The sequence below is a fragment of the Hevea brasiliensis genome, chromosome 3, assembly GCF_030052815.1.
Source record: "Hevea brasiliensis isolate MT/VB/25A 57/8 chromosome 3, ASM3005281v1, whole genome shotgun sequence".
Lineage (NCBI taxonomy): Eukaryota > Viridiplantae > Streptophyta > Magnoliopsida > Malpighiales > Euphorbiaceae > Hevea > Hevea brasiliensis.
Genome location: NC_079495.1, coordinates 95,595,862 through 95,740,040, shown reverse-complemented (window position 1 = coordinate 95,740,040; position 144,179 = coordinate 95,595,862). Strand labels below are relative to the sequence as shown.

At 33.1% G+C, this 144,179-nt stretch overlaps 3 protein-coding genes across 5 annotated transcripts; 1 reads left to right on the top strand and 2 right to left on the bottom strand.

Moving 5' to 3' along the window:
- Positions 1–5,472: 5,472 nt before the first annotated feature.
- On the bottom strand, positions 5,473–8,873 carry LOC110652272 (RHOMBOID-like protein 1). The gene is made up of 6 exons (XM_021807835.2): positions 8,298–8,873; positions 8,059–8,222; positions 7,020–7,183; positions 6,653–6,912; positions 6,221–6,347; positions 5,473–5,795 (listed from the first exon to the last, which is right to left on the bottom strand). The coding sequence occupies exons 1-6, from the start codon at positions 8,633–8,635 to the stop codon at positions 5,673–5,675; spliced, it is 1,176 nt and encodes a 391-aa protein (XP_021663527.2). The 5' UTR covers positions 8,636–8,873; the 3' UTR covers positions 5,473–5,672.
- A 26,567-nt stretch (positions 8,874–35,440) lies between these two features.
- Positions 35,441–98,688, top strand: LOC110654925 (E3 ubiquitin-protein ligase PRT6). Of its 2 annotated transcripts, XM_021811064.2 has the most exons (18): positions 35,443–35,865; positions 36,206–37,312; positions 49,803–51,016; positions 51,180–51,320; positions 52,332–52,575; positions 52,662–53,384; positions 57,073–57,264; positions 57,393–58,078; positions 58,813–58,864; positions 58,965–59,604; positions 64,293–64,501; positions 64,585–65,111; positions 65,208–65,312; positions 72,243–72,309; positions 72,427–72,504; positions 97,280–97,348; positions 97,659–97,889; positions 98,164–98,688. In XM_021811064.2, the coding sequence occupies exons 1-17, from the start codon at positions 35,797–35,799 to the stop codon at positions 97,731–97,733; spliced, it is 6,198 nt and encodes a 2,065-aa protein (XP_021666756.2). In that variant the 5' UTR covers positions 35,443–35,796; the 3' UTR covers positions 97,734–97,889; positions 98,164–98,688. The 2 variants fall into 2 exon arrangements, with proteins under 2 accessions (XP_021666757.2, XP_021666756.2); XM_021811065.2 differs by lacking the exons at positions 97,280–97,348; positions 97,659–97,889; positions 98,164–98,688 and adding an exon at positions 65,918–66,040 and having other exon boundaries at positions 35,441–35,865; positions 72,427–72,473.
- A 2,927-nt stretch (positions 98,689–101,615) lies between these two features.
- On the bottom strand, positions 101,616–110,799 carry LOC110654924 (transcription factor MYB3R-5). Of its 2 annotated transcripts, XM_058144083.1 has the most exons (9): positions 110,544–110,799; positions 109,988–110,144; positions 109,734–109,785; positions 109,118–109,175; positions 108,411–108,505; positions 108,177–108,280; positions 107,697–107,825; positions 103,566–104,665; positions 101,616–102,700 (listed from the first exon to the last, which is right to left on the bottom strand). In XM_058144083.1, exons 2-8 carry the CDS (start codon positions 110,131–110,133, stop codon positions 103,576–103,578), a joined length of 1,674 nt encoding a protein of 557 aa, XP_058000066.1. In that variant the 5' UTR covers positions 110,134–110,144; positions 110,544–110,799; the 3' UTR covers positions 101,616–102,700; positions 103,566–103,575. The 2 variants fall into 2 exon arrangements, with proteins under 2 accessions (XP_058000066.1, XP_058000067.1); XM_058144084.1 differs by lacking the exons at positions 109,118–109,175; positions 109,734–109,785; positions 109,988–110,144; positions 110,544–110,799 and adding an exon at positions 108,687–108,818.
- Positions 110,800–144,179: the final 33,380 nt, after the last annotated feature.

The window sequence follows — 144,179 nt, the reverse complement described above, 5'->3', positions numbered from 1 at the left end:
ACATCATGTGATGTCATAAATTCCCATTTAATTCATTTTTTTTCTTTTCTTTTCTACTCATTTTTAATTCAATTTTTAGTAATATTTATTCACATTTTATGTCATAATAATTATTTACTTAACTGAACAAGTCAGCCAAAAATCATCTCTGAAGACAAAATGACCAAAATGCCCTCCGTTTGGCTTATTGAGCCAAAATTGTTTGTACCGATTGAAAAATTTTCCTAGGCATTTTCTTGGCATTATAATGCCATAGGAACCTCAATGACCCTTATCTGGAGTCCCAAAAATTATTTTATGAATTTTCCCTTGGGTCTAGGGCTCCTAGTTGCGAGAACCGCAACTTCCCACTGGGTTACCTATCGCTAAGGCACTGGCTCATTTAACTTAGTTGTATTTTATTTCTAAAATTTTTCCTAAATTTTTCTTGTTAATATTTGAGTTAATTATGGTTCCTTACTTCAGTTTAAATATTTTTCCGGATATTCTAGCTATCCGGACCGACACTGGTCACCGAAACAGTAGAATGTACGGAGTTGCTACAGGGAGGGTGTTACAATGAGATTTAATCCCTGGCAGGTGCTGGGGATAGATTGTTGGCATTGAATGGGGATAACTTAGTGGGTCAACATTTTGCCCAGATCTTTTGACCTATAGCGCTTGGGCTACTTCGCTAAAAAGGGTTAGAGTTGCACCTCTGCTAAAAGCTTAAACTTTTGGTACAGTGGTAAATACTCGATCCTATATATAATAAGTTATATAGTATTTCCATTCAAATTATAGAATAATAGCACATCAACAAAGATAATATAAGTTAGGATTAATGTAACCTAAGCCAAGAACACAAAGCTACGCAATTTTTGGCTTTAGAAAAGTTCTCTATTATATTTTCATTCAACTCCTTAAAGTTAAAATTTTGTTGGATGATGTATAACTTTTACTAATTCAAATTTTGATTCACAATACTAAGTATTAAAAATAAATTTAATTTTAATATAGTAAATGTTTATAAAATTTTTTAAATTATAATTAAAACTTTTTCAAATTAAAAATAAGATAGTTAATGTAATCTTAAACTTAGAAAATTTAATTATTAACACTGATTTTTAAATATTATTTTGGTCCATGCTCTCCACTATCATCATAAACCTCACAAAATTCGAATTGTACCACTAATATTTTGAGTGGATCATAATTCAATCTTATGAAACAACACATATATAAATTAAGTCACTCAAAACATATATCTTAATAAATATATTTTACTATCTTATACATATTTTTCAATCATATAATTTTCAACAAGAAAGTATGTTACATGATTAAAATGTGATTTAACAAGATAATTAATGACTATAAAGTGATTTAATGTATTTATAATTAAAAATAATTAAAGTTAATATTATGTTACATATATATACTTATATTTAATAACATATTATATTATATATATATACAACAATCTTAATTGCATATAATATATATAATTTTATTGAAACTATGTAATATATCTAACATGTATAAAAAAAATACATATGTATAAAATTGATTCTTTGGTTTGGTTTTGGTTTCGGTCTGATTCCTACAGTAACGCTTCTTTTTTTATGTCGGTTTGGTTCAGTTCGGTTCGGATCCTCAGGAACCATGCACAGTCTTAATTCCTACGAGTTTGGCTTAATGAAACATCCTTTTTGTAGTCCTTTACACTATGGTTAAGAGGAAATAAAAGAAGATAATGATTAGGAAGAAAAATAGTGTGTGCGTGTGTGTGTGTGTATATACATATTCTGTTTGTGTTAATGTAAAATATTGACTTTACATGTATAGTTGACAAATCCCATTAATTAGGTTACAAATTTCACTAATTTAGTCCTTAATTATTGCTTATATTGGGCTTTTAATTAGGCATTATTTTGATTTCTTTCTCTATATGCTTTCTTGCATTGGGTATAAATACCCTTGATTATACACAAGTCAATACAAAAAACTATGCAATATTCTTTTCTCCATTTTATTTTTGCTTATTTCGAGATGGTATCAGAGCCATCCCTTTACGGATTGTTCTTTTTTTAGATTTTCTATCAAAGCCTTATAAAGTTTATGGCTTTTCTAAATTCATTATTTTTTTTTCTCTTCTTTGTAATTTTTTTTCTTTTGTCAAAAGATAATGGATTTCATTAAAATAGAAAGCCAAAAATCCAATTACAATGCTTGAAATAAAGCATGGTCACAAGGATCTTGGTCCAATACTAAAAAGAGCCCCTAATACTACCTAAATCACCTAGCCCATAATAGACCAAATAGGTCTCAACCAAACACAGCCCTAGACTAAGAGATCAGTTTCCAACCCGAATGAAGTCACGGCATGGCAAACCCTTCTTCTTTGCAATTAGCCTCTATACCATGGTTACTTTTAATAATTCTCAATCTTCTCAAACTATCACACACTCTATTACTATTACTTTTTATGGTTCCAATTGTGATTTGTGGGCTCAAGAGATGTGTAATTTCTTGAAAGGCCGTCTTCTTTGGCATTTTGTAACTAGTGAAATCTCTAAATCACAAAAGAGACAAAAGAAACCAATGCTAAATTCATTGAAAGATTGGATCAACGGGATAGCAAAAATCATAAAATTTTAACTTGGTTTTGTAATACCTGTCTTTTAGGAATTAAATTAGAATTTCATTGATTTGAGACTACTAAGAAGGTTTGGGATTTTTTTTTTTACATAAATATTATGTTGTATCTAACGTTGTTCATCAATTTTAGCTTTATTGCCGTCTTCATTGAATGCATTAACAATCTGTTCATAATTATGTTTCTGAGTTGCAAGCTATTTGGAATCATTTATTTGGCCTACCTCTACTTATCTTTGCACTGATATTCGTGATCACTAGTGGGCTATTGAGGAATATTTCTCACTGTTTCTCCAAATTCCATTAGAATTTTGAGTTATAAATTTAGCATAAAACTTACTAGCATAATTACCTCATCAGCCACGTCAACATGAATGGTAAAGACCTTCAAGTGAGTAAGGTCTTGTCTATCGATCTAAATACAAAAACACCAAATAAGTAAGTAGTAACAAGAATCTCAAACAATTAGTAAAATTACTTGTATAAAATAAAATCATCACATTGTTTTCTTGAATTTAGTCCTTAAAAAAGCTAGCCTTCACAATAGAAAATGTGCTTTGTTTGGGTCCACCAACACTAACAGAAGATTTTCAACCACTGATATAATCTCATTTGAATGATTTGTGGCAATGCTTAACTTTAATAGATCAAGATTAACATGGAGGGGGAAATACCCAATATCTATGAGGAGGTTTACAATAGAGGATGATGTTTTTGCCATTCCCATTGCCTTGAGGATCTAATAAAAAGAAAAAAACATATCACATAGAGAATGGTAGGAAATCCAATTTGTAGGTGACATATCTAGAATAAATTGTTAGTGTATATGCACCGCAGTCGGTATGTTGGTTGCAAGAGTGATCTCTTAGTTACATGTAAATACATTTTGTTATTTATAAAGATTTTTTTTATCTTTATTATTGACGAACCTAGAGTAAAAAATAAAGTCTATGGGACTAATATACAATACAGAGAAAACTATAATGTGATTACAATATGAAATTCCTATTGCATCACAGCAAAATTCCAAAATATTCTTGGTCATTGTTTTTTGAGATTGGATATCGATTATAACTGTTGAAACTAATATACATTATATTCTTTCCTTTATGAAATGAAGCAGTTGTTCTCATTAAGCTGAAGTATAAGGGGCACTTGGAACTGACATATCAGTGCTTGTAGTGACAAGTTCATTGAACTAACCCACAAGAGGATTTCATATGAAAGTTTACTTGTATCTCCAGAAAGACTCGCATGACAGTTGTCTAAGTGATTCTTCCACTTGAGACACTAAGTTATCTTGTAAAGAAATTATTATATTTTGATACTACTCACATGCGATTTTGTATAAAGATAACTAATGTCAGAAGCTCAATTACTTAATTTTCTTTATTTTTGAGCTAAATTGATATTAAATTAAAACTTTTGGGCTAATTTAGACAAAAAGTTAAAAATGAGATAAATTGAACTTTTCTAATAAATACAAAGGTGAAATTGAGTTTTAAGCCGAACAAAAAAATGGGTTTAGTTGGGGGGAGGGGAGAGGGAGGAGGTGAGTTGCTAAGAATGAGAGACAAAAAGAGAAATGACCGCCTTTCAAAGGCCAAATAAAAATTAGGAAAATTTCTTTTTCATTAGACCCGTCTTTTGTTTATATTAACTAAAGATAAATGAAACTAATATAATTGGATGTTTTTTGTATAAAAACCACGTTCATCAATTGGTTGATTTTTTGAAATAAAGGGATTGACATTTTCATAATTAATTAATTAATTATTTTTTTATTTTTTTAAATTTTAATTGAATTTTAAAATTTTGTATTTAATAATAATAATAATAATCTTATAATTTTATTCAAATACAAATTTTCATTTAATACTATTGATTTTATTATGTCTAATTATCAATAATTCATAGATAGTATTAATACTAACATAACTAAATATGTCATTGACCATAATAATAACTTATCTAATTATAAAATAATTAATTATTTTTCTTTTAATTATGTAATTATATTATTTAATATTGGACATAATATTATAATATATTTATTTATAAATTATTCAAAATAAAAAAAAAATAAATAAAAATAACATGTAAGATGTGGCACTGACCAAATTTATGCCACATCTTACTATTAGAGTTTGTTTGGCATTAAAATTAAAGAGTCAAACTTAATTTTCAAGAAGAAAAAGTGTCATTTTTTATGTTATTAAAAATAAAAGTTTTGAAAAAAATTATTTTATTATTTTAGTATTATTATGACTAAAACTTATTAAATTTAATTTTAAATTATTCTATTTTAAAAGTTTTTTTTTCTCAACCTCAATTTTAAAAATAATACCAAAAAAATCTAACCGGTCCTAAGTCAAATGTTGCTAATTTTTACATTTTTAATAATATTGACTGAATGTAAATAAAAGAACATAATGATAACAAATAAATTAAATATCTAATATAAAATGAAACAATATAACATTATGATATTTTCATCACATTTTAACTTTAATGCTTTATATTATGTCACATTATTTTTCGAAATTTTAAATTTGAGTTCATAAATTTCTATTCTATGAAATATTTTAGCGTATCAAATTTTAATATTTTTAACTGATGATAAATAAGGATTAAAATAGCTCTTAAAAGCAATGCAAAGTATACCTTAAGACAAAACTAAAAGCTGGCGAGAAGGTATTGACTTTGAATCTTTACAGCATATTAAGAGGGATTGCGACTAGCCTAGTTGCTTTTGACATTTCAATCTTCTAAGATTTTTTTTTTTTTTTTTTTTTTAAATCCATCAAAAACCAACAGGTCATCTTAAAATTATAGTTTCAGCCAAACACCCTCTAAAGCCTTCCATTTACTGGTTCAAACCAATGCTTAGTCCTCAAAACTTATGATGCAGATTGCAATGCAATAATTACAAGAAATCAAGGGAATAACGATTAAAAAAAAAAGTTTATGAACCAAGAAGATTTGCACATATAATCCCTCCTGTGAACTTCCATAGACCCTATCATTTACAGAAATCATCGACAGAGCTGAGTACACAACCCCTGAATCTTAGAACTTGTTGCATCTGGCAGTGTGTATGTGGTGGATTTTCCATTGGTTGTGCACGTCAAATTTAGCTGGTTGCCGAATTGGTTAGACTGCAAGAACAATACATCCACAAAATATCAAACTTTCAGGCCATGAAATGCAAATTACTGCTGCTAGAAACTACTTTCAGTCAGTATCAACAAGTGAACATGAATCTTTTCACTCATTTGTTGATACTTGATACAATACAGGGAAGTTGCTTCTTCATATTTTGCCTCTTGTTGAAGTATCTACTACTATTGAACCAATAGAAGAACAAGAGCTAAGCTAAATATAAATGAGTGCAATCTACTATGATGAACCAATAGCATTTAGTAATAAAAACAGCTTTTCTAATAAATCCATGGTTGTTCCAGTTTTGAAAATGAAAATGATATGGCTTTGCTGCAGGGCTAAATTCACAGAAATGAATGGCAACGTGGGGTGGGTGGAAGGGAAAGGAGTATTAGCAGTTTAGCACTCTAATGGTACTTACCAAGCAGGAAGCAGGCTCGGTGTTACAGCTCCATTTTCCAGTAGGCACACAAGACAAATAATGGCACCACGAACAATGTTCATTTGCATCAACTCCCCGTAGAAGCAGAACCAGGCCAATAGTAAACCTGTTAAAGTAGGTTTAGTTTCTTGGAAATTAGATGTTATCATGTGCAATCCATCCCAAACATTTAAAGGTAGAATCAAGCAAATATAGGAATCCAGAAAAGATAGCAAGAGTCATCAAATAAAACATGGGATGTCAAGCTTTCTGTCAAACAGTTTACTCAAACTCATATGTAATGTTTGGGTCATAAAGATCAGAATGTCCTTGTCCTTTTCCAATTCTCAAAAGATCTTCTCTTAGTATTAACCTAAACAAGGAAACAGAACTTGCGGAAAAAAAAATGAACAACAAATCTAAGATTTTTACCCGACAATGACAATGATAAGAGAAATGATCCACAATATGCACTGATAGGCCTTGAATTTAGATTTAACTGAAACTGGAAAATATCCACGAGAAGCATATCTTTGGCTAACCCATCCAAACTGTGGGCGTATCAGAAATACAAACCCAAGAAAGAAACCAGAAAGAAATCCTCCAATATGGGCAAAGTTGTCAACATGTGGTAGAATTCCTACTGCTAAATTGATTACAATGATGACCAAAAGAGTGATGAAAGCTGCTACCTGAAATTTCACAGGGAATTTGTAAGGTGATTAGACCAACAATATAACCAGAAAGTCACTACTATTTTGGTAAAAAGTAGCTCATTTAGAAGTGATGTAGCATGTACCTTGTTGGTATATATTGACCAATTAGTGATGAGTTCAGAAAGCATTGCCCCAAGTAGACCAAAAAGTGCACCAGAAGCACCAACAGAGATATTTGATTGGATGAAAAGAGCTGACAACAAACTCCCACCAAATCCAGAGATGACATATAGCAATCCAATCTTAACTGTAAAGCACCAAAAGAAAATGCATCAAAAGAATTTAAAAAAGATTGTGTCAGAATTTATCGTGGACATTTTTCTACTCTGTTAAGGACTGAAATTAGCAGAAAACAAGGCGACACACTAGGAAAGTACATATGTACAATAGCATGAATGATATCTCAGGCTACATCAGACATACACCTTATAAGCCAACAGATTCGTCGTTTTTGTTATAAGCAATGACAATCAATGGAAGAAATACAAAAGAAAAACATTTGAAGCAACTAGCAAATGGCCTCGAATGGACCTAAAACCTGTTATTGTATTGAAAACAATAAAAGGGAGAAAGCCAGCTTCAGATGCAGACTTGTCCATGCAGGCAGTTAAACAAGAAAAATCAAAGAGGAAACACTTTGACAGCCTAAGGCCAAAATAATTGAAGAATAAGATTAGATGTACATGAAACACAAACTAACATTGCAGACATTAAATATTGTGGATTTGAACAGCAAAAAAACTTAAGAGATTCTGCAATTCTTAAACTAAATGCATTGACTAGGAGACCACAAATCAAAATTACAGGCAAAATCTGCTCAAAGCATTTGATTAATCATAATTTGATTTATGTCCTAGTGAAACTTAAATTTCACAATTAATTATAATTCCACAGATAATCCAACCTCAGGTCAGAAAACTTTAATTAGTTTCCATCGCTCTGATTATTCTCTTTGAAGTGTTTCCAACAATTTGTTGATTTCCTACAAATTCACTAAAAATGACTCAAACTAAAAAAGAAAAATGTCATAATTGGCAACTATCCATTAATTAACAAGAAAAAATCAACTCCTTTCCGCGACAGAATTTAGAAGGTGATGAACCTTAAGATAGAAACACATACCAAATCCAAATTCTTGTTCAAGCCGAATCCCAATAACTAAGAGACTAAGCATATTTGCCAACAAATGAAAAACTCCTCCATGTAACCAATTGCAGGTGAGGAGACGCCATCCCTGGTGCTCATCAACCACCTTAGTCACATCTAAAGCCCCCAACTTCTGCAGCCTAAAATAATTAACACTCATCACTAACAAATTAAACCATATAAATATATAAGAGGAAGAGATCAAACAAGCATACGTGGTCGAAGAAGGGCCGAGAAGTGGGTTCTCCTTAAAAGGCTGAAAGGAAAATCTACCCAGAAAACGAGCAATGCAAGAGACAGAATTCTTGGGACAGTTATTGACATACATGGTGATAATGAACATAACAATATTGGCAATGACAAAAGCAGGTATAATCCAAGGTACCCATTTCTTGAAATGCTTAACTTCTGTGTACAAAGCTGGACTCTGAGACAGCAATTGAGGAGTGCCTGTTTCTACTGGGTGTATAACGTTGTTTGCCCTCTTGGAATTGACCCTGATTTGGATCTCCGGCGATGGAGAAGGAGGAGCAGGATGATGCTCCCTCTCCATTGCGGGGTATACAGAAACAAAGTGAATAATCGTCAATCAGCAAGAAGAAGATGTGAAAGAGGAGGATTCTCAATGTGAAGAGAGATAGAGGCAGAGGGGAAAGAGTGCAGTGGAGTCTTGAAATGAGAGCGCGCGGTTTGTCAACCGTTCCACCTACCGAACCGATTCAACGACAGAGACACCGCAAGTTGTGACGGAAATTGCGTCACGAAACTATCTAATCTTTTCTTTTCCCTTGTTTATTTCAAGATGTTCAAATATTATACATTGTGAAAATTCGGTTGTCCACCAACTCCAACTTCTGATTTTCATTTTTTTTATGCAAAACATTTTCCTAAAATATGTTGTGAAAAAAATTCTCCTCTTTCCTTTTTTTATTCTTCTTTAGATCCCTTTTGGTGAATTCCTAACCAATGGTTAACCCTAAATTTAATTTTTTTAATATCATTATTTTTATTTTTTTAATAAATTTTCATTTTTGTATCATTGATGATTATTCTTAAATCAATTTTTGTTTTTTATTTTATTATTTTGTATTATTTTTAATAAATTTTGAGATATGTATTTATTTAGAATAAATTTAATTTTCTCCCTTCATATTTTTTTTTCCATTGGAAACAGATCTAAAGTTTTTTTTTCTCTAATATTATGCACAGGTCTTTTTATTATTAGAGTTTTTGCTGTCCTAACGGATTTTTTTTTATAATATTTAAATGTATTATTTAGCAGTTCTAAAGTGTGGATCGTTGTTTTGTTTTGATTAAAAACTTTGAATCTTCAGGCATGGAAAATAATTTTCTATTAATAAATTTTGGGTAGTGCAACAGAATTACAAAATGTCTATTTGTTTGTTTAAAATGAAAAAAATACCCATTATTAAAGGAAAATTATTCTATATATCTAGATAATTTCTAAATAAAAAAATATTAATTATCTATATTTATATTTTTTCTATATAAGAAAATTATACCTTATTCATCTTATTATTTTTATTAATAAATTACTAAATTTTATATTTAATTATTCTTTTTTGTAGTCAATTGGTATCAAACTAAAGAATAAAATAAATTAAACTATAAATTTCAATGATTTATATTTAAAAAATAAATAATGTTAATTGTGTTAAACCCAAAATCTCATATTTAAATTTGCAACTAAAATTCTATTGTTTTACGAAAAATATTTTTTTGAAAAATATTTTTTATATTTTTTTATATTTAAAGCACTTAGAAAAATTGATCAATAAAAAATATTTTCCAGATGAAAGGAAAAATTAAGTCATTTTTTTAAAAAATAATATATATTTTTTAAAAGAAAATGTCATTTTTCATTTTCTAAACTTTAATAATCTTATTCAAATGTGAACACACTTACGCATACATGAAATAAACATATATCATTAATTTAATATTACAATCAAATAACAAAAATTATTTTTATAAGATATTTTTTTACAAAAAAATATTTTTTATATACAAATTATTTTTCATAAAAAAACGGAATCTTATTTTGTTAATTTAATTCCATTCTCCACCTACTCCAACTTCTATTATTTATATTTTTTTTATATGAAACATTTGCCTAAATGATGTTGTGAATTTTTTTATTTGATTTTTTTGAAATTGTCCTAAATTTAATATTAATAATTATATATTATTATTTTATTTTATAGCTAATTGGTATCATATTAAAGAGTAAAATGTAATTAAACTATAAATTTCATGAATTTATCATTAAAAATAAACAATGTATTTGCTCTTCTTGTTATTAAATTTGAACTATGCCAATTAGTTCGAACCAATAAATTAATGAATCAAATTTTAAATCATTTTAAATTTATATTTTAATTAAATAAATAAGTAATTTGATGTGATCCAATTAACATAGCCAATCGAATTACGTGATCCAGTCATTTTGATCCGTTAATAAGAGCAAAATTATTTTCAAGTGTTGATTAAGGAAATTGAATTGAAAATTTTACAAAAAGTTATTAAAATTATAATTACTTGAGTTAATTTGGGAGTCATATAAATATTAAAAGTATATAATTATAATATCTAATATTAATATTTTTATATAGAATTTTAAATATTATTAAAATCTATGTAAATATTAATTAATAAATATTAAATTTTCATTTTAAATAATTAAATAAAACTTAATTAATTTCATTTGTTTATTTATATTAATATGTGTCATATTTAATTAATTTATGCAAATTTAATTAAATTTTAAAAATTCACTAATTAAATTATTAAGGGTGCATTACAATTTAATTATTAAGGTTTGGTTAAATCTACAATTTAGTTTTTATAGTTTTAAAATTAAACAATTTAGTAATTGACATTTGAATAAATCTATAAGTTAATCCTACCGCTATAAACCTATAATCACCATTAATTTCTATTAAATTTAGTAAAAATATTAAAATGTCCTTGACTCTATAGCTAAAAATAATTTAGTCCTTAAGATATTATTTTATTAATAATTTATTTCCTATATTTTTAAATATAGGTCTCAATAAATTAAAAAAAAAAACTCTGAATGTAGACTCCGTTTGTTTTGGAAAAATATTTTTTGCATTTTATAACATTTGGAGAACTCATGTAATGATCGAAAAAATTTTTTAATTAAAGAAAAATTAAGTCATTTAAAAAAAATAACTTTCTCTTTTCAAAAGTGAAAGTTATTTTTTGAACTTTAAAAATCTTATTAAAAAGTTAAAACATTTATACATGTATAATATGAATACATATCTTTAATCAAATAATGAAAAATATTTTCATAGAAAATATTTTTTATATATAAATTATTTTTCACGAAATAAATGAACCTAAAATTATAATTATTAAAATTATGAATTTGTTACTTTGAGGTTCTTAAAAATTTTGGTAATTATAAATTTATGCATATACTTTATAAATTGATGCTTAAATATTATAACTATTTACAAATAAACTTTTATAGTTTTATAAAATTCTATTTATTTTATCATTATTTTAATAAAATATAAATAACTATTTTTATAAATTTATCAATTTATAATATTTTCATATATTATATATATTGCTATATATATTTATCAATTTATAAATTATATTGTTATATATATAAAATATGAATCTTGTTTAGCTCTCTCCATGCCCCGTTCTTATTTTCCAGCCTACCCCCATTGACACCAGTGAGCCTTCTATCAAAACCGGCAATTCTCGATGACCTCTAGGCCTAAGAAATAATGGTGATAATAGATGGAATTGCTAAGAAAATAATAACTTACAATTAAAGAATACAAAATTTAATATAATTTGATTTAAACTTATTTCATAAATAAATTTTTTATTAAAAAAATAATTATAAGCATTAAATATTTTCTCTCTCATAAATCATTCAAACTCTTAAATTCATTTACACCCAAAGCCCCTCAAAAAGTTCAGAGAAAATTCACTCTAATTTTCTCTCTCTCTCAAAATGGGTTTTCTATCAAAATTTGACTTTCTATCGCAAAATAGAGAAATTGTTCCCTTTATATTGTCACTAGCAGAATACCCATATATATATTGTGAAAAAAAAGAGAAAATTCATATAAATTTAATTAGGTCATTAAATGATTATTAATTAAAAAATTTTTCTTTAATAAAAAAATTTTAAAGCTACTATTTAAAATATTAAAACTCTAAAAAGTTAGTAATAAACTTTCGCCAAATAAATTAATAGTTGCGATCCAATGAATGGCCTTAATGGCCATAAGTTATTCTTTATTTATAATAATAATAATAATATATTTATTATTATTAAATCATTTTAAAATAATAAAAATAAAATAATATTAAAATAAATTAAATTTATTAAATTTATAAAAGGGAGAGAGAAAATTTTTAAGTATTGACTTTCCATCAAAGTAAACATAAGTCGTAATTTTACTGCCATTGTATTTTTCAAATTAAAAATTAGTGAATATAATAATGTGTGATAATTATATTTAGTAATTATATACTATAACAGTTTGGTAAATATAGAAAAAAATTTAATATTGCCTTTTATTTAAAAAAAAATTAAAAATGAATGAATATGCATTATCTTTGATAATTAGACATGTTTGAAAGAAAATACAATTATTAATTTCTCATAAAATTTTAAATATCCGCTAGTACTTAGTTCTAATTTGGAGTAGATATTTTAAAGAAATTAAAATTTTAATTATGACACCCCTTACCCGTCTACAGTGTAGCTGAGCAAGATATGCCACACAGTGTGTCGGAGCACCAAATCATATTTCAATTCAATTTACCCTTTTTACTTATTTATTTACAATTTTTTATTAATCTAAATTTTTTCGCAAATTTTATAGAAAATCTGGCAGAGTGTCGGCTGTAAATTGGAAAAACAGTTCTTCTGAATCTGTTAAAAATACTTCCAATAAAATCATCACATCATTCTCAATCAACCACCAATATATTCTCAGCAATTTCTCAATTGACTTCAGTATCTCAAAATTTAATTCAATTCATATTACAGTCAACTCAATGAGAAATACTCATATTTATTACTGAACATAGTTCATAGATAATTACATCAAAAGCCAAATTACATGAATTTATAATATACATTACAGAAGTTTATAAAATATAAAATATCAAAAAATCAAAAGTGGCCTAATGTCCTACCAAATGCACTGCAATGTGAGGTGACTCTGGACTCCGGGCGCAGATCTGAAGCTCACCCTGTATGAGGCCTGCTTGTCTCTTCAGCTATGTCTCCAATACCTGCGCATGGCAAAAGCAACGCGCTAAGCAATTCTGCTTAGTGGTGACAATATAAAATAAAAAAACTAAAATAAAATAAATATGCAGAATGTATGTTTACATTTTTTATAGACTTAATTTCTGATATTTATTGCAGTATTATTCGATTAAATTTGGTAAGATTTATTATCATTGCCCGAGTAACCCATACTAATTGACTGGACTAGATAAATGGGTAAACTGGCACTGGGTACTAAGTACCTCAGACCATCACACCATCGGTCACATTGTGTCTCCTGGTGTGCAACAGAACAGCTAATAAGCTATAATAATCATCAAGGATATAATTCAAGTATAATAACTCAATTACCATAGCCAAAGGCTATTTTATCACAGAATGGCATGGGAGGCCATGAAACACAGAATGGCATGAAGCCATATGCGATCGCTAAGTAACCCTATTGGCATACTAACCTATCCAAACCAATCTTGCTAGGTGTACTAGGGCATGTTACACTTTTAAATTGTATAATTCTAGAAATTTAAGTTTAGGTGTTACTATTCATTTCCTTAGTCAACTAAAATATTGACTTTTGCATAAGCAATAGGTACATTGGTTCTAGTACTCTCAACATACCACATTTTGCATTCTAAAATTGTTAGTATTGGTTGCCAATACCATTTCTAAGCTTAATGTTAATTGTTTAAAATTTTCAGTTTTCAAGCTTTGTGTTTACTGTTCCATTAGTCATTTTTGCAGTAGGAATTTGGCAAAATGATCAATATGAAAGTTGTTCCTTATTTTGTCTAGTTATATTTTTTTTTTTTGAATCACTCCATTTGGAGTTTTGTAACTCAAGTTATGACCCAAAAACCACAACCGGCCGGATTACAAATTTTCCAGATTTTCTGGACTGACTAAATCTACAATATTTTGAGCAGTGACTGCAGGTCACTTTTTGAATATGTTATGGTCATAATTTGGGTTAAGTTTCTTCATAAAAGTTGTAGGTCTATATCTCAGCTTATTGCTGGTAAAATTTCAGGTTAATTGGACCTTTCTACACTGAGTTATGGCCAAATGACTAAACACTGTTCATTTGGTCATTTTGCCCAGGCAGAATGCAGGTCACCCGGATTAGGGCAATCTTTAGGTCAACTTGGTTTGGTTTTCTGGGCATGATTTCTTCACCAAAGTTGTGAAGGAACGGAAGCGTGAAAAACACAAGTTTATACCATTGAATTCAAAAATCTTCACCTAGGGTCACATGCACCATGCAAGATTTATTTTTATCTATTTGATTTCAATGATAAACAACATATTAAAACTCTTTTAATATATTTTTGGATCTGTATTTGTCATTTAAGATTTTAAAATTAATCAGATTAATTTTAGAACCCTAGATTAATTAAAAAACAAACACACTAACCTCTTGATGCACTACAGTGTATTTGCGCCTTTGAAATGTATTTTCAGGATACCAGATGTTGTCCCTCTAGCTTATCCACACCAAGAACACCTATGGCAGCCCTTGAACAGCTTCTAAAGCTTTTTCTATTATTTAGAAAATCAAGTTCTGCCTTTTAAGATATTAAAGATATAAACAGGACACTAGAAACAATTTCTAGTATTTTTAATTCAAGAGATTTTTTGCTAATCTCTTGGAATAGATGAGAGATGAAGAGAAAGAGAAGGGAGACTCTTGGGTGGCGGCACCAAGGATGAGGAGCTACTGGTTGTATTTTATCTCTTCATAACAACACTTATATAGCTAGGTTAACACATTAAACCCTTGCCACATGTCACCCTCTGATTGGTTCTAAGTTTAATTGACCCAATCACATTGTGCCAAGTGTCAAACCTATATTTAATCTTAATTTTAATCATCTTACATAATTAAAAGACATTTGGCAAGCTTATGTGTAATGCCATGTGTCACCATCTCATGGTGCCACATGTTACCCTGTGAAATGACCAAAATGCCCATGTGTCTTAATTTTGAGTTCTTAGCCTAAAATAATTATTTCTCTTCTTCTAATCAATTTATATCAAGTATAAATTAATTAATTAATCTTTATTAATTAATTTCTCATTAATTAAATTCATATTTAAACACTTTAAATATAAATTTAACTTATACTGTACATCCAATAACTTAGATTTGGTTTCAAGTCATGCTAGGGACTTTGCAATCTAATTGCAAATCAAACATATTTAATTAATCAATTAAACTCTTTAATTAATTAATTAAATCATAGTTAATTAGGTGATAACTTGTGTATGTGTGTGACTTACTAAGCTCATCACTAATTGGCAATGAGATATGATATCAACTCTTAATATCATCCGAACTCTTTCTCACTATAAATGATTTCTCTAAATCATTTTATGCACCTCATAGACCATGGTTAATACCTAGCATAGCATGTCATGGCCACCCAATTAGTAATAAGGTTTACCTTAAATGAACCTATAATCATATGTTACCATGCACTAGAATCTCTCTGTTACAAAATTTCAACTCAAGCTAGAGTCATGGTTTATGTCAAACTCCATTTGGTATGAATATTATGTTCTCTTTTAATTCCAGCTCTTGATTAAAAAGATTTTTCTCATCATAAACTCTTTTCTGATTAAATCTATCTGTCTTGGCCAGGAACTTGAAACATCAAGAACAATTAAATGAACATAGGATTTTATCTCTATTTACTTAGAGGAACAGATTCCATCTTGATCAACACCTACCTCCATATATAACTAGCAGGAGCCAACACATGCCCATATACCCATACACAGTACAAGTATGAAAGCAGTATCAAACTCAAACTACCTATATACAAGATAACTGTGCTATCTCAGGTCTAAAGATTATATGCACTGATATGATTTATGACAAAACATTGACAAGAGTAAACTCTATGTGCTTGTCATAAGTGTCACTGGTTCGGCCTACTTATCATGTATAAGTGCCTATCATGTTTGTCATATGGCATGAGACTCACCATTCTATTTTATTTATATTTCATATAAATAACTTGGGAACAAACATGAATACAATCTTTCTGGATAAGTCATGTCCTTATTATGAAGTATCCTCGATTGTGAACCTATTTATGATACTTTGTACTAGAAATACTGTCACTCATATTCTTAACAACTTAAGAATAGAATTTCTAACAAAATATCAATGGACATTTTCTATTACACATAAATATATTATGTAAACGGAAAAGTAAAAATGCCTTTTATTAATAAAAATATGTACAAGATACATACTAAATGATATGCTCTAGGGCATACTACTAATAAGTTGTGCCATTATGTGTCTAGTTTCATTTCCAATTGGCCTTGCACCAATTGAACCTCTATAACTCCAGTTATTGCTGCCCAAACCTGCTGGACTCATGCCCAGTCCTGCAGGTCACCAAGGGCAGCCACACCAAACTCAATTCCCACTACACAACCCACTTCATTTTTTATTCAAACAAAACCAAATGGTCACTAATTGACCATTAAAACCTACTTTCATCATCACATGATCAAAGTCTCATTTTCATCCCAAACCCTAACTCAACTATCTCAAACCATGCATTATAACTTGCATTTCATTACTCCACTTAAGAGACTAATACCAAGGGCAGCCATACTACCATTTTAATTCCATGAAAACCATCATAATCTTACCCCAACCAAGGCTGCCGAAAATATGGGATGAGCATACACATGGTATTTATTAAAATTCTTTGTAATTTTTGCACTCAATCATGCGCCTTTAACATGAATTTAAAGAGAAAATCATGTTTAGGTCACTAACCTCTAATGGAGTGAAATTCCAACTTATTAGGGTTCTTCTTTTTCTTTTCTTTTTTCTCCCAAAAGACTCACGAAGATGTAAAAACAAGTTTTTGTGTTGAGAACATAGGGTTTAGTTGGTTAAAAACCAAGCAAATCAAGCTTTGTAAAGCTTGAAAATGGTGGACAATGGGAGAGGAGGGAGACGGCAAGGAAGAAGGATAAGAAGCTTTTGATTTTTTTTTTCTTTTGTTTTCTACCCATTAAGTCTTTTTAAACATATTAGTGCCATGTGTCAACATGTGATTGGGTGGGAGAATAGTAATGACATCATAATGATGTCATAATCCTCTTTTTTTCTCATTTTCTATCCTTTTCTTATCTATTTAATTTCAATTAAATTTTTAACAATATTTATTCACATTTTATGTCATATAAATTATTTACATAAATGGACAAGTTGGTCAAAAATCATCTCTGAAGACGAAATGACCAAAATGCCCTCCGTTTGGCTTAACGAGCCAAAATTGTGTGTACCGATAGAAAATTTTTTTTAAGCATTTTCTTGGCATTCTAATGCCATAAGAACCTCAATGACCTTTCTTTGGAGTTTCAAAAATTATTTTATAATTTTTCCCCTGGGTCTAGGGTTGTTAACGGCCTTCACCGTCACTTCCCCTTCGGGTTACTCATCACTGGGGTTTCGGCTCGTTTAACCCTAGTGTATTTCGTTCCTATAAATTTTCCTTGATTGTTATGAGCATTATTTAATTTCTTTATAACTCCTCACTCTAGTCTATTTAAAATTTCAAACATTCTAGCTGCCCAGATCGACATTGGTCACCGGAACAGTAGACTGTACGGACTAGCTAAAGTGAGGATGTTACATTAATTGTGGCAATAATTAGAGAGTCGTGATAATATTCGTTGCATTTTTGAAATTAAACGTTTTGGATTGACAAATCATTAACAATTAAATATTATATTTAATTGTAGTAAATATGTTTAAAAATATTTCACTGAATGGTTTTGATTTTCCTTTAAAGTAAATATGAATCTTGATTTTACTTTTATTATTTACATTTTGAAATTAAAAATTATTTAGTAATTAATACTTTTCTATTATTTAAATCTAAAAGATTAAACTAATTAAAGATTATATTTAGAAAATTAAATTATATAATAATTGTATATTACGACTGTTTAGGAAATATAGAAAAAATTATCATTAATAAATTCAATTAAAATTACCACTTGACATAAATGTAGTAGATTTAAAATTCATCTACTCTTGAATTAATTTTACAAAAATCTGGACTACCTCTTTATTAGAAAGTAAAAATAAAATATACATATATAAAATTAGCATATGTATTTATTGAGTATAATTAATAAATTAGTCTAATTAACTTTTAATTTTTTCTATCCCTAATTAAATTGATATTGGAGTTTATAATAATTAAATAATAATAATAGTTACGTATTATAGTATTAAAGAATAATAATTAAATAATTTATAATTTATATATACATAATTAAAGAATTAATAAACTAATTATAATTAAAAAAATTATATAATTAATTAATAAAAAATAAAGAGAATTTAATAAAATTAATTGATATATATATATATATATATATATATATGTCAAGTTCTTTGTGCAAAAGTTGTCGCACCAACTTGCTCAAGTTTTCTTTCCTTTTTTCATTTTATTATTATTTTTGTTGTCTTCATTTTAAATCTTTGACCGAGGAAGAAACACCCTCGCTCCAACTTTTTGCGTCCTTCAATGTTAAGAAATAAAATTCTTAATAGTTAAGAATTCAAGGCGCCCATTTAACAAATCTTCACCTTAACTTGAATTCTATTCTACCAATTTCTTCAACCCTCTACATTTTCAAGTTATATACAATTAACGTTTACAATTTCTGTAAAAATCAATTTTCGTATGGGTAATTCTTTCCATTTCTTTTTTTCAATATTACCCCTTACCTCAACTTGCATTTTTCCAACAAGAGTGCTATCTTCCAATTAGTTGAGATTCTTCACGCTAAGTTTCTAGCCTTTCATAATCACAAAAGCATATTGGCTAACTCTTACAACTTTACCTTGAATGAAACACTTATACTCCAAAGAATCCAATTTTTCCAGAGAAATTAAGTTCCTTTTAGACTTAGGAATATACCTTACATCATAAACAATTTCACGTAATCACCATGCAACTTAATCTTTACTCTTCAAACACCTTTAACTTTCATCTTCTTTCCATTGGCTAGCTTCAGTTTTTCTTCTTTCTTTACTTTAATTTTATCAAACACTCTTTCTTTAAGCATATATGAAAATGACAAGTAGAATTCATTAACCACTCATCTTTATCATTTCCTTACCATCATCCACACTTAAAAATCATATTCAATTTCTTTATCAGTTGCAATTGCAGTAGTCCCTTTTTTTCTGCAACTTTTCTTAAATTCTTTGAACCCTGCAAGTTCTTCCTTCATCTTCTTACAATTGTATTGAATGTGGCCCTTCTTGTTATTTTTATGTGGCTTGAATTTTGGATATGTCTTCATGGAGCCGAATTGTGACTCAATCCAAAAGCTTTGCACTGTGACTCTATTGGGATAAAAAGTTAGGTATGTGGTATTAGCAGAGGGCATGGGATATAAATATTGTAATATTCTGCCCTTCGTGGTAGAGTTGTGAGATATTCGAAAAACACTGGGGTTAGGGTTTGAGAGTTTTGAGTGATTATTTCTTACTTTTTTCATCATAGTGAAACTTCTTCTCTTATCTTGCCTGTGGACGTAGATCTTATGGTCGAACCACATAAATCCTGTGTTATTTTTTTTCTCTTTTTCTTATATTGTATGATTGTATGATTGTGTGTGTGTTTTAGATTTGCATGCCTGCTATAACAAACTGTTATTAGAGCTTTGTGCATGCAATCTAGGATTTACAGATGGCATCGTCTTCAATGAAATATGAGGTGGAGAAGTTTGATGGTGGATTGAGTTTCAATCTGTGAAAGATTAAAATTAAATCATCCTTGATCCTATAAGGTTTATGGAAGGCAATCAAGAATAACTTTCCAAAAGGTATGAAAGAGGTGGAAAAGGCTGATCTGAAGGAGAGAGCCTTAAGTGCGATTTTCATGAGCATCACTGATAATGTCCTATGAGAGATTGCTGGTTAAAACTCTGCATCCATGGCATGGAAGAAATTAAAAGCATTGTACTTTGCCAAATCACTAACCAACCATCTGTATATGAAGAAAAGGCTTTTACAATTTGAGAATAAGAGAAAGTACACCCATTAAAAAATATCTACATGAATTTAATTCAATCATTATGGACTTGAAGAATATTAATATTGATGTTGATATTGATAGTGAGGATTAAGCCCTTATTGTGTTATGTTCTTTGCCACCCTTCTATGAGACTTTTGTTGATACTCTATTGTATGGGAAATATAGTATTTCATTAAATGATGTTAGTAATTCTCTAAAATCAAAGAAGTTGAACATTTTTTTTTCCAAATAATAGAGAAAAGGCTGAGGGGGAGGTTTGGCGAGTAGAAGAAGAACACAGTCAATGGAGAGTTCTTCCAATAGAAAGAAATTTAAGGCCAGATCTAAGTCAAGAATGAAAAAGGCTAACTGGTTTGAGTAGGGGTAGTAAGGCCACTATAGGAGAGACCATCTCAAGTTAAAAAATAAAAATGGAAAGCAACCAGAAAGTTCTATGAATGTCTTTGACATGTTTAGCAATTCTGATGGTGATGATAATGCTAGGGAAATTTTATACATAAGTTTAAATCATGGACAAAATTCTTGGATTCTTGATACTGGTGCTACTTATAACATGTGTCCATATAGAACCTGGTTTGTCACTTACAAACAGATGAATGGTAAGGTGATTCTGAGCAATGATCGTGCATTACCTATGGAAGGAATTGGTAACATCAGATTGAGGATGTTTGATGGCATTGTCAGAACTATGGAGTGTTGGCATGTTCTAGGATTTGAAGAGGAACTTGATTTCTCTTTGGACACTTAACTCTCATGGATTTAGATACCATGCAGAGAATGGTGTTCTTAAAGTGTGCAAGGGATCTATGGTACTCATAAGGAGCAGTTTGATTTCAAGATTATATATTCTTCACGATAGTACAGTTTCAGGGGAAGCTACGATAGCATCTAAAAGTAATAATCAAAATCAAAGTCAATTGTGGCATCTATGTATTGGTTATATGAGTGAAAGAGGGTTATTTGTGTTGAGCTAATAGGATTTGTTAGACAGGCAGAAAACAAAATTTGTGGACTTTTGTGAGCACTGTGTATTTGGCAAATAGACTAGACTGAAGCTCAACAAAAAGGCAGTGCACAAGACCAGAGGAATGGTAAATTATATCCACTCAGATCTATGGGGTCCTAACAGAATCCCTTCTAAGGGCCAAGTAGTTTATAACTTTGATTGATGATTACTTTCATATGGTTTAGGTGTATTTCTTGAAAATAAAAGATGAGACATTTTCAACCTTTATAAAGTGGAAGACGATGATTAAGAAATGGACAGGAAAAAAGATTAAGCATCTTAGAACTGATAACGGGTTAGAATTTTGCAATCATGAGTTCAATGCATTTTGTAACAATAAAGATATAATGAGATATTGCTCTTATACAAGAACACTATAACAAAATAGTATTGCAGAACGCATGAACATAAGGCTTTATGACAAAGCACAAAGCATGCTCTCACATTTAGGGTTAGAAAAGGATTTATGGGTTGAAACAATTAATACAGCCTATTTCTTGGTTAATAAATTTCCATCTACAGCTATTGAGTGCAAAACTCCTTTTGAGATCTGGTTTGGCTCACCTGCTAATTACTCTTAGCTGAGAGTGTTTGGTTTCCCTTGTAACGCCCTCACTTTAGGTAGTTCCGTACATTCTACTGTTTCGATGACTAATGTTTGTTCAGACAATCAGGATATCGGGAACCACACTTAAACTAGAGTGAGGAGTCATAAATTGATTGAACAAAGATTAAGTAAAGTTAGAGGAAAATGAAAGAAGCAAAGTGAAAATCGGTTAAATGAGTAGGAAATCACAATGATGGGTGACCTTACGAGAAAGTAACTAAAAGTTCAGTTGCTAACCTCACACTCATGAGGAACCCTATGGGACATTTATTTAGGACTTAATTAAGGGATTAATGGAAATAAAAATGTCAAGGAAATGAAAAGAAAACAATGTCAATCGATAAAGACAAACCATGACCCGATGAAGGGCATTTTAGTCATTTCACTTGAAGAGTTGATTTTTTACCAAATGTTACATAAGCTAATGAAATTTAAAGTATTGAAATGGACTTTAGTTAAGTGGAAAAGAGTATGTATAAGAATGAAAATAATAGATGGAAAAATTAAGAAAATTAATCACAAATTTTAAATGAAAATTAAATGGAAATTGCCTAATAAGACAAACTATTTATTTAACATTAAAATACACTTAAATATCTTAAAAAAATTAGAAAAACCATCAAATTTCTTTTCCTCTCCAAAGCTTGCCATCTTCCTCTTCCCTTTCTCTCTCAAAGTTTCTTTCAAAACCTCCATTAAAGCCCACTACCAAGCTTGAAACCTTGACTTTTCCCTATGATTTCTTTAGAAAACCCATAGAAAAGCCTAAATTGAAGTTGAATTGGAAGGAAGCACTTAAGAAAACACAAGAATTTGGCGGCTTAGAAGAGAGCAAAATTCTGCCAAGGTGGGTTCAACAAGGGGAAGTAGAGTTTAATAGAATTAAAGGGTGATTGAAGGTTGAGTGAAGCTAAGGAACAAGATTAGTGCTAACTCAACCCCTCTTTCCTTTTCTATTTTTGAAATTAAGGTTAATTATGAGTGATTTACTTGGGAAAGGTTGAAATTGATGCATGAAAGGAAGAACTTATATTTCGGCCAGCCTTAGGGGAGATAGAATTTTGGTGATTTATTTTGATTTAACTTGTTTACTAGTGTTGTTGGATGAGTATTTATGAATTATGAATTGAATTGCATGTGGTTGCATGGAATTGGGATTATGTAGTTAGGGTTTTGAAGGAAAATTTGAGGGTTTAATGATATGATGCTCAATAGATGTTGTTGAGGTCAAATATTGGCCATTTTATGTGAATTGGTTGAGTTTTGAAGTTGGTTGTTGGATTGAATTGAGCAATTAGAAACGCGATTTCTGTGCAGGAATTCTAGACCTCTGAGTCCAGTGTGTTTATGTGGCCATAAGTAGAGTTACATAGCTCCAATTGGTGTGAGGCTAATTGGAGATTAAACCTAAGACATAATGCTAAAAATGTCATGAAGACACCTTGCTCAGAAAATGACCATAAGTTGCCCTAAATTTGGCTTGAATCTGGATTGCAATTCCGAACCTGACAAAAAATGACTAAATGAACAATACTTAGTAAATTAGGCATAACTTACTCTAAAAAACTTCAAATTAGGTGAATCTTAAAGCAATGGAAACCTGAGACATAGGAGAACAACTCTTATGAAGAATATAGAGCCAAATTATGACACTAAATTAATCAAATTGCTAGACAAAGTTAGTCTAGCAAATCTGCCCTGATTCTGGACTAACCAGAAAATTTTGGACAATTGCCTATTCGACCAGTTTTGGCAAAATTACCATAACTTAGGCTACAAAAATACAAATTAGGTGATTCTAAAACCAAAATGTTCATAAGACATAGGACTACAAACTTTATGTTTTGACCAGAACCCAGTTTATTGGGTAAGATAGGGGAATTATTGGAATAACTCAGGAATCCTAAATATGAAATTCTTACTCCTTAGCTAATTGGCATTATAGCCTCTGAATGGTTATTAGGCCATAACTTTCTCTACATAACTCCAATTGAAGTGATTCAAAATTATTTGGAAACCTAAGACAAAGACCTAAAATATTGTTTCAGGGACTAGGGTCAAATTATGAGCTTAAGATGCCCTGATATAAATGCAAATTTAAGGTATAAATTGGAAACCTAGGATTCCAGGATATGGCACCTGGAATAGTGTTTAGTAATTTGGCCATAACTTGAGATCCAAAATTCTAAATTGAGTGATTCAAATTGGAAATTAAACCTAACACATAAAAGAATAATTTTCATGAAGATCACCTTAACATATAAGGACTGAAACTAAGTTAAAATGGGGTTGCAATGTCAGGGTCCAGAATTGCCCTGGACCCAGAATACATTGAAAATTTCAATATCTACTTAGGGATGCATTAGGCATTTAGTTGATTAGTTGTTGAAGATAATTGGAATGAGTATTGAAGCTTAGTAATTGTGTGATTTTAGAGGACAAAGAGACTTCCAAGGAAGTGAAGGCTTAAGACATAAAGAAAGAGATTCATTGAAGGTTTGTGCACAACTATTCCTTTTCTATGTTTTAAATTTTGAATTGATTTGAATGAATTTTATATGAATGAATTATGCTTTTTCTTTGTAATTGTGAACTTTAAATTGTTGAATTGACTTTGTATGATTTAAATATAATTACTTTTGAGCACTTAAGAATTTAATGTATTGTTTTGAAGATTGTGAATTATGAAATGTATTTACTTGATTTGCAATGCGATTCTTTGAATGCAAATTATTTGAAATTTTTTTAAACCACAGTTAGCATGGCAACATAATTTGTATTCCTCATTAGCTTGCCTAGTGGGATGATATTGATTGTGTTCTCCTCCACTTATGGGGTTGAGTTTTTCCTCTCTAGCTGAAGTGGTGTGGTGTGTTACCAGTTGAGGAAAATTGAATGAGTACTCATATTTGCTAGCTAGCTCTTGGGTTCCCCTTTAGCCTTTGGTTATTGGGAATAATGGCTTTATCGTGGTGTATAACCCGACATTGTTTTAATGTCAAGCTCTGAACTGTGTGAATGTTTTCAACACCCTTAAATTGTGCATATTTTGCAAAAAAGGTGATTGAAACAAATGCTTGCAAATGGTTAAATATATTATATTATTTTCTTGGATCAAGAAAAGAAAAATATAAATATTTCAATTGCTTTATTATGACTTGGATAAATTGTGATTAATTGATCAAATGTTATTCAAACAAATGATTTGTATAATTGAAAATATTGACTTTGATTTTATGAATTTTGAAGAATTTAAATATTTTAAGCCTTTTTGTTATGATTTGTCAAATTATATTTTGTATTGAATTTTAAGTTATTAGTTGTGCACCACTAAGTTCACCGCTCAACGATAGCTTTGTATGCTATCGCAAGTGAAAGAAAAGATAGAGCAGCAGAGTGAGATTACTTGAAGCTGTGATTTGAAGTCATGTTGAGACTGTGGCCTGATTAGCTGCAGGTATATTATAGGTATATTCTTGGTAATTTCTTTTTGATGTATTTTGTAGCTATATGTAAGTTTGTACAAATATTGAGCAGTTGTATAAAAAGCTCTGTAATAAAATTTTGAGATTGTAATATCATTTTGAGATTTTATTTACATGTATATTTTTGTAAAATTAATTTTGTTACCTCAATGAATGCAATATTTAAATTTCCTTCTGAGTCTTGTAAATAATGAATTATTTTCTTTATGATGAGTTTTGTTGAGAATGAAATGAGAAGATTTGATGTTGATTGAGTTCAATTTGAGTATGACATAATTTTTATAAATTGATTTTCACAGGTTTAGAAGAACTGTTTTATTGTATTTTTAGCTATAACCAAGCGGATTTTCAGTAAAATTTTAAAAATACCTAATTATTTTTGAATAAGTTTTATGACATATACTTGAATTAAAAACACTTCAATTAAATTTTTATCACCACGCCAAACTTTAAAAATGAATTTATTTTTCCAAAATCCCTTGTAGTTTATTTAATAGATTATCGGTAGGCGAAGTTCGGTAATTTATTAGGTGTACTATGGGATCATGCCACATCTTACGGAGGGGTAAGGCGTGACAGCCCTGCTTATGCTCATGTGAAGAATGGTGAACTTGAGCCGAGGGCAAGAAAATACATATTTCTAGGGTATGCATCTAGAGTGAAAGGCTATAGATTATGGTGCATTGATCCAAAGTCTCTAGGATTAAGTATTAGTACGGATGTGATATTTAATGAGTCTACTTCATTGGATAGTTAGAAGGAGAAGTCAATAGCAAAATCAGATCATGGTATCAGAGAATATGTGGAGCTTGAGATTGATACTTCAGTAGTTCAGTCCAGTGATTTAGAGGATGAGGTGCAAGATCTTAATCAACAAGAGGATGCACCTGAGCAACAGTAACAAGAACCATATAGCATTGCAACTGGTAGAGAGAGAAGACAGATTATACCCCCTCAAAGATATACATATGCAAATCTAGTTACATTTGCCTTGTTAGTTATTGAGACAGTTGATATGCATGAACCCAACAATTATAGATACAGATCAGTGGATCAGTGTTATGGGTGAAGAATTTGAATCTCTTCACAAGAATCAGACTTGGTAGCTTGTAACATTGCCTAAGGGACCAAAAGTGATAGGCTACAAATGGGTGTTCAAGAAAAAAGAAAGCACTCTAGGGGTTAAAGCACCTCGATATAAGGCATGGTTGGTAGTAAAAGGCTTTACTCAGAGGGAGGGGATTGATTTTAATAAAGTGTTTTCTCCAGTTGTGAAGCACAGTTCTATCAGGGTCTTACTTGCTATGGTTTCTCTTCATGATCTAAAGCTCAAGCAACTAGATGTGAAAACAGCATTTTTTCATAGTGAGCTAGATAAGCAAATTTATATGTGTCAACCTAAGGGATTTGTCATTCCAGGTATGGAAAACTATGTTTGCTTAATTAAGAAATCTTTATATAATCTACAATAGTCGCCTAGGCAGTGGTACAAAAGATTTAATATATTCATGATTTGTAATGACTTTATTCATAGTTCATATGACAGTTGTGTGTATCAAAGGAAGCTTTCAGATGATTCCTTTGTCTATTTGCTGTTATATATGAATGACATGCTTATTGCTACTAACAGCATGTCACATATTAACATTCTAAAAAAGCAGTTGAGTGATTAGTTCGAGATGAAGGATTTGGATGCTACAAAGAAGATATTAGGAATAGAAATTACTAGGGATAGAAGTGTTAAGAAGTTTTTCTTGTCTCAGTAGGCCTATGTTGAGAAAGTGCTTAAGCGTTTCAACATGAATAATGCTAAGCCTATGATTGTTTCATTTGTTGCCCAATTCAAGTTATATGCAAACATATCACCAAAAACAGATAAAGAGATGGAGCACATGTTCAGTGTTCCTTATTTGAGTGTTATTGGTAACATCATGTATGCTATAGTTTGCACCCGACCTAACATTTCACATGCAGTTAATGTTATGAGTAGATACATGGCGCGTCCTGAGAAAGAGCATTGACAAGCAATGAAATGGGTTCTGAGGTATTTAAAGGGTACTACAGATGCTGGTCTAACATTCAACAGGGCTAAGATGACTGATTCCGTTATTGGCTATGTGGATTCAGATTTTATAAGAGACTTAGACAAGAAGAGATCTCTGATAGATTGTTTATTTACTCTCTCTGCAAGTGCTATCAGTTGAAAGGTATTATTGCAAGCTACAGCTGTTTTGTCCACCATAGAGACTAAATATATGGCTTTTATTAGGCAATAAATGAAGCTTTATAGTTACAGGTTTTAATGGGTGATCTTGGGTTAATACAAAATAAGCCAATAGTGTTTTATAACAGCTAGAGTGCAATACATCTCATAAAGAATCAGATGTACCATGAGCGAACTAGACACATTGATGTCAAATATCACTTCATTCGAGATATTGTATCTCAAAGGATTATAGTTGTGTAGAAAGTCTTTACACATAATAATCCAACAGATATGATGATCAAGGGAGTACCTGTCAGTAAGTTTAGGCATTGCTTAGACTTGGATAGTATTTTCAGTACTTAATAATGCCCTTGCGGGGGCACATGGCAAGACAAAGTGTTGAAGTAATTTTATTAATAATGGAGGGAGTTCAAGCCAAGGGGAAGAATTATTATTTTTATGTGACTTGAATTTTAGATAGGTCTTTATGGACCCGAATTGTGATCCAACCTGAAAGCTTCACGTTGTGACTTGATTAGGATAAAAAAGTGAGGTTTATAATGGTAGTGGAGGGCATGGGTCAATAAGTCTGGGAGCGAAGCCCACCATTGATCTCTTTGAGGGTATGAGGGCAATGCCCCTGCGGTATGGGTCAGTATAAATATTATAATATTTTGCTCTTTGCCATAGAGTTGTGAGATATTCGAAAAATATACTAGGGTTAGGATTGAGAGTTTTGAGTGATTGTATCTTGCACTTTTCATCATAGTGAAACTTTTTCTCTTATCTTGCCCGTGAACGTAGACCTTACAGTTGAATCACATAAATCCTATATTATTTTTCTCTTTTTCCTATATTGTGTGATTGTGCGATTGTGTGTGTGTCTTAGATTTGCATACCTACATCAACACTTCTGATGACAGTAATAACACTCCTCATCTGTAATGTTTACTCGTGGTCTTGAGTTTGATCTACTATTTCTTCTTAAATTGATTTCACATGTATTACTTCTACCACGACTAGAACTTGCTATTAAAGCTCCACCATTATTGCTACTACTTATATTCTTGAACTTCTTATCATCTAAGATAACTGTAGTAACCTCCTCCACCTTTAATGTATCTTTCCCAACTATTAAGTTCAGCACCAAGCTTTTGTAAAATTGTGGGAGAGAGGTTAAAAGTAGTTGAGATGATTTTGAATATCAGTGTCTTCCTTCATTCTGAGTTTGTATAGTTCCTTCTTTAAATAAAGTGATTTGTGAGTGATTTGGACATGTACAAGCTCTCTATTTTCTTTCACAAAACAACTAGTGAAGTCTCCTTTAAGACATTATTCACATCAGTGGCTAATGTCAATCTAATCATACTCACCACTTTTTGTTGAAGTTCCTCTCGATCATTATCTTTGATAATAGCCGATTACTTCTCGTTTAACGTCTTAATTAATCCTTATTATACAAGGATATTCTTCTCAGTACTTTACCACAAACTGAAATTAATTTTCCCATCGAATAGCTCAACCTCAAATTTTGTACTAGCCATCTCTAGATCTCGAACCTTGGCTTTGATACTAATTCGTTAAGAAAATAATACTCATAATTAAAGAATACAAAATTTAAAGTGGTTCGATGTAAGCCTACTCTATAAATAAATATGTTATTATGAGAGAAATAATTACAAACACTAAATATTTTATCTCTTACAAATCACTCAAACTCTCAAACCCAATTAAACTTAAAACCTTACAAAAGGTTTAGAGAAAATTCACTCTAATTTTCTCTCTCTCACAAAATGGGTTTTCTATCAAAATTTGACTCTCTGCCATAAAATGGAGAAATTGTTCCCTTTATAGCCATTTAAAGTCGGTCACCTATTTCTTTGTGCAAAAATTACTGCACCAACTTGTTAAAGTTTTATTTCCTTTTTTTTACTTTATTATTATTATTATTAATATCTTCATTTGTTAATCTTTGACTAAGGAAGAAACAACTTTGCTTAAACTTTTCATGTCCTTCAAGGTTAAGAAATAGAATTCTGAATAGTTAAAAATTCAAGGCACTGATTCAACAGGAACAGCAAGAAGATCGAAGGAGAGAGAAAAGACTCAAAAACTGTCCAGTGTCTATTTGGCCAATCTCGATGTTCAATGAGCCAAGACTCCATTGTCAGACGAATGCCCACTTTTGGATGAACCCATAGATACCTGCAGATGGCTTATGGTCAATGGTAGGTGGAGAACTAGTCGACTCCTTTCAAAGGCCGATTTTGGACAATCCAACCATCGAATCGATGATCCTAAGCCATCAATGAACTCTGTATGTCGAAATCTTTGAGATGAGACCAATCCCACTTCGATCAGACAACTTTTAGAAAAAGCAATTACTAAAAGATCTAGATCACTTGGTCAGAATTTCAAGCCTTTTTTTATTCCCATAAATTAAATATAATTATGCGATAACTCACCTTGGTGCAATCAAATTGATGATAACTCACTAGCATTAGGGACTGAGCTTTCAGCCTGATTCGAATGCTCGATAGGTTATCTCAAAATGTGGTTATGTTTACAGTTGATTCTAGCGTTTTCAGATGCTTCGGATGCATTTCGGGTGATAGATTTGACAAAGGTAAACCCAAACTCAAATTGTATTGTTTTTTTTTTTTTTTACCTAAGTTATGGCTAGCTGATGAATATGTAAAATATTCATGGGTTAGTGAAATTGAGTAAAAATGAATTTAATTAGTAGAAGCATGATGTAAAGGATCTCCAGGAATATTTTCATAATTTTTTGGAGTACTACAAATAATTGTTTGGATTGTAGAAGAGTTAGGAACCTGAGCTGGAGTTAGAGACCTGGTCTTAGATTAGGTTCTTGTAGGCTCATATAGGCATTATAATTATTGTTGTGGACTTGAGGCCCTGTGTGTTACTGTTATTATGTTTTCTTATAAGGGGGTTATGTTTATTTACAAAGAAAACTCTGCCAAAATTTTGGCTATACCTTAAGATTAATTCTTGCTTCTGTAGTTTAAATTAATTAGTTATTTTTGTCGATTGATTGACAAAGTTCAGTGTGTCTATATTAGTGATCGAAACTAGTTTTCTTCTTCCTTTTAACCAGACCAGCTACGGTCAAATTAACTAATTTGTAAGTTAAATATTGGTTATTTTTGTAATTTTAATATTATTTACATATCTGGTATGATCATGCATTTTTATAAATATTTATTTATACATATAATTAGTTAAAAATATTAGGGACATTCATGTTGCTGATTGTTAATTATCTATATTTGCCACACTGAGGATAATTTAGAGTTTGATGTTTTATATATGTATATGGTAAATGATGGATATAGATTGGATGGGTCGTCGCGGCTTGAGGTGATCTTATTGGAACCCGGTCCTTATGGATATGGAAAGTCAAGAGAGGCACAACTTTGAGTTAATCTCATTAGCTCCTGCACTTAGATTTAAGTAGAAGTCCAACTTAAAAGGTATCTCGGTGGTAGAATTTAGATTGAGAGAGCTGTATATGGGATCATCTCCCATATTTATATATCGATGTGATATACTTGGTGCAGACATAGCTCCAAATTATCTTTCCCTACGAATTTGGATAAATTTCAACAATTGTCCCTAAACTTATATAGTTGTAACACTACAGTTCTTTAACTTTAAAATGTAATATAAAACCCTTAAACTTTCAAATTTTGCACAGTAAAATCCCTCTGACTTTTAATTATTAATTTTTCAGTTAGAAACTGATGTGAATAGTTCCCACATGACACTTAGTCAACATTTCTCTCTCCTCTCTTATGCAAAGTGTAAAATTATTCTTTTTACACATGAAAAATTATTCTATCTATAGAGAGAAAAATGACTCAATTTACATATGGCTTGAGAGAAAAAAGAGAAATACTGACTAAGCTCCATGCTGGAATTGTTCGGGTCAGCGTCTAACTGAAAAACTAGTAATTAGATGTTAGAGGAATTTTACTAAACAAAATTTGAAAGTTGATGAGGTTTTATGTTACATTTTTAAAATGAGGGACTGTAATATTACAACTAGATAAGTTCAGGGACAGTTGTCAAATTTATCCCTGCGAATTTTGGATGAATTGTTTATTATATGTGATAAGTGTGAATAATGATTGTAGAGATTGCATCTATAATTAATATCTAAACTCTTTGAGTTAAACACTTTTCTCCAGGTTGCAAGAGCAGCAGTTTTATTTCAGAGTCTGACCTGTATTTTTCTTCACAGGTTGTTGCATTGTTTTGTTTCTAATTTTATTTATTTATTTAATTATTCACTATATTCTTAGAATTCTGCTGTGATACTAGTGTGTGTGTGTGTGTGTATTATATTAATTAATGAAAATTAATGGAATTAAATGGTTTATGGATATTGGGTATCAGGATTGACCCAAGCTTCCGTGACTATGTATGTGTGATGGCTAATGGGTCGAGTTGGCCTAAATTAATTTATAACGTTTATTTATATGATGGGCCTTAAGTTTGGGTTTGGCTATGAGTTTGAGAACAATGAGGTTTACTACAGGCTTTAGAAGCTTTATGCTGGCCCAAGTCCTAATACCTTTCTGGCCTATAGAGATGGGTCATGACAACATGCTGACATGACTATTTTAGAACTCTCTTATCTATTATGTCTCATCCATGTCAAAAAAAAAAAATGCTTTCTCTCTGATATCTATCTCTCTTTTGTTTTCCCTGCATGACCCCTCCATTCCCTTTCTGGCCACTTCTCTCCCTCTCATTTCACTTTTCTCTTGTCTTTCTCTGCACGATCTAACTCCAAGAGCTCAAGATAATCCACAAAATCAATAATCAACAAACAAATTAAAAACTCAAATTTGACATTTCATTTGACTCTTATTAAGTAAAACATAAACACACAAGAACACATCTGTTCAAAGTTAATTTCTTTGATAAAACATATAGTCATTTGACTGAAGCCAATTAGACTAAAAATGACAAACGTTTACGTTAAATTACGATTATATTCAAAACTTCTAATTTTGTGTGAAATAGCCAAATCTTTAAGATTTCCCACAATTATATCCAAAAGAGTGAAATTGAATTTGGAAAGTTAAAGGTAAATTACAGTATAATACTTGTAGTTTTATTTAATTAACAAATAAAAGTTTTAGATATAATCATGATTTAACTTAAATGTTTAGCATTTTTAGTCAATTAATTAAACTTTATATTTAAAAAGAAAATATGTTTTCTATTTATTTTAATTGAAATTTTATACTAAAAAAATATTTTTATGAATTTGAATTTATATAATTATCTTTTGAATCAAACCAAACAAATCTATGTATCCAAATATAAAATGTAAAAATAAATTCATACCTTTTTACAACAATTTTAAAAAGAATATATAAATGAAAAGACTTTTTCCCCATCCCTGCGTCGCACAATATTGGGGTCAAGAAAAATATATCGGGTTCAAGAAGGGTTGAATGAAGTTCAAGAATAATTATCATCCCTAGAATCAAAGGGGGAGGGGTAGTGAGGCTTCACAATGCTAAGTAGTGAGGGAGAGGGGGTAGAATCGAGGTTTCTAGTGGAAAATAGGTGAGTTGAGGGGGGTAAATTCGAGGTCAATTTGGAGGATGGCATTGGGTTGGAGTTGCCAGTAAAGAGTCATTGCAATATGAGGGTGTTTATGGAGGAGAATGGCTACAAATAAGGGTGTCGATGGCAGAGATGGAGAAAAATCTATAGGTGGATGGAATATGAATGTTGTGATGGTGTATGGGGGATTAAAAATGGCTCTCGTGCCTGTTGACAGTGGTGTTTTAGGGACAAAAGAGGTATGTGGGTTAAAGGAGAGAAAAAAGGCAGGGCTGAGCATGGTTAAAGAGCATTGGTGGGGGATGAGGGCCACATGGGTCTATTAAGGGTAGACTCAAAATGAAGAAGGCGGAGAAATGATGTGTGGTGGAAGCTTGAAGGAGAATGAAGTAATGGCCGATGAGGCTTAGTAGAATGGCATTGTAAAGAGTCTGCGGTGGTGTGGCTATATGAGATGAGTATCGAGTTTGAAATAAAAGGTGTTGTGTAGTTTTTGTTGAGTTGAAGTTGTAATTATGGGACTTAAAATATTGAATAGAGGTGATGGGAGAAGGGAGGAAATGATCAGATAGGGAGATGGGTGATTGAAGAGGGAGATAGGAGTAAAATGAGGATAAATTTTGACAACTGTCCGTGAACTTATCTAGTTATAACATTACAGTCCTTCAACTTAAAAATGTAACATCAAACCCCATCAACTTTCAAATTTTGCACAGTAAAATCCTTCTAACATCAAATTACTAGTTTTTTAGTTAGACGCTGACCTGGACAGTTTCAGCATGGAGCTTAGTCAGTATTTCTCTTTTCTCTCTCAAGTCATGTGTAAATTGAATCATTTTTTCTCTATAGACAGAATAATTTTTCATGTGTAAAGAGAATAATTTTATACTTTGCATAAAAGAGGAGAGAGAAATATTGACTAAGTGTCATGTGGGATTCACATCAGTTTCTAACTGAAAAATCAGTAATTGAAAGTCAGAGATATTTTATTGTACAAAATTTGAAAGTTTAGGGAGTTTATGTTATATTTTAAAGTTAAAGGACTATAGTGTTACAACTATATAAGTTCAGGGACAGTTGTTAAAATTTATCCAATAAAATGATTAAAGAAGGAGAGGGTTGTGCAAAAACAAGAGAGAAAGAGAGAAATGTAGAGAGAAAACAAAGGGAGAGATAGTGTTTTTGCTAATGTGGACGAGAGAACAGATGATAGAGTCATAAAATAGCCACTTTGAATTCTTGTGTTAGGATGTCACTTGGAAACCAAATTTTAAAGGTAAGAGATAGTTTACTATGAAAAAAATTAAAGTTGAGGTACTGTGTTGTTGCATACTTTAAAGTTGAGATAGCACTTTATGTGAAAATAATCTTAATGATGGCGAGCCTCATAGTTAAACAAAAATGATAATATAAAATTTTGTAACTAAAATTTGATAAGATATACAATTTAGTCTCTCTATTTTTAAAATCAATTAAGTTAATCACTTACTTTTTAATCTGTTAACAAAATAATTTATTGTTAACTTAGGCTCCAATTGAAATAATTAAGTCTCTAATATTTACTTATATTACACAATATTAACCAAACACAATAAATTTCATAATATAAATAAAATATTATCATGTTATGAAAACTATTAATTTAGCTAATATAATATTCAGGTAAAATTTAACTATAAATTAGTATAAAATATGAAAAGTATTTTAAACATCCAAATTTTAAATGTGTTTAGCACAATTATTCATAATAATTTAGGACAAAATGAAAAAAATATTTTAATAAATTTAAATATAAAATGTATTAAATATTTAAATATAAATTTAAAAAGTCAAGAATAAATTTATTTAATTTTAAAATTATATAGAATAAATTATTAGTTTTATCAAAATTAATTAATTAAATATAGGTTAATAATAAATTAACAATAAGGATATTTAATGGTAAATTAAAGATTGAAACTATTTTATTAATAAATTATAAAGTAAAAATTAATTTATTTGATTTTGAAAATACATACTTCTACATTATAAATCACCTTTTTTTTTTAAACAAAAATATAAGAGGAATCAAATGGCACAGTAATGAAAGAGAGAGTGACAAAATCCAAAACAAGAATACAACCGATACTGAAAAAGGCGCTCATACACGCAATTACTTGCTTTATCCACGCTGATTCTTCCAGTTAATAGGCGAATCGTCTCGGACTGTGAAAACTCATACATATCAGAGATGGGGGGCGGTGGTGTTCATAATTTTGGTTTTAGTTGTGGCAGATAAAAATAAATTGAAAGAAAATTCAAAATCCCTTGCTACAACCGTTTAGGACTTGCAATCCTGGGGGGATTTCGGTGATTTTTGCGGTTCTGTTGTTCAGACTGGGTGTTGCGTATTTGACGTCTTGGCATGGATAATATGGATATCGATTCGCCTGCTGAACCTAAACCTCTCAAGCGCCGTGATCGAGTCCTTCGTGTACGACTTTGGCTTCTCTAATTACATTTTTTTTTGGTTGTGATTTGCAATTATTTTGTTTCTTATGTTTTTAGTTTTTCTGGTGTTGAATTACTTATTTCTTCAGTTATTTTACTTTCCAGTTTGCTATGTTCAATGTATTTTGATCCGTAAAGAAAATGACTTGTTCTATGATATTTTTGAAACTACATCGGCACAGTTAAGTTCAATTTTTTCCCCATTTTGTTATGATTCGTTTGTGCTTCTAAATGATAGTTGCAATGGACTGTTTAGTGGTTATGTAAGTGGTATCTTCACTTGCATTTATTTGTTAGTTATTTTACTTGTGATTTTGTAACAGAGGCTGGCTCAACTTGGTGTTCCTCGGGAGTATCTCGAAAGGCAATGTCCTGGTATAGTTGCTTTTGTCATGGATAATCCAACCTGGATACCTGATTTAGTGTCTGCTATTTTACCTTCTGATGAGGATGTAGCAGAGAATCTCCTGGAAACTAAGGCACGATCAAAAAAGGTTCTCAACCCAACAATGAAACAACATTTCAGGGAGTGCATGTTTTGGTTACAGTGGATGATGTTTCTGTGTGAACCAGCCATTGCTCTGAAAAACCTTTCCAAAATTAGTATTGGCCGTGGTGTTTGTGGCGCAGTTTGGGGAAAAAATGATATTGCATATCGGTGTCGAGCATGTGCCCAAGACCCAACATGTGCCATTTGTGTTCCTTGCTTTCAGAATGGAAACCACAAGGACCATGATTATTCTATTATTTACACAGGCCAAGGATGTTGTGATTGTGGGGATGTCACAGCATGGAAACAGGAGGGCTTCTGCTCAAAACACAAAGGTGCTGAAAAGATACAGCCCCTTCCAGAGGAGTTTGCAAACTCTGTAGGGCCTGTGCTTGATTCTTTGTTCATTTGTTGGAAAAATAAGCTTGTGTCTGCTGAAACCATCTGCAAGGAAAAACCTAGAACAAATGACAATATTTTTGTGCTCAAGAAGGTAGCAAATGAACTAACATATGTGGTGGTTGAGATGTTGCTTGAGTTCTGCAAGCAAAGTGAGAGTTTGCTTAGTTTTGTTTCTAGGAGGGTAATCTCATTGGTTGGTTTATTAGAGATTCTGGTAAGGTCAGAGAGGTTCTTGAGTGAAGGTGTTGCAAGGAAACTTAATGAGCTGCTTCTGAAGTTATTGGGAGAACCTATCTTCAAGTATGAGTTTGGGAAAGTATTTTTAAGTTATTACCCATTAGTTGTACACGAAGTCATAAAAGAAGGCACTAATGATACTCTCAAGAAATATCCGCTGCTACCTACATTCTCTGTGCAGATCTTTACAGTGCCCACTCTAACCCCACGACTGGTGAAGGAGATGAACCTACTGGCCATGCTTTTGAGATGCTTAGGAGATATATTCATCCACTGTGCAGGAGAAGATGGGCGTTTACAGGTAATTCCTGTGATACGTGTCTGCCTATGCTTTAGATCCTGCATATGCTTTTCTAATTATTATTAATTTATTATGATTAATTTAATTTTTATTAAACTTTAATTTAAATTTGAATTTTGTAAAATTTAGAAGTAAATTTAAAATTTGAATCAAAATGTTAATTTTCATTAGAAAATCAAATTTAAAATAGTATTTGATTTGAAAATTAAATAAATTAAATTTGTTATAAAATTAATTTTTTAATGAAAGTGAACATTTTGATTCAAAATATACATTCATTTTAAAGTTTTATAAAAACTGAAATATAAATTAATGTTTAATAAAAATTAAGGGAGTCGATTGAGATGGTTTGATCATGTCCAACGAAGAGAATCAAATTCTTTAGTACGGAACTGTGATAAGTTAGTAGGGAATGATGGAGAAAGGGGAGAGGGAGACCTAAGATGATGTGTAGAGAAGTAGTATCAAATGATTTGTAAGCTTTGGATATTGATGTGGACTTGGTTTCCAATAGAGCTGAATGGCTGGAAAAGGGTTATATAGTCGACCTTAAGTAATATGGGATTAAGGCTTACTTGTTTGTGTTGTTTAATAATAATAATAATAATAATACTAAGAAAATAGAAAAATTAAAAACTAATGAATAATTTTATCAATAAATTTAATAAAAATATTATTAAAAATGAAATAACTTTATTAATAAATAGGATAAATTTTGACAACTGTTCCTTTAACTTATCTAGTTGTAACATTACAGTCCCTCAACTTAAAAATGTAACATAAAACCCCATTAACTTTCAAATTTTGCACAGTAAAATCCCTTTAATCTCCAATTGTCATTTCAGTTGGACACTGACTTGGACAGTTCTAGTATAGAGCTTAGTCAGTATTTCTCTTTTCTCTCTCAAGTCATATGTAAATTGAATCATTTTTCTCTCTATAAACAGAATAATTTTTCATGCGTAAAGAAAATAATTTTACACTTTGCATAAGAGATGAGAGAGAAATGTTGACTAAGCGTCATGCGGGAGCTATTCACATCAGTTTCTAACTGAAAAATCAGTAATTGAAAGTCAGAGGGATTTTATTGTGCAAAATTTGAAAGTTTAGGGGGTCATTTTAAAATTAAAGGACTGTAGTGTTACAACTATATAAGTTCAGGGACAGTTGTTGAAATTTATCTTTAATAAATAATTACCAATTAAATACAAAAAACTATATTAATTGAAGAAAAATAAAAATAAAATTTGACATTATTTCCTATCATCCACTTGCATATATATTGACTTTTTTTAATTATTATTTTTAGGATCCTTTTACCACTTTATTTACTTCCATTGAAATGGGTGCAACCCTTTGTCTTTGTGCCCTACCAATATTTTCACCACACACCAATCATGTGCCTCCATAAATATCAAATGACCATAAGCATCATAATTATTGCAAAACAATACAAGAAACTATGACGAATAAAAACCCAATAAGTTATTATTATTTGATTTGAAAAGTAAATAAATAAAATTTGTCTTAAAACTAATTTGTTAAGGACAGTGTACATTCTTATCTAAAATTTAATTTTTTAAAAAGTTTATAAACATTAAAATTGAAATTAATGTTTAAATTAAATTAATAGTAATAATAAATTAATGGAAATAAAAAAAATAAATAATTTTGTTAATAAATTTAACAAATAAAATTTTATTAAAACTAAAATATTTTTTAATAAATAATTATCAATTAATTTGAAAATAAAAAATTAAGAATATGGGAGAGGGAGAAAGAAAAAGGAGGGGTAAAATGGTGATTTCCTTTTTGGAAGATGGGGTAAAATTGTAATTTTATCTTTTTTACTTAGAAACTTGTTATTGGAGGTCAAGGGGATTTTTTTTTTGGAAATAAAATTAAGGTTCAGAAATTCTTTTATAACAAAATGAAGTTGAGGGATAGAATAAAACAACCCCAAAATTGAGGGACGGTAGATAAAAATAACCTGTTCTATTTGATCAGGCAATTTGTGTTAGAAATTTGGCTAAAAGCTGTTAGAACAAAAATAAATACAGAAGAATAAAGAATATTTTTATTGAATATAAAGAAACTCTCTGTACAATTCATTGACGCAATATTATTTGATGTGCTATTTATATGGCATTAAGATCTAACAAAATAAAATAAAAATCTCACATAAATCTCAATCATTAGTTAAGATAGATCACTACTTAAAATTTGAAATGCAATAATCTTAAAAACTATTATTTCTAAGATATTAATGAAGACTAAATTAATTATGTTTGAATAGGTTCTAACATTCTCTCCCTTAATTCAAACATGGACTTAAAACAATTTATTTTTTTATTTTTTTGTGATTAGAGCACTTCTCTCCATTTAGTAATTTTGGTTGTTGGAGCACTTCTCTTCAACTGACAATTTTGTGTGTTGGAGCACTTCTCTTCAACTGACAATTTTGGTGCACTTTTCACCATTTGTTGATGCACTTCTCACCAACTTTTGCTTCTAATTTTCTTGGAGTACTTCTCTCCAAACTTCAAAAAAGAGATTCTTTTAGCAAATGACCAAATTTATTGTAATTAAAATATTGTGATTTGCCTTTATGCTAATAATTCTTTTCTTCATGGTTAAACCTTTTGCAAATATGACATTGTGAAAATTTTTTCTTTATGGATGGCTTTGCTGCTAGAAAGGCTATCTCAGTTGTTCTTTCTTGTCTAATTGCTCTTCTTTACTCCACAGCCTGCAAAGTATAGATTAATTCTGAAACAGTTATTTGTGAAAAATTTGCATGAACCTCAAGTGAGGAAATTTTTGGCTCAAACTTCTCAGGGAGGCTAACAAATATTTTTTTTATAATTTTTTTGTTAAGAAATTCTTCACTAAGCAGTTTAATTTTTTGGCAATGGACACGAGCTTAGTGTAATAGTATTTGACATTTTTAGATTTTCAATTTTTTAATCTCAAATTCTCTTTTGAGATTCAAAATTTGCATGAACCTTGTTTGATCATTGCCTTAATACTCCTCTTTGAGCAAATCCTAAGTTTCTTTTGCATTTTTACAAGTCATAATCTTTATGAAAAATGTTTTAGAAATTAAAGATTCTATACAAGTTTTTGCCTTGTATTTCTTAGCTCTCTCCTCATTGTGGATTTTTATTTGTGTAAGAGTTGGATTTTTTGGTAGTAGAGTAGGATCACTATTATTTTTGATTGAATCCCATAAATCAAAAGCTTGTAAATAGGACTTCATTTTGATAGTCCATATTTGATAATTTTCTCCCGAAAAGATAGAAGGTGAAGACAAGGAGAAATTGATTGAGGCTATTAGTGAATCAATGATTTAAAGGTTTTCCTCATATGCTTATAGGATAATTGAGGCTTTGATATCACTTAATAGAACAAAAATAAATGCAGAAGAATAAATAATATTTTATTGAATAGAAAGAAACTCTCTGTACAACTCATTGACACAATATTAATTGATGTGCAGTTTATATAGTGCGAAGATCTAACAAAATAAAAGAAGAATTTCACCTAAATCTCAACCATTAGTTAAGATTGGATCACTACTTAAAATTTGAAATGTAATAATCTTAAAAACTACAATTTTTAAGATATTAATGAAGACTAAATCAACTATGTTTGAATTAGGTTCTAACAAAAGCCCCCTGTATATATACATAATGTGCAATTGGGTCCTTAAATGTTTTATATTGTTCAATTGAACTTTTTTATTTTTGAACAAATTGAAACCCTCTAGAGAATAAAATTATGCATATTTTTTCTTTACAATATGAAAATAATATTTTTTTAATCTTTTGCTTTTTTTTTACTATTTTATTAATATTTTAATTAACATTAAAATTAAATATTGCCAAAGAAAGAAGAAAAAATAAAAAACAAAGAAGGTAGAGAGATATTGATTGGAAGGGCAAAGGGACGAGAGAGACTTGAAACTTTAGTTACTCCTTTGGCCTTTTTTTAGCATTGCGAGAACTTGAGAAGTCTTCCTTTGAGGTTGCTAGCCTACCTTAGACCTACCTTTGCTGTTGATTCTGTTGTTAGTGGCATGGAGAAAAAGATCGAAAAACAATAGCCATCAAATAGAAGCACCACCTTTCAATCAACAAGCCACCAATTTGACTCATTTTTTAGGTGCCATGTCCACCTGGTCGAAGAATTTGTCCACCTTTGCAATCCTATCCAAGAATTCTTCTATGTTGAGATCCTAATAGAATTAGGAATACCAATTTTCAATTGATTTTCCTTTCTTGATTCCCATACGCGCGTCTTCTCCTATCACCACCATACCATTGATGTCTATTAAACTAGATTGGCTTATAGTTATCTCCTTGCTCTGAATCTTCTTTGTAGACATATTGCCTATGTGTAGGAAAAGGTCTATTGATAGGATCACTAGGAGCTACATTTACCCTTGGCCTTTGATCATCATAAGCATTAAGACGATCCACAATTTCTTCGAAGCGTCTCTTGATACTGCTGTATCTGACATTCACCTGTTCCTCCAATTGTCACTCCAATTGTTGCAATGTGTTGTCCCTAAGGTTTAGGGCTCTAGCTCGTCAATCACCGTCACGAGAACCATTGTCATCACCACCTCTATCTAGGTTAGCCATCTTGATTGGGGTGATTTCCTTGCCCTAATATCACCTGATGTTGTGTGAAGCTCACAAAGAAACACAATTCATACGTAAAGAGTAAAAATAGAGAGAAAAACCTATGTTGGATATTTTTACTAATGAAAAGCTAAGTTGAAACATACAAATTTTAGGGTATTTATATACTTTTTAGGCACCTATACCTAATAGGAATGTGAAACTGCTAAGTAGGAAGTTTAGCTAAACCTAAATACAACAAGAAGATATGAATAAAACAAAAATTAACCTAATCCTAGATAGTATAGGAAAACGCAAATAAATCCTAAATAGGGTTGGAAACTTCCTAAATTAATTCTAAACTATTTTTGTTGCTGTTTCTTGCCAAAACAAGAAATCCAAGTTGAATTTGGATTGCTAGAAACATTTTTGAACCAAAAAAGGAACACTATTGTTGCTGGAGGACGGAAGAACACACACCTTGGGTGTGTTTTTGGGAGTTGGTACATGCCCAAGAATTAAAAGAACACTAAATTGCTGACCTTGCTGGAACATGCCAAAATGGCTCACATCATGACAAATTCTCTACTTGTCTCTTTGCCGTCAAATCGTTATACTTGCTTTTATTCTCATATTCATATCTATTCCAACTTTCTACAATTAGCCCTTACACGCATTAGATATAAAGAATGCTTTTCTACATGATAATCTTCAAGAAGAAGTCTATATGGAGCAATCACTGGATAAATTCCAACAATTGTCCCTAAACTTATATAGTTTTAACACTACAGTCCTTTAACTTTAAAATGTAACATAAAACCCCATAAACTTTCAAATTTTGCACAATAAAATTTCTTTGACTTTCTGATTTTTCAATTAAAAACTAATGTGAATAGCTCCTGCATGGCGCTTAGTCAACATTTCTCTCTCCTCTCTTATGCAAAGTGTAAAATTATTCTCTTTACGCATGAAAAATTATTCTATCTATAAAGAGAAGAAGGATTTAATTTACATATAGCTTGAGAGAGAAAAGAGAAATACTGACTAAGCTCTATACTGGAACTGTCCAAGTCAGTGTCTAACTGAAAAACTGGTAATTGGAGGTTACAGGGATTTTATTGTGCAAAATTTGAAAGTTGATGGGGTTTTATGTTACATTTTTAAGTTGTGGGACTGTAATGTTACAACTAGATAAGTTCATGGACTGTTGTTAAAATTTATCCGTAATCACTTGGATTTGTTGCTCTGGGGGAGTTTGGTAGTATCTATCGGTTTTGCAAATGTTTGTATGGTTTGAAACAAAGTCTTCATGTTTGGTTTGGAAGATTTAGTGAGGTAGTTCAAGAGTTTAGCATGAAGAAGAGTAAGTGTGATCACTCCATTTTTTATAAGCATGTTGATGTTGGTCTAATCTTACTAGTTGTGTATGTTAATGATATTGTCATTACTGGCAGTGACTCTACAAGCATTTCATCTCTCAAATCCTTTCTTCACACCCATTTTTAGACAAAAAGGCTAGGGATTATTAAAGTATTTCTTAGGTTTTAAGGTGACGAGGTGTAATAATAGTATCTTTCAGTCACAAAAAGAATATATTCTTGACTTGTTGACAGAAATAAGAAAATTAGGTGCTAAACCTTGAAGTACACCAATGACTCTCAATTTGTAACTTACAGAAGATGATGGTGAGTTATTTGCAAATGTTGAAATGCATAGGAGATTTGTCGCCAAATAGAATTATCTTACAATAACACTTTTGGACATTGCATACTTCATTAGTGTTATAAGTCAGTCAATGTCTTCTTCAACAATTACTCATTGTATTGTTTTAAAACAAATCTTGTGTTACTTGAAGGGAGTCTCAACTTGTGGTTTGTTGTATAGAAATTATGGAAGCTCCTGTAAACAGAGAAGAAAGAGAGGATTTTTGTGAAAAGAGGGCTTGATTAATTCCTTCAAGCTTGATCTATATATGTATAGCTATAACGAATACAAAAGCGAAGCTATCATAACTATAGGGATCTTGATTGCAAATTACATAATTCAGACTAATTAGAATGACTAATTAGGAACAAATCAGGGAAATTATCTCAACATATCTTAACACTCCTCCTTAAGCTGGAGTGTACATATCGTATGCTTCAAGCTTATTACAAATGTATTCGATCTGAGCACCTCGAAGAGACTTAGTGAGAATATCTGCTAATTGATCATTTGAGTTTACAAAATTAGTAGCAATTCACTTGATTCAATCTTTTGTCCAATAAAGTGATAATCGACCTTTATATCTTTTGTTATTTAATGGAAAACTGGATTTGAGGCGATATGAAGGAAACTTGATTGTCACAAGTTAACCTTATTTGCTTAACTTTTCCACATCTCAATTCTTGGAGAAGTTGTTTTAATTAGACAAGTTCACAAGTAGTTAGGACCATAGCTCGATATTCTGCTTGTACACTTGACCTAACAACTAAATCGACTAAATCTTGCTTCTTACTCTTCTAGCATATCAAATTACCTCTAATCATGACACAGTACCTTGAAGTAGATTGCTTATTTGCAAGAAATCTTGCCTAATCCGCATTAGAGTAGCCAACAACTTGTGGCCCTTGTCTTCATATAAGCGAACCCTGTCCTGGGGCTTCTTTGAATATTTGAGAATACAAGTTACTCATTCCAATGATTATTGCATGGAGCCTAGAGAAATTGACTAACAACACTCACAACAAAAGAAATGTTTGGTCGTGTTATTGTGAGATAATTTAGCTTTCTAATTAATTGTTGATATCTAACGGGATCTTCCAATAGCTCCCTTTGTCTAGAACAAGTTTGACATTTGGATCCATAGGGATATCTATAGGTTTGCAGTCCAACATACCCATCTCCTCTAGTGTATCAAAAGCACGTTTCCTTTGTGAGATAGATATTCCTGTTTTGGACAGTGCTACCTCAATCCCTAGAAAGTACTTCAATTTTCTCAGATACTTAGTTTGAAAATGATTAAACAAATATTTTTAGAGTTGAGAGATCCTATTGTGGTCACTACCTGTTATGAAAATGTCATCAACATAGACTACTAGAAAATACTTTTCATACTCATCATGATGGAAGCACACTGAATGATTAGCTTTACTTCAACACATTCCAAACCGTTAGACCACAGCATTGAACTGTCCAAACTATGCTCTTAGAGACTTCTTTAAACCATATGGTGACCATCGTAGATGGTATACCAAACCACTCCCCTTTAGCAACAAAACCTTGTGGTTGATCCATATATACCTCTTTGGCTAGCTCCTTATGTAGAAAGGCATTTTTAATGTAAAGTTGATGAAGTGTCCAATGATGCATTGTTGCGAGAGAGATTAGCAATTGGATAGATGCATCTTAGCCATTGGTGAAAAAGAGTCTCCATAATTAGGTTAAAAAATATGCATGTAACCATTGACTACAAGGCAAGCTTTTAGCTGATCTACTTTTCCATCAGGTCCAACTTTGACTGTATACCCAAATCTCATCCCCAGAAACTCAATAGTGATCTGTCTTGCATGGCTCTTTTTCTCGGATAAAATGATGCCATACTTTTGGACGAAGGCCTAAAATTGGAGCAACAAGGCATTGTGGGCATTTTTTTTTGTGGGAGAGAATGGAAGTATGTCATCAATATAAATGAGGCTGCTGTGCATAGTGGGCTCGAAGATTTTTTTCATAGTTGTCATCTCCTCAATTATAGCATTACACCACTCTGGATGAGATAATACTTCATTAACAGTCTCTAGTATAGGGACATTAGATAGATGGGAGATGAAAGCATAGTAGAAGGAGATAACTAGTGATAGCTCAAGAAGTTGTAAATGGGATGAGGGTTATGAGAAGAACAAATACCTTTTCGAAGAGAAATGGGTGGAGCTGCTACTTTTGCAGGAGCATGACCGGTGTAGGAGATGGTGGTGGTGCAAGAGGAGAGTCATCAGGCATAGTACTTGTATCACTATGAGTAACATTATTCGGGTTATTAGACGGATGAGGACGATGTGAGTAGACTCGAAGAGGAGGTGAAGTGACTTGTGGAGTAGGAAAAATGGGAATTGGAAGAGCCTTGAGGATAGGATTTTGATTGATTGTGTTTAGTGAGAAATATAGGGATGTTTCAAGAAAGTTTACATTTGCTGCTGAGATGTTATTTATTTGTGGTTTAATTACAACATTTGTAATCTTTTTGAAGACGGGAATATCCTTAAAAGACTTACTTAGCTAATTTGTCTTGAAGTTTGTCTTTTCAAAGAGAAAGGTCAAGGACGAAACAAGTACAACCAAATACATGAAGAGAAAGATGGTAGGGATCTTGCTATGGAAACAGAAGAGAATCAGATATTGCAAAGATATATAAAGGTATTATATTAATTAAATAACAAGTAGTAAGAACATAAATCATAATTCCTAAAACGAAGAGGAACATTATGCTGTATGAGTAAAATGCAGGTTGTTTCAATGAGATGCAGATTCTTTCGTTGGCAACTCCATTCTGTTAAGGAGTATGTGCACAAGAAGATTGATAGGTGATTCCCTAAGAAGACATGAATTAGTTGAAAGAATGAGAGAAAAATTCTCGTGCATTGTCACTATGCAACTCTTTAATTAGAACACCGAACTGATTGCGAATTTCAACACAAAATTTTTGAAAGATAAAGAATAATTCAAAATAATTTTTCATTAGAAAAAACTAAGTACACATAGAATAATCATCAACAAAAGGTAACAAAATAATAAAAGCCCAAAGTTGAACTAACACAATTTGGATGCCTTATATCTAAATGAACAATGTCAAATGTGGATGTAGCCCTATTATTGACTCATTGAGGGAAAGAGCCATGAGTTTGTTTCCCAAGTTTACACGACTCACATTCCAAAGAGGATAATTTTAGAGAGATTGGGAATCATTTGTTGAAGCTTAGAGATATTTGGATGACCTAAACGGCTGTGAAGAAGATTAGGAGAAGTAGCGGAAGCAAAAGCAATAGGAGATTCTTGAATTGAGAGGTGGTATAGACCTTGTGACTTTTGTCCCATGCCAATCACCTTCCCGTATCTTAGTCCTGCACAAGAACATAATCAGCGGTGAAGGTTATAGAACAAAATGATCAGAAGACTTCTATTACTAGAAATATGAAAAGAAGCTCCAGAATCAAGAATCCAAGAAGATTGAGATAGGTGAGGAAAGAAATGACTAGATAGGGTAGCAGAGACAATAGATAAAGGTGATTGTTGCTTTATGGCCTTATATTGTAAGCATTGATTATATTTGGCTCTAGTCAAGGTAATAGATGGATTTGGACTTGTTTTGTTGAGATCCTCTCTTATCCACTTAGTTTATTTGCTGTACTTAAGTAGTTTAATAAGATTACACTTCCTAAGTATAATAGTAGTCCACTTCCTATTTGTAACATATATATATATATTTGTATAGTTGTGAATGAAATAAATATACAAATAATTTTCTCCTAAATATCTCTCTTTCTATTATTTTCACATGTTCTATCACCTATCTTCTCTAATTATTTAGAAGCTGAAATTCACAATCCAGAATAAAATTTCCGGCAGTGTTACCGACGCTTGAAAACACTTCTTCAATCATTGAAATCAACCACCCGAAGATTGCAACTTAGCAATAGAATGTTATTGTTCTAGTAGACTAAATACAGAAGAGCAATCATGGGTTCTAGTGACTAAGAAATAGAAAAGGCTTGAGCAAATAAGGATTCTGGTGATTGCTTGGGAATCAGTTGAGGTTGCTTGAGTGTGGCAAGGTCATCGGCGGTGATAGGATCTAGAAGTTGTGGCTGAAAGTTGACTCACGGGTTGGTGTGTGGGAACTTGAAAAGGTGCGTGGAGTCTCATGCCGATGATTTTGTTGTCGGGTTTTCTCGACAATAGAACCTTCAAATCAAATGTCGTTAGCATCCTATGCTCTTGTTAAGAGGGGTGGTGAGTCTGAATATGCCTTTAACACTTACCCAAGACGGTGGTAGTAGGTTTTCTCGACAATAGAACCTTCAAATCAAAGATAAGGAAGGGGAAGAGCAGGGATTTAGAACCCTAGATACCAAGTAAACAGAGAAGAAAGAACAACTAATTAGGAACAAGTTAGGGAAATTATCTCAACATATCTCAATAACTCGATTATTGATTTTTTTTTTTTTGTTCAGATGCAGATTAGGTAGGATCCAAAATTTATAAAAGGTCTACTACTGGATATTGTATCATTGGTAGAGGAAATTTGGTGTCAGAGAAGTAAGAAGCAGATAATTGTCTCCCTATCTAGTGCGACATCAGAATACAGAGCTATGGCATAATTTTTGTGTGAGATAATGTGGATGTATCAATTGTTGAGTGAAGTGGGTCTTAAGTCTTCATTGCTAGCAAAGTTGTGGTGTGATAATCAAGCTGATATTCATATTGCCTGAAACCTTGTATTTCATGAATGAGCCAAACATATTGAAATCAATTGTCACATTGTTCGTGAAAAAATTCAATAAAAACCTATTTCTACAGGATATGTTAAAACTGGAGAACAGTTGGGAGATATCTTTACAAAAGCTCTGAATGGAGCTCAAGTGGACCATATTTGTAGCAAGTTGGCATGACTAGCATCTATGCTCTAGCTTGAGTGTTATAGAATAGAAAAAAGTCAACTATGTATATTCCTATATTAATTAGTATAGTATAATCTTAGGGACTAGCATAATCATAGGGATTTATATATCTTCCTACTTAGGATCATAATTATAGGAAGGGTCTGTTTGGTTTAACTGTTAAATACAGCTGATAACTGTTAGCTGATAGTTGATAGCTGATGAGAGTTTATTTATATTAAGTGTTTGGTAAAACTATATTTAGCTATTGCTATTGATATGTAAAATGACTAATAAGGGTATATATTATATAATTTATTTTATTATTTAAATAAATATAAAATTATAAATTTATTAATTTATATTATTTATTTTATTATTAAATTTAATATATAATGATTAAATTAATATATTATATTATTAAAATAAATATATAATTATTAATTTATTATATTATATCATTTATTTTATTATTGAAATAAGAAAAATAATAAATTAAAAAAAAATAATTAAATAACTTTTAAAATATATATAAAATAATAAAATAATTATTATTGTTAATAAAAAACTTATAATTAATTTTAAGTTTTTATATATAAATAAATATTTTATATTTTATGTTATTAATAAAAAATATTTTAACAAAGTTGAAATACGTTAATTAAAATGTTAAAATTATAAATAAAAAAGTAAAAGTATTAATAATATTAATTTTTAAGTTAAATAAAAAAAGGTAATATAGTCAAAATAAAAAATAAAACCAAATCAGCTATCAGCTGACGAGAAACAGCTTTAAAAATAGAGCTGATATAAACTGCAGCTGATGATATCAGTTGTCCATCAGCTATTGGCTTTATTTTTTTAAGCTTGCCAAACACTTTAGTTCACCTGTTTGGGTGTCTATCAGCTATCAGCTGTACTCAAACAGGTAAACCAAACACCCCCGAAGAATTGTATATAAATATGTAGTAAATTCATGAATGAAAATAAATAGAATTTTCCCTTGAGATTACAAAAAAGAAAGTGATAATGATAAAAGAAACTTGATTTTTATAAAATATAAAACCAAAATCTAAATACCAGTTTTTCGTTTTAATGAAACTAAAAACCATAAAACAACCTTACTGAGTGCACCCTTAAATTTTCATTTTTTTTTCCTGTCAATGTCTTTGTAGCTATAGTTTTAGTGTGCTCTATCCTATGGCAAAGTTTGTTGATTATTGTGTCTTGCAGGTTACCAAGTGGGGAGCTTTGCGTGAGACCACTAGTCGTGTGGTTAAAGATATTCAATTTGTTATGAGCTATGGCATTGTGCCCAAATTTGTGATTAATGACCAGCGAGATATCTTGAGAACTTGGGTGAGACTTCTGTCTTTTTTGCAAGGAATGAGTCCCCTAAAGAGAGAAAATGGCCAACCTCCCGAGGAGGAAAATGATAATATAAATTTGCCTTTTGTTTTAGACCACTCTATTGCCAACATTCGTTCTCTTTTGGTGGATGGAGCATTTTTTATTAATGAAGAGATGGATATTTTTTCTGACATGAGTAAACAAAATATGGATGAGGAAGATAGCACGAGACTTGCAAAAGTAGGACAGTTATCTAAGGAAAGTTCAGTATGTGGTGTTTCAGGGAGGAATAGTTCAGTTGTTTCTGCAATGCAGGTTGCTAAAGTTAAATCGGATTCCGTTGCTTGTTCTTCAATTCCTTCATCTGTAACATGGCTAATATATGATTGCTTGAGAGCCATTGACAATTGGTTAGGAGCTAATCATACATATGGGGCTGTATCATCTTCAAATACTGGCAGCAGTTCCAATAGCAACTTTTTAGCATTGAAGAAAACTTTGTCTAAGATTAGTAAGGGCAAATATGTTTTTGGGGGATTTACCTGTTCAAATGAAGATCATAGTAGGCAGGGTTTGCCACCAGGATATATTGGATTCTGCAAGAATATGGGCTCAGGAAATATTAAAAATACAGGATATGACTTTGAAACAGTTGATTCTGTCGACAATGATACTGCTACTTCTGATGAAAGTTTGATGGAAGCAGACACTTCCTTAGAAGAAGACGCCTTGCATATTTTGAGTTCGTCTGATTGGCCAAATATAATTTATGACATTAGTTCACAGGATGTATCTGTTCACATTCCCTTACATCGATTACTTTCCTTGCTTTTACAGAAGGCATTAAGATGGTGTTATGGTGAATCTGAGGTGCTTAGTACATCTAGTGCAAGCATTTTGACCTCATCATGTTCAATTTATGATGATGATTTCTTTGGACATGTCCTTAGTGGATGTCACCCTTATGGGTTTTCTGCATTTGTCATGGAGCATCCTTTGCACAATAGGGTGTTCTGTGCCCAGGTTCATGCTGGAATGTGGAGGAAGAATGGTGATGCTGCCATTTTATCTTCTGATTGGTATCGCTCAGTTCAGTGGTAGGTTTACACTTCACTTGATTCTTGTGTTTTAGTAAAAATTGTCTTTGATTAGCTTACCCAATTTTCTTTCTTAGTGTGCTCCTGTTTGTGTTAGAGGGGGAGGGGGGAGTTGTCCAAAACAGTAGTGCCTAATGTATTTCTGGTGGTTTTGTCTTTGCAGGTCTGAACAAGGCTTAGAACTTGATCTTTTTCTCATGCAGTGCTGTGCTGCTTTGGCGCCTGCTGACCTTTATGTCAATAGAATTATAGAATGCTTTGGGTTATCAGATTACCATTCTTTGACCCCTGAGAGATCCAGCGAGTATGTGAATTCCTCATAGCTTTTATCTGATATAATATGGTTTTTAGAGGTTTTGTGTTCTAGATAATGTTCCTGTGTGTGAACATGAAATGCATGTTTCATAAGTATTGTGTGTTTTTAAGTTTTCGACAGTCTAGCTTGAGGGGGAAAAGGTGTATATGATTGAATTCTTTAAATTTGAGATGTTTTAACGTTCAGACTTCCTGGGTCCTTTATATTTATTAAATAGTATTACTGGTCCATTTTTTACATTTTACAAATTTTTGTTGTTCTTGGTGTGATCTTCTAGAATTATTGGTTTTTTTATGTTACTGATAAAAAAAATCCAGACATTTGGTACGATATGCAATTATAGCTAATCCTTTCAGTTTTGCTGTTATATATACAATCTTTCACATTGGCGTTGCTTGTAGCCAAACTTGGAAGGGCAAATGTCAGACTTGTAAAAGATTATTAATTATTATAATTTAAAATTATATAATTTCACTATATCTTCTCTCTATCCTCCCCCCCTGCCAAAAAAAAAAAAAAAAAAAAAAAGAAAAGAAGAGAAGAAAATGAACAGCTTATATGACAGTTTTATAACTAAAACGTATGCCAGTTAGCAATTTTGGGAGTTTTGACACATGCTTTTCTGAATTTGGCAAAAATTGAAACTAGTGTGCATTTTGTTTATGTAATTGACAAAATTAAAAGGATTGGCTATAGTTGCAAATTGGATTGAAGATCGCATTATGTTTTGTTTGTTCATCACCCCCAAACTTGAGAATAGTGTTCTGCTTTCATTTTACACCAAGTTTTCATATGTGTGTGTGTGTTTGCATTGTGTGATAGCCTTGTGTATTTCTTCGCTTTTCCCAATTAAAAAGTTATTGCTTTCTTGCCTGTTTCAGTTTATTTAATGGACACCAGCTTTTATGTTACCATGTGTGATTGTCGGCATATTGAATTTGATTTGATCTCACTGATTGCATAATGTTGATGCTAACGCATGAAAAACTGTTTCTTCAGGTATGAACCAGTTTTGTTGCAGGAAATGTTCATGCTTATTATACAAATCGTCCAAGAAAGGCGATTTTCTGGGCTTACTCCTGCTGAAAATTTGAAAAGAGAGTTGGTTCATAAGTTAGCCATTGGAGATGCTACTCGTAGTGAATTGGTGAAGTTTTTGCCTTGTGATCTTTCAAAGTGTGAGCAACTTCAGGAAATTTTAGATTCAGTCGCTGTATATTCTAATCCATCTGGCTTCAATCAGGTTTATTTTGTGACCTAGAATATTTTTATCAGGGTTTGAATTGTTCTGTTTGAGTCAGTTTTTCTTGCATATCTCTGCACTCTCAGGGGTTGTATTCTTTGCGCTGGACATATTGGAAAGAGCTGGATCTGTATCATCCTCGGTGGAACTCAAGGGATTTGCAAGTTGCAGAAGAAAGATACATGCGCTATTGTGGTGTCTCAGCATTGACCACTCAGCTGCCTAGATGGACAAGGATTCACCCTCCTCTCAAGGGTGTAGCTAGAATAGCCACTTGTAAAGTGGTCCTAAAAATTATCCGTGCTGTTATATTTTATGCTGTTTTCTATGATAAGTTGGCTGAAACACGTGCACCTGATGATGTTCTTATAATGGCATTGCACATGCTGTCATTGGGTTTAGACATTTGTTTTCAGCAGAGAGAACCTGGGGACATGTCATTTTTCAACAGAGATTCCATTACCATGCTTGCTTTTGCTTGTGAAGAAATTCATGACAGATTAAATTATGGTTCTGGTGAACAGAGCTTGCTGTCACTTCTTGTCTTATTGATGAGGATGCACCAGAGAAAGAATGTCGACAACTTTTTGGAAGCAGACTCTTGTAATTTTTCTTCTTTGATTGAAAGCTTATTGAAGAGGTTTGCAGAGGTAGATTCAGGATGCATGGCTGAACTGCAACAACTCGCACCTGAAGTGGTCATTCATTTATCACAATCACTTGCAAGTAGTGTTGTGCACAATATGGGATCAGCTTCTGATAGTGAGAAGCGCAAGGCGAAAGCCCGAGAGAGACAGGCTGCTATGTTGGTGAGATGTTACTGTACATTTTGTCTAAAATAAATTCCTTCTAAAGTTATTATTATTATTATTATTATTATTATTATTATTATTATTATTATTATTATTATTATTTTTATTGTTGTTGTTGTTATCTCAAACAAGAAAAAATGGAAAGTTTTCACCCCAGCATAGGAAGGGTATTACATAATCTTTTTTCTTTTAATTTTTATTTGTGTATTGCTAATGGATAAGATTATGAATGATCATCTCCGCAAGAGAGTGTATGTAGCAAAATTTGGGGATAAAATGAGAGTATTGATTAAGATGGTTTGGTCATGTCCAGCATAGAGAAACAAATGCTCTAGTGCGAAAATGTTATAAATTAGTGGTGGAAGGAGTAAGAAGGAAAAGAGGAGACCTAAAATAACGTAGAGGGAAGTAGTACAAAAGGATTTACAATTTTTAAATATTGATGTGGAATTGGTCTCTAACAAAGCTAAATGATGAAGAAGAATCCATATAGTCAACCCCAACTAGAATTGGACCAAGGCTTATTTGTTGTTGTGCTGTTGTTTCTTTTTCCTGTTAACATGGATGATTTGTCAGTTCTCACCTGTGTGGGGGTCGTAGTAAGGCGTGAGGCGAAATATCATCCACTAGAATTATATAAAATGTATCAGGTAATGCCCAGGAAAGATGGTAGAGTCACAATGGTTTTAGTTAAGTACCACATCCTTAGACAACATTTCCTAGACATGCACTTTATACAATCTTAATAGAATCGAACCACTAGTAAGTACCGTTTTCCCATAACATTATCACGGTACTAAGGATTTATGCCACGAAGGTATAGATAAACAGAGTTGCCACCCGGGTAATAACTATGACATATTTAGTGTTTCTTCCAAGAGTCATGGATAGCAATTTACTCCTTGCAGAGTTTTCACAACCGTCATTGCCATAACCCAATGTCTAGGTTCAGGATAGTAGGTACGTAAGGGGAAGGTGTTAGGCACCCCTTACGCCTGGTTTAACTTCATTAATTCGAATGTCAGTCTTTCACTAATGTTTCTAGAAATTTTATTTATTATTTCTCTATTAAACTTTATCCTAAGAATGCAATTCTAATCCTACATACGTAAGTAATTCACAAAAGAGTTATTGTTTACAAACAATTTTCATGCACAAGTAATCCCTATCTATGGGGTTACTAATTATTTAAATGATATTTATCGGATGACTAAAATTAATTTATTATTGAGAATTTAATTTACAAACAAATTCAATTTCAAATAACTTTAAATTTCTATTTAACCTAATTAATTAATTTTTCACCAAATTACCCTAAGGATAAGTAAACTAAATTAATTATGTATATGTGTAAAAATATGACATAAGGCCTAAACAATCACAACCTAATAAAGATTTCTAACATGCTAATCTATTTTACAATGACCAAGTATTTAATTAGATTTATTTATATGCTAAGGTTAGTTTAATTTACAAACAAGATTAATTTTAATTTATCAAGTATTTATTTAAATTACTTACATGCAAAAGTCGGTTATATTAAAAACAAAGTTAATTTTAATTTACCAAATAAAAATCATATTATTATTACAATTTCATACCAATAGTTATTTTAAGAATTTAGGGCTACTTACTTATTGGTAAGTGCAGTTGCCATGGGGTAAGCTACCCTTAAAAAGGGCATTCTCTTCTAGTATGACAATAATATCTTTGGCTTACTCCTATTTAGCTCCTCACAAATGCCCTTTTTAGTACTTATTTTAGGGCTACTTATCAATTTTGTTTATAATAAAAATAAAGAAAATAAAGGAAGTAAAGAAAATAAAAAAATATTAATAACAATCCGCATTGGATTTTAACTATAGTCTCCTAAGGGGTTAAAATTCCTAATTAGTAATAACTACTTAAGGGTCTAGGTCTTCTAACATAATCCAAACATTTCATAATACTTCTTGAATTAAAAGAACACAGAAAAATAGATCAAATATCAATTGGAACCTAAGAACATACAAGAACATGCATCAATATACAATTCTTAGATTCTGGCAGATTGACAGTAATAAGAAATTCAATTTTTGAAAAACAGTTAGATATGCCTAAAAATCATAAAAAAAATGCTAGAAGACAGCCCAAACGTTATACAAGATCATAAAATTTATAGACTAAACAAAACACTAGCCGAATAGTCTACACAAATCGTAATTTTTCTCAGTGACAAAATCGCACTACTTTTTTCGTAAAATTCATAATTCACCGACCACAACAGATATGAAGCGAAATCAATTGAAAAAGATTCACAAGATTTTGAATTTAATTTTAGACACCTGATTCACACAAAAAAAATTAAGAAACAAGGGAGATATGGGCTTCATAAGTCGGGTATTCTGCAAATCAGATTTTGCAGGAACCTTAACTTCAAACAGTCATAACTTACAAAATGCAAAAGTTTTTTCAGTGATTCTTAAGCATAAAATTAATAAAATTTCCTGTAGAGTATGAATATAATTTTTTTAAAATTTTTACAGATTTAGAAAATAACGAAAAGTAATAAAAACATGTGAGATAGAAAACTGAATATGTGCAGAGTTGTGTATCCCCTCAATTAAGCATGATTACATGATCCGTATGAATATGCAAAACAAATTAAAAAATAAAGAATATAGAATTAAACATTACATGGCGTAGATATTGAAAAGCAAATAAAAGAACCAACTTTCAAGAAATCTTGCAAGAAAATCTTCTTGAAGAAAAGAAAAGAAACAAGAAAGAACTAAAAGAGTTTTGAATATCTCTAAATTTTCTATAACTTTAAAATATCTGTAAATAGCTCTGAATATTTATGAATCTTTTTCCCTTTTTTCTCTAAACCACAGTAGGGTATTTATAGGGTTTTGGGAGAGAGGAGTGGTAGAGTTTGGAGTTCTAGGGTGGTACGGTTCAGATAATTTAAATAACTGAAATTGGGGAATTTGGGTGAGACTGAGATATGGGTGATGTGTTTCAACCAATGGGAAGAGAGGGAGAGGGGGCGGCACCAATAGGGAGTGACGAAGAGAGTAGGGTCGAGTGGGAGAGAGAGAGAGAGAGAGAGAGAGACAGAGAGAGGGAGAGGTCTGGTGAGAGAGAGAGAGAGAGAGAGAGTTTGTATGGGAGAGGGGGAGAGAAAAAAGATGTTTTTTATTTTAATTTTCAGAAAAAAAAAAATGGGCTCTATTTAAAATTCTTAACTAGGCTTTCTTAGGCCCATGGAGCTTAATTAAACTTAATTAGGTTCATTTAAGAACTATCCATATTAACTTTAAACAAAACAAAATTTTATCTATATTTAATTAAATTAATTTTCCAAAATAATAATAATAATAATAATAATAATAATAATAATTATTATTATTATTATTTTTTAAGATCATGTCACGGAATTAATAATTCAACTCTATGTCTCCAATTACATCTTACAGTCATACAAATTTTTTTTTGTCATCATTGGTTTCCCCAAGGCCTAAATGCACATTCTCATAATAAATCACAAAATAAGAGTCTACAACCTGGAAAAGTTAAAAGTCCATTTACCTAAGCTGAACTATATCTGTGCCATAGTTTTAATAAGACTGAAAACAATTATTGAACCAAGGTGAACACATTCTTTAACATCTAATTCATTGAGCTTACTTGGCTTTTCATGCAGGCAAAAATGAAAGCTGAGCAGTCCAAGTTTTTGTCAAGCATTAATTCCGCTGTTGATGATGATTCGAAATGTGGATTAGATGAAACCAACAGGGATAAAGAACAGGATTTAGAAGAATTTGCACAAGATGTTTGTTCCCTTTGCCATGATCCTAATTCCAAAAATCCTGTATCCTTCGTGATTCTTCTTCAGGTAAGCAATTCCTTTGGGTAGGTGTCATTCTGAGTCATCGACTCTAGTGCTGAAATTTTTTTATTGTTCACTTGCAACATATATTCAAAACTGATTTTTCACGTGTCTTTTTGCCTTTTTGGATCAAGAAATCGAAGCTTTTGAGCTTAATTGACAGACGTCCCCCATCCTGGGATCAAGTTCAGCAGTTGGACAAGGAACAAGCCTTTATAAATACAAAGAAAGTGACTGATCAAGCTGGAACAAACACTTCTTCAAGTGGTACAGTAGTGATTTCATCTAATCAATTCGCACGGTTGGTTGAAAATGCAATTAATGAGTTTGCTGATTATGCTCAACCTGGGGAAACAAGTAATTTTCTAGAATCTGTCGAAACTCAGTTTCCATCATTGAGGAATGCTCAAGCGCCTAGCTCATTGAAGAATGGAATTGATAGAACTGCATATACCTTAGAGATACTAGAACAAGATATGTACATAGCCATTCGGAAAGAGATGAATGATAATATTCTATTTTGTGATTCTGGAGTCAAGAATGCAGAATTTTCAGCAGATGAAGGTGGCCTTAAAAGCAGCAGCAGTTCTGGTTCTGTATTGCTTGGAAAATACTTAGCTGCTTTTTCAAGAGAGAGGACAGAGCACCCTTCATCTTCTGAAGATACTTTTGATGACATTGCAAGGATGGATTCCACTTCACAGGTTTCCACATGTGATGGATTTGGCCCAGCTGATTGTGATGGGGTTTACTTGTCTTCCTGTGGACATACTGTGCATCAGGGCTGCCTTGATCGATATTTATCTTCATTGAAGGAAAGGTAAGTGCCATTGGAAGGAAAATATAGAGCTTAACTGTCAGATCTTATTTGCTTTTTAGTTTTACTTAATATTTGAAAAACTGGCCTAATTGCACAACCAGATAAGGCATAAGGATAAGGGTCAAAAGGTTTAATCAGGATAAAAACCAGGTTTCAATTGGGGTCACAATAAATATATGTTTATCACATATTGAGAAAATATAATAAAAAAAAAAGCATTTTCAGAATTTATCTTGTAATCTTTTTATTTATTTTCTGAACATCTTGTACTCAATATAAGAAGCAATGAGATCACAATTATCAATGTGGCTTGGTGGTAGTCACTACTATATCTAAACTTAAGGAGCTGGGTTCAACTCCTCACTTAGCTACTTTGACGTTATCCATTTATTTTTATTGAGCCAAACAAGTGCAACCCTTTGGTCTAATACCAGATTGTGGTTGGGTAATCTAGTTAGCTGCTTGTTTGACCGGGTCAAGGCAGTTGCCTCAGCATTTTGCAATTATCTTGCCTTTTGGCAGGTATGGAGATCGCATATCCCTCCTGTGTTGTTTACAAGTGTCAAGAGAATGCCTTTAGATACTCAAGTTGTTATCTGGATGGTTTTTTGGGCATCTGATTCTCCATTCTTTAACAATTTCTCACTAATACAATGAGGTCTATAAACCTATTAGGTGTATATACTTCTTTGTATTTAAAGTTTATAGATAATGTTCTTATATTGTTTACACAGATATGTAAGAAGAATTGTTTTTGAAGGAGGGCATATTGTTGACCCAGATCAGGTATTTCTATCGCCATTTTTTTTGAAGCTTCTGCATTGTTGATGTGTTATTTTTTCCAGTGAAAGAAAAATCACATGGACTTGACTTTTAATTTTTCCAGGGTGAATTTCTCTGCCCTGTGTGTCGTCGGCTAGCCAATTCTGTCTTGCCTATGTTGCCTGGGGATTTCCAGAGGTTTTGGATGGAGCCTAAGATATCGACTGTTGCTTCAACAAGTGCTGCAGGACATTTATCTACATCAATTGAGGAAAGTAAATTGCTTTGGCTGCAAAAAGCCTTAACTCTCTTGCAGTCTGCTGCAAACTTTGTTGAAAAGGAAGATATTTGGAAGATCTTTCCCCTGCAAAGAAATGAAAGAATGAAGCAAAATCTTGATTCAATCTCTCATGTGCTCTTTAAAATGTACTTTCCAAGCACACAGGATAAGTTCTCAAGATCCATGAAGGCAAACTATTGCATGATTATGTGGGATACACTTAAATATTCCCTTAAATCTATGGAGATTGCTGCTCGTTGTGGCAGGACTTATATGACTCCAACTTATGGTCTTGATGGCTTGTATAAGGAACTTAAATCTTCTGGTGGATTTATCCTATCATTGTTGCTAAAGATTGTGCATAGTTTGATGAGTAAGAATTCTCTTCATGTGCTTCATAGATTTAGAGGTATTCAGCTCTTTGCAGAGTCCATTTGTTCAGGAGTCTCAATGGACCGTGCCAACAGTGCTTATGGATGTGAAGGTGAGTTGTTACCTTGTGGCTTTTACACATTCAATATATGATTGATGCTGAAAGCTTCTTGAGAGCTTTTCTTGTTTTTATATTGAGGATATCATTTTGTTCATAGGTTTCAAGTTATTTTTTTTGGCTATTTTTATTTGATTTCAATACCTCATTATAATGTTGGGCATTGATTTATGAACCATGGATTATGAATTTTGAAATTTATTTATTATTGTAAAATCTGAAATTTAATAAACTATTTTCAAATAATATAATTATTTAAACAAATGTAATTTATTTATTTCAATAAATTAGAAAATACCCTATAATTATGAAACTTCAATAAAAACCTTAAATTTATCCATATTGCACAAGACTTGTAACACACAAAATATTTTCGAATAAATATCCATTACCATCTATCATTAATTTATCCTAAATCTTGACTTAATTAAAAATTATATGTAAAATTCAAAATATGGACACTAAATATCAAGGAACCAAGCAAATACTCAAAATCTTGTAGATCTAAAGATTTATGTTTGTATTTATATATTTGCAAAAAAGTGTTAAAAAAAAATTATACTGTTTACAAAGTGGAAAAAAGAAGAAGGTGCAGGTAGAGCTGTCAGTGGGTGAGTTTCTTCAAAACTATCAGCTACCCAAAGTGAGAACAATAGGCACATGAATTAAACCTTGCTTTTCTCTGCCCAAAGCTGCCGCTACCCAACAAAAGAAGTATTTGACCACATCTGTCATTTTCCAAGCCCAAATGACGTGGGATGACAGCAGATCCGGCCCAGATGTTCTTCTTATCCCATTTTGTTCACAACAACTACAACAACAACTAAGCTTTAATCCCATTTTGTTCCAGCACGTCATGTTGCAATACCTTGTGTAATGGCCATTTTTCAGCCAATATAGACATAATAGTAGTAGACTGTGGGGCTGTGCATGGTTCTTGGGGGTTCCAAATCGAACCGAAGAATCGGATTGAAATGAAAAAGAACCGTTATATGCAGGAACCAAATTGAACCGAACTTATTTTACTGTTTTGGGTTGGTTTTGGTTCTTCATCAAGAACCGAACCGAAACTGGATCGAAACTAATCTTTACTGGAACTTAATCGAAGAACCAATTTTATACATTTTTTTTTAATTTGTAATTAGTCATAAGTGTATATATGTAACTTAATATTATATTTTATTATTTTTAATCATAAATACAATAATCACTTTGTAGTCATTAATTGTATGATAAATCACTTTTTAATCGCATAGTATGCTTTATAGTTAAAAATTATATAATTGAAAAATATGTATAAGATAATAGAATATACTTATTAAGATATATATTATGAAATGACTTAATTTATGGATATTTTGTTTCATGGGATTGAATTATGACCCATTCAAAATTTAAGCAGTGTGATCCAAATAAAATATTTTATGAGGTCTGTAGTGATAATGGAGAGTATGGGTCGAAATAATATTTAGAAGTGAATATTAATAATTGGATTCACTAAATTTAAGATTACATTAACTATCTTATTTTCAATTTACAAAAGTTTTAATTATAATCTACAAAATTTTTATAAACATCTATTGTATGAAAATTAAATTTATTTTTAATACTTATTATTGTGAATCAAAATTTAAACTAATAAAAATTGTATATTATCCATCAAAGTTTTAACTTTGAAAAGTTAAATGAAAATATAATAAAAATTTTTTCTAAATTCCAAAATTATATAGTTTTGTGCTTTTTGCTTAGGTTGCATTAAGCCTAACCTATATTGTGCTTGCTTATTTGCTTGTTATCTTGGCTTGGGTACTATTTTAGTGGCTGTAATATCACTGCTATTTTATAGTTTGGATGGAAATATTATATGATTTATTTAAGGATATTTTGTGTTTTCTTGTATTTAATGTAAGAATTGTTAATTTGATTTTAGTATTTCTCTTGAGTAAATCATTATGTTTATATTACTTTATTTATATTTTATTTTTTCGTTCAACTATGGAAGCGATTTTTCTCATTAGAAGCTTGATGGAGAAATATAGAGATGTGAAGAAAGATCTACACATGGTTTTTATTGATTTGGAGAAGGCTTATGATAGTGTTTCAAGAAATGTTTTATGGAATGTGTTAGAACAAAAGAGGGTATCTATTAGGTACATACAAGTGTTGAAAGATATGTATGAAGGAGCAACTACTATTGTGCGTACGGTGGGAGGGGACACAAGAGATTTTCCGATCTCAATTGGATTACACCAAGGATCAGCCATAAGCCCTTACCTTTTTACATTAGTTTTAGATGAATTGACGAAACATATACAAGAGAGTATTCTTTGGTGCATGATGTTTGCGGATGATATTGTTCTGATAGATGAGACACGAGAAGGAGTCAATAGAAAGTTAGAGCTTTGGAGAAGTGCTCTAGAGTCAAAGGGTTTTAAGTTAAGTAGAACGAAGACAGAATACATGCATTGCAAGTTCAGTGAAGGCCAAACTGGTGATAGGGAAGGAGTTAGTTTGAATGGAGTGGTACTGTCCCAAAGTAATCACTTTAAATATCTAGGCTCAGTCTTTCAAGTAGATGGGGGATGTGAGGAGGATGTTAGTCATAGGATTAAAGCCAGATGGTTGAAGTGGAGACGTGCCACGGGAGTTTTATGTGATCATAAGATTTCCAATAAGTTGAAAGGAAAATTTTACCGTACAGCCATACGACCGGCTATGTTATGTGGTAGTGAGTGTTGGACACTGAAAGAGTCGTATGCATCTAAGATAAGAGTTGCAGAGATGAGAATGTTAAGGTGGATGAGTGGCCATACTAGACTAGATAAAGTCCGTAATGAGAGTATTGGAGAAAAGGTAGGAGTGGTGCCAATTGAAGATAAGTTGAGAGAAGGGAGATTGAGGTGGTTTGATCATGTGAAGCGTAGACATACAGAGGCTCCAGTTAGACAAGTAGAGCACATTAGGTTAGAGGATAGAAAGAAAAAAAGGGATAGACCTAAATTGACTTGGAGGAGAGTAGTACAACATGACCTAGAAGTATTACACATTTCTGAGGATTTAACAAAATCGTTTAGAGTGGAGAAAGCGAATCCATATAGCCGACCCCAAATTTTTGGGATAAAGGCTTAGTTGAGTTGAGTTGAGTTGTATTTATATTTTATTTTGATATTGGTATTATTATTTTAGTATTTGTACTATTATTTTTATTGATATTTTGATGTTAAAAATTTATAATTATTTTTGTTCATTTAAAAAGAATATAATAATACTGCAATTTTAAGTGTAGGAACCAAGAACCAAACCGAATTAGAACTGGGGCTGAAATTAGAACCGAAAGCACTTAGAACCGAACCAGAATCAGAATCGAAATTTGGTTCCAAAAAATGAAAGAACTGAAATTTGGTTTTGATTCCGATTCTTACAAAGAACCGAACTGAAATTGGAACCGCACACCCATAATAGACTGATCTGTGAATCACAGTGAATGAATCAAGCAATATTGTATTGGCTAGGCTAAAATCCATTAGATATTAGGCGATATATGTAACATATTGCTGATATTTAATACCCAGCTTGGAATAGGCCTAGAAAATACCATTTTTTTTCTTCTTTTTCTTTAAATTTTTTATAAGACCTAATGGTCTTATAAATCATTTTTTTTCATTTATTTACTATTCTTTTAATTTTATCAATTTGGTTTGTAAGTTCATAAATTTATTTCAATTGTATTCATTGAATTTTTTGGAAATTCAATATTTGCTTCTCACATAGCATGTCTTTTGTTATTTGCCAAACCATATGTTTTTAACAGGTTTCTCAATCATAGAAAAAGATCTAGAGTCTGTTTTTCCAGGTTGTGATATTGGTGAAGGAGACAAGGGCTTGAGTGAAGGGGGGGAGTATTAGTGGTTCTTTTGTCTCTCTTTTGCTATTTGGGAAAGGGTAGACAAATGCAAACAGGGATGTTTCGTGCCTTTTTGGCTGATATGTTGTCCACACAATCCAATTTAGTATTTTCTTCCATAGTGTTGGAATCCCACATCGAAAGAATATGAAGTAAAAGGGCAATATATAAGTGGTTAAGTTGCAACATTGACTTGACTAGTCATTTTGATGTGTAAAGCAATCTAATCACTTATATAAGTCCGAATTAAAATGAATTTATTATAATTTGATCGACACTCTCTGTGAATTTAACATGGTATCAGAGTCGGGACTGAGTTGTGGGTTTCAGTCGCCCATAAGGCTGTATAATTGGGCCCGTGTTGGGTTAAAAATAAAAAATACAAACTAATTGTCAAGTGACAACTATGTGGTTGCACTTGAGGGGGGAGTGTTGGAATCCCACATCGAAAGAATATGAAGTAAAAGGGCAATATATAAGTGATTAAGTTGCAACATTGACTTGACTAGTCATTTTGATGTGTAAAGCAATCTAATCACTTATATAAGTCCGAATTAAAATGAATTGATTATAATTTGACCAACACTCTCTCCGAATTTAACACATAGATGTCCTCTTTGAATGCCACATCAGCAGAGGCACATGCTTTAAAAAAATTCATACACTCATGAACCAAACAGGATATGATTGAAAATACACAGAGATTTATGAGACCATTATGCCAATTTTCAAAATTTTGAAACAAAACTTATTCGTCATTTTTTTATTTGCTGTACAGGTGATATGTCATCCATTTTGAAACATGTTGAAAAGGAAGTACCATATGCTGGCATGCAATTTTGGAAGCAAGCGTCTGATCCCATCCTTACTCATGATGCTTTTTCATCGTTGATGTGGATTCTCTTCTGTCTTCCACACCCATTTTTATCATGCGAGGAATCTTTGTTATCCCTTGTGCATACCTTCTATATAGTCTCTATAACTCAGGTATGATGCCTGTTCTTTTATGCTCTAGTAATTTGACATTCCATTACCTACTAATTTTCTAGTTCATATTCATTGGAATGCAGGCCATACTTACTTCTTGTGGGCAGAAGAAATATACAAGGGAACCAGGTTTTCATGATTGCCTGATTACTGACATCTCCAAAGTTTTAGAAGAATCTGGATGGATCCAGCAGTATTTTGTTTCAAAGAATATGGATACTTATTCCAATACCATGGATGTAATTCGTAGATTGAGCTTCCCTTACTTGAGGAGGTGTGTGTTGCTCTGGGAATTATTAAGCACTTCTTTCTCAGAACCCTTCTGTAATAGGGATCATGTGCTACATGCCATTGATGATGACACAATGGACTACATGAATGGTGGTATAGTTGAGCTCAATGAAGTTCAGAAACTAGAAAAGATTTTCAAGATTCCACCACTGGATGTTGTTGTCAAGGACCAAGGAATACGATCTTTAGTTATGAAATGGTTACATCACTTTCACAAGGAATACGAAGTCTTTGTTTTTCAGTCCGTTTTGCATTCCACACCTGCGGTTCCATTCAAATTGATGCAGCTCCCTCATCTATACCAGGATCTACTCGAGAGGTTTTGTAATAATTATTACTCTTCAGTGACATTTAATGTTGCCCTTTTTCTTCATGGAAATTGTAGTTGATTCAATGATATGTGTGCTTCATTCAGGTATATAAAACAACGTTGTGCTGACTGCAAGAGTGCGATTGATGAACCTGCTCTATGCCTGTTATGTGGTAGATTATGCTCCCCGATCTGGAAGCCGTGCTGCAGGTTCTTATATTTTATTGTTATTAAGACTTGCTTCGTGTGCTTCGTATGCTTCGTATAGATGTTTGAATTATGTTGAACTGTTTTTCTTCTTTTTTCTCTCTCTTTTTTATATATATATTTTAATTTTAGCGAGAATTTATTCTACATTTGCAATGTACACATTTTAGTATATATTGGGTTTGTTGGTTGTTGCAACAACTCAACTTTTTTTAGGGAGATGCACTTCTGATGATATTGGATTGATATCATTGAATTAAATTTAAGCAAGATTTAAAGCCAAAGATAGTTTTGAATAAACCGTAGATCAAAGCAATTGAATGATGAAGTACACAAAAGTCATTGAATCAAACATAAAGGTGCAATGATTGAAGAAGTGAAATAGAAATGACCTAGAACAATAAGGTAAATGAAGGATTATATTAATATATTAATGCTATAAAATTCTATCATTTGTTCTTTTGTTTGGTTTTCTCTTCCTTAGTAGCTTTATGGATATTTTCATTTTTTTCTTTTTGTTTAAATAAATAATTTCTATTCAAATCTTCTTGATTTTTTTAATGACATATTTGTTCTCAACACTCTATGCTGTTATATTTCCATTGCAGAAGTTGTCAATTGGGTTGGGAGATGTGTACCCAAGAGAGAGTTGTAACATAATCGATAATTAAGGAGAATTTACTTGGCTATAGAATGGAAAAAAGGGAAGGAGAATGTGATAACAGTTAGAGGTGCAAATTTGTATTAAGAAGTGTGTGTATATATGTAATATGTCTGTGATTATATAGAGAAAGATGCTAAATATAAATGTGAAACTTACCTATTTCCCAAAAACAATATGCAACCTGAAAGTGATTCGTCCTCCTTGATGATATATTGCCCCATGTCAAGTCAGGTCTAAAATAGCCAGTTGAGTTTTCAACTCTTCTCACACCTTAATAGTCCTTTTGATGGCAAAACACCTAGAGGAAAACATTTGATGCAACATCAATGCCATCTTTGTATATCCATTCGTTAAGTTGTGGTGAAGGAAAAGAAATAGACCAACACAGAGCAAATCATATTTTCTTTACCTACATTCTTATTGATGTAGGGCTTTATTCTACTAGAGATTTTAGGCATATGTATTTTAGGAAGGAGTTCAGGAAATTTAATTAAGAAGTAGTATTTTACTTATTTAGGAGTTCATATTGATATAGTGTTCCTAATTAGTTTAGGTTTAGAATTTCCTCATTTGGGGATATTATAATACCTATGTAATTGTAGCAAACAGAGAATTGGAGAATTTCTTTATATTTTTCACATACAAAAATGATTTACAAGGATTCTAATTTATATACAAAGGCTAGGACTAAATAGGAAACTAATAATAGCTAGTAAATACAATGATTCTTAATTATATTCTAATTTACAGCTAATTTACACTACTTAAGGGATTCTAACACTCTCCCTGAAGTTGGTTTATGTATGTTGCAGATGCCCAACTTGCAAACTAGAGTATGAAACCCCTTTCAACTTAATCCCTTAGTAAACACATCAGCTAACTGGTCTTTCGATCCTACGTGAGAGATATTTAAGGAACCATCGACAATTTTTTCTTTTATGAAGTGTCTGTCAATCTCTATATGCTTGGTCCGATCATGCTAAACTGGATTGTGAACTATATTGATGGCAGCTTTGTTATCACAGAACAAGGATAAACCGCTAGCTTCCAGTAGTTTTTATTCCTCCATCAACTTTCGTAATCACAATAGCTTACAAATACCTTGAGCCATTGCTCTGAACTCAGCCGCTGCACTGGATCTAGCTGTCATATTTTGCTTTTTGATACTCTAAGTGACTAGATTACCACCAACAAAAGTACAGTAGCCAGGTGTCAATCTCCTATCATCAAGAGATCCAGCCCAATCTACATCTGTATCCTTAATCTGAAGATGGCCATGCTTTGAGAAAAGAATTCCAAAGTGTAGATTTTAAGTATCGCAAGATGCAGAAAACAACCTCCAAATGAGATTCATGAGGATCATTCATATACGGACTCACTAGACCTACTGCATATGCTAAATTTGGTCTGGTGTGTGAAAGGTAAATCAGTCTGCCAACCAACCTCTGATATCTCCCTATATCCACTGATTTCCCAACTTCAGCTTGCAATTTGTGATTTGCCTTAATGGGAGACTCTGCTGGTTTACAACCTAGCATTCCTGTTTTCTCCAACAGATCCAGTATGTACTTTCTTTGAGAAATAAAGATTCCTTTATCTGATCTGGCAACCTTTATTCCAAGAAAGTACTTTAGCCTTCCCAAATATTTGATTTCAAACTCTTATGCTAGTCGCTCTTTTAGATGAGCCATTTTTTCCTTATCATCAACAGTTACCACAATATCATCCACATAGACAATAAGCAATGTGATCTTACCTCTATAGTATTTTATAAACAAGGTGTGATCAGCATTGCTTTGGCAGTATCCAAAGGAAACAATAGCCTTACTGAACCTGTCAAATAATGCCCTAGATGACTGTTTTAGACCATAAAGTGCTTTCTTCACTCTATAAACTTTTTTCTCTAGTTTTCCCATCTTCAAACCATGAAGGAATTTCCATATACACTTCTTCTTCAAAATTACCATGTAGAAAGACATTTTTTACATCAAACTGCTGTAAATCTCACTCAAGATTTACTACACATGATAGTAAAATTCTGATGGTATTCATTTTAGCAACAGGAGCAAAGGTTTCCTGGTAATCTACCCCATACATTTGTGTGAAGTTTTTTGCTACTAGCCTAGCCTTATACCTTTCAATTGAACCATCTGCTCTATGTTTCACAGTGAACACCCACTTGCATTCAACTGGCTTTTTTTCTCAATGGAAGAGTAACAAGTTCCCATGTCTCATTCTTTGCCAGAGTTTTCATCTCTTCTACCATGGTTGCCTTCCATTTTGGATCAAGACATGCTTTTTTCCAATTATGTGGGATAGAAAGAGAGGAAACATATAATAGAAAGACTCTATAGGATGGAGACAGAGAATCATAGGATATGAAATTAGAGATGGGATGTTTAGTGCAGGTTTTAACACCTTTTCTGAGAGCAATAGGAATATCAAGATCATTATCAGAAGAAGGAAGAGCAGATTGAGAATTAAAATGAGGCTCATTAGGAACCAAAGGAGACTCATCACATACCTCAGGATGTTCAGGAATTTAATCCAAAGATTCGGGTTGATCAATAGTCTTCTGCTCGATGGCTATATCTGTCTTATTCCGCCGAGTATAGATTCTCAAATCTGGCCTATTCAGTCTCTTTTGAAATTTAGGTGACTCCCCTTGAGTATCATTGTTAGGTATAGGCTCTAAACCCAGATTTTTCCCTTGAAGTTGAAAGTTGGGAGAGGACAAAGAAGAAGGAAAAGACCCCTTTTCTTTCTTCCTATGCTCCCCCTGAAGAGGTGGATAAAAATAAGACTTAGATTCCCTAAAGATAATATTCATGCTCACGAAATATTTTCGTGTGGGAGGGTGGTAACACCTATACCCCTTCTGAGTACTAGAATAACTAACAAAGGCACACTTGAGGGGAGGTTCTAACTTCCCCCTATTAGGTTGATGAACAAAAAAAATACAATCAAAGACCTTTGGAGGAACAATATATGAATTTTTACCTTGCAAAACCTCTAAAGGACTCTTAAACTCTGAAGTCTAGAGTGGTATCTTATTAATAAAATATACAGCAGAAAGAATAACATTCCTCCAGTAAGGTTTGGGAATATTCATTGTAAACATAAGAGACCTAGCAGCCTCAAGTAAGTGTATTTTTTCTTTCAGACACCCCATTTTAAGCACTAATGTTAACACAACTAGTCTGATGCAAAATTCTATGCGACTTCAAATACTCCTGAAAATCTCCATTCATATATTCTGTGCCATTATCAGTTCTTAGTATTTTAACATGAGCATCAAACTAGGTGCTAATCATTTTGTGAAACTGCTGAAACATGAAAATACTTCATTTTTCCCTTTCATCAGATATACCCAAGCTAACCAACTACAACAATCAATAAAGGTCACAAACCATCTATAAACCGATAAAGACAGTTTGAGTAGGCCCCCATATATCAGAATGGATAGTCATAAAATGAACTGAAGCCTTATTATTTATTGCAGGATAAGATTGTCTAGTATATTTGGCAAACTCATAAGCATCACATACTAACAACTTAGTTTTGCATTGCTTAAATAAAAGAGGATAAAGTTTCTCTAAAACGATAAATGAAGGATGTCCAAGTCTCCTATGCCACTGGATAGTTTCTTCTTCAGCACCCATAAACTGTCCCAACATGGCTTGATCAGCACAATCATTCAATAAATATAGCCCATCTTGCAGTCTACCATTGCCAATTGTTTTTCCTGTTATCAACTCCTAAAATACACAGTGAGTAAGAAAAAATTCAATTTTGCAGTTGAGAGCTTTTGTGATAGAACTGACAGACAGAAGGTTAATAGAAAAGCTATGCACATGTAAAACAGAACTAAGACTTATAGTAGGAGTGCATTTAACAAAACTTATTCTAGAAATATTAGATAAGGATCCATCCGCAGTGCGAACTTTTTCTTTGCCTGAACATGGAGAATAAGATATGAATTTATTCGAAGAGCCTGTTATATGCTTGTTTGCTCCAGAATCTATAGCCTAAAATGAATTATTATGATTGGCAAGAAAAGCATTATCTGAGTTGACGAAGTTAGAAGAGGCAACTGTAGTGGATTGCAATTCAAGCTGTGATAGAAATTGCCTCAGAGTCTATACCTCTTCATTGGAAAACATCCCAATGAGAGTAGTATCTTTAGAAACACTCACAACCTTAGATATATTTGCTTGTGGTATAGCAGAGCCCATCCTTTTTCCTCCACGCCCTTTAGTTGGGCGGTCATGCAGCTTCTAACAGTGTTCTTTGGTGTGCTGAGATTTCCCACAGCAGTCACAATGTAAGTGATCCTTATCTGATGGACCATGTGACTGTTCTCATAAGGAGTTAGCAGCCAGCCTAGCCTTATCAACAGCTGTAGAATTGATCATGACATTCCTTCTGCTCTCTTCCTGCTGAACATAAGAGTATGTCTGCCTTAAGGTGGGCAAAGGATCCTTACCAAGCACTTGGACCCGAATCTGATCATACTCCACATTTAGTCCAGCAAGAAAATCATATATGCGCTCATTCTCAACCAATTTCTGAAACTTAACTGCATCATCTGGATATGCAGCCTGAAAGTCCTGATAAAAATCCAACTCTTGCCATAGACCACTCAATTCCGCATGATACTGAGCAACAGTCAACCCACCTTGTTTCATTCTATTAATCTTGTTTCTAAGCTTATAAACTTGTGCATCATTTCCAACTTGAGAATAAGTCTGAGAAACTGCACTCCAAATGGTAGCTTCACTGTCTAACAGTAAATACCCATGAGCTATATGAGGTTGCATAGAATTGATGAGCTATGACAAAACAAGAGAGTTCTTCGACTCCCACTGGCTGTAGATAGAACTAGCACTTTTTGGCTTTTTCTTATCTCCAAGATATACCCTTGCAGTCCTCTAGCTTGAATGAACTGTAGACAGGATCTAGACTATGTCAAATAATTAGTTCCATCCAATTTTACAGGACTAATTTGTAAAGAGGGATTATTACCAACAAATCCAGCCTTTGTTTTAGAAGCTTCTTTCTTTCCATCAGTCATTTCTCAATTAAAGGAATAGGTATTGATGCAAAAAGCAAAAAATTGGACAACGGAAGGTACCCAAAAAATAAATTTGCAAACCAGGTGTGAAAACACGTTGGTTAGAGGCGCTTTGGACAGTGAAGGTCGTCAACAAGAGACGCGGTTGGAGATATCACCGGAAAAAGGGTGCATGCGCCGGCACGTGAGGAATGGCGCAAAAACTTCTGGAGGCGCGTGAGCTCACGCGCTTCACCGGACGGTGGCGGGGCTTCGAGCGTAGGCCGATCGGCTGGTGTCCTTTCTCCTTAGGTGGGTGGTGATAGTCGCCTCCCTCCCTAGAACGATGTAGAAGCTGACTCACAAAAAACCTACCCAGAACTATACTATTTACGCCAAAAAATTTTGGCACTGCTCTGATACCATGTAGGAAATAGAAAATTGGAGAATTTCTTTATATTTTTCACATACAAAAATGATTTACAAGGATTTTAATTTATATACAAAGGCTAGGACTAAATAGGAAACTAATAATAGCCAATAAATATAATGATTCCTAATTATATTCTAATTTACAGCTAATTTACGCTACTTAAGGGATTCTAACAGTAATTTAGGTATTTTAGGAGAGCTATTGTTATTGACCTTTGACAGTTGGGAATCAATCAAATTTTAGAGTTTGGTGCTTTTCACTTTGATTTTTGTTGTGGTTCTATGTCACTTAGGGTAGACTTCGTTATCCTTTTTCATTAGCTTGAATATGCTTTGTCAATTTCTCATCTTCCTTTGTAGTGGACACCAGAAGACATAACTACATAAATTCCTAATCAAATCATCAACGCAGGTTTGCTTTGAAAAATTTTGATTAGTTATACAAAACATTCATACACAATTTTATGATTTATATATGTATCTACTACTACTAGAATTTCATTCATTGATATTATATGCCATTGACTTGTGTGTCATGGCTAATTTCAAATTGGAATACAAATCAAAGTAGTTGCGCTTCAAAATTGAGTTGCCCATAAAATATTAAAAATAGATAATGCAGAACTCTTGCTCACAGAAAATCTGGGATTTGGCTTGACATTACTATAGAGGCATACAGATATGCATAACAAACATGGACATGTAGGTGTTTTGGATGTCTTATAATTTTAAGTACAAATGATGGCTTCTAATTTGACAATAATTGTTTTGCTTCTGGTCAAAGGGAAAGCGGATGCGAACCTCATGCAGTGGCTTGTGGTGCTGGGATAGGTGTATTTTTGTTGATCAAGGTATGGCTTCTCATCTGGCAAGCCTATTCTGTTGTGTATTTTACTTGGGTGAAGTTATTTATTTGTTGTTTTCATTGCTATTCAAAGTGGTGATTAATGATAGTTTTGTCATTGTAGAGAACTACAATTTTGCTACAAAGATGTGCACGTTTGGCTCTATGGCCATCTCCTTACTTGGATGCATTTGGTGAAGAGGTATATTAATTTTTTCTACTTTGCTAAAATTGTAATCATGGTGTCTTCTGTGCTTTCTGTGTGTTCTAGGTTGGTTTTTTTATACCCATCCTTGTAATGTTGGCTGTTGGAAAATCTATTTTTCTTATAAAATGCGGGATACAAAACCTTGTATGCTGCACAACATGAAATGAAGGTGCATACGCTTAGGGATAAACATTTTCTTTTTGTCTACACGCATGGTACTATGCATGAATCACTTATCTGTTATGTGTGAGATTCCTTGGTATTTGGTTTATGATAGTTGGTCCTTTTAGCTTGGTGTATGCAAAGAATCTAGTTATGGAGGTTCTGGTTGGGGGCTGTCTCTATAGAGTTAGAACAAAAGAGGTGCATGGCATTCCTTGGCTTTTTAGAATAATTAGGAATGAGAAGGGCCTTTTACAATGTGGAAATGCTACTGTTATGTGTAAAGACTAAAGAGACATGAATGTATACTTGCTTTTTTTTATTTTTTTTAATGGAAAATACTTACTATTTTTGAATAATAGGAACTCTTGTAATTGGATTTGAAAATTTAGTCAATATTTTTTGTTTCTCGTGTGTGTGTGTGTGTGTGTGCAGGTTCTATAGTGTATTATTCTAGCATACATGAGCAATACCTCCTATAGTGTCTCATTTCATTTGTATGGTGCATACATGTGGAATTTGAAGCGTCTCACTCATCTTTGGTCTTGGTTTTGCCCGTATATTTTCCTTTTTTCCCTCCTTACATTACACTTTCTATTGCTATTGGATTCAAATTTTGGTTGGTGGAAATGATATTGCTAAGTTGGTCTAGATGTTATGAAGCCAAGGTACTCATAGTTATTTTATAGGTGAAAACTATCAAATATATGGATAAGTTTCATCAATGGGCCTTAAAATTATCACAATATATCATAATTGTCCCTTAAATTTAATTTGTGATTAAAACCACCCATTGTAATTAAGGTCACTTTTATCGTATGTGACAGCTACATTAGGGTGAAATATGATGGTTTGATGCCATGAAATCATTTGTGCAAAGCGAATGTAGAGATTTTTTTTCCCCTTCAAAATTATTACATGGGTTAGTTTTACCTATTGTCCCTCAAATTTAGCCCATTGTAATGGAATTGTTCTTGAACTTCAATTTGTAATATAAAACTCTTCGAACGTTGATTGAGTAAACAATAAAGTCGTTGTGACCTGTTTTTGGCGGTTTACAAGTTAAAAAGATTGCATGGTAGGCATTCTCTCTCTCCTTTGTATTTTCTCTCTCACCTAGTCACTCTTAGCTAGATTTTTTTCACTAAAAACTAAATCCCCATCCTCTCCCTTTTCTGTCCTCTGCTTCCTCTTCCTCCTCCTCCTTCTCTCTCTTCTTCCCTCTCTTTTCTCTATCTCCACCTATAGCAAAACATGCAAAATGGTATCTATGATGGTTGAAGACAGACTGGAAAAAAAAAAAAAACACCAAAACCCAAATCCCATTTGAAAATTAATAATTTCAAGCTCACATATTGGATTTCTTCAAGACCCATGGAACTCCAAATGTCCAAATTCAGAATCTCATCTTGGCTCAAGAATCTTCAAGGAAATCCAAAAGCTCCGCAAATAAGAAAAGTAGGAATTACAAGCCAAAGCCTAGTGCGGTAGCGCCAAACCGACAATGCGTTAATAGCCATAATCTCTACAAAATGCACATCCACCATTGCCAGTATTGCAATTGTCTTCGCCTCTACCTCCACCTCCACAATTGAGTCTTCAAGATTGGTGCCAACCTAATTGTTGCCGCAATCAAGTCAATCGTGATGGGTTTGGCTCCTAAAAAATTGAGTGTATGCTAGTTTTGATTAGGGTGATTCTAGGAGGGGAAGACATTTGGTTTTGGAGGCGAACGTGGATATGGACTTGTTGGATTTGGTTGCACTGTTGAATTTTGTCTTTTTTATGTTAATTTGTGAGGTTTGGGTCATGACACTACTATAGCATGAAGTAGAGAGAGAGAGAGAGAGAGTCGATTGGGGGGAGGGAAAGCTTGTGATTGCAATGCAAAGGCGTTGGCATTGGTGTTGGCGATGGCATTGGCAATAAAAGGGTGGTGGGTGAAAAGGGGGATTAGAAAATTGTGTTTAGCTTTTCTAGGGATTCATGATACAAATTGAAAAAGGATAGGAAGAAGTAGCAACAACAACAAAAGTAGAAAAAAGAAGAAGATGAAATTCGAAGAGGGTTAAATAGAGAAGGTGTGTGTGCGAGGGAGAAGAGGCATAAAGACAGAGAATAGGGAGGAGAATGTGTGTGTGTGTGTGTGTGTGTGGGACATAGTGAGAGAGAGAGAGAGAGTAGGGATGGGAGTGTGACTAGGTGTGGGAGAGAATAGGTAGGAGAGAATGGTTGCCATGTCAACCTTTTAATATTTAAACATTTAACCTGTAAACTGGCAAAAATAAGTCACAGTGACTTTATTGTTCACTAAATCAATGTTTGATGAGTTTTATGTTACAAATTAATATTCAAGGAGTCCCATCATAAGGGCTAAAGTTGAGGGATGATGGATAAAATTAAGCTAAGGTGAGAGAATCAATTTGGGCATCACTTCAACATTCCATGGATGGGTTGGTAGGATTCAAGCAAAAGTGATTGCAATGGTTTACTAATGTCTATGATTTTTAAATTACAAGTTGAAGCTGAGGGGCAGTGTTGAAATATAAAAATAACTTAAAAGGAGTTTTGGGTGAAATTTACCCTAATTATGCAAGCTTTTTCTTTTGGTTTTAAAATGTTGTATCTCATGTCATTTATTCCTTCTTTGGCTAACTTTATTAGATGTCTAGGATTAATCAAAAGCATCATTTTGGCCTAGTTGGTACTAAATTAGCAAGTTCCTTATTCGGGAGGTAAAAGGTTATGAATCCTAATGTCTTTACATGGTAAGAAGTAATGAGATAGTGAACTACTTGATGCATCATGATACTATTGTTCTTTAAAGTGATATTGTTGATGCATTTTTAGGTCAATCTTAGGAAATTGAAGATTAGTACTATTATGTAAAATATGACTATTTTCTATCTCTCATGTCTTATGACTAAGGAAGTAGACTAGTTTGTAAGTTGTGAGGGGAAATATAAGAATTGATAGAGAGGGAGGAAGTAGTTATAGAATTGTCAGAGAATATGTTATAATCAGTTAAGTGTGTCTGTGATAATAAGAGTGGACTGAGTATAAGATGTAGGAAAAACACCAGTGTATCTAATTCAAGAATCAAATACAACTATTATCTCTCTTCTCTATATTGTTACAAAATTTTCTCCCCTTTCTACTTCTTTTCTCTAGTCTTTTTCTAGCTTCCTTTCTCTATTTCTGGATTTAGTGTAGGTTTGATACATAACAAATAGGTACCAGAGCTTGTTTCCGAGTGGGTTCAGCTGAAAAAAATGGTTCATCTGAGTTGCACCCAAGCAAGAATCAGGTTTCTCTCTGTCTTTCTCTCTTCTTTCCCTCTAAATTTCTTTCCCCTTCTTCTTAAATTTCTTCTTTCTTCTTACCCTGAATTTTCTTCCCTTCTTTCCCAGAAATTTGTTCCTTTTCTTTTTCTACTATTTCTTGCACTGTTCTTCTTCTCGGTAGAACCCTGTTTCTGCTATTCTTTCTTCTGAGAATACAAATTCCCTTTCTGTTATCTTCCTTCCTTTCTTTCTTTATTCCTTGAAATACAAATTTCTCTCTATATTTCTTTCTTCCTTTTCTAATTTTTCCTTTGGGTTTCATCCTTCAATTTTGGGAAATCCTCTTTCTTCTTCAAATTTCTGTTTCCTTTTTTGAAATTTTCCATTCTTTTCTTGAAATTCTTCTGTATTGTTGAACTTTCTTCAATTTTTTTTCTTTTGTTCTTTCTCTTTGTTACCAATTATTAGCTCTGGAGTTCTGTTAGGGTTTCAGAGTTGGTACATGGAGGGACTGATTCAATTTGCGGTTTTTGTGAGTCGAAAATATGACTGGATCTGTGGTAGTAAGTTAAGAAATGGTTGGGATTGCTGAGCTGGAAGAAATAATGAAGGATTTCTAAGAGGAGTCCCAGGGGCTGAAGGAGGAAGTAAAGAAAACTTCTTTGAAAGTCAATTCTTTCAGGGAGGAATTTCGAACCTTCTTCGATATTATGATGAAAGATAAGGTTAAAGAAGTCTGCAGCAATGAGAATGAATAGGCCAAATTTGAGAACAAGGTTTTTGAGAACAGAGGACTGTTCTCATCCATAGGCTTCTTCAATTCTCATCCAAAGGATCAAGAGCCAAATGAGACTAAGATGCCTCAAGTGAAGTTTTCAATAAGAATAGCAAGGGCACTGAGATGGAATGGGATTTCATTGCTAATACATTTAGTGTGCGTGCGGATTCTAAGGACGAAAATGCTGAAGAGGGTGATAAGGGGCAATCAGATTATGCGATGGGGAAAGACCTTTGTTCAATGACACAAAAGATGATTTTGCCTCAATTAGAAATGGAAGAAGTGTTTGTTAGGGTTTTGGAAACCCTAACAGAGAAATGGAGAAGAAATAGAGATGAGAGAGAAACATAATAGGTAGAAGAGAAATAGAGTTGAGAGGAGAGAGAGATTGTATTTCTTGATAATTCTTGGAATGGAATTACAAGAAGAACACACTACTGAGCTATATAGGCTCATAACAGAAATTGTTCTTGCCAAATTACAGCTACGGCTCATAACAGATATGTACCAAATCCAATTTTAATTCCTTAGCAACCCTTTTGTCCAAAAACTAGTAGTATTACTACTATCAATCAAAACTACCAACTGTTTATTCTTATGAATTCCCAATATCCTAATAGTATCAGCCCCATGACTTCTATCCAAAGCATGAATGGATAAAGTATTGTCCTCAAGTTCCCCCAAATCTTCCATCTCATTCCTCACCTCATGCTATTCTTCCTCACCTCCATCATCTTCCTTACCTTCCACATATATTGCATTTGCTGTCTTAGGTTTGCATTGGTGGCCAGGAAAATATTTGTCTCCACATCTGAAATATTGACTTGACTCGGAGGAGAGTAGTACAACATGACCTAGAAGCATTACACATTTCTGAGGATTGAACCCAAAATCGTTTAGAGTGGAGAAAACAAATCCATATAGCTGACCCCAAATTTTTGGGATAAAGGCTTAGTTGAGTTGAGGTGAGTTGAGTTGAGTTTATATGAAATATTAGGCAAATTTCTGGTTGGTTGGAAATTATTGGTACCAGGTTTGGGTGCTGAGGAAAGGTTAGTATTGGAAGAAGTTTGATTAACAGACCCACTACTTGCTGTAGGTTGAGATTTTGCACTAGTAAAGGTGGATTTTGATGGCTGGTTAGAATTAGGAGGTCTAGATGAATACTAGTATGCTTGATAAGGTTTGAAAAACTGGAATGAAGAAGTTGAAGGATTATTAGTGTTTGAAGAAGTATTGATTAAGGAGGTTTGATTCTTGTAGGGTGGTATTGTCGATGATGCTAAGAGAATAGACCATGCGCCCCTTTATCTTGCTGATACCGCGATGGTATGGTGGAGAAGGAGGCAAGCTGATTGAGAGAAAGGCTTGTGCACCATTGATACATGGGAAGACTTCAAGAAGGAGCTTAAACGCCAGTTCTACCCCGTGAATGTTGCTAGAGAATCTCGGGCTAGACTTGGGTGCTTGTCTCAAAGAGGTAATATTTGGGAGTATGTTAAAGAGTTTTCCCTGAATGGTCTCGATTTCTTGGTAGTATCTAGTAATTGTTCTTGTATTCTAACCACTTCTACTGCTTGGGAAAGGGATGCATGTTTCATTTTCCTCACCATTAACTTAATTTCATCCTTTAATCCACCCACAAATCTTGAAAGAAAATATGCTTCTCCAAGTCTTCCATAGTCCCTTCTTGTCTAAGTTTCATAAACTCTTCTACTATATCCATCACCAATTCTACTGCATAAGCCTTTCTCAAATTCTTCCCAAGACATTCATTCCCTTCTGTTCCAATTGTGGAACCAAGTATCCGCCTTATCTAAAAGAAATAGGCTGGCAATTTGCACTCTTTGTTCGTTTGGCACCCTATAAACCTCAAAATACTTGAACCAAGCCCTATGCTCCTTCCCATCAAAGGTTATTAACTCAATTTTAGGAAGAAATTGAGTCATCCCTACAATACCCAAAGAATTCCCAAGATTAGGATTAGCAAGCAAACCTCTATTTTCCCCAACAATTATTTGAATGCCACGAATAGGAATTGATTGAGCCATAGAAATAGATTGCATTCCCCTATTTTCGCCTCCGTTTTCCCCATTCTCAGAACTAGTACTTCCCTTGTTCTGATCCCCTTTCTAATGCAACATTAACGACTGCTCACATTGCATTTGTCTTCTCATATTGAGCCTGGTACTTCTTAAAATTCTTCCCAACTTCCTTCAATTCCTCAGCATTTCTCTGTGTCAATTCTTGCAAATTCTTGAATTGATCCTCAAGAACTGCCATTTTGACATCATCTTGTCCCACTACGACACTTCTCATCATATTGCGACACCCTTGGAGTGAAAAGAAAACAAGGCGTAGATGCGCAAAGCTTTGATACCAATTGTTAGGGTTTTGGAAACCCTAACAGAGAAATGGAGAAGAAATAGAGATGAGAAAGAGAAATAGAATAGTAGAAGAGAAATAGAGTTGAGAGGAGAGAAAGATTGTATTTCTTGATAATTCTTGGAATGGAATTATAAGAAGAACACTACTGAGCTATAGAGGCTCATAACAGAAACTGTTCCCCCCAAATTACAACTACAGCTCATAACAGAAATTGTTCACGCCAAATTGCAACTACTCTATAATTTTCTACAACATTATCGACACTTTATTCCTATACTTCTTCCTATAATATGTAACTGTTTTGGAAAGTCGATCACTATATTATTTCTCTGTATATTCTGTATTCTGTATTCCTATTTAGGATTTCTTATTTAGGATTTCTTTCTAATTAGTAGAACACAATTATAGGAATCAATTGTATATATATATATATATATATATATATATATATCCATGTACAGATTAATTAAAATTAAGGAGAATCATCTCTTTCTACATGGTATCAGAGCAGGTCATCTATCTAGGGTGACTATTTGTTCTCACCACCCAGCTCAGGAGAAACCTTGGCCACCTACCGGCCGTCCTTTCTGATCCGGTTGCCGGAATCCAAGCGCGTGAGGTTCACACACCCAACTCAGGTTCTTGCCGTTTCTTCACTCGCTGGCGCGTGGAGGTGCGTCCGCCGGCCGTTTCGACTCCGATCAGCATCGCCGGCGTTGCCTCAACCCCTTCATTCCACCACTGTTTGCTGTTGCCTGATCCAGTACACCATTAAAGGACTTCTGAGATTTGGCTTGCAGATCCTATTTTGGTATTTGCTTAATTTGTGATTTTGGGTTATTTTGCGGCTGTAAGCACTTTGAATTAACGTTTTGGTTAGTTTTCTGTAAGCACTTTGGATTAACGTTTCGGTTAGTTTTCTTTGTCTCAACAAATGGCAGACAATAAGAATGTTATTTCTGATGTGATTCCGGTGATGACTGAGATCACGGAACACAAACTTAATGGTTCGAATTACCTGGAGTGGAGTAAGACTGTTAGGGTCTATTTGCGTAGTATTGATAAGGATGATCACCTTACTAAAGACCCACCTACTGATGATACACGACAAACTTGGCTAAGGGAGGATGCTTGGTTGTTTTTGCAGCTTCAGAACTCGATTCACAGTGAGGTAATTAGTTTAATTAATCACTGTGAATTTGTTAAACAATTGATGGATTACTTAGATTTTCTGTATTCTGGGAAAGGGAATATCTCCCGTATTTATGATGTTTGTAAGGCATTCTACCGTGCTGAGAAAGAGGATAAGTCTCTCACAGCTTATTTTATGGATTTTAAACGGGTGTATGAGAAACTTATGTATTGTTGCCTTTTAGTTCTAATGTAAAAGTTCAGTAGGCCCAACGGGAGCAACTGGCTGTTATGAGTTTTCTTGCAGGCCTTTCTTCAGAGTATGAGACTGCTAAATCTCAGATTCTCTCCAGCTCTGAGATTTCCTCTTTGCATGAAGCGTTCACACGGGTCCTTCGTACAGAGAGTACTCAATCTTCACAGCTTGCTAGTAGTGCTCTTATTAGCCGTAATCCAAATGAACAACAGGGTAATAGAAGAGGAAGTAGATGAGGAATTACAGGTAACAAAGGTAATCAGCGTAATGGGGAGGCTAGTTCTAATCAAGATTCAAGAGGAGTCATTTGTTATTATTGCCATGAGCCTGGCCATACAAAATATAATTGTCTACAACTTCAGAGTAAAAATCAGCGATTACAGATGGCAAATATGGCAGTAGAGGATTCTACAGTATCTACCTTTGAGAAAACTGTTTTGGTAACTGCAGAGAATTTTGCACAGTTTTCCCAGTATCAGGCATCTCTAAAGCCTATCAGTTCTCTTGTCACTGCGATCGCTGAGTCAGGTAAATCCGCTACATGCCTTGTGTCTTCCTCATCCAAATAGGTTATTGATTTTGGTGCGACAGATCACATGATAGGTAATTCTAGTCTTCTATCTGCTTTTTAGTCTAATCTCACTTCCTCTACTATTACTTTAGCTGATGGTTCTACTTCTTGTGTCATGGGCTCTGAAACTGCGAATCCGACTTCGTTAATTTCTTTGTCATCTGTTTTGTGTCTATCAAAATTCTCTTTTAATCAATTTTCTGTTAATAGACTTACTCGTACATTAAATTGTTCTGTTTCTTTTTTCCCTGACCAGTGTTTGTTTTAGGATCTTACGACGAAGTAGATTATTAGTAGAGGACGTGAGTCAGGTGGTCTCTACATTCTGGAAAATCATGTACCGCGATCGCTTGTTTGCTCCAGTACCTTAACACCTCTTGAAGCTCATTGTAGATTGGGCCATCCTTCTTTGTCTACCGTGAAGAAGTTGTGTCCTCAGTTTCAGTCTTTATCAGTACTAGAATGTGAGTCGTGTCAGTTTGCAAAACATCATCGTTTGCCTTTTGTGTCTAGAGTCAATAAACGGGCTTCATCCCCTTTTGAGTTAGTTCATTCTGATGTTTGGGGTCCTTGTTTTGTTGCTTCTAAAATTGGATTTCATTATTTTGTTACTTTTGTTGATGATTACTCTCGTGTTACCTGGTTATATTTAATAAAGAATCGTTCTGAATTGTTTTCTATCTTTTGTACCTTTTGTAATGAAATCAAAATTCAATTTAATATTTCTGTGCGTGTATTAAGAAGTGACAATGCCAAAGAATATTTTTCAGCACAATTTCAGTCTTATATGATACAAAATGGCATTTTTCATCAGTCTTCCTGTGTTGATACCTTATCCAAAAATGGCGTGGCCGAAAGAAAAAATCGGCATCTTCTTGAGGTAACTCGTGTTCTTCTTTTTCATATGAAAGTTCCTAAATACTTTTGGGCGGATGCAGTTTCTACGGTATGTTTTTTGATTAATCGTATGCCGTCTTCTGTCCTTAATGGGGATATTCCTTATACTGCTTTGTTTCCTGTAAAATTTTTGTTCCCTGTTGAACCCTGTATTTTTTGTTGTACCTGTTTTGTGCGTGATATTCATCCACAAGGTACTAAATTGGATCCGAAGTCTCTCAAATGTGTCTTTCTTGGGTACTCCGGGCTCCAAAAAGGGTACCGCTGTTTCTCTCCTACTCTTAATCGTTATCTTGTTTCTGCAGATGTCACATTTTTTGAGTCCACTCCATTCTTTCCTCAATCATCTGTATATGAGAGTCAAGGGGAGAAGGATGATCTCTTAATATATACTGTCCAACCAATGTCTAGTCCTCTCCCACAACCTGTTCCTTCTGTCTCTAGATCTACTCGACCTCCCGTTGTTCATGTTTATTCTAGGAAATTGGAGATTCCTGACTCAGATCCTCCACCAGCTACTTCGTTGGGAGATCCTGTGCCTCATACTGATAATGATTGTGACCTAGACTTACCCATTGCTCTTCGTAAAGTTAAGCGTTCATGCACTTACCCTATCTCTTCTTTTGTTTCTTATAATCAATTGTCTTGTTCTCGGTGTTTTGTTACTTCTTTAGACTCTGTTTCTATCCCTAATACTATTGGTGAGGCACTGTCTTATCTGGCTGGTATGCTGCTATGAAAGAGGAAATGGAGGCTTTAGATGCTAATGGTACATGGGAACTGTTGCCTTTGCCTATTGATAAGAAAGCTATTGGTTGCAAATGGGTATTTACAGTGAAGGTAAATCCTGATGGTTCTGTGGCTAGGTTAAAAGCACACCTTGTGGCAAAAGGATATGCTCAGACATATGGGGTTGATCACTCTGACACTTTTTCTCCTGTAGTTAAACTTACTTCTGTTCGCTTGTTTATCTCTTTAGCAGCTACATATGTTTGGCCCCTGCACCAATTGGATATCAAGAATACTTTCCTTCATGGTGATCTTCAGGAGGAGGTGTATATGGAGCAACTACCTGGGTTTGTTGCTTAGGGGGAGTTGGGTAAAGTTTGTAAGTTTCGGAAGTCTCTTTATGGGTTGAAACAAAGTCCTAAGGCTTGGTTTGGGAGATTCAGTAAAGCAGTACAAGAATTTGATATGCAAAAGAGTAAGTGTGATCACTCAGTATTTTATAGGCAATCTGAGGCTGGTCTAATTCTCCTGGTAGTCTATGTGAATGACATTGTCATCACTGGGAGTGACTCTGCATGTATTTCATCTCTTAAAACCTTCCTCTAAACCCAGTTTCAGATCAAAGACTTGGGATTGTTAAAGTATTTCTTGTGTATTGAAGTTATGAGAAGTAAGAAGGGTATTTTCTCAGTCTCAAAGAAAATATATCCTCGATCTATTGACAGAGACAGGAAAATTAGGTGCTAAGCCTTGTAATGCACCAATAACTCCAAATTTATAACTGTTAGCAGGGGATAGTGAGTTGTTTGAAGATCCAGAGAGATACAGGAGATTGGTAAGAAAATTAAACTACCTTACAGTCACTTGTCCTGACATTACTTATGCCGTTAGTGTGGTAAGTCAGTTTATGTCTTCCCCAACTGTTGCTCATTGAGAAGCCTTGGGATAAATCTTGTGTTAACTGAAGGGCGCTCCAGGAAGAGGTTTGTTATATGGTAATCATGGGCATTTGAATATTGAATGTTTTTCAGATGCCGACTGGGTTGGATCTAAGGTTGACAGGAGGTCAACTACTGGATATTGTGATTTTGTTGGAGGAAATTTGGTATCTTGGAGAAGCAAGAAGCAGAGTGTAGTTTCTCGATCTAGTACTGAATCGGAATACAGAGCCATGGCACAATCAGTATGTGAGGTAATGTGGATATTTCAATTACTAGATGAGACAGGTTTTAAGACTTCCCTACCTGCGAAATTGTGGTGTGTTAATTAAGCTGCTCTCCATATTGCTTTTAATCCGGTGTTTCATGAGCGGACCAAACATATTGAGATTGATTGTCACTTTGTTCTTGAAAAGATTCAACAACAGATCATCTCAACAGGGCACATCAAAACTGGAGAGCAGTTAGGAGATATTTTAACAAAGCTCTGAATGGAGTTAGGATTGACTACATTTGTAACAAGTTGGGCATGATTAACATCTATGCTCCAACTTGAGGGGGAGTGTTATGGAAAGTCAATCACTATATTATTTCTCTGTATATTCTGTATTTTGTATTCCTATTTAGGATTTCTTTCTAATTAGTAGAACACAATTATGGGAATCAATTGTATATATATACCTATGTACAGATTAATTGAAATTAAGGAGAATCATCTCTTTCTATAGTAACAATGTTGGACCAGAAAATTGCAATATTGTAAATTCAAGCTGCACATCACAACGAAATGTTGGATTAGAAAATAGCATTGGAAATTAAATCTGCACAACCCACAATCCATTAACCTGAAATTTCTTGGAGCAGTGGGGTTGGATTGAGCTTACTAATTCAAGAAGGCCATGATTTTGGGTTCTGTTCTTGTGTTTTCCTAATTTCCATGAAGGATAAATGAGAGAAATCAAGATGGCTAAAGAAGAAATTAATCTTGAAGGGAGCTACATCTGTAACTCTTGAAGAAGATGAATTTGAAAGATGGAGAAGGCAGAAAAAGAAAAGAGGCAAATATGAAGAACCAGTTCCAGTATGCAGGATATTAGATTTGCACATTAAGATTCATTACAGTTCCTAGTCGTAGCATGTGGTCTATAATTGCAATATGTTTGCTAATTGTTGTTGCTTTCATCATTTTTGAGGACAAAAATGATTTCAATGAGTGAGGAATATTATGACCAAGGAAGAAAGTAGTCAATAAGTTGTGAGGGGAAATATAAGAATTAATAGAGAGGGAGGAAGTAGTTAGAGAATCAGTTGTGATCAATTGAGCGTGTCCATGACAGTTACCAAGAGCGGACCGAGTATAAAATGTTGGAAAAGCACCTGTATTTCTCATTAAAGAATCAAATACAACAATTATCTCTCCTCTTCTCTATATTCTTTCTAAATTGTCTCTCCTTTCTACTTCTTTTCTCAACTAAGTCTCTTTCTAGTTTCCTTTCTTTGTTTTTGGATTATGTGCAGATTTTATACATAACATGATGTTGGATGACAAAGGTTGAGGAATTCGGAGCCTTATTCTACTTACTATAGATTGAATGATGATTATCCGTTTAGGATTGGGCTGGCCAATTAGGGACTAAGGGCATTGTGTAGATGTGGCCAATTATTCTTTAGTTTATACTATTCAACATGCACTAGACCTATATACATTTCTCTAAGTTGACATTTTAGTGCACTTGAAGGTTTCTTAGATGTTGCTTCTTTTATTTGTGTAAAATTGTGGAATAGATTGAGTTTTATTAATTTCAAGAGAGTTTACATGTGTGTATGTGTGTGCGTGTCTCTCTCTCTCTCTCTCTCTCTCTCTCTCTCTCTCTCTCTCTCTCTCTCTCTATATATATATATATATATATATATATATATGTATGCACATTATTAGTTAGGAATCCTCTCTTATTTCAGAATACTAATATACAAGGACTCTACAGATTTGAGATGACGTTCTTTAATACTCCCCTATAAGAGTATATATGTTAATCATGCCCAATTTGTTACCGATGTAGTCAACCTGAGCTCCATTAAGAGTTTTTGTAAACATATCTTTTAACTGCTCCTTAGTCTTGATGTGTCCTAGTGAGATGATAATCTGTTGAATATTTTCTCGAACGAAATGACAATCTATTTCTCTGTGTGTAGTTTGCTCATGAAATATTGGATTAGAAGCAATATGGAAAGCAGCTTTGTTATCACACTACAACTGAGGAGGTAGAGATGTCTTAAGACCAACCTTACCTAGTAATTGAATTATCAACATTATTTCACACACTAATTGTGCTATTGCTCTGTATTCTGATTTCACATTAGATCAAGAGATACATTTTGTTTCTTATCTCTCTAAGGTACCAAATTACCTCCAATAAAGACACAATATCTTGTAGTAGACATCCTGTCGGCTTTAGATCCTACCCAGTCGGCATCTATAAAACATTTAACATTCAAATGTTCATGATTGTTGTATAGTAAGCCTCGTTCTGGAGCTCTTTTCAAATAACACAATTTGTCCTAAAGCTTCCTAATAAGCAACAGTTAGGGAAGACATAAACTAACTACATCAACAGAGTATGCAATGTCAGGATGAGTTACTGTAAGATAGTTCAAGTTGCCCACCACTTTCTTCTCCATCTTAGGATTTTTAAAAAACTCATCGTCCCTTGTTATAATTTGTGAATTCAGAGTCATTGGCGCACTGCAAGGTTTAGCACTTAATTTCCCTTTTTGTGCCAAAAGATCAAGAATATACTTTCTCTGAGACAAGAAAATACCTTTCTTACTCATGACTTCAATACCTAATAAATACTTTAACAAGCCCACGTCTTTTGTTTGAAACTGGGTTTGGAGATTGTTATGGAAAGTCAATCATTATATTATTTCTGTGTATATTCTGTATTCTGTATTCCTATTTAGGATTTCTTATTTAGGATTTCTTCCTAATTAGTATAACACAATTATAGGAATCAATTGTATATAAATACCCATGTACAGATTAATTGAAATATATATGAGAATCATCTCTTTCTACATGGTATCGTGAGGTGTCATCTATCTAGGGTGATTATTTGTTCTCACCACCCATTTCAGAGAGACCTTGGTCGCCGACCGCTTCGACTCGATCAACATTGCCGTCGCCTCAATCCCCTCATTCCACCACTGTGTCTTTGTTCGATCCAAGACACCATTAAAGGACTTCCGAGGTTTGGCTCTCGATCCTATTTCGGTATTTGCTTGATTTGTGATTTTGGATTATTTTGTTGTCACAAGACTTTGGATTAGCGTTTGGTTAGTTTTCTTTGTCTCAACAAATGGCATAATAAGAATGTTATTTCGATGTGATTCCGATGATGACTAAGATCACGGAACACAAACTTAATAGTTCGAATTATCGGAGTGGAGTAAGATCATAGGGTCTATTTGCGTAGCATTGATAAGGATGATCACCTTACTAAAGATCCACCTACGATGATACACAACAAACTTGGCTAAGGGAGGATGCTCGGTTGTTTTTGCGGCTGGAACTCGATTCACAAAGTGAGGTAATTAGTTTAATTAATCACGTGAATTTGTTAAGGAATTGATGGATTACTTAGATTTTCTCAGATTCGTAAAGGGAATATCTCCGTATTTATGATGTTTGTAAGGCATTCTACCGTCTTGAGAAAGAGAATAAGTCTCTCACGGCTTATTTTATGGATTTTAAACGTATATGAGGAACTTAATGTATTGTTGCCTTTTAGTTACGATGTGAAAGTTCAAAGAGCCCAACGGAGCAATCTGCTGTTATGAGTTTTCTTGCAGTGCCTTCCTTCAGAGTATGAGATCGCTAAATCTCGATTCTTTCCAGCCTCGAGATTTCCTCTTTGCATGAAACATTCACACGGGTCCTTCGCATGCAGAGTACCCAATCTTCACACCACAAGAGTGCTCTTATTAGCCGTAATCCAAATGGACAACAGGTGGTAATAGAAGAGGAAGTAGAGGAGGAATTACAGCAATGTAGTAATCAGCGTAATGGAGAGGCTAGTTCTAATCGGACTCAAGAGGAGTCATTTGTTATTATTGTCATGAGCACGGCCATACAAAATATAATTGTCCGCAACTTCGAGGAAAAATCAGCGATCACAGATGGCAAATATGGCAGCAGAGGATTCTACAAGATCTTCCTCCGAGAAAACTGCTTTTGGTATCTGCAGAGGATTTTGCACGCTTTTCCCAAAGACGTGCATCTCTAAAGCCTACCAGCCCCTATCATCGCGATCACGAGTCGTAAATCCACTACATGCCTTGTGTCTTCCTCATCCAAATGGGTTATTGATTACGTGCAACAGATCACATGACAGTAATTCTAGTCTTCTATCTACTTTTCAGTCTAATCCCACTTCCTCATCATTACTTTAGCCGATGGTTCTACTTCTTGTGTCATGGGTTCTGAATCGCGAACCGACTTCACAATTTCTTTGTCATCTGCTTTGTGTCTACCAAATTTCTTTTAATCTACTTTCTGTTAGTAAACTTACTCGCACTTAAATTGTTCTATTTCCTTTTTTCTCGATCGTTGTTTGTTTCAGGATCTTACGACGGCAGATTATTGGTAGAGGACGTGAGTCGTGGTCTCTACATTCGAAAATCATGTACCGCGATCGCTTGTTTGCTCCAAAGACTTTAACACCTCTTGAAGCTCATTGTAGATTGGGTCATCCTTCTTTGTCTACCATGAAGAAGTTGTGTCCTCGCCACTTTTATCAAGCACTAGAATGTGAGTCGTGTCGCTTGCAAAACATCATCGTTTACCTTCCGTGTCTAGAGTCAATAAACGGGCTTCATCCCCTTTTGAGTTAGTTCATTCGATGTTTGGGGTCCTTGTTCCATTACTTCTAAACCGGATTTCGTTATTTTGTTACTTTTGTTGATGATTACTCTCGTGTTACCTGGTTATATTTAATGAAGAATCGTTCTGAGTTTTCTATCTTTTGTGCCTTTTGTAATGAAATCAAAAGTCAATTTAATATTTCTGTGCGCATATTAAGAAGTGACAATGCTAAAGAATATTTTTCAGCACAATTTCAGTCTTATATGACACAAAATGGCATTCTTCATCGTCTTTCCTGTGGATACCCCATCCCAAAATGGCGTGGCGAAAGAAAAAATCGGCATCTTCTTGAGGTAACTCGTGCTCTTCTTTTTCAGATGAAAGTTCCTAAACACTTTTGGGCGGATGCAGTTTCTACGGCATGTTTTTTGATCAATCGTATGCCTTCTTCTGTCCTTAATGGGGATATTCCTTATACTGCTTTGTTCCCTACAAAATCTTTGTTTCCCGTTGAACCCCGTATTTTTGGTTGTACTTGTTTTGTACGTGATGTTCGTCCGCAGGTTACTAAATTGGATCCAAAGTCTCTCAAATGTGTCTTCCTTGGGTACTCCCGGATCCAAAAAGGGTACCGTTGTTTCTCTCCTACTCTTAATCGTTATCTTGTTTCTGCAGATGTCACATTTTTTGAGTCCACTCCATTTTTTTCTCAATCATCTGTGTATGAGAGTCAGGGGGAGGAAGATGATATCTTAATATATTTTGTCCAACCAATGTCTAGTCCTCTCTCACACCCTATTTCTTCCGTCTCTAGACCTACTCGGCCTCCCGTTGTTCATGTTTATTCCAGAGATTGAGATTCCCGACTCAGATCCTCCACCGCTACTTCGTTGGGAGATCCTGCACTCATACGATCAGGATTCTGATCTAGACTTACCCATTGATATTCGTAAAGGTAAACGTTCATGTACTTACCATATCTCTTATTTTGTTTCTTATAATCAATTGTCTTCTTGTTCTCTGTTTTTTGTTAGTTATTTAGACTCTATTCCCATCCTTAACATCATTGGTGAGGCCTTTGTCTCATCCTCGCCGGTGTCTTTGCTATGAAAGAGGAAATGGAGGCTTTAGATGCTAATGGTACATGGGAACTGTTGCCTTGCCCACCGGTAAGAAAGCTATTGGTTGCAAATGGGTATTTACTGAAAGGTAAATCCCGATGGTTCTGTGGCTAGATTAAAAGCACGCCTTGTAGCAAAAGGATATGCTCAGACATATGGGGTTGATTACTCTGACACTTTTTCTCCTGTAGCTAAACTTACTTCTGTTCGCTTGTTTATCTCTTTAGCAGCTACATATGATTGGCCCCTGCACCAATTGGATATCAAGAATGACTTCCTTCATGGTGATCTTCAGCAGGAGGTGTATATGGAGCAAACACATGGGTTTGTTGCTCAGGGGGAGTTGGGTAAAGTTTGTAGGCTTCGGAAGTCTCTTTATGGCTTGAAACAAAGTCCTAGGGCCTGGTTTGGGAGATTCAGTGAAGCAGTACAGGAATTTGGTATGCAAAAGAGTAAGTGTGATCACTCAGTATTTTATAAGCAACTGAGGTCGGTCTAATTCTCCCGGTAGTCTATGTGGATGACATTATCATCACCGGGAGTGACTCTGCAGTATTTCATCTCTTAAAACCTTCCTCCAAACCCAGTTTGGACCAAAGACTTAGGATTATTAAAGTATTTTTGGGTATTGAAGTTATGAGAAGTAAGAAGGGTATTTTCTTGTCTCAAAGAAAATATGTCCTTGATCTATTGACAGAGACAGAAAATTAGGTGCTAAGCCTTGTAGTGCACCAATGACTCCAAATTTACAACCATAGCGGGGATAGTGAGTTGTTTGAAGATCCAGAGATACAGAGATTGGTAGGAAAATTGAACTACCTTACTGTCACTCGTCCCCGACATTGCTTATGCCGTTAGTGTGGTAAGTCGGTTTATGTCTTCCCAATTGTTGCTCATTGGGAAGCCTTGGGACAAATCTTGTGCTATCCAAGGGAGCTCCAGGAAGAGGTTTGTTATATGGTAATCATGGGCATTTAAATGTTGAATGTTTTTCGATGCCGACTGGCTGGATCTAAGGTTGATAGGAGATCAACTCATGGATATTGCGCTTTTTGTTGGAGGAAATTTGGTGTCTTGGAAAAGCAAGAAGCGAGTGTAGTTTCTCGATCTAGTGCTGAATCCGAATACAGAGCCATGGCACAATCAAGATGTGAGGTAATGTGGATATTTCAATTACTAGATGAGACAGGTTTTAAGACCCCCCTGCCTGCGAAATTGTGGTGTGATAATCAAGCTGCTCTCCATATTGCATCTAATCCGGTATTTCATGAGCGGACCAAACATATTGAGATTGATTGTCACTTTGTTCGTGAAAAGATTCAACAATGATCATTTCAACAGACATATCAAACCGAGAGCAGTTAGGAGATATTTTCACAAAAGCTCTGAATGGAGCTAGGATTGACTACATTTGTAACAAGTTGAGCATGATTAACATCTATGCTCCAACTTGAGGGGGAGTGTTATGGAAAGTCAATCATTATATTATTTCTGTGTATATTCTGTATTCTGTATTCCTATTTAGGATTTCTTATTTAGGATTTCTTCCTAATTAGTATAACACAATTATAGGAATCAATTGTATATAAATACCCATGTACAGATTAATTGAAATATATATGAGAATCATCTCTTTCTACAGAGATCTTACGAAAATAGGCCGGTCCTAATTCATCTCTAAAAGCTAGTTGAACTCCAAATCTTCTTCACAATCGTTTGGGTCATCCAAGTATCTCTGAGTCATGTTAGCTTGAGAAATAAACTTGTACTTCATTCCTTGAGTGAATCAATACTTCAATAGCAGGGTTGCATATTTGTTTGATATTGCTTATTCGAATGTTTGGGGTCCAAGTCATGTCTGTTCAACCTTGTGTGTTCAATAATTCATTACTTTTGTTAATGATTATTCTCGATGCATTTGGTTATTTCCAATGAAAAATTGTTATGAACAATTTTCTATCTTTCAAAAATTTTTGCAGAAATTTGCAATCAATTTGGTGTCTTAATTAAAGTGTTGCATAGTGATAACACACGAGAATATTTCTGTCATTTCTTTAATCAGTTCATGTCTTCTTAGGGAATCACTCAGCAATCTTCTTGTGCACATACTCCTCAATAAAATAGAGTTGCCGAACGAAAGAATTGACATTTCATTGAAAAAGCTCGTACCTAGCTCATACATCATAATGTTTCATATGATGTTGTTTTGGTGGATTTTGTTCTTCCTGCTTGTTATTTAATTAATAGAATGCATTCTTCTGTTTTGCAACATAAAAGTCTTCTCTCTCTTCTATTTCCATATCAAAATCCCTACCATCTTCCACTTCTTGTGTTTGGGTGTACATGTTTTATTCATGACTTGTCTCTTGGGAAAGACAAACTTCAACATAAATCAATTAAATGTGTCTTTTTAGGACACTCGGTGTTTAAAAAGGTTACAAATGTTATGATTTAATCACGAATAAATTTTATATCTCAGCAAATATAACCTTTTTTGAGACATTTACATATTTTTCACCAAAAACAATAATAAAATCTTGTCTCTACGACTCTTCCAATTCTCACTCTTCTTGCTTCACAAGTCACAGCACCTCCCCTTCGAGTCTACTTGCATCGTCCTCAACTTGCTAACCCAAATAATGTTTCTCAAAGTGATACATGTAACTCTCTCCCAGATCACTATTCTCCTGCACCACCACCTTCTGTACCGGTCATGCCTCCTGCAGAAATAGCAACTCCAGCTATTATTCTTTGAAAAGGTATTCATTCTTCTCGTAACTCTCATTCTATTTACAATTTATTGAGTTATCACCACTCATCTCCTTCATATTATGCCTTTATCTCCCATATGTATAATGTCTCTATATTAAAGACTATCAGTGAAGCATTATCTCATCTTCTCGTAACTCTCATTCTATTTACAATTTATTGAGTTATCACCACTCATCTCCTTCATATTATGCCTTTATCTCCCATATGTATAATGTCTCTATATTAAAGACTATCAGTGAAGCATTATCTCATCCAGGGTGGCATAATGCTACGGGTAAGGAGATGATTGCCCTACATACTAATGATATTTGGGAGTTGGTTCCATTGCCATAAGGTAAATCTGTTGTTGGTTGCTGCTGGGTATATATAGTCAAGGTTGGTCCTGCTAAAAAAGTTGATCGACTAAAGCTCGCCTTATACCCAAGGGTTACATAGATATTTGGACTTGATTATGGACACACTTTTTTACCTGTGGCTAAGATTGCATATGTCCCATTGCTAATCTCTCTAACGATGATTCATCATGGCTCACTGCATCAGCTTGATATTAAAAATACATTTTTACATGGGGAGTTAGCTAAAGAGATATATATAGAGTAACCACCAGGGTTTGTTGCTCAGGGAGAGTCTGACTTGGTTTGCCATCTACGATGGTTATAATGTAACTGTCGTTATTTAAAGGTTTTTTCGGCTTACTATTTCCGTTACCATCGTCATTTAACGGATTTTTAAATTTGTAACTATAAAAGCCGTTTGGCCATTATTTAAAGCTAATGGCTGTTACCAACCATTAACAACTGTTACTTTTTTAGCCAAGAATTCTTTTTTTTTTTTTTCCTTCTTCATGTGAAATACAATAGAGGACACCTTTTTTGGGTATATCTTGGTTTATTCATTTCAACACATTTTTATTTCTTTCTAGGTAATTAAGTCATTTTCTCTCAACTTTCTCTCAAATTTCTCCACAATCAACTCAAGTGAAATCCTTCATTTCTGTACAAATTTTTGAGCTTAAGCATAGATTAGCAAATAGACAAGGTAGTTGTTAAGTGAATGAGATTAAAAGGTGAGTTATTGTTTCTTTTACTAAATTTTAGCTATTTTTAAATCATTTTTAGGTAAATATATAAATAATTAGAAAATAATATTAAAGAAAGTTTTAAGCTTTAATAATATTTGTTAAATATAAAGTTGGGCTTTGGCAAGATAAAATTTAAGAAAAATTAATAATTATGAAATTAACACTTGAAGTTAATTTCATAAATTAAATAGCAAGCGTACAACCTAAGCTAATGACCAAAGCTCCTAGTCCCAGTCCTAAAATCAAAGTCAAGATAATCAAGAACCTTCGATGCATTCATTTGGTTGGTAATAAGGTTATTTATTTACTATCTTTGTTATTTTGGTTTTAAATTAATTAATACTAATGATATGTAAGAATGGTCGATTTAATGGCCTTATTTGATGTATTTGTGTTTATTATTTAGTTGTATATCTTAGTTTGAAATATATCTTTGAATATTTATTTATTTCATGGATTTTGCAAATTTTTGAAAAAAAATTTGTATAGCAACAAGCCGTTACCATTATGTTGCGATCATTACAGACATGTTTCCGTTACTCATAATCGCTGCCGCGAACACGGCCGTGACCGCGATTTAAAACCATGACTAAGAGCACTATATGGCTCAAAGCAATCTCTGAAAGCATGGTTTGGTTGATTCAATGCTATAATCCAACAGTTTGGAATGTTTTGGAGTGAAGTTGATCTTTCATTGTTGTTTTGTTATGGTAAGCATGGTAAAAGTATTTTTCTGGTGGTCTATGTTGATGACATTTTTATAATAGGCAGTGACAATGATCAAATCTCTCAGCTCAAACAACATTTGTTTAGTCGCTTTCAAACTAAGATTCTGGAAAAATTGAAGTACTTTTTGGGGATTGGGGTAGTGCAACCCAAAACAAGCATAGCAATTTCACAAAGGAAATATGCTGGAGGAGACGGACATGTTAGATTGCAAACCAATAGATACCCCCTATGATCTAAATGTCAAACTTGTTCCTTGCCAGGGGCAGCCAGTGGAAGATCGTGGTAGATAGCAAAGATTGGTTGGAAAGCTAAATTATCTCGCAATAATATGGCCAGATATTTCTTTTTTGCTGTGAATGTTAGTCAATTTCTCCAGGCTCTAGGCTCAATGCAATTCTCCTTGGGATGCCGTAAGTCGAGGTCCTCAGATATATCTATCGGAATATCACTTGTGAGAACAAGTCCCACATTGGCAGTGTACAAGAAAATTAAAGGGCATATAAGTGCTGACAAACCAAACCAGCCATTTTGGTGATGGAGAGGTCAGTCTCAAGCCCAATTCGACACGTCGCCTTCTAGTTTGATATTCTCACTCATTGCTCCATAATTATCAACGTGGTACTAGAGTAGGTCAGGACCTGATTTCAATGCAATTTCTCGATGTTGTCACTGCATTTTAGTTTCAGATTTCAAGTGTCAACCGGATGTCCCAATTGCCACTTGAGGGAGAGTGTTGGAATATCACTTGTTGGAACAAGTCCCACATCAGTAGTATACGAAAAAAAATATATACATATTAAAGGGCATATAAGTGTTGACAAACTAAAATGAAATGACTGAGGCTACTTTGGTGATGGGGAGCTTAGTCTCAAGCCCAGTTTAACCTGTAGCCTACCAGTTTGATATTCACACTCCAAGGTCCATGATGATAAGGTTTATCATTCTAATGAACTGTATATCTTGTATCTTTCTTATCTTTGCTTAGTGTAACAAACCTTAGCTCACTGTAACAATATCCTCTAGAATTCTTGTATGGCTCAAACACTATGTATCTATATGTGTAATCTCATTTAACAATGATGACTAAGACTTATCTTTTATATGGCATTAGCGTTCGGACTGAATTGTGGGTTTCAGTCGCCCATAATTGGGCTCGTATTGGGTTAATATTAACTACTCATCCAGTAATAGCTATGTGGTTGCACTTGAAGGGCGAGTGTTGGGAATCTAAGTCCCACATTGGGAATAAATCAAAAATTAAAATTTGAATTTAAGTGATTGGGTTACGATATTAATTTGGCTTAGTCATTTTGATGTGTAAAGTAATTTAATCACTTATATAAGCCTAGATTAAAATGAATTAATGCGTAATATGTCTAGCATTCTCTCCAAATTTAACATAGTCCAACACTTTATTGAACAATAGTAGGTGGCTTGCAATACTTGAATATTACTCGACCATATGTGGCTTGTTGTGTCAACAAGTGTCGCAATTCATGCATGCCCCATCCATTAGTCATTGGTTGGCTGTTAATAGGATCTTACGCTACCTTCAGTCCACAAAATATTATGGTTGCTTCTTTCAAAATCTAAAGTCTTTGCTTTGCATGCTTATAGTGGTGTCGACTTTGCATGACAAGTGGTATGCCATTTATATGGGTACGAATCTCATCTCTTGGCTATTTTAAAAGCAATTCACAGTTGCTAAATCTTCAATGAAAATTGAGTACAAAGTCATTGGTACAACCACAGCAGACCTCACATGGATCCAATCATTGCTTCGTGACATTCAGCTGCTTCCTGTTTCCACTCCCACTCTTTGGCGTGATAATGTGGGAACTACTTATCTCACCTCCAACCCCATCTTCTACTCAAGAATGAAACATGTGGAAGTAGATTATCATTTTGTGAGGGACAAGGTCAGCAAGAATGAGCTTCATTTTTGGTACTTGTCTTCTTAGGACCAAATTGCTGATTGTTTAACTAGACCACTTCCACAAAGCAGGCATGATGCTTTACGGCACAAGCTTACAATTCTACCCATGCAACCTGTTTAGGATTGCGAGAGGGTGATAAGGTTTATCAACTTAGCTCACTGTAATAGTGGTCTCTAGAGTTCATTTATAGCTCAAATGCTCTGTATCTATATATGTGTAATCTCATTCAGCTATAGATAACTGAGACTTATCTTCTACACATAATTCTCAACAATATCAAAAATAGGGTCAATCACATGTTGGGTATTTCGATGGGGATTGGGCAGGATCTCCCGCAGGTAGGTGATCTACTTCAGGATATTGTGTCATGATTGGAGGTAACCTAATATCCTGAAAAAGTAAGAAGTAGGATGTAATCGCCAGGTCGAGTGTAGAAGTAGAATATCGAGTTATAGCTAATGGCCCTAACTACTAGTGAACTTATTTGGTTAAAACAACTTCAAGAATTGAGATGTGAAGTTAAGCAAATGAGGTTAATATGTGATAATCAAATTGCCCTTTATATGGCCTCAAATTCAGTTTTCCATGAGAGAATAAAACATATAGAGATCAATTGTCACTTTCTTAGACAGAAGATTGAATAAGGATGTATTGCTACCAATTTTGTTAACTCAAATGATCAATTAGTAGATGTTCTCACTAAGTCCCCTCGAGGTGCTTGGATCAGATACATTTGTAACAATCTTGAAGCATATGATATGTGTGCTCCTGCTTGAGTGGGATTGTTGAGATATTTTTCCTGATTTACTCTAAATTAGTTGCTGATAATTATATAAATAGGAATTAGAGTCCTTGTGTAATTATGATAGCTTGATAGCTTCCAATTTTTTTATTAACTGTAACTATATATATTGAGATTGTTCTTGAATGAATAAATAAAGCTTTCCTTTCGCAAATATTCTCTTATTCTCTTCTCTTTTCACAATATTCAAGACTGCTGATCAATCTTTAGCAGCACCTCCTGGTATATGTAGTGTTACTGTATTTTATATTGGTTTTAAGGATTGTCATTTTGTTTATTTCTAGGCTTGTTTGCTACTTTAATGTCTGACATGTGATAATTTCTTCTTGCAGGATATCGAAATGCAACGAGGAAAGCCACTGTATCTGAATGAGGAGCGTTATGCTGCTCTAATATACATGGTGAGAGAGGTTTTGGTATCTTTGTCACCCTACACAACAACTCCCCCTGCACCCGCGCCCCCCCACACCCCACCCCCCCTCCCGCGCAGACAAAATAAATAAATAAATGAAAAGTTTAAAATTCTTGTTTCACTATGCAAAAAGGTTACGTCTTAGTGAGCTACTAGACTACCCAAAAAAGAAACTGGTTTAAAATGAGATGTCATTTATAGCTCACTGGGTAATTACTTGCATTATATGTATGGTTGAGTGTGTCTTATTTATGTTTGTTCTCTTTGTACTTGATTGACTTGGTAATTATATTTGTTAGGTTGCTTCTCACGGCCTTGATCGAAGTTCTGAAGTCCTTGGACAAACTACCTTTGGATCTATATTCTCAGTCTAGTTTGGAAGGTGTTCTTCATTTTTAGTTGGGTGTGGGGCATTGGACTTTGGACTCCTGAACTATGTTTTGGCTCCATCACTGCTGGCTTCACTGTAGGGCACTCCTAATTGAACTATACGGATGTCACCTCCCTGCATTTGGTTGGGTAGGAAAAAGGTATTCCTGTTCTCTCTATTCTTATTTTAGTTAAAATATAACAGGGAAGAGATCCTGATTTCAGTGTTGGTTATTGCCAAGTCACAGCATAGAATTGGGCTCAGAGAGCTAGGGCACGTTTTCTGCAGATAAATACCCATCTCACACATTTCTGGCCATTATCTGTGAATGCAAGTAGAAAAATAGGATTACGTTTGCTTGGGGGTTTTATCTGCTCAGTTTTTGCTTTCCTTTTTACCCAACAAAAGTCATTTTCTACTTTTTTGTATTGCAGAAAGAGTCTTAGCCTAATATCTTTACATGATGGAATTTTTGCGGGCGTTTTGGAGTCTTCTCTCCATGAGTTAGAAAGGCCTGGTCTCATGGTTTTGTCTGGTGTGCAATGGTTGTAAAGTTCCTATTGCATTGGAAGCCCCATTTGCAATCATGTTTCACTAAATAAGCGATGTCCTTCATGCAACAATCACATCTGTATACGATGACCAGCTGCTTGAACTGTACAGCTTTTTGTTCTTTTCTAAATCAAGTAGCAGATAAAAAGCCAGTATTTCCCTATGTCCTCATTTTCTCTAATGGTTTTTTCTGTCCTTCCGTGTCTGTTTTCATTGTGATCCTTTCTGGGATGGGATTTTCAGCTGGCAAAGTTTGGGTGAGTCGTGCGTGAGGAAACTGGTGGATGACATTTTGTAAATGTTGTATATAGTTCATCTTTATCATTCTAGCGAACAGCTTGTTTTTTTATTTTATTTTATTTTATTTTTATTTTTTAAATGATAAGGTAGCTCAAAATTTTAATTGATTTCGACCGAGCAATTAATAATTCATTTTGTTGTTGTCTGGTTGAAATATATAATTTTAGATCACAATTGGCTGCCATCTCGTGCTTTTGAGCTGTTGCTTTGCTATTATTATTTCTACTGTTATTAAACCCGGCATATGTCGAATCGATGGATTGATGGGTTACTTGTTGAACGAGTTGGTGATTCAATTTAATTATTTAGAATTAAATTTTTAATATTTATTAGGTTATTATATATTTTTAATAGTATTTTAAAATTTAAATATAATTTTTTTTTAATTTTAATTATTATTGTTAACATTTATGGATAATTTTCAAAGTATTTTTCGTAATGTTTTATCATCTTTTAATATTTATAAAATATTTTATAATATTTATTGTATAAATAAAAGATATAGCAGTTTGCTTCCATGAATGAAGAGAAAATAAAATTTTGTTTGTTTTAAAAAGATTACAGTTCTAACTTTATTGTAGATTAAAGGTTTGCGGAAGCTATAACTCGTTAGATGATTAGTCAAATTTTTAGTTCGGTTTCTCAATATTTTGATTTATAGTTTCGGTTTAGTTTTTGATATTTTAGTTTTATTTTTTATTTTTTATTCAATATACGATGTTTATTAGAGTCAAACTTATATAATTTCAAATCTATCAGATCTTTTTTTTTTTTACAGTATATATATAATTTTTTTATTAATTAAAATTTTATTGTGTTAATATAATTTTGACATTACTTATAATTTATTTTTGCTTAATTAATTATAATGAAATTATATACATTCATTGACTATAATAATAATAATAATAATAATAATAATAATAATAATAATAATAATAATAATAATAATAATAAAGGTTAAATGAAAACCAAATAAAAAATATTTACTTCAATTATTAATTCAAATTAAATCTTTAATTTTATTAATTTAATAATTAATTTTTCATTTCATTTTTAATTTTAATAATAAATTTAATTAAAAAAAATTAAATTTATGAATTGATAAATTATTTAAATATTTTCATTTTTATATTGCCAATTTTAACTAATCTATATAATTTTAATTTGTTCAATCATTTTAATATTTTCATTAATTTAAACAAATTTTTTAATAAAAAAATATAATAATTAAATAATATATTTGATATTATTATTTAATTTTATTTATTTCTCTTTTTATTATATTTTTTATTCATATTTTTTTCATTATTTTATTTCAAATTTAATGTTTAAACATAACATATTAAAATCAGCATAAATTTAATTATAATTTTCAAAATAATAAATATTTAATTAAGTAAAATTTTATTTTTATTTGATTCATGATAATAATTACTATAAAATGATTAAAATTAATGTTATTAATTTTGGTAAATATTTGAATTAATTTAATTAATTCAATTATCTTATTAAATTAATTGTTAAAATTAAAATTAATGAAAAAATTTTGCACTTAGATTGATAAAATTAAAAGTATTCTTGAAATTGAAAAAATTTATAAAATTTAAATTGTTTTATATTATTTAGATTAATATACCAATCTTTTGTTTCTATTTAGATTTTAATAAAAAACAACCGAATTAAAATAAAAATATAAATTTAGCTCAGTTTTTAATATTTTGATTCTTTTCCCATTTTGATCTAGTTTTTATATTCGGTTTGGAGTACCATAACTATGCATAGCCTTTAGTTGTGAACTATTTCCTAATTAAAATTTTAATATTTATTAAATTATTTTCAAAGTAAATTATTGAATAATGTTAAAAAATTAATAAAATATATTTATTTTTATAAAATTTATAGATTTTATTAAGATTAAAAATTGAACATTTTAAATGTTGCACAATATAAGAAATAACTGTATTTATTATAAAAAAAATAAAAATAAATTCTTTTGTAAAAAATAAAAATAATTTTAATACATTTTATATGTGATAATTCAGTTGATGGTTATCAACATTTAAAAAAGCAACCAGTCAAGTGTAGTCATTATTATATTTATTTGTTTTAGGGAAACGAAGGGTATTCAATAGAATAACCAGGACCACAACTACAAACCCCAGCCTAAAACTAGAGAGGGCCTGAACTCTTAAACCGAGAAGCCGGCTTTTGTTACGATGATATTATTATTATCATTAGGCTTTACAAATTAATAATTTAGTTTTGATATTTATTCATATGAGATAATTAAATAATTGTATATAATAAATTAGCAGATATAATAGAAACCTATGCCTGCAGAGCACACCGCGACGTGATTTCATCAGCCTTCAATTCCAGTGGTGAAGAAGCTGAACACTTTTGCAATGTGATACGAGACCACAAAATGAATACAAATATCAAGCTTCTCGATCATGGATATAGTAGAATAATGAACGAACCCACTGAGGAAAAATTGCCATCCTTACCTAAGCTTTTCAGGAACAATGTTGCACTAGTGCAGCTTATGAAAAGAGAAGGAACCTTTTGATTTGAAAATCTAACTTCTCTTCAAAGCTGTACACTTGATAGTTACCCACAAAAGTAATTGGGACCCGTCATCTCTTATTCTATATCTCCATGATATAATGGAAGAAGAAGTCCCCACATACATGAAAACACGGGGTGAACATATCTGCAAGATGATCGACAGGAGTGGCATTGACAAAATGACATCGATTGAATTGAACATTGTTACTGTGTCAAGATACTGGAAAATCCAGTTACCACTCGGGAACTGTCGGCCAAAATCTTTGAGAATATGCCCATTCCGCATCCCTGAGAATTAATTAAACAACCGCATTAGAAAATTTGTTTCCTTCTTTTAATATCCATGCTGACTCAACTCGAAACAAACAACATAAATATATGTGAAGAAATGGGAAAAAGCGAAGGGGGGGAGGGGGTTGTTTAGATGCGCAAAGTTTAGAACTTGTGCAACAATAAGCATAAATGAATGTAAACCTTGGAACCTGTGAACATTTCCACATTCTCAATTGGTTTTACATGAATTTGTAGGCATTGACCATACAATGCAGTCTGTGACTACAATCCAACCAAATACTTATCTGCACCCCTGAACAATTTGGGATTGACCTATTGAGCACATAAACTATTTTTTTAACCTATTGAATACTTAATAAAATCATAATAATTGAACACAAATTGGTACAATCAGCACAAATAGTGTAATCATGAGCCAAGGAGCAAGTAAACAGCAAAAGAGGGATCCAACATGGCAGATTTAATGGCTCTGATATGACTAAAAGATCCAGCTGCTGCAAAGAAAAGAGAAAATCTCCTTCCCCTTCATCTTTCTCTCGCAATCCTTTTCCAGCCCTTTTCACTTCCATCACAAATTTTCTCCATGAAAGCTCCAGTAAGGTTTTTCAAATGATATCTCCTCACAAATTCAACAAATTTGCAATTTAAATTTAAACAAACCGAAACATAGAATTTTGTTCACTAATCTGAGCTCCATTGCCAAATTGGCAATTCATTTTTTTTTTCCTCAGAAATTTTGCATTTTATAAGTTTTGAATTCCATGAAACCCAGAACCATCTCTCTGCCATGGTGGTTGTGCTTTGTTCATTCCAATGCCTCGCAACCATTGCCACAACCACGTTCCACTTTCAAGGACTTATTCTGCTCTGAGTCCACCAATGACAAGTAGGAGATGAAGGCAATAAACAACAGTGTAAACTTTTCACCCTCTGATTTTGATTTTGAAGATGATCAGAACAAGTAGAGTGTTCAAGCTATGAAAGAAATTGGAAGAAAAAACTCCCTCTGCCTTATGATCCCTTTAACAAGAAGCCTGTCATCAAGGAGCACAATGACCCCAAAGACTGAACTTCAATTCATCTTCCATAAGATGCTCGCCACTTTATCTAAAGACAGCCTTACCCATGAGATATTGGAGCTCTTCTCTTAGATCAAGGACAAAGGCCACAAGTGGGGAGTAGAAGCTGGATGAAGCCAAGTAGTTTCTGTAGCAGATGAAGGAGAAGGGATTTACGCCTGATGAGAAGGCTGTCCTGGAGATTGTGAACAAGAAGAGGGGTGAGGTATTTAGAAGAGTCATCAACATTCGGTTCAGCAAGTAATTGTTCTGGTATTCTTTTAGTCTAGACATCAACAACTAATTAGTGATTAATCAAAGAATAGGAGGATTGTAAGGTTCATGCATTGGGGAGAAAATCTGTTTCGATTGTGATTGAGGTTGTTGACTGTGATTGTAACTGAGGGTTTGGGATTTTATCAGTTGACCATGAGAGAGAAGGGATGGGGATGGAAAAGAGACAAAGGCCGGGGGTGGGAGAAGGGAAGTGTTGGGGTTGCTTTGTCATTTTAGAGGGAAATTAGAGAACAGTCAGCAATAGGTGGAAATATTTCTGACATTTTTCACAATGTCACAGCATGTGTAAATCACACGTTTGTGATTGTGTCAATTTGTGTTTAATTATTATGGCTTTAATCAGTTTAAGCCTTCAATAGGTTAAAAATAGTTTAAGCATTCAATAGATTAATCCCAATTTGTTCAGGGGTGTAGATATGTATTTGGCCCTAAACTTTTCTGATCCTTCACGTGTTTTTCTCTCTACAAGGTGTGCACCTATAGAGCATACTATGTTGCTTGGACTTAGGAATAAATGCCACTTGCATATCCATGTCTAACACAGGCATGATCAATTTGTTCATAATTTTAAACTAAAGTACTCGTTGTCCATATTACGATTCCAGTGAGGGTAGTTACCCACTCAAAATAACTTAGATTCACCCTTTTAGGAATATTAAGGTACATGACCCATGGTAAATGCATCAAAATAAAATCTAATAGCAGTAGTTTGAATGAGATATTAAGAACAATAGAACTTGACAGTAAGTAGAATTGTGACTCACAGGTTGTCCTCTAGGTCACTCCCATCTTTGTTGCAAGAGAACAATCTTCACTTATAAGAGAGCTCCCATTCACAGAATTGGTGCTCTCACATTTCTCCTTGTCAAAAGTAAACTCAAGTTGCCTTTCTACAGACTTGAAAACGGCAGTTCTTTTGGATTTCAACCTGTATGGGGGAGATGCATTAAAAGCTTTACCATTAGACAAGGAGGTGCTATTATCTGGACGAGGACTGTTGCACACATTTCCTTCTTGAGACCCAGCCTTCTCTGAAGTATTCTCAATTCTTCTCTGTAACCTGTCTTCAACAGATTCTTGACCTACTTTCCCAATTTTACTAGGAAGCAGGTGCATTTGACTTCCAGTCTTTCGCTTTCGAAATATGGATGGCGTGTTTTGGTAGCTCTTAGCAGCAATTCTCAATATAGATTCAGGGCTTTGGGTGCTTAAACAACTACTCTTCACACAAGGTGGAGTGAAGGAACTAACGGGAGAAGAAATTGGGCTAGAACTGTACTCATGCTGCACTTGATGCATAACTAAAGTATCCATATCTATTGGAGTAAAAGTTTCTAATCGTGGTGGTTCATAATACAAAGAACCATAAGTTGATGTTTGAAACTGCAATTGAGACCCAATAACTTTCTCTTCATTAATTTCATAGTTGATTCCATAATTCTCACATTTTCGTAGCGACTTTGAATCACAGCAACTATGATATGTGACAAATGAATGCTGTTTACATTCTACACCTTCAGAATCAGTAGACTCATTTGGAAAAACGCTTGATGAAGCTGCCATATCTTGCACCAGAGCTAATGACTCTAATTCATCCTTGCCATTTTCTTCTAGCTTACATGCATCAGTAGTTCCTGATAAGGTTTGAGCAGTTGAATCTGAATCTTTACTCATCTTGGCGACAGCAGGTTTATTCGAATCTTCACTTCCACTTCGGATACTAGTTTTTGCAACTGAAGGAAGTTTCCGTGAAGAAAAAACAATATCACTCTTTACAACAGCAGGAAGTTTCCCTGTAGCCAAATAGAAATCTAATTTTTTCTTCAAGGAACTATTCCAGTGATTCTTTATAGAGTTATCAGTCCTGTATTAAAAAAAAAAAAATGGGAGTCAATTCAAGATTTAGCTAGAACTAAAATACAATTGCGAGCTTAAACTTTCCATGAGGCTGCTCCCCTCTATCTGGATTCATATCAATACCTTCTTCCTTGCAGGGGGTCATTAGGCCCAATGACCTTTTGTAAACTAAGACGTAGAAGCAAAACTGCTATTTTAAGGCATGTAATATAACTTCACCCCATATAATAGATCTCAATAGGCCAGAAATATAGTATATTAAGCAAGGATCACTATTAAGTTCAAAAACACACTTACATTGCTAGCAACTGCCCTATTCCAAATGATGAGCTACTACAAACATAATGCACCATTGATATCAAAATGAGAAGATTTCACTCCCATTCAAATTTCAGAGTCCATCAATACAAAATTAAATCAAATGACTAAGAAACATCCTTAAAACTAGATAAAATCAAATAAGAATTGGCACATGTCATGATTAAGGATGTTAGTGAGAGCTAAGTGAGTGAGCTGGCTAGTTGAGCAGAGAGTTGGTTAGTAAATCAGTTATAGGATGGGGTGACTTGTATATAAAGGTTTTGCATTGTAATTGATAGAATCAATCATTAATTCAATATGCAACAGATATTTTCTCTCTAATTATGGTTCTCTCTCTTCTTCTTCTTCTCTCTCTCTCTCTCTCTCTCTCTCTCTCTCTCTCTCTCTATCACCCCCTGTTTCCTGATCTTCTTCTGTTCTGTACTGTTTCTTCCTTCCGCTTCTCTTCCCTTCATTCTTCTTCTTCTTCTTCTTCTTCTTCAGTTTTGGTGTTTTGGTGCCTTGAGGCCTTGAGAACCTTACAAAGTGACCATTGGTATCAAAGCAACCATCAATTCAATATACAACAGATATTTTCTCTCTAATTCTTGATCTCTCTCTTTTCTCTCTCCCTCTCTTTCTCTCTCTCCATCATCCCTTCTTTCTTGATCTTCTTCTGTTCTGTACTGTTTCTTCCTTCCGCTTCTGTTCCCTTCATTCTTCTTCTTCTTCTTCAGTTTTGGTGTTCTGGTGCCTTGAGAACCTAAGTGACAATTGGTATCAAAGCCAACGACCCAGGGCTTCCTAAAATTACAGTTTCTTCTTCTGCTGTTCTCTTTATTCTTCTTTCTTTCTTTCTTTCTTGAAGTTCTCCTTTCTTCTTTTCTTGATTTTCACTCAAAATTCCCTTTCCTTGTCTTCCTAGTCTTCTTTTCGAGAATCAAAACCCTATTGTTTCTCAGGAAACAAATCTTTTCTTATCAATCTTTTTACTGTTTTAGGTGTTACAACAGTCAGGTCGTGAAAACACTATCTTGGGAACAAAAAATTTTAAAATTGGAACATGCAATGGTTGAAATTATCGAGAGGGAATTGAAAAGATATGAAGAATAGCTGGATCAACAATTGGAAAAATTAGAAAAGCTGTTTGAAGAGCAAATAGAAAGGTTGGAGAATATTGAATCAAATAACGGCCGTTACGTTATTTACAAGTTTTAAAGGAGGCCGTCACCCGTTAGGCCGTTATTTACGGGCCTATTTTGATTTGCAAAATAACAGCCGTTACCATTGTTAAATAACAGTAACGGCCTTTAAATAACGGTAACAGCTGTTAAATAACGGTAACGGCCGTTAAATAAAGGTAACATTTTGGTGGTAATAAGATTAGTTATTTACAATTTATATAATTATTTCAGATCAAAATTAGTTAATGTTAATGATGTCCAAATATGATAGATGATAACGTCTTTATTTGATATATAAATACTTAGTATATAGTTGTATATCTTAATTTTATTTATTTCTACCAATATCTACTCATTTTATGAACTTTGCAAATTTTTCAAAAAAATTTACGTAACGCCAGGCCGTTACCGTTACGTTACGGCTGTTACAGGCCCGTTTCCGTTACCTGCGATGACTGCGATTGTGACCACGACCGCGATTTAAAACCATGTTGGAGAAATCAAGTTAAGCTGCACAACCCAAAGATCAATCTCAAGAATTGGGGCAGAAATTCTGAATTCTAGAAGAAACGATCAATCAGGGTTTTAAAGAAAATGTTTCCATAATTGTTTCCAGCAGCAGGGTTGAATCAAGAACACTGATTGAAGCTTCGCAATTCGTTGTCATTCAGAAAGGAAGCAATCTTGAACCAGAATTGAAGGTGGGTGAGTGCCTCGCTATTATTGGAAAAATGGAAGATGCCAACAGCAAATTGGAACTCTCAAAGCAAAGTAACCATGGCATGATTCTTGCTTTTGAATCTATTGAAGTTTCAGAAAGAGAATTTGGGGTGTCATTAAAAAATTCTGGGTATGCACAATTAATTCCCAAAACTGAATCTTTTGTTGCTGAGATTCTTGGAGAGGTTCTTGAAAAAGAGAAAAATAGAAGTGCTATAAAGAGGGTGGGCATTGTAAGCAAGTTGCAGTATTTTAGGAGATTGTAAGCCCGGTTCCTGGGATTTTCTGATTCTAATGGAAGATAAATGGGAGATATCAAGAAGGCCAATGCAAAGTCTTTATATACAATTCACTCCCTATTTTACAATCTGTAACTGATTTACTAACCAACTCTCCGCTCAACTAACCAGCTCACTCACTTAACTCTCATTAACATCCATAATCATGACAGCACACATGCATGATATGAAAAATATTCCTTATGCGAAAAAGTAGAAGTTAGAATTTTACACTTTAGCATCTTAAACATGCAATCGTCCACTAAAAAGCAAAATTTGCAAGTGAGACAAAAATTTTAGCACTTATTTTTATATAAATCCAAAATTCTTTTGATAAACATACTATTAAATAAAGCAAATTTTATGGACTTCTGCCAACTAAAAGAAAGTGAATGTCAATTTTTTTTAACATCAGAATTTCTCAAATTTACTAACTAAATTGTAGATAAAACCTTATATATAAATTCAATATAGTATCTCCCCCCCAACCCCCCACCAAAAAAAAAACAAAGGGATAAAGCACACACACATTTACAAATCAGGCAATAGTGGATACCTTCCAGACAAAACCTTAGCTATTTCAGCCCATTTGTTCCCATGTATCTGATGGGCATTCATGAGTGCCAACTCCTCCTCTAATGTCCAAGCACCATTCTTAATATCAGGATTCAAATGATTGTGCCACCTACAAATATTTGAAACAATGCTTTCACAACTATATAAATCAATCATCAATACTTTTCCCTTCATGATGTTTTACCTTCATGCGAAAAGTAGAATAAAAAATGATATATACTCTTCAATGATTTTTAGTACGCAACAATACTGGTGATGACATGATAATTGTGCTAGTAAAATAACCACCACATGTGAGAAATAATGCATAAGAATGTATGGTCAGCTATAAAATTTTCAAGAATTCTTGAATCATACTTCCTGAAATTAAGGGGCACAAATGGACAATGCTAAATGGAATAAGTAATAGTCAGCATTGTTAAATAAAATCAACTTCGATTCCTTCACTTGTAAACTTTACCTTTCTCGGCATTGCTTCCCTATGCGACCAGGCAAAGACTTTGCTATGACAGACCACTTTGTGGGTCCATATTTTGCTACCAGATCAATAATTTTATCGTCCTCCTACACAATAAATAAGCAAAAGAAAGTTCACTGCATGAATTACAGTCTGAAAGAAAAGAAAGAATCACTCATGCTTGAATTACAACATACTAGATGAGATTGAGTTACAGAATTTAAGTGAGGTGCTAACCTCTTGAGTCCAAGGTCCTTTAACAAGATCAGGATTAAGAACCTTCTGCCATCTATGCAGACATTGCACTTCTGATCTATCAGGGAAAAACTCAGCTGCATGCACACAAATTTAAATTAAAAAATGCAAGAATCTTGAATTTCAAAGGAAAATAACTGCAAAAAATACTAAATTTTCCAAAATTAATGCCAACCATCCAGCCATCAATGTATTTCGTCATGCTACAAAATGTTTTATTTGTCAACATTAATTACAAATCAATCATTAGACTTATACCCTGGATCATAGCATCATTCTCCAGGGCAAATCTGTTCCTGAAGTATTTATTCACAGAATGCTCCACTAAATTCAGCTGCATATGTCAACATCACTAACTGTTATAGTTGTAGGTGTATAAGACAGTACATTTTATCCATATTAACTTAGGAGGAGAAAACAAGCATCTTCACCACAAGCACTTTCTATATCATTGCAAATGGAGGTTTGTCTCCCTACCGTGCCAAAAACATTGGATGGATGCAAATCTATCCTGGGCACAAATAATTTTGTGATCCACGCAACCAAAGTGACTTTCTTGATTTTCTTGGATTTGCTTTAAGATGTATCTTTTTAATCTCCACATTTAAGAAAACTCGCTCAAAAATAGTATATTATTAAAATATACAGTAAAAATAGTTGTGAAATACATTCCAAGAAATGCATCCAACCTATTTTCTTCCAACTTTTCCCCTTAAAAGCAGCAACAGCATTTCTTAATGTCTCATCCTGTAAAATATTAAAGAAGTTGTTAACAAATACTTAAGAAAAAGCATCTAATAATAACTGGCAGATGAGCCTTTGAACAAAATGAACAGATCTTAGAAGCAGCTATACGACAGCATTCTTGACTTGAAACTATCATGGATCCACACGTAATCTATTTTTAATAGCAAGGACGGTAAATACTTCAACAAATAGGCTAAAGATGGATATGTGGAAATGCAAGGACGCCAGTATAAGCATCGGACACATTTATAAGATTATAGAAGTGGCCTCCATTGAGGAAAAGTTGAGAGAAGTGAGATTGAATTGGACATGTGCAATATAGATCAATAAATGCACTGACACAAAAAAGTTGAGCATGTTGAAATTGTATGATAAAAGAAAGCAATTGGCAAGGGGCGAATAATAATTTAGCCAAGCGTATCAAGCTATTCCAGATTAAATACAATGACCAACTTGGAGAACATCAACCTCGAAGAAACAACGAACAAACAGAAGCCCAAAACCTTCTATCTATCCTATTATACATATGCAAGTTAAAATAAGTCCCAGCCCACGTACCTCCTCTAGAGTCCAGCCACCTTTTGCTCGCCTTATTGGCCCTGTGGTTCTCCTGCAAACCCAAATTCTCAATTCATCATTTCAAAAATTGTTTACAAGTTTTATGCATATTCAGTAGACTGCATACTTAAAATCATCCAAATCCAATTCCAACTACACAAAAAAAAAGTACTATATGAGAGAAAATAGGCATAAATATCCATTAATCACAGCTTGCTCAAAAACAGTAAGAGAGGGAGTTAATGGATAGTAACCTATGAATTGGTGAAGCTGTTGCTGGACTGGATACTCCCGGAGACTTGAGAATTGTACTGACACTGCCTTCAGATATAGACGAGCATGAAGCTGCTGTTAATTGCTTATTTTCAAGGCAGCACTCCTCTAACTTCACCTCACCCATCTCCTTATTCTAAAAACCAAAATTCCGAACACAATCAAAGAATAAAACAAAAACAATAAAAACCATAAACCCTTGACTAACCAGTGATCCTAAGCTACAAAACAAAACCTTAAAGTCCAAATTCTAGACCAATACAATCAATCCCACTCCGCCAAAGGCAGATAGAAACAAAACCTAGATATCTTACAAATCAGTAATTAGATCAAAAGAAAACAAGAAAAAAAGAAAATCGATTAAAATTCAAGAGTTTTTATCAAGAAAAACGAAATCTTATTCCAAATCAGAGCTACTTAAGGCTAAAGAAAAAACAGATTACACGATCAGAGACTGTGAAGACACGAAAAACAAATCAAAAGAAAAGTTTCAGAAACAAAAATAATGATTGTGCAAAAGCGAAAAGGAGATGAACTCTGCTTATAGAGAATTGGCGGGAATCGAAGTGAAGCTCATCGAGAGAAAGAAAGAAAGAAAGAAACAGTAACTGATCCTTTCAAGCCAAAGGGAAAGGAAAAGGAAATCACTCTGCCAAAACCCACAAGTGCTTTTGTTTCGAAAATCCTCGCCCGTTTAAGCGCAGGGACTATATATAGTGGATTTTTATGTAACGAATACATTAGCACCGACTGCCTCCGTTAATGGCCGTTATGGGGACCTTCTTGTTTTTGTGCTGTTCTAAAACCCCTGTTGCCTAACGCCGACTAACGGTGCTGGTTAGCGTTAGGGACCAAAGTTTGAACCTCAAACGGCACATAAAACTTCAGAAAAGCCCAATGTGTTAAACGTCGAAGTAGTTTGTTTTTGTGCTGCGTGGACGAAGCGGCAAGCTTCGCGGGTGTATGTGGGCCGTTGGATTGGGAAATAAAAGATCGGAGTTTAAGGTTGTGTATACATTTTTATCTGATTTAGGGCATTTAATATGTTCAATTGGATAGATTACGAACTATTATTTCTGTATTTTCAGCTGCTTCTAACTCTAAAAAAAATAAAATTTACTTATAAATATCCATTTTATAAATGAATATGGTCTAAATTCAATATATAGAATATCCGTTATTTAAATATATAAATATAAATAATTGATTAATATAATGTAAATATTCATAATTTATTAATACATTTTTAACTGATTAATACGTATATAAGGTTTCCTTTTTGCAAATATATTCTTCATGTTAGAGTTATGTTCGTGATCTACTACTAGAAAACCTAAGGTAGCTTCTTGTCATTGCTGGGGGTGGCAGCTTTTCTGTGTTGATTTATGGTTTTGTTTTTAGGTTCTGATGTTGTTAGCAAATTTTGGTCCCAATCATTATGTCATACCTTACCCCTCTTTAAGGCATAACATAATCCCATATAATACCTAATGAACTACTGAATTTTACCTACCGATAACTCATTAAGTGCCCTACAAGGGATTTTAAAACCATTTTTTTACTTTTTTTGAAGTGGTGAGTATTTTAGTAAGAATTAAAAACATTTAATTGACGTTTCAAAACTAATAAAAATTTTTGTCCATTTTTATTTTTCCGTAAATTTTATAAAAGTTTCGGCAGAGTGCCGTCTGTATTTTGAGAAAACAGTTCTTCAAATACCTGAAAAAAAATACTTCCAATAATTATTTTCACAACTCCCAACCCAAATCAACTCAAGTCAACACAATTTAATTCAATTCCACAACTCAATAAAAAATTTTTCATCTCAAAATACTTCACAAATTCATTCACATTGCATATAAAATTTAATTTACCTATACATATACAGATCTTAATTTACAAAAGAAAATCCAAATAACAATATTATAATTTACTGTACAACTGCTCAACTTTACATTAATACATATGACATTACAATATTTACATCAAATAACTACAAGGGTATAAATAAATACCCGTACAAAAAGATCAGTGAAGTCCCAATAATCAGTAGCTCACTCTACTGTTTTTTTCTTGTCTCTATCTGCGACAGCAAAGAAAGCTATCGCTAAGTATAAAAATACTCAGTAGTGCACAATAAAATATAAAATGTGTAATATAAAACATTTATGAACAATTCATAATTCAAAAATCTCACAATCACATTTCACAATTTTTCAAATCACATTTATAGCAAATCATAATTTTCAAAGCTTAATATAACACAAATTTGATCAAACAATTTAATAATCATAGTATTGTCAATCAATAACACAACTTAGGCCGTGACACAAAATTTCCAAACGTGCTGTGTTGTACACCACGACAAGGCAAACTCACCCTACTAATCGAAATCAATGAGGGAGGTGGCTAGCTAGCTAATGAGTACTCATCCAAATTCACCTCCTAACTGGAAAGCCAATAAGGGAGGAATACAGTCAAACTCATCCCATAAATGAAGGAGGAACATAGTGATATTGCTATGCCAAGTGTGAATAAAAAAAAACAATTTAAATCAAGTTATTCAAACATGTCATACAATTCATAAATCATATTTCATTCCAAACTTTTTATTTACAAAGTAGGCAACACATTATTTTTCAAATAATATTTTCAAAGCCATAATAATCAAAATTATTCACAACATTTATTTCAAGAATTGCCAAGTAGAAACAAAGAATTTTAAGTTTATTGTGCACAAACCTGATGTGAGTCGCCTCTAGGCCTTAACTAAGTTTGCCCTATCCTCTTCCAAGTCTTTTTCAGCTGAAACACGAAATTTATAGTGTTTCAATATCTTATCTCACAATAATTTCAATAATTAATTTATATATGTTCAATTCTAGCTCCAATATGCTTAAACTTACATTCTTGAAAATTTTCTTGTTGAGGTTACTATTCATGATACTATTCAAGTCAGAATATTAACTTTCTTATGCTTAATAGGTATGAAAAATCCAATTATACCCACATACCACATTTTGGTTACCAAACTTATTGGTTTTGGTCATTTTCTCAAAACTTAAGTCTTTTGGGCAAACTTTCAAATTTTCAATTTTGGTGACCTATTTTACACTGTTCTATTGGTCATGTTGCTGTTAGAATTTGGCTAAGTTTTCTTCATAGAAGTTGTTCCTTATTGTCTTAACTTTATTTCCCTTTTTGAATCACTCTATTTGGAGTTTTGTAGCTCAAGTTATAGTCATTTGAACATGGCTGGTCGGATTGGCCTAACCGGGATTTTCTGGGCACCAAAACTGGTTCTGGCAGTTTTAGGTCACTAAATTTGGGTAGCTAAATGACTTGGTTAAGGGCATAATTTGGGTTTGTGTTCTGCATGAAAGTTGTAGGTCTATATCTCAGCTTTTTACTGGTAAAATTTCAGGTCATTTGGACCTGCCTAGCCCAAGTTATGGCCAAATGAACAAACACTGTCATTTGGTCATTTTTGTACAGGTCAAAACACCCATTTCCGGATTTGGACAATTTGTTCACTATGCTATGGTCACTTTTTGGGCATGATTCCTAAATGAAAAATGTGTCATTTTGTGTCTAGTTTCATTCCCAATTGGCCTCACACCAATTGGGTTGGTAAATTTTCAGTTTTGGTCCCTGAAAGGGACCTTGGTTCTGCTGCCTGCAGAATGCCCATAACCAATCCGAATTTCCACTTAATTCCCACACTTCCAACATACCACAATTGGTCACATAAGACCATTTTTCAGCTCAAACTAGGTCAAACACACCATTTGACCATTTCTCAAAATTTTGTCTCCCAAACCCTAGGTCCAAAACCCTAACTTCCATGTTTAGCTCATTTGTTGAATTTTAAATGCATATTTAGTATTTATACACTCATTCACACTTAACTAATTCATAATTTGTATCAAAATTATCCATCCTCAAACCTAAAGCCTAGCTGGCTGAATTTCACATTTGGTCCTCCAACAAATATTTTCTTTTGATTTTAAGTTAAACTCTAAGTTACTTGAATTAGAACATAAACATTTAACTACAATTTCCAAGTTTAGATGACTAACCTCAACTTTGATGTTCAATCTTCAATTTTTTTTCTTCTTTTCTTCTTTCTTTCTTGATCAATCTTCTTCTCAAGTTGGTCTAACAAGTTCTTATGCTTTATTTTGGGATCAAAGTGGGTTGAAGTGGTTGGAAGCAAGCTTAGTTTTAAGCTTTCATGGAGTTTTCGTGTTGGTGAGGAAGAAAGGAGGGCGGCACATTCGGGTGAGAAAGAAGGAAATCTGATTTTCTTTTCTTTTTTATGTATTTTTAAATCTTTAAAAATGTTTTTGACTTAGTCAATTTAGGTAGGAAATTTAAAATGAATTTTGACATCATGATGATGTCATAAGGGTGATGTAATAAACTTTTTCCTTTTTCTTTTTCTTTTGCATTTATTTTTCTATTAGTTCTTTAATTTAATTCCCAATTCTGAAATTTTCTTTTCTTCGATTTTATTGACCAGTTAGGTCAGGTGTCAGCTCTAGGGGTGAATTGACCAAATTGCCCCTCGCCGGTTCAATCCAGTTTGCTAGTTGTTCGATATTTCTTCTGGATCCCTGACCTAATTATTTGACCTGCTTAACAATTCTTTTTTATGATTTTCTCTTTTCCACTGTGTTTGCAATAGTCCTAAGGACTGCGGCGTCACATTTTACGGTTCGAAATTTGAGTTTAAATTGACCTCGTAGTCCTTCCCGAGAAGGTCACCCATCACTGTGACTCTCGGCTTATTTAACTTCTCGTGTTCTATTTTTCTTATTTATACTTAACTAATTGACAATTACTAATTATTTGCGTTCAAGGCTTAACTAGGTGTCTTAGATGTGGTTGTACTTCTCTTACTTGTCTGGACTGACACCGGTCACCAGAATAGTAAAATATACCAGGCTATGCCAATAGGGGTGTTACACATTAAGCTTTTGTGTTATGAACTAGAATTTTAGAATTTGTAGAAGAAGAGAAATAAAGAAAGGGGGAGAAGCACAGAGAAGAAATTAGAGAGAAGAAACTATCATTATCTCATTCAATGAAATGACCCAAATACTCAACTTTTTGACAACCAAAAGAGCATTTACTGTGTTTTGCTAGAAGCTGGTTTTCACGCAACAACTGTAACACTACCAGGAGATGAGTAACATGCTCTTCCAATGACCTACTATACACTAGTATATCATAAAAAAAAAGGGACAAACTTTCATAAATAAGATGTGAACACATCATTCATCAATGCTTGAAAAGTAGAAGGCGCATTTGTTAACCCGAATGGCATAACAATAAATTCATAATGCCCTTCATGTGTCCGAAAGGCAGTCTTATGAATATCATCATCATCCATCCGTATTTGCCAATATCTCAAACGCAAATCTAATTTAAAGAAGAACTCAACACCTCCCAATTCATTTAACAATTCTTCCACCACAAGAATAGGAAACTTATTTTTAATAGTGAAAGAATTAAGTTTACGGTAATCTATACACATCTGCCAAGTTCTGTCCTTCTTTTTAACCAAAACAATTGGGCTTGAATAAGGACTTGTACTAGGCCGAATGACCACCGCCTCTAACATTTCTCTTACGATCTGTTCAATAGCATCTTTTTGAAAAGCAGCATACTTATATGATCTGATATTAACTGGAGAAGCCCCTACTTAAAGAGGAATCTTGTGATCATAAATTCGCCTTGGCGGTAACCCTTTTGGTTTTGTAAAAACATCTTCATACTCGGATAAAAGTTGATAAAGCTCAGGCTAAGATTCCAAAGAAATAACATCAGTGGTAAATAAAGAGATAGATTGAGCCATAACCAATTGCATAAATGCTAGTTGATGTTGTTTATGCATAAGAACATGCAACTTTTTATCATTAATTAATTGCAATCTGCCAAAGCGCTCCCCCCGTAGGACACAAGTTCTATGCCCAAGTTAAAACTTCATTTCCAACGTCTTAAAATTCCATGTAATCTCACCTAGAGTTTCCAACCACTGCGCTCCAAGAATCAAGTCATAATTGTCAAGAGGTAAGATAAAAACCTCAGTGTCAAAATGATGATCTTGTATTTGCTATTTGAAAGATACACACTTAGCATGGCACTGCATATTCTGCCCATTAGCTACTTCAACCGAGACACCACTTACTGGTTTTACATCACATCGTAATTTCTTAGCAACATGCGCCCCTAAAAAATTATGGGTACTTTCGGTATCAATCAATACTTGTAACTGTAATTTCCCACTACTTGCACATAGTTTGCGCCCCTTGTGTCCCTTTGAAGGCACTAAGAGACAACTGCAGTTCCTCACTTACTTCTATTCCTTCTATTTCCTCACCATCTTCCCCTTCATCGACAATAATTTGCGTTACAAAGGCTTAACGTTTCTTACATTTATGGCCTGGCAAAAACTTCTCATCACACCAAAAGTAAAGGCCCTTATCTCTTTTCTCATTGAACTGCTTATTAGTCAAATTATTTGGTAACTTGGAAATCCCCACTGGCAACTTAGATGCATTACTTGGTAAAGGTAAAATTTCAGTTTGGTCTTTAGTGTTATTACCTCTAGTGATTGAACCCATAAATGATGTAAGGGAAAATAAACTCACGGATGCCATAGTGTATGATGCCTTCCCAACAGACTTAGGCTTGTTTTGTAATGCAGCCACCGTGATTTCTTGAAGGCGTGCTAGAGAATAAGCCTCAGAAAGTGATCTTGGTATAAACATATGTACTGGCATTTATAACTCATCCACCAAACCCAAAAGAAAGAAACTTAGGGCTTGATCTTCCTTAATCCCTGTCTTAGGATACAGAGCATCAAAGGCATCCAAATAATCTTGTAGAGTGCCTGTTTGCTTCAGATTTTTCAAATCAGCTAACGGGTCATTAAAAACCTAAATCCCAAATCTTGCCTTCTACTCCTGCACATATTCATCCCATCTACCATAAGCCTCTGTACCTTTAACCCTTACATATCCTTGATGCCACTGCACTGCCTTTCCATCTAAATGCATTGCCGCTATTTTAACCCTATTCTCCATTGCTGTATTTGTTACTTCAAAATAATACTCAACTTTGATCAGCCAAGATTCAAGATCATCGCCAATAAAGTGAGGAAAGTCTAGTTTAGGAAACCTGGACCAAGAATGACTATAGCCACTATTGTAAAATTCCCTCGCCTGCGAAGTACCAACATGACCCCTACTGGCAGCCAATTCATTATACTGAAGACTTATTCCAGCCATCAATGACTTCAATTACTCAATTGCCTGCTGAGTACTTGATTCATTTTCTTTCCGAAGCTCAGTTTGCTTTTTCTCAATTCAATCTTCCATTTCTCACATCAAAGAAAGTAATTCCCATCACCATTCTTGTCCACGCATACCATCTGCCATAGCTATGGCCAAGTTTGAGCTCTGATACCAATGTTATGAACCAGAGTTTTAGAATTTATAGAAGAAGAGAAATAAAGAAAAGGAAAGAAGCACAAAGAAGAAATCAGAGAGAAGAAATTATCATTATCTCATTCAATGAACTACAATTACAAAAATACAAGTATTTATATGCAAATGAATATAACAGAGTAACAGAAATACAACAAACTCAATAACAATTCCAACTCAACATAACAACTCCCTCTCTTTCCTCCAGCGTCTTAACCGCCTTAGCCAATTAAAATTTTCAAACATTAAGAATGTTACTTCTCTCCTTGCCACAATACATCACACCACTTCAGTCTACAACATTTTGAGACGACGATTCATGGTGGGGTTTCTTTTGGCCTTAAAATGGGTTATTTGACATGCAACTTCTAGCATGAGGTCTCCCATGCTCTTGCTTCCCATGATTTTAACATTGATAAGCAAGGTTAAGCATTTGAAGAGTGGGGTTCTTATTGGCTTGATGTGAACAAGGAAGCTGCTTTGATTTGGACTTTTGTGCAAATCAAATCTCTCCTATTGCTTAAGGTTTCAATGTTTCAAACTTTGGGCCTGGTAGTTTGGGAGAGGGGAGTTATGGTTTGATTTGGGGCTTTTCTCTATAATTGGCTTGGGCCTGAGCCTGATTTAATTGTGTACCCTTTTGATTTGACTCTTTCATTTGAGCCTTGATTTATGTAATTTTTGCTCGTTGTACTTTTATGCAATGAATTTATAATTAAAAATAATAATAACACATATAGAGGTTAAGAGAGAGCGTATAGAGTATAGATTTTGAATGACAAAGAGAATATCAAATGTTATAGGAGGATAATTTTATCATTTTATAAATAATTAACAACAAATTAAGTATTATTTAAAAAAAAAAATTAAGCCTAATTTAAATAAAAAAGATAAGTTGTAAACGAAATTAAAAGTGAAAGTTCAAACTATTTTAAATTGAAAACTGAAGAATTTAACTATAACTTTTATCTCAAAAAATTTTCGAAGAAACATTTCATCATCTAAAACTTCATTTGTTTGATGGAAATATTTTTTTAGAAAATATTTTTTATATTTTTTAACACTTAGGACATTAAAAAAAATGAGTTAATAAAAAATATTTTCTTAATCAAATGGAAAACTAAGTCATTTTTTTTAAAAGAATCATTTTTTATTTTTTAGACTTTGATTATTTAATTAAAATGTGAAAATACATAAATACATGTAATTAATTTAACATTACAACTAAATAATAAAAAAAATATTTTATATAAATTATTCCCCATGAAATAAAGAGAGCCTAAAGTACCATCAAAGCACAAGCTAAGAAGCCACCATAATGGGCCTCAAAAAGCACAACGACTAAGTTGTGTAGTCGAAATTCAAAGGAAAAGCCCAAAAAGGCAACTTACGTCGCTGGTTTAAGTTAAAAATTAGATAGTTATCCGCTAAAATACAGTTATGCGGCAGAGCCCTTCCCCACCCAGCGGTCATATCCATTTCCTTTTCACTCCAAAAATCCAAAATTCTTGCAAATCTCTTAATCGAATGGAAATCTTGTAGAATATAATCCATCAATGATAGGTCCAAGCCTATATTTACAAGTCTAATGATAGACTTATAATATAGGCCCATTAACCCATAGACTTAATACTTATTGTGCGCTGGAAATTCAAAAGGTTACTGACATGGTATAATACCAGTATCAATTATCATTATTGTACAGGTTACAATAATTATAAGGTCATTTGATTGTGATATTAAGTGATTCTTTCTATACAAAAAATGGAAAGCTGAAAGATCTGTGTGATTATAAGGCTATTTAATGTAGCACATAATAGGTAAGAAAGTAGAAAAGAATGTATAGAGTTTTTTGCTTTTACGTGAAAGTGGGTGTGGAAGTGGGTTATTCATTCCTTCTCTCTACGTTCTTGTAGGATCACTACAGTAAAAAAAAGTACATTTAGATTATGAAATCTATATATATAGTTCATCTGTTATGATGTGATTATATATGCCGTTATGTGATACAAGTGATGTTATGTTTTTTATGCATATATAAGTGCATAGATCTTGATTTTAATGTTTCAACATTGGTATTAGAGCCTGAAATCTTATTTTCCATAGCCTATTTGTAATTTTTGATGTATCAAATATGTCAAAGTATAATATATATTAGATCTGGAATTTTATTTTTCAGTTTTGGAATTTTTGTGAATATGATTGATGATCCTACTTTGAGATATTATAACTTTCTGTGTGATCATAGTTTTGGTCTATTTTTTAATTCATAGAAAAGTACATATTATAAGCTTTCTATAAGCACCTTATTTGTGTAATTTTGACTTATATTGAGAGAGTTATGGCCTCTCAAAATTGCTTAAAATTCACTGAATTTGGGTAAAATTTTTCCTAAAAGTAGAGGTTGAAGATGATGCCTTTCAATTTATCTCAGTTTCGTCTCAAAAGTATGCATATCCAAACACCAAGTTAGAGCTTTTGCTTATGAAAACTAAGCTTGCCATCATACTCAAGATAGCTGAAAACCCCCCACTGGAATTTTTTTCATGACCAACGAAAGTCTTCTTGGCAGCGCGTGGATTGCACGCGATCCATCCGGTGCATTGATGCATGCATTTGCGTGGCACATGCGTCCCAGCTACTGGAGCTGAGCTTGGCTAGTGCTAGGCCTAACTAGCAATGCGGCCTAGTGACGCGCACAGGTCTCGCGTGCCTGACCCAATCCGACAGCGTGCCTGGCCCAACTCATCTTGATGCTCCAGGTCCATTTGCTGTCCTCCCCTGGTCCGCACCAAACGGTGTGTAGTTTTGGGTAAACTACATGTCATTTGGTCCAAACGATAGATCATTTTTTGAATAAAAATATTATTATATATTAGTGATAATTTCTTTTTTTGTTCTAGAATATAAAATATCTTTTAATAAAAATTTAATTAATAAATATTTTTTATTATTTTATTTTTCCAAGAAATTTTTTTATCACTAATAATAATATTTTTAATAATAATAAATTTGTTTTATTATTATGTATATCATTTTTTTGTGAAATGATATTTTATTTTAATAATAATGAATTTGTTTTATTATTATGTGTATCATTTTTGTGTGAAATGATATTTTATTTTAATAATAATAAATTTACTTTATTATTATGTGTATCTTTTTGTGCAAAATGATATTTTATTGAATAATAATAATTTTTTTTTATTATTATGTGCATTTTTAAAATATTTTTTTTTAGAATTTATTTTTATATCCGTATTTGTTAAAGATCATCATGTGAACTGTGTGAACTCCTAGGAGGATTTTGACTATCCAATAGAGGGACAAAGTAAATGGAATGATCAATGACTTAGCTAACTGAACCCTATTAGTTACAATGATGAAATGATTCATTTGGTGAATCATATTATCAAAATTAATATTCAGCATATTATATGGGAAGATGGTTTTTTACTAGAACATGAGAAATACAAGGGTTTCAGGGAACCCTAATTACTCCAAATCAGAAGGGAATTCTTGATGCACTGTGGTGCAAACTGAATGAGGGCAATAATGGTCGCTGCAAATTCCTTAAAGAGTATGCCAATTGGGTAGTTGTGAAGACTGCTAATTCTTCCCTAGGACTGTCAATTTGTGATAGCAAGTAGAGCTGTGCACAGTTCTTGGGGGTCTCGAACTGAATCGAAGAATCATATCTAACCAAACTGGAACCGAAAAAGAACCATTACTATAAGAACTGAACCTTACTTAATTTACTGTTTTGGTTCGGTTCTGGTTCTTTATGAAGAACTACATCGGAATCAAACCAGAATTATACCGGAACTAAATCGAACTGGAACCGAACCGAAGGACCGATTATATATGTATATATATTAATGATTTTTTTGATATGTTATACAGTTTTAATAAAATTATATATTTTTATAGGCAAAAAGTAAATATATAACCTAATTTATGAAGTGACTTAAAATTACATTAACTATCTTAGTTTTAATTTTATTTTATTTATAAAAACTCTATCATAACATGTTAACTTTTTTAGTCTCATGAGTATCTTACAAATAGAACGATATGTTAAATTATAAGATTTTTATTGATTAAGAAATAAAAATAGTATAATCTTCTTTTAATTAAAAATAATTTAGAATTCAATTTTTTAAATAATTAAGATAAATTAAACCATATTAATCTAAATAATAATTTAAAAACTTTTCATTTTAAACCTTTTACATTATAATATTAATACCCATATCTACATTGTAATATAAAAAAGTTTAGGTTTATAATAAAAAGTTTTTATATTGTAATTTAAAAAAGGCTACTTAAGAAAAATGCATTTGTATTGAGTGGAGATGCATTTCATATGAGATGTTGCGCTCATATCATTCAATTAGTTGTGAGGGATAGACTTGATGCTGTGCAAGGTTCTATTAAAAGGATTAGGGATGTGGTGAAACATATAAGGAGCAGTCCACAACACTCTTCAAATTTTAAGAAGTGTTGTCAATTGACAGGACTCAAGTCTAAATGCTTTTGCAATTAGATTGTCTAACTAGATGGAATTCAACATATTTAATGCTGGAATCTAAATTGACATATCAGAAAGCCTTTGATAGATTAGAGGATATAGACAATCGATTTCAAGTTGAATTTGGAGATGAGTTGTGTCATGATTTTAACAGGCATAATGCTAGGATTCTTTGCAAATTCCTTAAGAAATTCTATGATGTCACTTGCAAGTTGTCTGGGTGTTTGTATTCCACGTCTAGCATTTACTTCCCCGAGATCATGAAAATTTTAAAGGAATTGCATAATTGTAAAAATAGTGAAGATGAAAGAATAGTTGAAATGGGAAAGCAAATGAAGGCAAAGTTCGACAAATATTAGGGTTCATTAAACAAGATAAATGTGATACTATTTGTAGCAGTTGTCCTAGACCCTAAATACAAGTTGAATTATATTAAAGCCAAATACATTATTTATTACTTTGAAAGTGAGGCCAAACTCTTGGTTGATAGAGTGGTAAATGCTTTAAAAGAAATGCTGAATGAATATATGAGTTCAAATGATCAAGCATGTATGGGTGATAGTGGTTATGGTCAAAATGCTAATGTTGAAAAATGTGTTATTGCAATGATGGAAGAAGATGAAGAGATTCATGATTACTTTATTCAAATGGAGGAGCAAAAGTTGGCTTCTGAATCTGAGATTGATAGGTATTTGGAAGAACTTCCTGAGAAGTTTACTTTGGATTTTGAATTATTATTATGGTGGAAGGTGAATTCAGTGAGGTATTAAGTTTTATCTAAGGTTGCCAAGGATGTTCTGGCTATTTAATGTTCGACTGTGGCTTCTGAATCTGCATTTAGCACTGGAGGGAGGACTTTAGATTAATTTAGGAGTTCTTTGCTTCCAATTATTGCAGAGGTCTTGATTTACTGCCAAGATTGGTTGAGAAATGAAAACAAACCCATCCAACTTGAAGAATCCATTGAAGAGCTTGAAAGTTGGGAGTCAGGTATAACTATTACAACAAATATTATATGATCTTAATTATTTAATGTTTGTAAACTTTTTCTTTTGACTTACTTTCTTTTTCATTTAATGGAATTCGGAAATTACTTAAGATCCTGAAGTTATAGAGATTATTATTTCAAGAACTAGAGTGGATTGTTAGATATTGTGAGTTGTGAATTGACTTGATTTTTTTTACCTTTAATTAATTCAAATTATTCATTTATTAACATATTTATTGTGTGAAAATGAAGGTGACATCATATTGGAGGAAAGCTTGAAGGAGTTCTTTTTATGTGGAAAATGCAACTATAAGGGATGTGGATTTAACACCTACATTTTCGTAGTCCGTACATCCTACTGTTCTGACGGCTAATGTCTGCCCCGGAAAGTCAGAATGTCTGGAACTACACTGTAATGACAGTGAGGAAGCATAAAATAATGAAATATGTATTAGTAGTATGCCCTAGAGCATATCATTTAGTATGTATCTTGTACATATTTTTATTAATAAAAGGCATTTCCACTTTTCTGTTTACATAATATATTTATGTGTAATAGAAAAGGTCCATTGATATTTTGTTAGAAATATTATTCTTAAGTTGTTAAGAATATGAGTGACAATATTTCTAGCACGAAGTATCATAAATAGGTTCACAATCAAGGATACTTCATAATAAGGACATGACTTATCCAGAAAGATTGTATTCATGTTTGTTCCCAAGTTATTTATATGAGATATAAATAAGATGGAATGGTGAGTCTCATGCCATATAACAAACATGATAGGCACTTATAAATGATAAGTAGGTCAACCGGTGACACTTATGACAAGCACATGGAGTTTACTCTTGTCAATGTTTTGTCATAAATCATATCGATGCATATAATCTTTAGACTGAGATAACACAATTATCTTGTATATAGGTAGTTTGAGTTTGATCGCTTTCATACTTGTACTGTATGGGTATATGGGCATGTGTTGGCTCCTACTAGTTATATATGGAGGTAGGTGTTGATCAAGATGGAATCTGTTCCTCTAAGTAAATAGAGATAAAATCCTATGTTCATTTAATTGTTCTTGATGTTTCAAGTTCCTGGCCAGGACAGATAGATTTATTCAGAAAAGAGTTTCTGAAGAGAAAATCTTTTTAATCAAGAACTGGAATTAAAAGAGAACATAATATTCATAGCAAATGGAGTTTGACATAAACCATGACTCCAGCTTGAGTTGGGATTTTGTAACAGAGAGATTCTAGTGCATGGTAACATATGATTATAGGTTCATTTAAGGTAAACCTTATTACTAATTGGGTGGCCATGGCATGCTATGCTAGGTGTTAACCATGGTCTATGAGGTTCATAAAATGATTTAGAGAAATCATTTATGGTAAGAAAGAGTTCTGATGATATTAAGAGTTGATATCATGTCTCATTGCCAATTAGTGATGAGCCTAGTAAGTCACACACATATACAAGTTATCACCTAATTAAATATGATTTAATTAATTAATTAAAGAGTTTAATTGATTAATTAAATAGGTTTGGTTTGCAATTAGATTGCAAAGTCCCTAGCATGACTTGAAACCAAATCTAGATTATTAGATGTATAATATAAGTTAAATTTATATTTAAAGTGTTTAAATATGAATTTAATTAATGAGAAATTAATTAATAGAGATTAATTAATTAATTTATATTTGATATAAATTAATTAGAAGAAGAAAAATAATTATTTTGGGTTGAGAACTTAAAATTAAGACACAGGGGCATTTTGGTCATTTTGTAGTGTGACACGTGGCACCATGAGATGGTGACACATGGCATAACACATAAGCTTGCCAAATGTTTTTTAATCATGTAAGATGATTAAAATCAAGATTAAATATAGGTTTGACACTTGGCACAATGTGATTGGGTCACTTAAACCTAGAGCTAATCAAAGGATGACATGTGGTAAGGGTTTAATGTGTTAACCTAGCTATTTAAGTGTTGTTATGAGAAAATAAAATACAACCAGCAGCCACACTCCTTTGTCACGCTACTTTGAGGGTTTTTATCTCTTCTTCTTCATCTCTTATCAATTCAAAGAAATTAGCCATCAATCTCTTGAATTAAGAACACTAGGAATTATTTCTATTGTCCTGTTTACATCTCTAATCTCTTAAAAGGCAGAGCTTGAATTTCTAATTAATAGAAAAGGCTTTAGAAGCTGTTCAAGGGCTGCCATAGGTGTTCTTGGTGTGGACAAGCTAGAGGGACAACATCTGGTGTCCTGAAGACGAATCTCAAAGGCGCAGTGCATCAAGAGGTTAGTGTAATCGTTCTTGATTTAATCTAGGGTTCTAAAATTAATCTGATTAATTTTAAAATCTTAAATGGCAAATACAGATCCAAAAACATATTAAAAGAGTTTTAATATGTTGTTTATCATTGAAATCAAATAGATAGAAATAAATCTTGCATGATGCATGTGACCCTAGGTGAAAATTTTTGAATTCAATGGTATAAACTTATGTTTTTCACGCTTCCGTTCCTTCAATATGTGATGAGAAAAATTAAGGAAAAATAAAAGAGATAAAATGTGACTAAGTTAAACGAGCCGAACCCGTAGCGATGGGTGACTGCACCGGGAAGTTACGGTGAGGACCGTTGACTAGCCCTGGACCACGGAGAACTCAGGGAAATATTTTCAGGACATAATTAAAGGTCTATTGAGGTGTAATTAATATTGGAAATGTCAAAGAAAATTTAGTGAGTCAATATAAACGAAAAACGAAAATTAAAGAAATCAGCGGTACAAGGAGTAAATCGATAGTAACGAAAAATCTGAAATATAACCCGAAGAGGGGCATTTTGGTAATTTGACACCTCGAGTTGACTTTTGACCTAAATGTCCATAAAAAATAAATAGTATTAAATTTTGAAAATGCCATGAAAATAAGAAAAATTACACATAATGTAAATAGTGAAAAATGAGGGCATAATTGCAATTAGGGAAAACTTGGATTATTATAATGTTAATTATACTTGGTGGGGGAATTAGTGGACATATTTAAGGCCATTAGTGGACAAAGAGGGCAGCACTAACATCTTCTTCTTCATTTTTCATCTTAGCCGAATTCCATTTCTCCCAAATTCTCCCATTGTCCTCCATGGCCATCCCACATGCAAGCTTCCTCTCCTCCATGATCAAGCCATGATTCCTATAAGTGTCTTCATTAAAAGTGGTGTACACATCTTGGGCAGAATATTAGCAGCAAAAAGAAGGAAGTTTGGTGAGGTTTTAAGTCAAGCTCAAAAAAAGTTAGTGCTTATTTTTCCTCCCATGCTTAATTAAACTTTGAGTTTATGTTGTGATGAGTTAAATTGTGGAGAAATTGAAAGAATTGGATGAGTATTTGTGGGGATTTAAATTCAGCAGCCAAGGAAGTCCATGGGAAGTTGGTTAATTCTACTTGTAATTGATGGTTAGACATGTTGATTTAAGTAAATAAATGAATTAGAGCTTATGGGCATGTATATGTTTGAAATGATAATTGAATTAGGGGTTTGAATAAGTGTTAGAGACTTTGGACAATTGAGCTTAAATGTGGCAGCATTGAGGTACTTAAGGGATTGGTAATTCATCAATTTTATTGTTGAATTATGGTATTGATAGATTAGTGGGAGTGTATTGTAAGTTGTTAGTGGAAATTTCAAGTATTAACTAATTGTTTGTAAGTATATATTGTTGACCTTGACTTTGTGAATTAGGGTTTTGTATTGATTAATGAGGACTTGAGTAAATTGTTGGGAATTTACCAACTTGAGACTTGATGAATGAGATTAGAAGTGTTATGAATATGGTATTGTGGTTTGGGAGAAGGAGGATTAAACATTGGAAGTGCAATTTGTGTGCAGGTTGTGTGATTGATGAAGGCAGTGTATAAATTAGGTTATAAGTGTAAAGTTGTGACTCCAATTGGCATGAGGCCAATTGAAGGTGAAACTAGACATAAAATAGGCCAACTTTCATGTAGAAGTGTTGTCCAAATTCTGCCTAGAAGTGACCTAAAAGAATGACCAAATCCGGAATTGCATGACATGAAAACCCAGAATTTTGACCATATGAATAGTAGTCAGTATTTTGGCCATAACTCACTCAAAACAGGTCCAAATGACCTGAAATTTATACCATGGAAAGCTTAGACATAGAGCTACAACTCTTATGAAGACACCAAAGCCCAAAAATGACCAGAACCAAGTCAAAATGCTTGCACAAATTGAGTTACAAAAACTGGCCGAATTGACTTTGACCTAAAAAAGACTTAAATTTTGCAATATAAGTGCAACTTGACCAGCAATAGTAAAATGACCATAACTTGGTCCATATAACTCCAAATGCCCTAAAACCAGTGCCAAATTTTTACTAAGACATAGGCCTACAATAATGGTATTTTGACCAAAACTCAAAAACTTAGGAAACTAGGTCAATTAACTTGATTAAATTGGTATACCAAATCTGGAAATGGTTCAAATGACCATTAACTCCAATAAAGTGTTTTAAGTATAACTCCCACTAGAAGTCTTTAAACAAAATGAGCCATACCATTCTGAAAAGCTAAGAAATAGACCTTCAACTTTGTTTTAGACCTCTCCCTCACCTTATGAATGTAAGAAGCTCAAATGTTGGGTCAAAGCTACTGCCCTAGTTGAACATCCTGTCACTACAAGACCATTGAGTCCAGTCCAATAACTTGATCATAAGTAACTCTACAAGACTTGAAAAAATTACAATAAAAAATTCTTAGCGACCATAAGACATAGTGTAACATATCCTATGAAGAGTAATAGACCTAAATATGGCAACAACCTACTCAAATAAAATTGGCAAAGTGTAATACTAAAATTGCCTAGTAAGGGAACCAAAATTCAGAATTGACCTAGTTATGGTCAATTCACCATAACTTGAGTTATACAAATCCAAATGACATGATTCAAAAAGGAAATTGAAGAAGACACAATGAGAAATAATTTAATGAAGAGAAATCTATTAAATTTACACTGTAGCTTGGTCCAATAGACAGTAAACATTAGTCATGAAATCTGAATAATTACAATAAAATGCAATAAGCTTTAAAATGAAATTGGTAACATATACCAACACTTAGAGACTATAAAATGTGACAAATTGGGAATATTAAAATTGACTCACTTAGAGTGCATCAAAGGTCAACATTATAGGTTGACTAATGAAATGAATTGAAGGGAATAGTACCAAGAAAATTTAGATATTAGGTTTTATTGTCAGAAACGATTTAACTGAGTACTGAAACACTTTAAATTGTGTGTTTTAGTTGAAAATGATATTGAAAAGCATAAGGAACATTGAGTCAAGGCCAAGAGGCGACTCATCAGAGGTTTGTGCACAACTAGTTTTTAATTGATTTTGTTATGAATATTTCATATTATTAAATGAAGTTATTTTCCTTATGTATTATGTTTATGAAGTATTGAATTTAATTCAATGATTATTGAAATTATTATAGTATGTATGAATTTAGTTTTGTGAAATGGTATTTCAACAAGTATTAAGCATTGTTGTGGATTGAATAAATTATGTTTTGAAAAATTGTGATAGAATATGTTTTGAATTGTGATGGGCAATTTGCATGGAAAAAAAAATACAAACTTATGTTTTGAATTGTGATGAGCATAAAAATTATTGAATATTGGAATTGACTTTGAATCGAATTGTGTTGTGATTTATGCTCACAAAAAGGACAAGGAGATTTATGATATCGTTTTGTATCTCACTATAGATGCTTGACTAGGTTATTACCCGTCTCTCTCATTTGTTGAGGAGACAATCGAGTTAGCTTTGTTTTGATTACCATGGTACGTGTACAGGCTTAGATTCTCCTCTTATTAGAGGTTAAATCTAAGTTTTTATTTGTTATGGCCCTTTCAAAAGTTTCATTATTGTGGTGTATACTGTGCACGATGATTCGACCTCCCAGACCATAGGGAGTTAGAATCCGATTCGACCTCCCCGACCATAGGGAGTTAGAATCACCCCGAAGATGACCCTTTCGGATTAGTCTTGCATAGTTAGTGAGATAAAGAATGGTTTTTGAATAGTAAAGAATTTTGATTTCAAATGAGATTTATGTGTGATTTTGTTGGAATTAATCTTTATTTCCATGATTGCTGGAATTACTTTAAATGTCCAGTTGTGATTTGATAAATTGAATTTCTTGCTCAAAGTCATTTTAACTAATGATTTATATTATTGGCAATAAAGATTTTGACTTTTAGAATTTTGTTGAATTTCGAGACTTTCAAATTAATTGTTATAATTTTGTCAATATATATTGTACTATGTTTTAAATTATAGTTGTGCACCACTGAGTTCACCACTCAGTGATAACTTTGTATGCTGTCGCAGGTGAAAAGAGCATAGAGCAGTTGAGTAAGCTTCTTTGAAGACACCTTCAGATCAGCTCCAGGTATATCATAGGTATACCCATGTACATAAGGTTTGATGTATGCATATAATAATATGTATGTAAATTATTTAAGCAGTTGTATAAAAACTCTTGTAAAATATTTTGGTATGTAATTAAATGTAAATTATTGTAAATGTAAATTTGAGATTTCATTTACCTGAATAGTTTTGTAATATTAATTTTTGAGTCTTGTAATCAATGAAATGTTTCTTTTATGATGAGGTTGGTTTGAAAATGAATTGATTTGATTATTGAGATTGAATTGTGAGATGAAACGAAGTTTATTAGAGTTGTATTTGAGAAAACATATTGGGAGTGTTTTCCTTTTTAGGTTTAAAGAACTGTTTTCTCAAAATACAGCCGGCACTCTGCCGAAAATTTGAAAAATTTTTAAAACATTAGATTTTAATCGATGATTAAAATTTCACGAAAATTGATTTAAAATCCCTTGTAGTATATTTAATGGGTTACCGGTAGGCGAAGTACGGTAATTCATTAGGTGTACGACGGGATCATGTTACATCTTACGGAGAAGTAGAGTATGACAGTGGAGGTTAGTTGTTGTTGTTTTTTTTTTTTTTTTTTTTTTTTTTTTTGGAAAATGTGAGAGTGAAACTTTATATTATGTTTTTTTTTATACTGATTTGTTGTTATTTTATAATTTGGAATATGGAAATATTAATGGGACTTATTATAGATATTTGGTATTATCATTTATTTCTATTGAGAATTATTAGTTTTATTTTATGTTACTTTACTGATATTTTATTTGGATATTAATATTATTATTTTAAGATTAATATTATTATTTTTGTTGATGCTTTCATGTAATTATTTTTAAATATAGTAATTTGAATGTAGGAACCAAAATCGGAACGAGAACCAGAACCAGAACTGAAATTAGAACCGATAATAGAACCGAACCGGAACCAAATGCACTAAGAACCAAACCGAAACTGAACCAAAATTCAATTTCGATTTTGATTCCAAAAAATCAAAAGAACTGAGTTTCGGGTCCGGTTCCGTTTCCTGGTAAGAACTGAACCAGAACTGAAACCGTACACCCCTAATAGTAAGAAGAAAAACTTGATGGGGGAAATTACTACCCAAAGTGAACTATAAGCCTGAACCTAATTAAATAAAAGCATGAAGAGATTCGATGCTTGTTAGAATTTACTATAATTATCATCTTTTTTAATAGGCTTGTTCCTATAAGTTTGATGTAATGCTTTCAATATTGAATAACTATACTAGACATTATTTTGTAGAAATTCAAAAAGAAATATATGTAATAAATGAAAGCATTTTTTTTTTATAATTGTTGATTCTTTGTGTTATTCATAAATGTGTTTTTGTATATACTATTTGTTTTTGAAATTTTTTTATGCTATAAATAATGATGCCTTACATTATTAATTATGTTATATTTGTTACATATTAGGATCTTAGATGATGATTGGGAACATAGTGAACTTTTGATTCTATGCCTAATATGAGATATTTATAGACATAATTAATTATTGATAAGGTTAGAAATATATATTTCAAGGATTCAATTAATGTGTAAAAGTTGTTTCTATACAGAACTTAGTATTTAGAAATGGCTTAAGATGCTAAGAATATTGTTGCTCAACTTAATAAAGGAGAGAAATTAAATGGTGATAATTATGAGATCTGGAGTATGAAAATCTAGTATGTGCTGGAAGAACAAGAGGTTCTTGAGACTCTCAACCTCAACATGAATATTCCTAAAGCTAGAGATATGGCCCAACATGTGAAGGACTGTGAGGCATATGATGCTTGGAAGACGAAAAATTCCCTTGCTCGAATTATGTTATTAAGTAGCATGGATGATGATGTCATGTGGGAATTTAGGAAGTATGACCTAGCAAAGAACATGTGGTTTGCGTTAAAGGAAAATTTTGAAGGCATATCAATTGCCAAACAGAGGGCTCTCATAATCAAGTTTGACACATACAAGAAACACCCTAAACATAATATGAAAAAACATATGAGGGTGATGTCAAACATGGTGAATGAGCTTAAAGATGCTGGTCATACTCTTATTGATGAACAACAAGTCTAAGCTATGATACGTTCTTTACCTAATAGTTGGGAACCTATGAAGATGCATTTGACTCATAATGTTAACTTCGAAAATCTAGAGGATGCTATTTGTCGCCTTGAGTTAGAAGAGGAACGCTTTGGTTCTGACAAGTCAGGTACGAATGTGTACATGGCGAGTTCTAGCTCACAAGGTTCTAAGGGACAAAAGTGAAAGCATTAAGGTGGGCCCCAATAAGGGAAAGGTAAAGGATTTGCTAACAAGAAGCCTAAGTATAACCATGCTAGAAAAGGGAAAGGTCCCTTTAAGAAGAAAAAGAAAAATGTTGCTAAGGTGAAATGCTACAACTTTGGAAACAAAAGCCATTTTGAAAGAGATTGCACTGAGCCTAAAAAGGTAAATGACTTTTTTACTAAAGTGTTATTAATGTTTCTAATTATGTTTTTCTCACTGAATCTAATCCTTTGTGGACTGTAGACTCAGGTACAACAGACCATATAGTGAAGGAGAGGGATGCCTTCATGGAGTTCTGGCATCTTCCAAATGAAGCAAAGTGGATTTATATAGGAAATAACTCTAAAGTAGAGGTGAAAGGGACTGGCACTTACAAGTTGGTGATGCGTGGTGGTCGAACTCTTGTCCTACATGCTGTGTTATATGCTCTAGAAATATGTCGAAATTTAGTATCAGTATTGGTTTTGCTTAAGCTTAGTTTCAATTTGAACTTTCATGAAAATGGTGTTAACTTGTCGTTGGGAACAAGTTTTTATGGTTTTAGTTTTTTCTTAAACGATTTTATTGTCTTGGATATAATTCATGGCATAAATAATAATGTGTGTTTTTTCCTTACATACATCTTCTTTTAACAATATGGGTGATGTGACTACTTTGGCATGCTAGACTTGGTCATTTTGGCCAATAAAGAATGTAAAGATTAGCTAAAGAAGGCTTACTAGGTAATGCTAGTAAGGTGGAATTGTCCACTTGTGAACATTGCTTTGCTGGAAAAACAGCAAGAAAACCTTTTGGGAAAGGACTTAGAGTTGACTATCCATTATAGTTAATTCATTCTGATATTTGTGGTCCAATGAATGTGAGAGCTAGGCTTGGGGCATATTATTTCATCACATTTATAAATGACTGTTTTCATTTTGGTTATGTCTATTTGATTTCTCATAAATCCAAAGCTTTGAGTTGCTTTGTAAAATACTTAAATCTTATTGAAAATCAATTAGACAGAAAAGTTAAGGCTTTAAGAACTGATCAAGGAAGAGAATATCTATTTGATCAATTCAAAGAATCTTGTGATGAAAAAGGGATAAAAGACAATTAACTATTCCTGGCACTCTGAAAAAAAAATGGTGTAGCGAAGAGACGTAGAACTTTGTTTGAAATGGTTAGGTCAATGATGGCACAAGCAAATTTGCCTATCACCTATTGGCGTGATGCACTTTTGACTGCCACATTTATACTTAATCAAGTGCCTTCTAGATTAGGTACTTCCACTATATATGAGTTATGGACAAGATGTAAACCAGACTTAAGTGTCTTAAAACCCTGGGGTTGTGCTGCTTATGTTCATGATCCTTGCCATAAGTTTGGAGAACTTAGTATAAGCAAAAGGAAGTGTATCCTTAGAGGATATTCAAAACAATCCAAGGGATATGTGTTCATTGGAGAGCAAGACAATGGATATGTAACTGAGTTCGAATCATGAAATGCTACATTCTTAGAGAATGAATTTCCTAAGCAAGGGGAGATACGACAAGACTTTTCTCTAAATAAGACTAAAGATCAAGATATTTTGGCTATACCAAGTCAACTTGAATTACTTCTAAGTGGGAGTAATATGAGCAATGATGAATTAATTGCAAATGGCACTTAATTAAATCCTGAAGTGACTCTACCAACAATTCTTAATCCGAGTAAGAGTACCATAAACATTGATGATTCAATGTATCAATCTCAGCTTTGTAGATTGAGTCAAAAGAGCATTCCCAGTCATCATTTTGAGATTGAAGGGAAAGCATTTATGGTTACTCTAGATGATGAAGAGCCTAGAAATGTAAATGAAGCTCTTACATGCCTGGCTAAGGAAAAGGGAATTAAAGAAATGGAATAAGAGATGGAGTCTATGAAATCAAACCAAGTTTGGGAACTGGTAGATTTACCAATGGGATGTAAGGCTATTGGGAATAAATGGTTCTCAAAATTAAGCGTAAAGCTAATGGAAGTATCAAAAGATACAAAGCTTACTTAGTGGCTAAGGGGTTACACAATAGGAAGGGACAGACTATGAGGAGACTTTTTCATCTATTGTACGTTTTACATCGATAAGATTAATTTTAGTTATTGTGGCTAATTTGGACCTTGAATTACATCAAATGGATGTAAAAACTGCTTTTCTCAACGGAGAATTAGAAGAGGAAATCTATATGCAACAGCCTATAGATTTTATAAAAGAAGACCAAAAGCATAAAGTGTGCCGACTTTTGAGGTCGATTTATGGTCTAAAACAATCTTCAAGGTAATGGTATATTAGATTTCATAAGGCAATTGTGTCATATGGTTTCACTATGATTGATGAAGATCATTGTGTATATACTTAAAGACTGAAGGACAAATTTGTAATCTTATCATTATATGTAGATGACATACTAATAGCCGGAAATGATAAGGAATATCTCAATTCTATCAAAGGATCGTTGTCATCTAATTTTGAGATGAAAAGACATGGGTGAGGCTGCATATATCCTTAGAGTAAAGATTTCAAGGGATCGCTCTAAGAGGTTACTATCTCTTATTCAAGAATCATACATCAAGAAAATTCTCGAGCCATTTCATATGCAAGATTACAACCCAATAGATACTCCCATTTCAAAAGGCGAGGTTTTAAGGCATAGGTTATGTTCTAAGACTCCATAGGAAAGTGAGAAAATGAATAATGTTCCTTATGCCAGTGCAGATGGAAGTCTTATGCATGCAATGATATATACAAGGCCAGACATTTGCTATGCGGTGGGCATAATGAGTAGTATCAGTTTGACCCAGGACAAGCACACTGGAAAGCAGTGAAGAGGATACTGAGGTTTCTCAAGGGCACAGTTGATTACTCACTATGTTTTCAAGGGAAAAGTTTACAACTTAGAGGCTATACTGATGCTGATTGGGGAAAAGATTTAGATGAGAGGAAATCTACCTCGGGATTTGCTTTCTCATTAAATGATGTTGTTATATCATGGAGTAGTAAAAAAGCAATATTGTATAGCTCTTTCTACTATGGAAGCACAGTTTGTAGTATTCTCGACTATTGTACAAGAAGCTATTTGGTTTAAATGATTTCTCATTCACTTAGGTGTGTTTGAAATTGTTGTAGAAGAACCTATGATGGTGTATAGTAATAGTCAAGCTGCAATAGCCTACACTAAAGATCCTAAGTATTATGAAAAAACCAAACATATAGACATAAAATATAATTTTGTCAGAGACATGGTTACACAGAAGGAAGTGAATATTAAGTACATTTCTACACAAGAAATGGTAGCAGATCCATTTACCAAGCCTATTCCTAAAGAATCTTTTTATAGGTGTGTAAAGTCTTTGGGTTTGTGTAGAATTTAATGTACTTACTTTTATCAAGAGTTTCCTAAAAGATATTCATTTGTATGACATTATTATAGATAATGTTATTTGATTCCTTATTACATTAGTTGTGGAAATATACATCTACATATATATGTTAAGTACATAAATTAAAAGTAGAATACGTCGAACAGATAAAAGGTTTGGCCTTCACAATCACCTCTATTAGCTAAGTGACATATAGAGATGAGACAGTTATAAGTTACATTATTTGAGTAATAATGTTAAAGAGCTCAAACTTATAACAAAAAATGTTGACTCAGTGAATGAGGAAGAGTGTCATTGTAATAAATTGCATTGACTAGACATGATTGAGTCATGTTACTTGTTTAAAGATTCCAGATGCAAGTTCTAATAAAATTAAGAGTAGAATAAGGGAACTTAAAGTTAAGCATTGAGAGTGAACCATCATCTATATGATATTTTTGACATATGCTCCATGGGAAAGGAGAAAATATCGTAGCATGTGATTCATACCACGTGTGTTAGTAACCAATAAAGGAAATGCAAGTTGTGATCTCTACTTGTCATTGTGTGAGATCTTAAAGATTAAAAGTAAATATTAAAAGTAATCTTTCTTAATAAGTACCCTCAAGACTCCTATCTATTTCTTGAAGCTTAGTTCAATGATTGCTATCTTAGAGTGTTGTCAAAGGACTATGTAAGATTCGGTTTAACGGGGCATTTCTAGAAAAGCAAGTCAAATTGGGATTGAAAGAATCGGCAGAAGAGGAAGGTCATTTCAAATTATCACATTAGTCTCTATCCATTGACCAGTCAATTATGTTTAAGAACATAATTATGAACTTAAAATATTCATTTGAGATCGATAGAGATATCAATGTGATAAATGATCTGGGGTACTACATATTAAATATACTCTAAACTCAATAAAATCGAGATGCTATATTATCCTAACAAATGTATAGCACTGAGCTCTCGAAAGTATGCACTAGCTACACAATCTATTTGTTAAGTATAAATACAGTAGTGATTGGAAGAGAGAAAGCTAGTCCTATCATGTGTGAGTGGGAGATGTAGAATATAGTCCACCCATGATAGGTCCAAGCCCATATTTATAAGTCTAATGATAGACTTATAATATAGGCCCATTAACCTATTGACCTAATACATATTGTGTGCTGAAAATTCAAATGGTTATCGATATGGTATAATACTAGTATCAATTATCATTATTGTATAGGTTACAATAATTATAAGGTTATTTGATTATGGTATTAAGTGATTCTTTCCATAACCGAAAATGGAAAGCTAAAAGATCTGTGCGATTATAAGGCTATTTAATGTAGCACATAATGGTAAGAAAGCGGAAAAGAATATACAAAATTTTTTGCTTTTATGTGAAAGTGAATGTGGAAATGGGCAGTTCATTCCTTCTCTCCATGTTCTTAGAGGATCACTGCAGTAAAAAAGGTACATTTAAATTGTGAAATCTATGTATATAGCTCATCTGTTATGATGTGATTATATATGTTGTTATGTGATACAAGTGAGGTTATGTTTTTTTATGCATGTATAAGTGCATTGATCTAATTTTAATATTCCAAAAAATTCAAAGCGGTTCCCTCATCACACCAAGACCTCTCAAAACTAGCACTCTTGAAAAACCCATGGACTGCAATTTCATCTGTAAGGTAAGTGTAATCTTAAGGGTATGCCCCTTTCCCCCTTACGAAATTGCAGCAAAAAATGGCACACCCAATTCCTATATTTTTGTTATTGATCAAGATTGCAAACTAATAGAGGAAGTTACTGTTCGTCTTAAAGATCTTGACTCCAGCCATGTAGTTCTCGACATTTATTTCTTTTGGGTGCCAGGCAACTAGTGGATTTTAGTTTTGAGTTTTGACCTTCCTTCTTGTTACTATGTGCAGCCGAAGTGAGTGCTATCAGCTGGATTGCCTTCTTTGGCCAAGAGGATAATAGTGTGAGAAGGATTTTTGAGAGAGAAGTGAACCCTTTAATTACAGGGATATTTCATTGCTATAATGCCACCGTATTTGCTTACGAGCTACTAGCAGCGGAAAAACCTACACCATGTGATGCAGGATACACTTCTAAAGATTTTAGGAGTACCTATTTTAGGAAAAAATATAAAAAATAAGAATTTTAGTTTTTTATGATTGTGTATCCTAAATAGATTAGGTTCCTAATTAAATTGGGATTCTTCAATTCCTAATTATGATTGAATTAGGGTTCTCTAATCTTAATAAGATTGGGATTCCTAATCCTATAAATAAGACCTAGGTTTTTCATTGTTAGCAATTTTTGATATGACAATTTCTATAAGCTTAATAATATCTTGAGAATTAGTTCTCTTTTGTTCAAGGATTGGTCCTTGATTTTTCTTTGTTTTTGATTCTTTCCCTTTGTTCTACATCAATTTTGGTATCAAAGCCAAAATCAATCCAAATTTCTTTAGCTGCTGCAAACTTTTAAGCTTTTAAATCTGTGTTCGTGCCTTCTAAAATCCCAAATTTCTTCCATTAAATTTTTATCTTTAGTTTATTTTTTATTCAAAAAAAAATCGTGAAATCGAGAAACCAATAAACTACCGCCACCTTATTATACAAGACCCACCACTAGCGGCTATTCCCTAGCCATGCCATCATCACTAGCTAACTTATCGGACTGTGGCAAGTCTAAAGATACTCTTCCAGTCATCTGAAGTTTGCCTGATTCTAAGATTCAACTGGGTCAAGTGACGACCCGAAACACGACCCATGAGTTTTCGAGCATCAGTGCTTCCCTAGATGTTCGCTGGCCACCGATATACCCTTTGTTATTATCAGAACCCCCATCCAACTCCTCAGCCGCAATATCCGACTAGGTCGGGTCATTAGATCCATCAGGTAAGAGAGTTGAGCTCACACAACTTCAGCGAGTCGTGTTACACCTGATTTGCTTCTATTTCTACCACATCAGCTTGGCATGTCATCGCTATGTCAATAACTAAGTGCCACATCATCAACACGTCATCACCACATCAGTAAACCACCACCACATCATCCTGCTACCTTATTGACACATCATCGTCGTATCAGTAATCCACTACCACATCATCACAACCACATTATTAAAAGTGCCATGTCATCTTTCCACTCATCGACACATTAACAATTGAGTGCCACATCATTTTACCACGTCATCCAACCTTGCCACCTCATCGACACATTATCATAATGTCAACAATCCTCTGACACATCATCACAGCCATGCCATCAAAGGTGCCACATCATCTTACCATCTCATCAAACACGTCACCACCATGTTAGCCATCCAGTGCCACATCATCAATGCTACGTTAGTAAAAAAATTGAAGGTGTCCTGCTTGACTAATTTTGATGTTCTAAATTCGATTTTGGCATCCATTTTTTAGAAAACAACTCTAAGAGTCTAAATTTTGTGTTTTCGGTGAGGTATGCTTCTCTACTTAAAACTTGAATATTATTTATAAATTGGGTAGTTTTGTAAAGTGTTTTAGATCTAAGAATTTGCCTCATAATTCATCTTACCCATTCAACATTGGCCTTACTCAGTTTCATCCTTTTAATTTGTCCTTTTTTACTTATATTCAATCCAATCACCCATAACCTTGGCATAAATCATTAAAATTGGATTTAATAATCTCACTGGTGTGTGTTTGTATTAAGTTTGTTATTTGCATCAATTTTAGTAATTTTAGTCTGCTTAGCATCTATTATGACTAAAGATAAGCACCATGAATCTACCTCATACCCACCCCCTAATTCCACATTACATGATTAGCCTGAATTTGTTGAATTAAAGAGACAAGTGACACAAATGGTTGAACATCTAAAAGCTATAGGCAAACCAACTATAATGGAAGAAGGGTCTGTTAAGCTACACCTAGGGGTCACCTCATTCTGCTGATTCTGCACCTACTACAATTTACACATTAGGCACACAAAATGCATCACATAGGGGTAGTAATGTAGCAACAAAACAAGTGAGGTTTAATCCTGTTGGTAATATGCCTTTACACTTTGAAGAAAGGACACATTGTTTATGATGAGCATGTTCTTGATGCACCACCAAACATTCATTTTAGACAAGAACCTCATTTTGAGCATTATGATCCTCATGGTAAGGCCTTTGATAGAAACTATAGACAACTTGATCCTCATGGTAGACTCTTTGATAGAGACTATAGGCAACCTCCTAGATATGCTAATAATTGAAATGTTGATATTGCTAGGAAGGTCAAACTAAATGCTCCTGAATATGATGGAAAATTAGACTCTAATGCTTTCATTGATTGGTTAGATGGGATAGAGGAGTATTGTGATTTTTATCACATGACTGATTTAGAGTGTGTTCATTTTGCCAAAATAAAATTAACTAGAGCTGCTAGAAAATATTGGTAAAGTGTTCAATGTAATATAGAGTGCTTGAATGAAAAGTAAGTTGAAGGAGAAGTACTTACCTAGCTATTATAAGGACAATATAGCACAGGAGATGATGAATCTTAAGCAATCAACCTCTAGTGTTATTGAATACATGGAAAATTTTAAGGAAACTTTGCTTATATGTGATTTATATTATGATTTAGTTGAGAACCCTTTCCTTGCATTTCATCGGTTTATTAATGGATTGAGACTTGACATTCAAAGGAACTCAAATTGCATTCTCCTAAAATAATAGAAGAAGCCTATCACAAGGCTTTAGAGATTGAGAGTTATTACCAATTCCCCACCTCTTATAGGTTTGCTTCATAGTCAGTTAGGTCATATCAATCTAAATCTTTTCCATAATCTATAGGTCCAAGTCAGTATAAAACTATGTCAAAATCATCACTCAATCCTAAAGATAGCACAGGAAAAAGCGTAAGTAAGGTAACTGTTTCTGCTAATTCTCATTCTATTGTTGCATCTAGTGGGTCTCAAGTTAATAGCTCTTCCATAAAATGCTTTCATTGTCATGATAAAGGTCATATTGCATCTCAGTGTCCACACCGTGTACTAGCTTTAGAACAAACATATGAATAGGAACATGAAAGTGAGCATAACTCATATAATTATGAAAAAGAATTTATAGGACCTATTGATTATACTGGTGATGAAGATGAGCTAGATATAGATGATGAGCATGTTAATGTTGTTCACTGTGTGTTATCAACTGTTGTTGATAATGATTGGAAATGCACGAACATCTTTCATACTTTTCCTAAAAGTGGGGATAGGTCATGCAAGTTGGTTATTGATACGGGAAGCACCATGAATGTGGTAGCTAAGAAAGTCATTGATAGACTTAACCTTAAGGTAGAGCCATATCCTAAACCTTTTAGGGTTGCTTGGGTAAATAATACAACTTTGCCTGTAACTGAAAGATGTCTTGTTCCCATCCAAATGGGTCATTGTAAAATTGAAATTTATTGTGATATTTTACCTATGGATGTTGCTCCTAGACTTGAGGATATGTTAGACTTATTTGTAGGATCTTGTGTGTTCTCTAAAATTGATTTGTGTAGTGGGTATTATCAAGTCAAAATTAGACCAAAAGATGAGTGGAAAATTGCTTTTAAAACCCAAGAAGGATTATATGAATGGTTAGTGATGCCTTTTGGATTGTCTAATGCACTTAGTACTTTTATATGTGTCATGAATCATGTTTTACAATCTTTCATTGGTAAGTTTTTGGTAGTTTATTTTGAGGATATTTTGATCAACAGCAAATTTAAAGAAGAGCAACAGTAAATCTTCGATAAGTTTTTGATACTCTTAAGGAAGCAAAATTATATGTTAACCTTAAGAAGTGTTTTTTTATGCAATCTAAAGTGCTTTTCTTAGGTTTTATTGTGTCTGCGCAAGGTATAGCAGCTGATCCTGAAAAGATAAAAGTCATTAAAGAGTGGCCTACACCTAAAACAATTCCTGAGGTACGTAATTTTCATGGATTGGCTACTTTTTATAGGAGGTTCATTAGGGGATTTAGTTCAATCATGGCTCCTATTACTGATTCTCTTAAGAAAGGTAAGTTTAATTAGACCAAAGCTGCTGCTAAAGCCTTTGATGAAATTAAGTTGAAAATAATTGAAGTACCTATTTTATGGCATCCTAATTTTGATAAAGTTTTTGAAGTTGCTTGTGATGCTTCTGATGTTGTATTTTTAAGTTAAGAAGGTCATCCTATAGCATTCTTTAATGAAAAACTCAATGAGGCTAAATAAAGGTATTCCATTTATGATAGGGAGTTTTATGCTATTGTCCAGTCTCTTCATCATTGGCGATATTATTTATTGCCACAAGAGTTTGTTTTATTTTCTGACCATCAAGCATCGAGGTATTTGAACTCACAAAAGAAATTGAATTCTAAACATGCTAAGTTGGTTGAATTTCTTAATGAGTATTCCTTTGTTCTTAAACATCGTTCTGGTGTTGAGAATAAAGCAGCTGATGCACTTAGTCATATAGTAATTATTCTTCATGAAATGAGTGCAAATGTCATTGGATTTGAAAAGATGAAAGATAATTATGATACTTGTCCTGATTTTGGTCTTATTTTTCAAGTGGTGAATACAAGTAATCGTCGTGATTTTATTGATTTTGTTATTCATGATGGTTATTTATTTAAGGCCACTAAATTGTGCATTCCTCGTACTTCACTTAAAGAATTTTAAGTATGGGAATTACATGTAGGTGGGCTAGCAGGACATCTTGGAAAAGATAAGACCATTGCACTTATTGATGATAGGTTCTATTGGCCTTCATTAAAAAGAGATGTTGCTAGGATTGTCTCACAGTGTTGCACTTGTCAGTTAGCTGAGGCTAAGAAACATAACACTAGTTTGTACACTCCTCTTCTTATTCCATATACCCCTTGGAAAGATGTGAGTATGGATTTTGTTATTAGATTACCTAAAACAATTCGAGGGCATGATTCTATCTTAGTAGTAGTGGATAGGTTTTCAAAAATGGCGCATTTCATTCCGTGTAACAAGACATAGGATGCTTCACATGTAGCTGCATTGTTCTTTAGGGAAGTTATCAAATTGCATGGTTTTCCTTCTTCTATAGTGTCTGATAGGGATGTTAAGTTTGTTAGTTACTTTTGGAAGACACTTTGAAAGTTGTTTGGCACAACATTGAAATTTTTTTTAGCTTTTCACCCTCAAACAGGTGGTCAAACTAAAGTTGTGAACGCAGCTTGAGTGATTTGCTTAGGTGTCTTGTAGGAGAGAAGCAAGGTAATTGGGATTTGGTTCTTTCTATTGCAGAGCTTGCCTATAACAATTCAGTAAATTATTCCACAAGTAAGAGCCCTTTTGAGATTGTTCATGGCTATTCTCCCCGTACCCCAGTTGACCTTGTTCCTCTTCCACCTGATATTCGTGTTTCCTAACCTGCTGAATCTTGCTCAACATATTCATGAATTGGATGCTAAGATTAGGAGAAAGATTGCTTTAAATAATGAAAATTGCAAACTTGCTGCTAATGTGCATCGTAGGAATAAAGAATTCAATGTTGGTGATTATGTCATGGTTTGTATTTGCCCTGAAAGATTTCCTAAAAATTCTCTAAAGAAACTTCATACTCGAGCCATTGGCCCTTTCTCCATTTTGCAAAAACTTGGATCTAACTCATATCTACTTGACCTAAAGATATGAATATTAGTCTTGTTTTCAATGTGGAGGACTTGTCACCTTATCATGGTACTTTTGAGCCTCCTATTTTGCCTTCTAATGTTTCTGCAGGTCAACTTGTGCCAAAGTCGCCATCACTTCCTCAGCCTAAAGATATCATTAACACAGTGCTTGATGATGAGTTTGTTACTTCCACACAAGGTGGATTTCATAGATTTCTTGTCAAGTGGCAAGGCCGTCTTGATTTTGATGCTACTTGGATCTCACAAGAGGAATTCCAGAGCCTTGATCCTTCTCTCTTGGATGCTTATTTGCAAGTCAACTCTACAGAGTCGAGTTCTTTTCAACCAAGGGGGAATGATGCAAATACACTTTTAAAGATTTTAGGAGTACCTATTTTAGGAAAAAAATATAAAAAATAAGAATTTTAGTTTTTTATGATTGTGTATCCTAAATAGATTAGGTTCCTAATTAAATTGAGATTCTTCAATTCCTAATTATGATGGAATTAGGGTTCTCTAATCCTAATGAGATTGTGCTTCCCAATCCTATAAATAAGACCTAGGTTTTTTATTGTTAGCAGCTTTTGTTATGCCAATTTCTATAAGCTTAATAATATCTTGAGAATTAATTCTCTTTTGTTCAAGGAATGGTCCTTGATTTTTCTTTGTTTTTGATTCTTTCCCTTTGTTCTACTTCACCATGCAGGTACAATGGCAGAAGAAAGGATCAATTTTGTTTTCTTTGAGTATTGCCACTGCTGATTCTGATTAGTTAACATCTAGTTTCTAAGAAATTTTTAAAATTGATTTTATATTTAGAATTTCTTGGCATTTTTTTTTTTTAGAATTGAAATGTATTTCTTAGCTACTTACAATTTAAGCCCTGCGGTTGATGTTGCAGGGTACCGACCAATTGCCAGGGCTAGTGCTACTGTCCGTAATTCTTTCCATTTGCCAGAGTACAAGAAGTAAAGTAGAACTTTCATATTACGAAGCATATCTGGATAGATGCTATGATCTTATAGAACTCAGAGCAAAAGAAATTGCAGCTTTAGATGATAAAGATGGGCAAACTCGCCTCAAGGGATTATCTCGAGTCCCAGTCAAGTCAGTCTAGAATTTCAAGACGTGTTTTCTCGTGGAGCTCAGAGAAGGACAATCGCACATATAGGTCTCAATGACGTGTCAAGTAGAAGCCATGGGGTGCTTCTGATAGGTGTCTCCACTCCTTGCAGTGATGGTTCTGGGGCTGTTCATGTGCATTATTTGTGCAACTAACTAGCTTCTTTCAGGCTCGGCTTATTTCATGGAAAATATTTTTTATTTCTAATATTTGAAG

Coding starts and splice junctions, on each gene's coding strand:
- LOC110654924 (XM_058144083.1), bottom strand. CDS start 110,133: ATGGGTGAGGTGAAGTTAGAGGAGTGCTGCCTTGAAAATAAGCAATTA. Junction 108,281..108,410: donor AAGGACCTTGGACTCAAGAG/GTTAGCACCTCA, acceptor TTTATTGTGTAG/GAGGACGATAAAATTATTGA. Junction 107,826..108,176: donor GGGAAGCAATGCCGAGAAAG/GTAAAGTTTACA, acceptor AAATATTTGTAG/GTGGCACAATCATTTGAATC.
- LOC110654925 (XM_021811064.2), top strand. CDS start 35,797: ATGGATAATATGGATATCGATTCGCCTGCTGAACCTAAACCTCTCAAG. Junction 64,502..64,584: donor ATATAGTCTCTATAACTCAG/GTATGATGCCTG, acceptor ATTGGAATGCAG/GCCATACTTACTTCTTGTGG. Junction 97,349..97,658: donor ATGCTGCTCTAATATACATG/GTGAGAGAGGTT, acceptor TATATTTGTTAG/GTTGCTTCTCACGGCCTTGA.
- LOC110652272 (XM_021807835.2), bottom strand. CDS start 8,635: ATGGAGAGGGAGCATCATCCTGCTCCTCCTTCTCCATCGCCGGAGATC. Junction 7,184..8,058: donor TGAACAAGAATTTGGATTTG/GTATGTGTTTCT, acceptor GGTGCTTTACAG/TTAAGATTGGATTGCTATAT. Junction 5,796..6,220: donor CCGAGCCTGCTTCCTGCTTG/GTAAGTACCATT, acceptor TTGTTCTTGCAG/TCTAACCAATTCGGCAACCA.